Source organism: Coloeus monedula, assembly GCF_965178545.1.
Source record: "Coloeus monedula genome assembly, chromosome: 3".
Lineage (NCBI taxonomy): Eukaryota > Metazoa > Chordata > Aves > Passeriformes > Corvidae > Coloeus > Coloeus monedula.
In genome coordinates, this window is record NC_138783.1 from 46681237 (window position 1) to 46825415 (window position 144179).

The following is a 144179-nucleotide window of genomic DNA, read 5'->3' on the forward strand; positions in this document are numbered from 1 at the left end:
TGGTGACTGGGATGTGAAATGTTCTCAGCTGGCACAAAGGCTCCCAACACACAGAGAATGAGTTATTAAAAGAGGGATTTGTGGCCTTTACTGACCCACTTTACTTTGTAAAACTTCTTTTTTTTTCCAAATAAAACAAATAAAGATGGAGATGCAAGATAGGATGAGAAACAAACACGAAACAGGGAAGAAGAAAAAAAAATACAGGCTATAGCCAGAGAGGCAGAGGGGCCAGACCAGCTGACAGACACTTCTGACAGACGAAGGGAAAGGCATGGAAAATGGGATAGCTCACAAAGGAAGAAGCTGGATGTCAAATAACTATTTCCCTGTACTCAGCCAGCCTACATCAGTTTTTCATGTACATTTGAGACTGTCAGAAACAAAAAATAAAAAAAAATAAAAAAAAAAAAAGAAAGCTGATTTTCTTGGAAAACAGATTACAAACTGAACAGACTATTAAAACCACTTTGTCTTGGGGATTTGTCTTAAACACCAGATTAAATCAAAGATAGCTAATTTGATTAAGTAGAACAAGTTATCTAAATCCCTACTTAGGGAAAGCACCGCCAGCAATTCGGCACTGTTTTGCAAAAGACCTTCAGTGTTAAATAGTTTCAGGGAGAGCAATACCTACAGACACATGGCACTCCTCCATGCATGAGGGACACATTTGCTGGGCAGGCTTCAGGGCAAGACAACAAATTAAATTTACAGGAAATAAGAAGAAAGTTTGCCGTGATGGTGAGGAATCAGGTCTGGTCAGAACTTACCTTGCCACCGTCAGCTGAGGTTACAGACCCTAATGGCACTGCCTTTTTCTTGCAATGGCACCTCCAGTTCTTGGGGAATTCCTTCCTCAACCTCCCTGTGACAGCACAGGGAGAAAAGTCAATATATTTGTGCAAATGTTAAGAGACAGTGAACTGTCACTTCAACTCTAATTTGTAAAGAGTAGGATTTACTCTGGCTAGCATGAATCATTTTGATAACACATATAATTAGTTTTATTGAAGTTTGAGTATGTTATAAAAGCTGCTCTATCACTTGTGTTCCCCTGGGGCCCTCTTATATAATGATTTTGTTACAACTGTATTCTCCTTGGAAGTGAACTGCAGACAACTGAGTACATCTGTACGTCAGAAGCATTGAAACCCAAGGCATTCAAGGCAATTTTGATGCATTTTTCATTTCTAAAATCATGTGAAGAAATGCAGCCATTTGAGGGCTCCAGCCCTATCAGCTGCCCAAAGTTGAAGACACCCCTCTGCTCCCAGGCTGTCGCTCAGCCGCCTCCACACAGCCCCTGGCTGCCCACAGCAGATGCTGCAGCTCAGCTACCCAGGAGCTGGGATGCTGTCAAATGACCTTGGGGGAAAACACTCAACAGGTATAAATAACACAGGTCTTTAATAACTTCATTTGGGCTACAGAAATTTATGCTGGATGAGGATTTGCCTCTGTGCAGGGAGCTGCAAGATGAGTTAACTGGATTCCATCTCTGTGAGGAAGAAAAGTGGGTCTGGTAGGAGTGTGCACTATGTGAAACCAGCAAGCCCTTCTGATTTTACACACCTTTTTTATTTCATATGTATTTTAAATACTGAAAGTAGGCTATGATTGAGCCTTGTGGCTACTTCTGAAGAGCACCATTAATAAACAGACTATTTTTAATAACTGCCCTGCTAATCTGCTGTGAGTATGCCAGAGCAGCTTGATGAGGTTAAGAGCTGCTGCAAACAGCCAAACACTGGCTTCTGATCATGTTCAAGGGACAAGCACCTTCAAACACCCACCTGGTAAATTACTATAATTCACGAGGAGCAGCTGCCTGCAGAATATTGAGAGCTGCTGTCCTGTGACCTATAACCTAAAGGGGCTCATCCATCCCAACTTGGCCCAGCTCAGCAACACTTACCTTCTTAGTGGATCACATTCAGGGCACTTCCCAAGGCCCAGCTTTCCACAGCGCAGGGAAGGTGGATGAAAACTGCTCTTTGAGCATGATACAAACTCCAGGCTGAATGGGCACCAGCAGTAGCAGCTGTCAACAGGATGGGAAGAACCTGCCATGCTGCCACTTTGCTTTTCCTCTGACATGATCACAACCCCCAGGTCAGTCACAGCCCAAAGCATCCCTCCCCTCCTCCTACCCCCTGGGTCATGTCCCAGTGCAGCTGTAAGAGTAGGCAGAGAAGGGGGCCTTTGGAAATGTCTAAGGAGTGAAGTGAAAGGGCTGTAAGGAGTCAGAGGGACAACGGCCAAAAGGCACTTCATAAAACCCAAGAGGTCCTGAAGATTAATTAAGAGCATCTTCTGTGACTATTTTAATATTGCACTACGTGATGCTGTCAATGACACATGAACTCAACCATGTATGACAGGCAGCAAAAGTAAATGATGGTGGCATTTGACAACTGAAAAACTGTAAAGCTAAAAAAAAAAAAAGTAAGTTTAGTGCTTTGAGGTGTTCTGAACTGATACCAGGATTCCTGACACTTCTACTGCAGCCATCTGTGCTCTCTCTCTAGTTACTGGAGCAACCAAGGGCACATAAAAGAGCTGGTTCATCCCCATCCTTGGACCGGTAGGATATATTCCATTTTGAAGATGTCTGTTTCTTCTAATCAAGAGTGAAGGCGGCCAGAATGGCAAGTTTTAGCCACCTACAAGCTGCCTTAGAAGCTACAGGCTCTTTGGCAGCTGCTGGCAAGAGGCATCCCACTCCCTTCTCTCTGTGCTTTTAGATCTACACAGCAGCAGAGCACCAACCAGTCATCCTGTCAGATCTGTAACACCACTTTGCTTCTGGTGTAAATAGTTTGTCTCCAAGAGATCTTTTGGATGCTTCCTCCAAACAAGAAGTTGTACTGATTTCCTACACCCGTGCAGCTCCGCGTGCCAGCTGTTGAGGAGCAGCCACAGCGGACTTGAAAGTAAACAAATCTCAGCCTGGGGAAGATCAGAAGGGCCGACAGACAGCCCTACTGGTGCTGATTTATACTTCCTTATCTTTTATCTCCTTCCCTCTCCTCCCCGAGCACACTAGCTGTTCTCCCACGGTCCTTCTCTCAAGGAAATCTGTGTGCTTGCTTTCTGCTATCATGCATCTTCAATTCTCAAGTTCTTTAACTCCTGAATTTTTTTCTAATTTTAATGTAATACTCCCCTTTTGGTACATTGCAAACCTGCCAGGATTAAGTGCCGACTTGAATTTGTTCCCAACGGCACGCAAATAAATGCCTGGCTCTGGGAACACAAAATCTCCAAGACTTAACCCAGAAGCAATCTGAAGGAGCAGACACACACAGCCTCCCACTTCACAGCAAGCAGAGGACGTGCTTTGGCTGACACTGCTTTCCCAGCTCTCCATGGAAGAGAAGGGGAAGCCAGCAGGACAGTTATCCAGCAAGCACAGACTTGCCACCCTCGTGGAAAAACCTCCTTCCAAAGACACTCTCCCGACTCACAGCTTGTAGGACCAGAAAAGATGGCTCTGCCCTGGTGTAACTGAGGCTATAGGCCTTCTCTGAATTAATCTGAATTAGGGCATGTTTTTCAGAAAACAGTCCAGCTCTGATATACATTTCTGGTGCTGATCAGTCAACCCCAGAACCATTTCTCATATGTTGTCCCTGCTGTCAAAATAGAAACTAGAAATCAGGTGCAACTTTGCCTAATTTCAGCTACCAGCTCTTGCTAAACGTTCGTTTTCAGACCAATGCTCAATCTTTCAAATTTGTGCTTCTGTATCATCCTTGTTAATCTTCTGATAGACTAAGATACATATTTTCTGAGTGATCAATATTGCTGTTACAGTCATCTCTTCATTTCCATCTTAGTGTCGTCTATAAGACTAAGCTCTCTTTGACATATTCACTTTTTATTTTATTTTTATTTTTAAATAGCTGTGCAAGCAGCTATTTAACATCTGTAGAAAAGATTTTATCAGCATATGATATGAATTCTTCCATCTGGCATTCCACTGAGACAAAGCAGAAACATTTTTGAACACCTCTGCCTTTTCTGTTACTGACAGTGCTGTAACTTCCATTTTAGACTTACTGCTGTGTAAAGAAAGCCCTCTTTTACTCTGCCCAAGCTTTTAACTCAAGAGGTTATTTTGCTTCTGTATCAACCCATTACCATGCCCAGTTTCTAATCTATAGTCTATTATTCCTTGCCTGATTTCCCTTCTCTTCCCTGCCTTTTTGACTGCTGCCTTTTGCTCCTGTTATATTTGGTGTTTAGAGAACTCCATGCAACACCAGCTGCATTTATGTCACCTGACAGTAATTATTACACAGTATTTCAGTCTATCTGAAGTGAATCAGAAAAATAATCACATCAAACATTAAAAAAAAAAGAAGCAAAGTTCACACCTCAGACTTCCAAACATAATCCACCTGTGCTTTTCTGATGTGTTGTAATTATGTGTTATTATTTCAGGATTGCATAAGGGTATAATTTCTTCTGAAGATGTTCACTACTTATTTTCCATGGCAGCTAAAATCCAAAACATTGTAAAATTTCAGATCAAAAGCATGATGCTGAGTTACAGTACTATAAGCCAAACTTTTGGATAGCTGGTTCAGCAGCCCCAGTGGGAAAGCATGGAATGCTGGTAAAGGATTACAGTGGTTTTTACATTTACAAAGAGTTACACTGCTGGCCACAAGAGAGGTCTCACGTTACTGAGAGTACACATTATTTGCTGGAAAATAAAAGCCTCTTGAAAAGCAAAAAAAAAAAAAAAAGAAAGGAAAAAGCATCAGACATTTGAACAGCTGGAAGCATTTTTAGACACTATCAAAAAAGAGAAAAAAATTAGAATAATATTTCCCTTTCTGTAGTAAGCCTCATAGTGGTGGTATCATACGTTCTCTAGAGGCTTAATCATGTCTACTGTTCAATCCTCAAAGGTTATTTCATTTAAAAAAAAAATCAGTGGAGTCAATAGAGTTTCTTCATAAAAGAACCTGAAGCCATCATTTTGAGATGTATTTTTCTACCAGCTCCCATCTTTGTCAGACATCCCACACATTATAAATCTGAGCAATAAGTTGCAATCCACCATGCTCTGGCAAAAGGCAAGAATTTCTTCCTTTCTTTGCTGCTATCTGATTTCATATAAGGAAGATATTGTTTGATGCCACTCTGATAAAACCTTGGAAAGACTGTTGTTTGCAGAAGGATCAAATCAGATGATGAATTAAGGAAGTAACAGCAGCCATGAGCATTAAACAATGTGACTACTACATATAGTTTGAAGAGGTGTCTGTACACTAAATCCAACACCACATGAATTTCTTTCGAATTAAAATGTAGGGGCAATCTCTTAATTGTAAATGCTCTGCTTATTCCGCCAATTATGATGCTTTATTTTCTTTACCGCAGTGCTTCCAGAGCCATGTCAGCACGAGGATTTCCGTTTGCTAAGTTCTTTTTGTCACAATGAATCTTTCAACATGTGCCAGCTCCAGATAAACATAATTGTTAGTTTGTTCCACTACAAAACCCAGGCAACAAACAATGCAAGGCTCCCTTAGCAACACCCTTGAATTCCCTTTGAAATATACTTCCATTAAATACACTACTATGGGTTGTTAAATTTACATTCATCAGCTATTGTATACTTTATAGGCCTTCCCATCTTCACAGTGTGTTTGTACTCACACCTAAACTGACACTTAGTTCTTGTGGGTTTCTTAATGACCTTACTTACAGCAAAATCCCCACCTAGTTTGTTAAGTAGAACCATTCATTCTTTGCTCTTAGGGACCAACTGCAGATACACAATGGAGTCAGTCAGCGGAGAAAGCCGGAAGCCTGGTTGTGGCACATGTCTGAAAATGCACCCACTACGATTTAATCAAAGCATGTGAAAATGTCTCAACCCAGCTCTGAAAGAATGACAATGCTACTCACACAAGGCAACTTCCACCTTGCAAAAACAGGCAGTGAAAAAAATAGGGTAAAACATCAAACAATACCCTATTGTACTGATTCTGCTAAAAAGAGGGCAAATCATCCAATCACCTCTCACTCTTATTTATCCCTTCCGAAACACCCACTTTTTCTGGCTGGGTTTTTTTTACCTTTACTTGCTTCTCTCCCAGTTATTTGCCTTCATCTCTCAGCTTTGGTTCTCTTCCTTTCTTGCTTCTTTCACTGCATTTCCACTGAGCAGAACACTTACGATACCTTTATAACAACCTACAGAGGACCTCTAAACAACACAATTCCTACAGAAAAAAATCACCAGTTTTCTTCTTTTTTTTTTTTCCAAAACATTCTCAAATACCGTTTCATAATTTACTTAGAGGAAAAAAGAAAAACCCACTGATAACATTCCCTTTGTTCATTATCCACTATATAATCTGCAACCTTGAACTGTTCCAGCCTATCCTGGAAAAACATATTTGTTTTGAATTATTTTGTTTCCCCTCCAAAACCTGCCCTCCTATACTTTGAACAGTTCCCCAAACTTGTCCACTCATCATTAAAAGGAAGCTCCATGTGAATAAACATGCAGGGACCAGATCATCTGTAGGTACCTATTTTACTCCTATATCTCTTTTATGTGTTGCAACATATCTCTTTCCTCCTCACCCTAAAATTTTCCATTGCAGACCTGCAGGACTACAGATCTACTTCTCCCATCTTTCTGTTCCCTATTTCAAATACAGCTCCTAGTTTTTCACTTCTTCTTTCTTTCAATTTCCCCTTTGTTTCAAACACAGCTTGCTTTTCCCTACCACAGGACTCCTACAAGAAATATGGTCAAACAAGGTTAAAGAAAATCCATGAGCACATGAGAAAGACCTGCGTGAACAGTTCTGGGCCATAACATCAAGAGGAATGTGTGTACCAAAAGACTATTCATACCCCTCCAGTCACCCTGAAGATGAGTTCGATTTCCATTTACTTAGATGTTCCAACAAGATCAAATTTTCTAACAGTACCTGCTAGAGGATTTGTTCTCTCAAATTCCATGCTTAAGCTCCTGTGCAATGGAAAACAGTCACTATCTTCAAAAATGAAACCAGGTGATCCAACAAAAGTATTTATTACCATTCCACCAACATGAACAGTCAAACTCTTAGAAGTGTTCACCAAAGGCAAAACCAGTCACAGTATTTCATCCACAATTATGAAGACATATGCAATCTTCCATCAAAGAATTCAGTTCTGTTGTTATGAGTCCATGATAAATGTTTCGAAGTCATGGTCTAAGTCTGAAACAAGGGCATCCACAAAATCTTCAACTGAAGGGGATTTCTGAAGCATACCTACAAAAAAGCAAGACAACAGGCTCTTCATAAGGATACTGGGACCTTGACAGCTTTGTCAGTAATAACACTTACTGGTAACTAATCTACACAGAAACAGCTACCAGGTTTCTTTGTCAAGAAAAAAGTGCAATTATAGTGTAGAGGGATTATTTTTTATTTCAAGATACCTGTTCCACATTTTTGCAGAATTGTCAGGTTTCAAGATTGTTAACTGATTTTTATCATTACAACCTTGTTTAAGCAGGGAATTATATCTGTTTTAAAGCAATGTAACCACAGACGCAGTCATTTCCAAATGACTGAAATAAATTAGTGATTGAGAAGGTGTATAAATCCTTATCTGCTAAATCTCAGCTCTGACCAAGCCAGGAAAAAATATATTTTCTCAAAGCATTACGCACCTTACAACCATTTAATTTAGTATTTAAAGTACAGCTATATGTGAAATTTTTGACAAGGCACAAAACATAAACAAAAGCATTTTCAATATTCTGCAGTTTTAGTTTTGCTTTTTTTACAGTACCAGGATTTACCTTTTCTTAGGAATTTTAATTACTCCATCTGTTAGCTGTAGCACTTGGCTACATGATAACAGACAAGAAAATTAGCATAATGAAGAATCATGCTCAAATACTCTGTCAGGTAATTCTACAAAGAGAGAAGCTAAAAATGTCACCCCTTCCTCTCCAGTATCCCAAATTTTAGATGGCATGAGACTATATCCTTTAAATTATTTTCAGATGTTTCTTTGTACTTAACATTCCATAAAGTTGGTCTTTTCACTGTTATTAACATTTTCAAGATTATATATGGAAATTTACTGCATAACTTGTACCAGAAAAAAACCCGAAAAACCAACAGTACAACTGCCAAATAATGTAAAATTTAATCTTTGTACTTCTTTGAAGTGATCTCTTCTTTCTGACAACTGCCAATGTAAATATAACCTTGTTCTACCCCTTCTGATCAGTGTACCTACTGTACATAAATTCATATTCTTTCACATCCTCAACAATATTTGCTTTTGGTGGAAATTATAATTACATGCTGCTAAAAGACCATAATCTTTTACTACAACACAATGATTCAAAACCCATCAGGAAACAGATCAGCTCAAAGTAAATTGGTGTGAGCAACCAAAAATAATTTTCTTACTAAGACCTTACAGAATTCTATTTCAATCTGATTTAAACACATGTTACAACTGTCAACACGAACTGCCATGGCCCAGCAGATTAACAGCAAGCACTAAAAGGAAAACAAATCTCACACTATATATAGATTGACTGAAATGCTGTTAAATGAAGTTTGCATCAAGTTATTTTCAAAATGAAAGAGAACAGAATTAATATTTCCAAGTACTTGATAAGCTTGTAATCTACTCTAATGTTAGAAAAATCTCTGTGGAATTACTTGTAGTTCACAATGAAAAATGGCTTGCTATGTGCTGGGCTGAGAAACAGATGTGTACAGAGACCCAGCTACTAATCTGAGCTCCCCAGGGAGCCATGGCCTCTTGCAGACTCCCTCTCCCGGGTTCCTGGCTGGGGAACACGCATATTTGCTCCCTAACAGCCCTGGAAAAATTCCAGTTAAACTCATATTTTCCTGCAGTTTTCACAGAAGAGGAGACAGTGCCTCAAGAAGGTGACAGGAATGGCAGCCCACTGGAACAAGTACAGTCATTCCTTTTTCACCAGATACCAGTATGGAGAGATGACTAAAATGCTGCACAGATGGTACATAAAGACAGCCATGATAGACATAACCACCACTCCCTGAGCCCCATTATACAAAAATCCCTTTCCAATACTGACTTTATAAAAAACAGTCAGTCTGGATGATGTTTAGCCAATTCTGTGACACACTAATAATTATTCTGCCAATTATCAATAAATTACAAAAGAAGGGCCAATAGTATAAGGATTAGGCAGAAGAGAAGAAACTGAAGCTGGGATTATCTTCAAGGAGATTTAATTTCCCCTCTTACATAAAAATGGCAAATCATAACAAAAACATGCCAACCCTAGATATTACAGAATGGATAAGAGAAATATAATTAACTACAGTACACTTGGGCGTATTTTAGTGCAGCTGAATATAGCCTTACCAAATATCACTCAAAACTTGTTATAAATTGTATTTATTTATTAAAACCAGGTTTGCTTTAAATATGTAGGAGACTCCAAAATTATTCTGGCAATAACAATGTCATATGACCTCCTACCCAGTAGTTCCAGCTTTTGATAACAAAAACAGATTTCAGGTTTCTTGCATTAGTGGTCTGTCGCATTGCTATTTTCCCAACACTGACATCAAAAGCAGACACTAACAGACTTCACTTTTGCAAAGAAGGGATGGAGAGTAACCAAGGTCCTTGCTGAATAACTCCTACTGCAGTGAAATGATAATGCCATATTAAATAAATAACTACAGATTTTAGGGTAGACAGCTCCAAAAGAAACAGGCAATGATGGTATTTCTGTGTTTTAACCTCTTACTCTACACTGATGTACTAAAGAGCGGTCATGTCTTTCTTTAAACACCATTAAAGTATATCAAAGCAAGATCAGCTTTGATATATTGTAAGTACTCAGCACTTCAGTCTAAATGATTTAGTAAGATGTCCACAAGGTCTGATGGTTGCAGTTTTCAAATTTAGGAGTGTATTTTAATACGCTCAGCCCAACTCCTATTTCAGCTCAGTCTCTCCCAAGCCTAAGGCAACTGCATAGCTTATCTTTGCTGCTTTGAAGTTTCTTTCACATTACAGCACTGTGGTTAACCACACCCTTTTGAGAGATGGTTAGCTATAACCTACAATCACTGAAAATTGAGAGAAGAATAAAGCCTGTGGCAAAATTTGGCCTCTGCCCCCCCGGAACACTAATTATTTTGGGTCCATGTAGTTTGAGCTAACATATGTTGCTGTACACATCACCTTTTAGGTTTTATGCATATTTCTTACACTTTCAAAGAGACATACAATCATTATCTGAAGATTTTTGCAGCCTCTTCAAATTACTCCATGAAGTACAATCTGAGGCATGGAAAAGCACATTTTCAAACAGCATTGGAGCAAATGGGTGTTTATTTACACAGCCAGTTGGTTTGGTTACCATGTAGGCAGAGAGCTGAGTATGACTGTCTGCAATGTAATACAGCATCAACAAAGCAAGAACAGAACCTCACATGCATTTTGCACGATGACTTCTTCAGAAGCCCCAAGGGCAATGTGACTGCATTAAGGCTGCAGGAGAAGTGCACTCCAGGATATGTTCCATGCTTTCAGTTCCCAAAACATCTAAGCCAGTAGTTTTCACACTGCAATTCCCTTTCTGCCTATGCACCTGGGTTTCTTTCCAGCCAGGGAGTGCCAAAGGAGGGAGGAATGGCACACACCTGAATCTTGTTCAGACCTGCAACCAGCACACAACTGGACCTGGAAGGGACACCTGGGTTATGTAACTTCAAAGGAATTTGGAATCCCTAATACCATGTAGTCTTAGGAAGGAGAAAATCTGCAAGAGTCATGTGGTCAACACAAAATGATAGAGGAATCAAGTTCTTCTCAAAATGTTATTTGTCCTCTAAGGAAAAATTAAAAGAAAATAGGCCTCTTGGTCAAAGCATTGTTCACCCATTTTCAATTGCTCCTGCTATCCATATTTGTGACTATTTCTGTATTTCATTGACTATCAAGGGGGTAAGATAAAAAGGGTCACTTCAGAAAATGTTTAAAAAGTTTTCAAAAAACCTTTATGATTTTGGTTTTTTTAGAGGAAACAAATGCCAAGAGAGTCAAATGCAAACAACAACAACAACAAAAGTATATTGTGTTTCCTAATTAAAGACTAGTTCAAACAGGAACCTTGTCAGTAATTCTACAGGTCAGATCCTTTATCTTTCCTAATCAGAACATCTATGGAATCATGTTGGAGAAAGATGAAAAGCTAGGGTCATATCCAAACACAAAAGAAAGACAATAGATTGCTTCTGAGAAGAGAATCATAACAAAGAAACTGCATAAATGAAACATGCTCGTGAAGTAACCTGTTATCAGTCAGTCAATGAACATGGCTAACTTCACAATGAGGTACGGAAGCACTACGGAAGGCTGCAGATGTACATCCGAAAGCCAGACATGTGCAAGCCCACATAAAAAACCATCTGAAATAACAACCTAAAGAACTTTTTGAAATAGGGCACTAGTGAGCACAGAATCTGGACTGTTTCTCTGCAGAAGAGTAAAATCAACAAGCTTTAAAGTTTAGTGGGATCTGTCTTTAATCAGATATGTTTTGTTATTTGCTATGCGAGCACAGTTTTGCAACTGATGGAAACCAACAGGAGACAGAAATCCAGTATTCTCGAGTATCTATAATGAAAAAAAAAAAAGCAGCAAGAGGAATCAGAAACTGATTGAACCTAAACAAATTAAATTGTTCTAACTTTTCTCCATAAATTCTCACTTTTGGTAATAAATACAGACCAATCAAATACAAATATAACTTTTCTGATCAGGTGTGTTCTATGATTTAGCTTCCAATAATCCCAAATCAGCAATCAAGCTACTGTCTTGTCAAAACATCTGAGTCACCCTGATTCCATTCTTCAGGGAGTTGTTCAAGCACGTTTGTGAAGTTTTTTACTTTGTACAAATGAACATCATGACATGCACAGACCAAGAATCTGCTGATGAACACTGGTTATTGATCTTGAATATCCTTTAAGATTTCTGTATAAAGAGTGTAGAAGTGAAATTCAGAATACCAAAGTGGCAAGGGAGATAATCTGAAGCAAGGAAGATGTATCCTTAGTGGAAGAGGATCAGATCATGGAACACTTGAGAAAACTGGACATAAACAAGCCCACAGGCCCTGGAGGGATGTACCCCTGAGTTCTGGGAGAGCTGACAAGAGGGCATTGCAAGTCGACTTTCAGTAATCTATTAAGATAGGAGAGGTACCAAAAGACTGGAAAAAAGCAAAAGTCGTGTCTATCTTCAGGAAGAGCAAGCACCAGAACCCAGGGGACTGAGGCTGGTCAGTCTCACCTCAGTCCCTAAGAAGGTGGCGGACCAGCTTATCCTGGAAACTGTTTTCAGACTCCTGAACAGCAAAAAAAAATCAGGAATAGTCACCATGGATTCACCAAAGGCAAGTCATGCTTAAATAACTTGATAACTTTAAATAACTGGCCTGGCAGAAAAGGGGAGAAGCGCACATCACCTCCTTGGACTTCAGTGAGCCCTTTGACACTGTCTTCCATAAGATCCTATCACATGCAAGGGGGAAAGGCAGTTTTACTTCCACAGATTTTCTGTAAGACCATCCACAGATGAATTTTGAAACTTCATTCAAACAGTACTTGATTCAAGGAAGCACACTGCCAGCAACTTCAACATAGCTTCTAGGACATACCAGGAAAAATCAGTGCTCAGTAAAATTAAGAATATATCCCAGAAAGAGATCATAAACACATGTGGACTTTAAAACAATTTTTTCTTTCTCCACCATTATGACTTAAAATGTAAAAATTGGTTATGCTTGTGAAGACATACCCCTGTCTTTCAACTTTTTAATCCACAGTTTTGGGCCACAGTTTTTCAAGGTTGCAAACAAACTCTTCAAGAACAGTAAAGAGAAATAACTCTGGGAAGTCATATTGAATGAAAAGTAACCCTCTAGATCAGAAATGTAAACAGACAACCTAAAGAATATATAGTTGCTTAATATATGATGAGTCTAAGGAGAGCAGAGGTCATGGCCTCAAATATAAACAGATGGGTCAAAGAACTGAAATGTTCCAGTCATGAAACTGTGCCAATCTCATGATGAAATGCAGACACATTACCACTGTCTTCCTTATCTGTAGAAAAAAGTCCCACAAGTTTCAGTCTGCTAAAGTGAATAGAGGCCAGTGAATTCATACTCACCCTTAATATTAAGAATTTCAGAGAAAATTGAAAGGATGAAGGACTTAGCAAGTGCTCATCTTAGGAACAGCAAAAGTAACACTAAAAGGTTTGGTTTGAATTCTGTAGCATTACACAGGAAAGTCTTTATCCTGATCTCATGGATAGATTTGAGACGAGCAGTTTCTCAAACTTGTTTCATTTTCCTAGCGTTCTGTTTTTAATGTATGAACACACAGTATTTTTGCGATGAGTATGAATGATTTTTAGAAGTTCTTTTTACAGATTCAGAAGGCAAATATGGTAGTGAGATGAATAATGAACCATGTTTCTTTCTTACAGTTGTCAGAGCTGCATTTCATGAAAATGTACACTCAAAGTACTGATACAGCCAAAGACATTTTGATGACACTGCAATGATGTGGCCAAACCAAGTTCAACTTCTCCTATACAAAATAACCAGAGATACGAATTCCATGTATGGAAAAATTACCACTTTACTGTATCCAAAAATTATGTAATCTATCTTCCTTCAAGTTTATTCTGAATTCTTTAAACAGCCTTGTGACACAAACCTTTCCAACACTTCAGCCCAACTATCTGTGTATACTCCATGTACCACAAGGAGTTCTACTGACCATGACACAAAGGTGATGACCAGTCCACTTACCAAATTTTTCTTCCATAGATCCAGTGAAAATCATAATTAAACTAAAAAGACCAAATTGGGAAATGCAGTTAAGTTTCTTCCCTTTGCAAGGGAATAAAACAGTTACAGTTTATTTCCTACCTTGAACCATCAGCATGGGCTCCTTTCCACCGCCGTGTGCCAGCATCTCTCTACGATAGCGCTCCCCCATTGCCCTGGAGAAACACAGGTGTTAGAGCCATCTGCAAACACCACCTGTCCAGCCTTCACTCAGGTTCGCTTCTAGGATCTCTACAGAACTCACAGACAGAGACCAAATTTAATTTTCCACCCCAAAACAACTGATGTCATGTTGACTCCTCAAATTCAAATTTCATTAAAAATCACGCTATGAGTAAATGAACTAGACAAATTTTATACATATGAGTGTGTATTGGTGCTTACAGAAGTTAATTTGTGAACAACATTTCAGTCTTCATTGTGCCAAAGGGAGAAGTTGCTCTGTTACAATGTCCTGAACATTCAGCAAAGGCGTAAGAACGCTTACAGTTTGTGACCTCACAATTAACTTCTTAATTTCACAAAGCAAAATGAGTAGGATAGCTATACTTAGCTTTGAAGTTGGTGACATGAAACTTGTTTAATACCCACAGTTGCTTTAATTTCAATAGAAAATTACAAGCAATTAGGCATCTATGAATTTCAAGCTCTCTAATTACGTCTAAATAGGGATTTCAGTGCCTCCCAATTGACAGACCTGTATTTTAAAACATTGACACAATTTTTTTTGCACCAATGAACATGTACCAAAGTACACACACACACACACATATATATATACACACACATGCGTGCTTATTTCCTGCTTTGTAATCCTCATAAAATCAAGAAAAACACCAACAATTAATTTGGATCAAAAAAGTCCACCAAGCTCATTTGTTTCATGTTTTCCAGAAGCAGCTAGCATTTCATTCTATTTAACATTTCTCCATTTTTACCTATCAAATGGGTTCTGAGCAAAACACTGCTTCCACACCATAGAGGCAACAGCCCTGGACATGAGGTAGGAGTAATATTTGGCACCGTAACCCACGAGGTGACTGAATCGCAGCTGCCAAGCCTGTAAGAAAAAAACCCCAAACCCCAGGTTATCTTTTAAATTCTTTAAATTGTTCAACATTTTCTTATGTATGATGGAAGAAATCTGACACTATTAATGATAAACAAATAAGTAAAAAAAAAAGCCACCAGAAATAAATCCCAGAATGAACAATCTTTTATCAGAAGAAGCATTTTTCACCTAACTGCTGCATATCCAATACACTGATCATCGGGATTGAAATTATATATAAACAGGGTCAGAAGGGGAGAAAATCAAGCAGTAAAATAAATTATTCATATCTGATAATAGCTGTGTAGTTCTACTGGTCTTGAACAAAACCCCACAATTACCTTGTTCCAAGTAACACAACATTTTATAATTTTCCATGTGGGCAAGTCCAGTGTCACACTCACAAAAGTTCAATTTATAAACTTTTGTCACAAACAAAATGGTTATTGGGACTTAGGTTCAATACTATAAAAAATACAGTTTTCCATGTGCCAGAAACCTTAGAGGTACACAAACTCTATCCACATGCAATGCATAATTCACAGATTTGTCTGCACATTTTTAAGTGCATATATATTTAGTATATTATAGTCCACAATTATATTGCTATTCATTCATGTATTGTTACTTTATGACTAATTTATTGTCACTTTATGACTCATTCAAGTGATGACAGACTTATTTTTTAATGCTGTTTAATGCTGACTGTTTCCTTATGTTTCTTAGCAAAGAAAATCAGAACTTATAAGAATTTATCAGCCTTATCCTCACAGAAATCAAAGTATTTTTTTCCTTTTTATTTCCCTGACTGCAACAGAATAATTTAAATTGTGACAGACCTCCAAAGGTCATCTGGTCCAACCCTTGCTCAAAGCAAAGCCAGCTTTGGAGAGATTTCTCAGGGCTCTGTCTAAAGTCTCCAGGGATGAAGATTTCATCACCTCTCCAGTGTGATGTGTAAAAGCAAACAGGACCAAACTGAAACAATGTTGTTTCCCAACAGATTCTGGCATATTTTTTGAAATAAGAATGAGTGACTGCATAAAGGAAGGAGTATGAAACTTCCTCTGCCCTGGCTGGCTGTGAGGAAACCAAAGAGCCAAAAAGTGCCCTAACTTATATGTCCTCCGACCCAAAGTCAAAGCTCCTAACATTCTTGTGATATGACAGTTGTCATGGTTTTTGCAGGTACTACAATAAACAGTTTTGAAGAGGAACTAAAAGTTAAACAATAAAGTAATACAACAGATGTTTTAAATTTAAATCCATGGGCTGTGAGATGCTTGTTCTTATCCTACAGTCAGTGGCTCAAATTCTGATAAAGCCAAACAAAAAAGTGAAAGGACATTCGTAATTTTCCAAAACTATTTGTCTTTGACTGGGATTCTTTATCACACTGTAATTAACAAAGTCCTTATTTTTTACAGTTGAAATAAACTATGCTTCTTTATTCAAGAAAGTGCTGATTATCATCTTATTCTCCATTACCCAAAAAGATGTGTGTGTTTTCTAAAAAAGTGACCAACTGAGAAGGTGGGAAAAGAAAGCATTTGGCTTTTATTTAGTCTTTTTGTTTCCTTAAAAGAAAAGAGAACAAATGGTGCCTCATAATCTAAATGACTTGGAACAGCTGAAGAGAAGCAAGTTGCTAGTTCCTTTTCCTGAGCAACACCTACAAATGAAGTTCTCAAAGTTAGCTGTAGTTCAGCCATTCAAAAGTGACATTTTACAAGATGATTATTTCCACCCTAAGACAGGTGTCCAAAACAAATGGAATATGCCATGGGTGGCCAGTTGAGCCTGTACTGGTGACTTATACCACTAGTTAAAAGTAGGAGTAGCAGGGTTAAATGAGATAAAAAAAGGTCTTCAGTCTTCAATTTTCCTATGGGTATTGCTGCATGGTACAAATTCTTAAAAACTATTAACTTTTTTTCTTTTTTTTAGGGTAAAGCCCTGTACTGTATTTCACTGTAATGCAAGTGTGTTAAAACATTCAGCTTGGACAGAGTCTCCAGTTTGCTTTCAAAGGTGTTTTGGTTGCCATGTTTATGCTTTATAGCTATAGTTTTTCTAACTAGTCTCTTAATTATAACCATAATCATTAAGCTAAAAGCACATTTTGAAACAGAGCAAAGAGACTACGTTTTTAGAAGACTGAGCAGGAAAACACGCCAGTTTGTTTTATAGTAAATTTTTAAAGTTATGATTAGAAGTTTCAACTCTCTCTCTGGAATGTGGAAAACTTTACTGATGAATTGGTTTCACATACTCAGAAATGGTTTTTAGGCTACAAACAAAAATAATTTCTAGGAGTTTGGCATAGTGAAGGATATTTCTACCTCTCCCAACAGAAAGGAATTACTTTGATAATCACATAAGCTGTAACTATGACAGTATGTCTTCCCTGAAACCTCAGATTACACTGTTCACTGAAATGCTCTTGGCATTTCATGGTCTGCACCTAAAACAGCTCATCTGCACTTCCAGGTTGATCAACTGTTCCATTCATCAGGTTTGTAGAAACTCTGTATCACAATTAAGCAAGGAAAAAAGAACAACTTCTCACCAAGCTGTCCAAGACCAAAAGCTTGATTTTAAAGTCTGCACCTACAACAGCCCTCAGTACCGTCTGCTTAATTTTGTTTGACCTTGTCTTTGCTTTACTAACAAACTTCACATTGTTTCCTTTCAAAAGAGAAAAGGAAAGGATATAGAAAGACCAAGGAATGCCACTACTCATCTCTCTCACTGCATGTGGGGAGGCTTGCAAATATGATGAAGTTGAAATTTCAAAAATTCATTTAGAACAGGACAGTACCCAAAACAGAAATGGAGGATGAGTCAAACTGAAACTAAGATTGTACTCCCATTGCAAACAGCAGTAAAGGAAAACCAACAACAAACAGAGCTATTCCCTACTGAACTTTGAAGCCTATATTCGATTTAATTTTATATTTTTTAACCAGTACAGATTTTCTCCACTCTAGAGCATGAATAACTCTAGCATGTCATCATTTCCTGTCACTACTTTTGTCCCAGTCCTCATACAAAGTTCCTGATCAGGAACTCTCAATCTTTAATATTATCCAAAACCTATTACATTACTCAAGTACATTTTCTACTTCTATGTCATCCCAACAATTAAATTTCCAAGACTGGACTTAGCTACCTATTAAAATATATTTAAACATTAAAACACCCATCCTCTACCCTAATTCACAAGGAGCTACCTGCCCACATTAAAAAAAAACCCCAAAAAACCCAACTCTTCCTCTCCTACTTCATACAGAGGAGATTACAACCTAGGCAATAAAATGTGCAAAAAACCCAAGAATGGCTACTGCTCCATTAAAAAGTCCTATGATGAATAAAAAGACACCCCCATCACTGTACATGTATTTTAAACTAAATTATTGACCTTCTAGCATAAAACCTCCATTTCTCTGTGTTAATAAATTCAGCTATAGATGCAAGATGATTTGATTTCTTGTGTTATTTCCAATGAGGAGTCATTTCTCCATTAGGGGAAAAAAAAAAAAAAGACATATCAAATTCCCTTTTGGACAAGGTAAAGGCTAGACATATAGAACTAGGGCAATCTCCTTATTAAATGTTATATTTTTGGTAAGCAGCTAGAAAGTTAATGAAGACTCTGAGTAATCACTTACTTCAAAAGTTCCATGAACCCATTCCAGGAGTTTATAAAACAGTGCATTTTACAGCATAGCCCATGGGTTATGATAATATGCCATCCACAGGTCATGTTCATGCCTGCTTTTTATTCAGCACAGCAGACTGCAAAAAAGGTGTGTGACTGATCCACTGCTGTTATTAAACAGGCTTTTTTTCCACCAACATGGCTTTTTTTCCACCAACATTATCAATCTTTTCTTATAACTATGTCTGAAGCATTTCCAAAATTCCATGTGCAATGGCTTTCCACCCCATCATGTAAAACCAAAAATACCTTACTGATACTTTTGTATTCTTACACCTTATCAGGACTTTTTTTAAAGTCCTTCAAGAGTACATTCTTAGGGTAAGATTCAGTTCATTTTACTTTAGCTACCTACGTGTCTTGCCCAAACTAGTCACATAGGCCTCCTTTATAGCAGAAGACAGAAATATTTATCCTGTTACCTTTTGAGAGGATAGGATTACTGCTTTAGGAGAAATCGGAATAATTTACTACACCTTCTATCTTCTATTCAAAAGTTAAGTCACTTCATTCATTTTAACAACATGGTAGGATTAGTTAAACTGAACTATTTTGAAGGCTACATTAGTTCAGGATTCCATTATCTGAATTTTAAATTTAGAACTGTTAATATTGTCACAAAAATAATCTGATATAAAAATTTAGATGTGATGGTAAAAAGACAAAATTGAAAGAAAATCCATAGGTAGCTTAATATATACTAAGCTAGCTTTTGCTTGAGTGTGGGTAAACATTGTTCTGGGGACCTCCACTAATTACATCAGGAATCAGTGCTACAAGATCCTACTACATCTTTTGAAAACAAATCCTACAGAAATTCTTGACTATTGCTTGGACTTTTCAAAACGTTCTTCTAACAGTTTCTGCTGTGACTTTAGGTACTTCAAAGTATATTTATGTCCCTTTTGCTTTGCATCTTAAGACAAAAACACAAGTGAGAAACTGAAAAGACCCAATACTAAATTAAGGAAAGTATTTTTGTCATTTAAGACTTCTAATTAGAAAATGTGTGCTACAGTAATTACATCAATGAGCACGTTGTTGAATTGTTTCCATGAAGAACAATATTTGACGGAGATGATATCTGGTGCCCTCCCCCTTCTTAATTAAATTATTTTATGTATTTATATATTTATTTATATATTATTTTATTCTGGCAGGAAACCCAACAGAGGAGCAGCCAACTCATCTGCTTCAGGGGCTACTGGGTGGAGAACTCCTTGTGTCTGGCACTAACTTGATACTACTGCTCCTAATGCCCTTGAATTTAGCTATCAGCATGGATGGAAAACTCCTGAGAGTCAAGGGGAAGCTGCAGGCTCTGGTTTCTTGGAGGCAGGAGAGAATGGCAATTAGCATGGGAATCAGCACAGGCTATTTCCCTCTGCTGAGGCCAAGGTTTATCAGTGCCAGTGGAAATCCAGGACAACACTGCTCTGCCATGCAAAAAAGCACACATTAGCCAGTGCTTTGAAGATGTCCTCGACTCATTCTCACTTGATGAAATGGTTTAATGAGTATTGGAGTGCAGATTGCAGACTGTTTGTGCCAGTAGCTACCTCTGGGGAAAAGCTGGAGCACTCCCCAACTGTAGAAACAATTCTCTCCATACATATGCAGCGGCTTGCTTGGTCAACTCACATTCTATATTTTTGACCTGAACCCCTCTAAGTTTTATAGAATTACATCATCATCCTTCTGGAGTTTCACAATAATAATACAATGCAATAAAGAACCACTTTCTTTCCTGCAGTTTCTAATCTTGCTTAAAATAACAGAAAACTAATTTCAAGAAACCTCATCTCGTGCTGTGCCTCTAACTCACTTAGTATCAATACTCTTCAGTTTTCCAGGGCTGTGCATTTCTGTGTTAGGAATGGAGAGAACACAAAGTAAACCAAACCAGAGACACCGATGACATTTCAGAAAGCGAGTCAAGCAAGAGATTAAGATTTCAATTTATAACACTTCCATGTTTTTATTATAAAATGATAAATAAATCTAGCAAGGCAGGGAATGTAAATATTTTTGCAGTTGTTTACACTTAGGAAGAGGAAAGGAATTTAACATGCAATTAACCACTTAGGTGATTTCAGATATGTACCATATGGTCTTTGAATTGCTTAAAGAAAAATATTTCATTTTTATTTATAAACTATTCATGAATTGGAGCTGCTTATAGCAAAATAATTTAGAACTATTTACTCTATATTGTCTTCTCCCCAGAAAGGGACTGAGGGAAGGGGGATGTGGGAGATAATAAAGAATACTGACATCAAAAATCTGTATGTATGATTTCCATTGCTTCACAATCTTTAAAAGACACAGAGATATAAAAATGGATTCCTTATTGTGTCCTTTAAGTGATCTTATTTGGACAAAATAAGAGACAGTGTTACTCGTAAACATTGTAACTAGTCTTTAAAGTAAAATATACAAAATTTGCAAACATACAATTTTCAAACAAATCCTTCATGTCATACCATGTAATTCTACACAGGTAGACACACATGCAATACCCCCTCTTCAATTACAATTAATAATTTCTATTATTGCCTAAGATTTAAATTCATAAGTAGAATCAGATCACCACTGTTTCCTCTGGGTACAGACTTGCACAGAAGCTCAAATTTTTAAAATTACTTTTCCAATTAAACCTGATTTTAAGTATTGACCTATTATTTTAAAATAAACATCATGAATGCTGCTTAAGATAAGCCCTTACAAAAACTGAAAAATATCTTAAGGTGTGTGACAACTGCAAAATATATTTGCAAGTACAACTTAACCAACTAAATTATCTGAACCAACACTGGAAGATGAAATCACCACCTTTTTACAGTACCATTTATTTACTATCTTTTGCTAGAGCCGTTCTAGATTAAGGGATGGATTTGAGGGATTATGATTCTAATCCTTAATCTGGCACAAGTGCATTGTGAACTTAAAAATTACATTCACATCCCCTCAGCCACCTTCTGTGAAGCAAGGGTGCTAATATTTCCTCTGTCTTGTTCTTTTCTGTTTTGACTTTTCATAGAAAGGACAGTCTCCTGCTGCATTTGAAGAGAATTTCGTTTCAGACTCTCTAGGCTGTGTTTATGGCAATGATGTATTCAGTTGTATCTATCACTGTCAAATATAGCTCCAGTACTGCAATCCCAGGGGGGAAAATGATTTGTGAGCCATGAAAAACAGAACTATAGCAAACTAGATGAAGCTATCTGTTTTTTTCATATATATGTAAGATATATCTAAATATATTCAAAATGTTAACAGGAGACGTATGCAACTACTTCCTGTACTGTTCCTTAAAACGCTCTACCACATGGTAAATATCGTAAATACCATCACTAAAGTACGTTCGAGCTTCATGGGGCTAGCACTTGGAAAAAGAATTTCCTTAAAAGTGCTTCATATCTTAGGATAGCTGTAAACACTCTAGTGCTGTAGATAGTTGCCCAGTGAATGGTGTCATGTTACCACCGGAAAACAAATCTTAACAGTATTTGCTATCAGCATTTTCTTTATCATAAAATGAACTCAACTCCACAAAGACAGAAACCTAAACAAACCTTGAAAGGTGACTTTAAGAGCTTTTGAAAGTCCCAGCATCTACTTTAATACTGACCTCAGCAGGGCACCAATCTTTTTGAAACTGCTTTTAGCTATTAATTATTTATAGAACCATTACTTCCCCAGAGTTCACTGTGCCCTCCTTTATTAATCTTTTCCTCAGACTCAGACACTTCAATTTGATTTTACAGTATACTTTTAAGAAGGCTCATATGAAAACTAATCCAGGGACTTGCACTCTGCATAAACAACTTTAGTTTCCAACATGGCAAGGTAAAAAATTACCTTGAAGGGGTTACACAAACTTCAAGAGTTTGAGTAATAACATATGACTTCATCTCTCTTCAAAACACTCAAAAAAGTGGAATATGAGCAACATCAGGACCTCTCAAGTAAATGAAGAGGGAGAAAAAGTGGAAAACTATACTCTATGAAGGTTCTCGGCTTTACTATGAAACTTATGTCTCTCTGATCTACAACAGTGGTTTCTTTAAATCTGCCTATAAGAGAGATGCAAGACACACTGGGTGTCTGCTTCCCTCTTCAACAAACAAGGGAAAAAATTAACAATACTTTAAAAGATTAGATACTAACCATAATCACATTTGCTATCAATTATATCATCTTCCCCCTCTACTTGCTCATTAATGAGAAACAAATAATCACAGCCTCAATTCCAAATAATTTTTTCATAAAGGTTTTCAATACCACTCGTGTGCTCATATAATTTTCTCTTTGCTAGCCAAATGCTCAATTTCCTTAACTTTCCTCATAGCTCATGGTTCCAAGCCTAGTATCTTTCCAAAACTGCTTCTCTGTAATTCTTTCATTTTTGCTACATTTTTTTAAGAGGTAGATACCTACTGGACACAATACTACTAGTGCTAACTCCCCCAAACCAAATACTAAAATATATTTTAAAAAAAACACAGATAATTTCCTTTTCAGCATCCCACGTATAAAAGCATACTCTTTGGGCATTTATTGTTCTTTAAATCCTTATTACTTAAATTGCTTTCCCAGTGCAAACTATCTTTTGGTAAATGATTGAGAAGGGTCCTGCCATGACATCCACTGGCTCCTTCAGAACTCTGCGATGAATCCCATCAGGCCCTGAGACCTGTGAACATTCAGTGTACACCAATGGGAAATCACTGGTCCTGCACTCATAGTCCTCTGGGAACTGGACGCCCAAGGTCTATTACTAGCATTAAAGACTGAGAGAAAACAATGCATTGAATCACTCTGCTTTTTCTTCATCCTATTAGTCAGATGACCATCTTCAACAAGTATAAGCCCAAAATTTTCTTGAAACCTCATCTTTCTACTAACATTCTTTAAAAAGCCCTTTTTGTTATCTGAAGCAACACTGGCCAGTTTCAACTCTAATTGAGCTTTGGCAATTTGTGTCTTCTCCCTGCATAAAGGCTGAGAGAAATGGGGTTGGTCAACCTGGAGAAGAGAAGGTTCCAGGGAGACCTTAGAGTACCTACAAGGGCCTGCAAGAGAGCTGGAGAAGGACTTTTATTAAGAGCCCGTAGTGATAGGGCAAGGGGAAATGCCTTTACATTGAAAGAGGGCAGGTATAGATTAGATATTAGGATGAAATTTTTTACTCTGAAAGATGCTGGACTCTGGAACAGGCTGCCCAGAGAAGCTGTGGGTGCCCCATCCCTGGAGTGTTTGAGGTAAGGTTTGGAAGGGACCTTGAGCAACTTGGTCTAGTAAAAGCTGTCCTTGTCCACAGTAGGGGGGTTGGAACTGGATGATCTTTAAGGTCCCTTCCAACCTAAACCATTCTGTTATTTTGTGATAAACAAATCACAGCTCTGTACTCTTCCTGCAAAGCCAGACCTTGCTTCAAGAGACCATACTGTTTCTTTTTCCTCCTGAGCTCAAACAGGACTTTCCTGATCAGCCAAGCTGGCCTTCTGCACCATTTGCCTGACTTACACCACAGTGATCCAAATTCCTTGGATAATTTAAAATCTGTTTTTTAAAATTTCTGCAACATTTGCCAACTGAAGGAGTTTCTATAAATAATTTATCACCTAAATCATTAACAAAACCATAGAATGCAGTAATTTCTGGACAGATTCCTGGTGATGTCCACTTAAAATGTCCCTGTCTGAAACTAAGCATTCACCTGCTTTGTCAGTGTGTTTTCTGTGTGTTGACTCAGTCACAAATCTACAGTTTGGTTGTACAATTACGATTTGCAAGTGTCAGAAAGCTTGCTAAGCATAGAGTTATGCTATCAATTACTTACTTCCAGTTTCCAAGACCAATCAATATCTTAGGAAGAAAGCGGATTTTTTTCATCTTAGGCAGCTCTTCGCAAAACTGGGGTTATTTTGCTCACTTGACTGTTCTCAAGGTACCTATGAGCTGCTTAATAATTGCTTCTACTCCTCCTTGAGTGACAAAATCTGAACAATTAGTCTACAGTTCCCAAGTTCTTCTCCCTTCATAAGATCAGCTATCATAACACCACTTTTTCCTGAGTTTGTGAGTGATAATTCCTCCAAGTCACTGACTGTTTTGACAAGCTTAAATATTCTGACAATCAGACTAAATCTAATTTATTCTCTTGTATTCTCTAATCTCAGTACTGTTTCAATCCATCTCAAAAATTACAGGTATTACTTACCTAATCAAAATTCACTTATTTTTCAAAAAATGCTGAGGCAGAATAGAATATCACTGGTGCCTTTGACATTTATTGTTGTTCTTTCACCCACTCTCCTCTTGCTTCTTCAGTAATTACAGAATTTTATTACTTTCTCTTTGCTTTGCAACCTACTTTGCAACTCAGCATTTCTAGCCTTTTTTGTTCTGAATTCTTGCATTATTTTAGTAATTATCTCTAGTCATAAAATGATTTCTATTTTTTATCTTAATAAAGTTTTAAAGGACTTGGTCCTTTACTGTCAAATCTTTTTTGTATCAGGATGGTTTGTATCCTTGGTTCAGTCTCTTGGATAACTACATAATGTCTTTTGAATCATCATACTTAGCTATGTTCCAGTTCCAACAAATATCTGGCATCTTTCCTTTTTCTGTTGCATTGTTTTCAATCGTTATTGCTGGGTTTGGTTTCTAAGCTGCTTGAAACTTCCACAGTTTTACTTCTGGCTCTTTAGAACTTACCCTGTACTCTGTTTTTCACACTTTTATATGGCTTTTACTTTTCTAATAACCTCCCTTTCTCAGATATTCAGATGTACAGGCTCTTTCTCTCACTGAATTCTTTTTAGCATCTTACTGATTAGCACCATAAATTTTATTCCCTCATCTGCCGCCCAGAATTGGCTTTTTTAAAGCTCTTTGCCAATAGCACCCATTCTACCATTTAGCTGGCTTTTTTACATTTCCTTTAAGCTAGCTTTCAGTTTTGCTTAGGTTCTAAGGTTACATCACAGTTTAGCTCAATAAATCTCAAATAAATTTTTGAAGGTTTTAAATAAGTATGAAGTGAAATTACAGTTTAAAATTTAATAGGCAGCCACCACTTAGCCTTCCTTTACCAATAATTTTAAGATTTATGTTCACCACTTGAGTAAAGCTTTCAGAATTCAAAACCACTTTTACCATCAGAGGTTAAGGGTTATCACTTATTTACCTTAAGCCAGCTGCCTCATTGCTTGCTCAGTCTGACTATTTATTCTTTTTATATGCATTACTGATATTCACATGAAATTTTATACAGAAACAGTTATTTATAACTGCACATTAGAAGTCACTCCAAAAACCTAACAAGAAATCCTAAGACAGCAGATGCCACAAGGATCCAGATGGCAGATTCTATACCATGATATTTCACCCAAACTGCCAGCCAGCCCTCAGTAGGCTCAGGAATAAGCCTGTTAAAACTATACTCTCTTGCACATGGGTTTTCTTCAACAACAACAACAAAAAAAGAGGCTTTGGCTCATGGCGACCCTGTGTGATGCAGAAATTATTTTCTCTCTGTAGAGAAGCCAGTTCTGTCTATTGACACCAACTCCTCTTCAGCTGACCAAACGCCCAGATGCCTCTGCATGTTCCCTGTTAAAGAAAAACTTGGATTTTCAGCACCCATGGCAAGCCACATCTTCCTGCAGCACCTCACAGCCTCCCTGAGCAAGCACTCCAAATGTTAGGTTGCATCTCATCCATTGATTTTCTTTGTCAGGAACATGACAGACACAACCACAGCAAGTTAAGACAAGGACCTAGGTGGAGCCTTCCAAGGTCAGGATCCCTGTCTGGGCAGAGTCCCCCCAGCTGCAGGAAGAAGACAGACTAACAATCACATTGGTGATACACCATTTTCATACATGTCTTTGCTCTAGGGTATCTCTCACAATACCTGCCTTGTCTTCTGTTGGCAAACTTGGCTGGCTAATATTTTTGGTCTCACAGGTGTTTTGGTCTCTCCAAACACCAGCAGCCATAGACCACGCTGCCAAAGAAACTTGCATCCTGGACAAAACTATATAACCATAATTAAACCTGTAACCCGATGCCCATTTTATGGCATCAGTAAAGGTAGTCCTTCTGAAGTAATATGTATTTTTAATACGCTAAAACAAAAAGGCACATAGCAAGTTATTCAGTGTTCCAAAAAATATCAAAGACAGCCTACATACCAACATGTTGCCTCCTATCAAATGTAATTATAATGATGTGTGTGGGTTAATTCCATCATTGCACTTTGTACTCAAGTACCACACAAGAAATTCAGCTGTTTCTGGAAGAAAAGCCAACTGGAAGACCACGTAATTTTAAAAAATGCAAGAGAGACTACTTGGCAATGATCTAAAAAAGAACCCAGATTCACTATGCCTCACTCTTCAAAACCATTTTTCCTCACAGTCACAAGTCAAACCAGCATCTCCCACCAAAATTCCAGATTAGAAAAGGTTACTATAATGGACAGACAACTAATATATAAGTCTATAATAATTTTCTGAAAATAAGAATCAATAACTCAAACTATTTCACAAAGAAAATACGGGTATGATGATTTGGGCAGCTGGTGTTTATTGTACAACCACTTCATTATTGAGAGCTCTTTCCTGTAACTGCAGGAGGCTGCAAACTCCACTATCATTGCGGAGTCTGTTTACCCTGTGTGTCATTTTTTGTTACAATACTGACCCAAGCCCCCAGCAGGAGATACGAATTATTATGCTTGGCGAAAGACTAGCAGTGGCATATCATTAAGTTTTGATGACTCTCTCAAAGGAAAGTAGTTTTCAAGTCTGAGCTTGGGGGACATGAGGGGAGTAAGCAACAGATTATGGGGAGAAACTTTGATCATGTCTCAGATTGATCAAAGGGTCACCCGATACATGTTCAAAAGCCTCTCTGGGCATCCTGTGGACAAAGGTAAGGGAGACCAGGGGAGACACTCTAAAAGCAGACAGTATCATCAACTGCAAGGCAGGCCATAATAAATGAAAACTGACTTCACAAGAGATAAGACATAAGCTACGATTTGAAGAAAAGTTTGGAGCAAAAGCAGAGTACTGAATTACCCACAGCGCAGAGATTTTGACACCACATCCTCAGGAGGAAATGGCTGGAAAACGCATGGTCATTATTACTCTGTTTATCTTGCTTTCTTAGAAGAATCAAAAGGAAGACTGGTTGCTTTTTAAAGGTACACAAGAACTCAAGAATCCAACCTGTGCAAAATTGCTATTCACTTTTCAAACTCAGTAACACTAACTTCCTCTGGCAACAAAACTGCCAGACACTACAAAAACAGGCAGATACATTTCCTTGCTCCCTGCCTGGCAGTCATCAGCTTCTGGATTCAGTAACAGAGCAATGAAATCCCAGTGGAATTTCATCCTCCAGCAGCCAGCAGTAAACTCTGTATGCTTTTGAACAGATAAGCAATGGCCAGCCAGAAACTGAGATTTGCATTATTCAGACAAACAAAGTCTAGTGGGGTGCTGTTTCTCTGTGCTTCCATCTGACTGCCTTTCTGCCTTGCATGTGGCACCAGCACTGCACCCATCCGCATCAACACAGCCAACGCAAACACAACTGTGTGCAATGCCTGCTGCCCCAGTGCCTGCAAAACCTGCTTGAATGGCAAATACAGACCTCAACAGGACTTATTTTGCACTATCCCTCAACAGAACTTCTTTTGCACTATCCCTCCTACTGTTGGCACATAACACATGATGCTTACGTTTACCTTGCCCCATAGGTGCAGCAGCATTTACTTACTAGGTGTAGTTTATACGCCTCATTTTGAAAGCACTGTAACAAAAGACACATGCAAATTGTCCTATTATCTGAGCTGCGCCTGAGAATGACAGAAATTCATCTGCTGAAGACAAATGCTGGGGCTCTACTTCAGAATATAAGTATGCACAATAAGACTGAAGCCCAACCAAGTACATTCAGAGGATACTTAGTAAGTTTATTTGCCTGTCAAGAGCAGTAAAAGAGAATTAGGGTTCATCAGGAAGAGATAATAACGGATGTTTGCAGCCCTGACAGACAATGCTGCTACAGAAAAATCACATTAATGCAGTGAAGATCTTCACTAAGGAAGAATTACTCTTACCCAACACCATTAACTTAAGATACAGAAGCCTGACTTAGCAATACGTAACTGAATCTAATTGTTTAGAGAACAGGTAAAATTCAAATAATCAAAACATTCTGTTTTCTCTGCCACCTCTACATGTACCTAGCCAAATAACAGACAAAAATAATAGCTAGTCCCTACTACTGTATTTCAGTGTCTAGCTGTGAAATCAAATGAAAGGAAGAAATATATTCTCTTCAATTAAAATCCCCAACCTTTACTTTCAAGGCTTTTATTTTTATATCTGGACTATAAATTAAACAGCAAACATATCTTCAGTTTGGAAGAAAGAACAGCAAATGACAGCAAGACAAATTACAGACATTAATTACCCTATATAGTACTAATGTTATTCTAATGCAATTTTTCACTATGTTTTACTGAAATCTAAACTGTCTTACAGTTCTTGACACTAATTCTACATTCAACAAATGTGAACATAGACTTTCTGACAATTCAGAAGTTCACTGTACATTTTGCTGGGATAGAGTTCCAGGCCAAAACTTGCTGTCCCACTTCATAATGATCATAGCCTCACTACAAGATGTTACACTCTTTTGGAGGTGTGAGCAGTGGCAGTACGGTTTTGATGAGGAAATGGATCTCCCAACACCCTTCTCTGAGAAGGAAAACCACATTTTGTTAAGGGGAAAAGTACATTTTCCAAGAAGCAGAAAAAAGGATTTGGGTATTCTGACACAGTGTCAAACAGTGACTGGGGGGCCAGGCTCCAGGGGGCAATTCAGCTTCACACAGACCAGGAAATCCCATGACTATTGTCTAAGCAAACTATACCTTTGGCTGTCAGATGAAGTACAGAACAAATGCATGCTGTGATAAAGATCAAAATTACATAGCTCTGTAGAACTCAAGGGTTTTGCAGTCTCAGATAACATGTGAAAGGATAAATGACATGAAAAAGGTCACACGAATACAGTGAGAAAAACACTTCCAATTCCTGCTCCACACTTTCTCTCATGCTGACAGTATACAAACACCAATGAGCAGCACAGTGTTTTGCTGCCTTTCATAAGCAGCCTTTGAAAAGCTCAAATAAACCCTCTTTCCAATATATTGTTTCTGGTGCCTTCCTTAATAAGAAAATAAAGGCAAAGTAATGAAGTTCATCATTACAAGACTATACCTATACAGAAACAAGTACATTAATTAAATTTTGATTTTTGGCTGAATATTTCCAACACCATACTCTCTGAATAAAGTGAGTGAAAGAAAGAAAACTCTTTCAATATAACAAAACAGCAATAAGCATATGAGTGTGCAGGGTAAGGGTCTGGGAGAGGGAGGGGTATTAATATGCTATCAAAGAAAAGGTGCAATTTATACAGTTACTCTGTTGCTACTCACTGTATTGGGTACATATGGCAACCCATAAACTCTCTCCTGAGTTTCCTTTAAAATTTCTGTGGTTGACTTTTTTAGAGGGTGTTTACCGTGGTAGATTTGGTCCAAGACAGCATAAAATACCTGAAGAGAGAAAATACATTTGTCTTTGGCACATGTTATTGGCATATGAAAACCAAAAAAGACACAAAGAATGAGAGATGGACTAGGGAGAGGGAATACTTTAAATATATATGGTTTGAAAATCTTCTATTATTTGTATAACATATAAGGAGAGAAACAGGTTTTTGGAGTACACAAACCACCACCATCATGACCCTATAATAAATCTATGCTTAGGTCACTTAGCACACTGGCAGTACTAAATTGTCTGCATTTTTAAATAAATTAAGATCTGTCCCTAAGGCGCTCCAGCAATTCCCCTTTTCAAAAAAATTATTTTCAAAAGGATTTATTAAAAATCCTATTTTAAATCTATTTAAGTTATTTTAAAGTTATTTAAGTGGACACTGCAAAATAAGCTACTTCAAGACATGTACATACAGCCATGAGAACACCACACCCCTGCAGGGACAAGTTACGGCTTAGGCAGTGAACATAAGAATTACAGGATCATTGAGGCTGGAAAAGACCTCCAAGTTTATCAAGTCCAACCTTTGACCTAAAAGCACCATGTCCATTGCACAGAGCTGCTGACGCTACTGAGTTTCTGCTAGAGCCCTGCAACAGTGTAGTACTAAGGCAGATTTTTCCTTTATTTTAGCTCTCACCATCAGAGCAATAAATTGCTAAGTGTAAGCTTAGCTCAAAGCACACTGCATTGGGTGGGTACTTTGCCGGAAGTAAGAGCTACTCCATAAGCAATTTTCATGCACGTGAACTACAGAAGAATGCCAAGTGCATGTCCAAATTACTGAGGTGTTTGGAGCGCAGCACCATTAAAAAGATTTTCCAAGCAAAGACAGCAAAGCAGAGTTATCTGGCACAGCACCATGAAACAGGCATGGACAGAAGACAGTGCCAAGGCTCTGTGTGTGCCATCACTGAAAAGGACCGCAGCCTTTTTTTTAATATGAAAATTTCCTCATCTGTGGAAGTGCAGGAAAGACAGAAAAAGAGGACATCCACTGTTGTGCAACACAAGATATTTTCGAGAAGTTTGATGGATCCAGATGTTTAAGGGAAGAGTTCAGGTCAGGTCATTCTGTGGTAGGCACACTTCGTGGGAAAATTGACAATAAGGAGCCTCAAGAAGCTTCTGAGCAAGCAATGAAGCAAATAATTTGGCTAGAGATTCAGGCCCAGTCACACTCCCAGGGTGCAATACCATCCCCAGTGACATAAATACACTGTTCCAGGAACTATAACCACGAAATTTTATGGAGAAAAAGTTGTTTGGATGTTTTATGTCATCTAAATAACATAACCCCCTGAACCTCTGAAAAGATTCTTTATTATGAAATTTTAGTATAAATCATTCTGAAGTCCTTAGTAGTTTATCAGAATTCAGCATCTTTTTATTTGTTCTGGATACAACATGTATTTTCATCAAAATTGTGACTGTTTCTAAAGGAGCAGATTCTTTCTGTTTGAATAGGCTGTTTTCTAACACACAGAATTCTGATAAACCCTTTGACAGTGTTCTCTTGACAAATAACAAATGTGCACATTGATTTTTTTTTTTCCAAGAAAAACTGAGGGTTCTAAGTAAGGGGGTGAATAAGCCATGACTTGCAGGAGCTACTCCTAGATTTCCTGCTTGCTTCCTACATGGCTAATGAGGAGAAGAGAGGTCAGTAACACTCAACTTGCACAATCATCCATTAATGACATTGCAAGTTTTGTGTCCCAGGTAGCAACACTGAACAAGACATGCAAACACTCAACACTGATCATCTACAAACACAGAATAGGCAGCAAGCATCTGTTCAGACTAATAATATAAAGAGAAACCTACACAACCCTGCAAAAACTGCAATATTTTTTTACTCTTATTTATCTAAGAAGAGAAAGAGGTTTTACAATGGCTTTGCATTCCTAGTCACCAGAATCCCAATCATTTTTTTTTACACAGTTTAACAAAAGCTACAGCATTTATGGTAGCAAGGGTGACTGAGAGTATGACCCACAGTAAGTATCATGAATAGACCTGAAAATTACCTGATGTAACATTCCTAGAAAGCACACTTTCTCCTGTCACCCTAGACCTTTGTAACTCTGCAGGAGCCATTTCAGACCAACTTCCCCTCTCTAAAAAACCCAAATCAAACATGAGTAACTTCAGCATCCGACAATAGACTTTAGTGTCCAGCATCAGCACAGCCTTAATCCTCTTTTTTCTGTCTCCCATCTTTGCTAGGGCCAGTCTGCAGTTGCTCTTCAGTGTTCCTCATGAGATGGAGGAACTGCATCTGCACTGCAGTGGACCTTCTCTAAAGTGAAATTTGGAGTCGAGTAGTTTGTGGTCAAGGAGGCAGAGCAAAAGCTCAACTCACAGCAAGGAAGTAGGGAAACGTTCTGCCTGAAGAACAATGTGGTGATAGGGAAATGAGTCACTGAAGGCAGCTATAAGCTCTCCCTTGATCCTGCCACATGTGAAGTGTGGGAAGAAGGCTATGAGCCAGGCCACCTGGACAGCACTGCTAAAAAAACCATCCCTGAAAATAAACTTGGATGAACTTTATATCCATATGCATTTCCATCTACAAACCACAGTTCTGTGTGTTTACACAGGCCTTTGAAATGGGAAAGGGAAACACATCCCAGGACCACACGATTTTAGGTGATACTGCTGAGGGGCAAGCTAATACTTAATATCAAGCAGTAGATAGAAGATGATTTCTAATTTCAGGAAGATTTCTCACATTTCTCAAAAGACCTAAAAATATAAAAACGCCATCAAATAGTTATTTATTTTCATACTGCTTCTCTACTTTGCACTTACATTGGTATTTATTAATTTCACTTGATTCCAGTTCTTTCTAGCTCCTTGTCTGCTTAATAGTATTAATATGCAAACAATTAGGCATTTTCCAGTGAAGTTACTACTGACTGAAAGACTCTGGGATTCAATCTGCCTGGCAAAAGCCTTAGGAGAAGATGTATGGACTCTCCTATCTTTCCTTCTGAGTAACTGATTACATGACCTAAAAGAAAATTCAGAGGTATTATAGTTATGAAAAAGCAGCAATATTTCTTACTTTCACACGCCAATAGACTTATTTTCTGAACAGACCACAGAAGAACCTCCAGGCGTTTTACACACTGCTGGAATATTTGTCAGCATTTTTTCTTCTTTTAAAGGTCAAATACAGCTAACATAGCATCTAGCCATCATTATAGAATACAGTCTTTGCAAGGTCTGGAGGAACAGTAGTAGAACCTTTATTCACAGTTTTTTCAGGCATACAACTAGCAGCACATATATACTTTGGCATCTGAAGACTAAAATATATTTTGCTTTTTAATCTGCATGAGTAACAATATGTGGTTCTGCAAAGAAATATATTAGCTTTATATTTGTCATGTACTTAACTTCTCTGGGATATTTTTTTCTGAATTATTAAACAGAACAGCTCTGCCAATCTGTCTCTCTGAAATGAGTGCACATTTCTGCAGGTTTTATATCTGGAATCTCCCAAAACACAGTGCTGAAAGTAGGAAATGAATAATATTATTCAGAGTGGCATTGTGGTCATTTGGCACAGGTTGAAACTGGTTGAACTTTAGTTACAGAAGAGTAATTTGAGGGCAAGCAGCCTGCTTAATCACTGCATCATTACCAGCACCAGTCAATGATTAGGCACCCATGGGGAAAAAATGGAAAAATTCCAAAGATCTGTAAATTTGTTTCTTTCCACATCTCAGTAACTAACCTTTACTAAGGTACTAGCAGAGTTATCTCACCTAAACACCAGGTTAATTGCAAAAGGAAAAACTATATGTTTCGGCTTAAGGCAAAACAAAGAAGAAAACAAAATCACAAAAATCACACAGCAAAAACTTGTAGCACACTAAATGCAGCCAAATGCTCACTGTAAAAAAAACTTGGCTGGATGCTAATGCTACTGTACATATCCAAGAACTGCTGTTGCAGGATTGAAAAGGATCAAATACCATTTTAGATAGAAGACTAATTTCCTTTATTTTCTTTGAAGAACAGTATCACTGATTGTTTACAGAAATGACTGATCAGTCATACCTACCCACAGAAAATAAAGGTTTATGAATTTAGTTACTTCTCCTAATACTGTGAGAGAGAAGTCTTATATCCTTACAGCTCAGCCAGCCATTTTGATATGACAAGTGCCCACTTTCATCAGGAGCTACAGAAGACAAGGAGCTCAAATCACTTTCTAGTAAATAAACCTGCTGGCTTGATTTTACTATGGCGGCCTGTATCTCGCAGTCCTACTAAATTTTAATGATCCAAGTTACACAATACTTCCTCTACTGCAAGTTCTCCTTAAATTATTCCATTAATTCAAGAATTCAATCTTAAACCACATTTGGGAATTCTGATAATCCAACCATTTTCAAAGCCTCTGGTTTTCATGGTATTTTCCTACAGATATCAGCATTTAGGTTTAAGCAGACAACACAGAATATGTTCAGAAAAACAAACATGACAACTAGTATAAAAATGAATTAATTTTAATTAATTTGCATATACTTAGATAACACATCGACATTAAAATAAAAAATTTGGTAAAATCATATGAACAAGTTTTGCAAGTTCTGAATAAAGAGTAGAAACTAGAATGCAAAAAACATACCTGGAGTTGCATATCAGCTGCAGCACACACCTTTTTGGACTCACATAGTCTTGACACCATGTTTTTTGGTAGTGGCTTGAATAAAAAAAAAACAACAGATCACATTTAGACTTATTGTATATTTGTAAATAGTATTTAAACAGCTAATTACTAGAAGAGGCCAAAGATACAAAAAAAACCCTGGTGGTATTAAAATACATTTGAAGTGCTTTGCATTGAGGAAGGAAGTATTTGCTGAGCTATGCATTAAATGGCCAATTAAGATATTAGCACTAATCCACATAGCAAAAGAGAAATTTGTTTCTCTATAACTGATTCCATATTCCCTTATATGCCTGTTAAAAATGTTATTACTATTTTTAGACATAAAGAACAGATTGGGGCAATTAAAGCCCTCCCACATCATATAACTAATAATACTGAGCTTAGTAATACCAGGTTTTCATAACTTCAACTGAGACAGCATCAGACCTTCTACCCTAACCCACATAAAAATATTTAGTTGTACTGAACAGTAAATATCCACCCTTTGAAATTTTTTACAAAGTTGAATTTATTCCACATCTACGGCAATAAAATTATCCATGCCACCACATACTGAAAGTCAGGAACACTTTTCAAGTCAATAAGCAAACTTTCTGACTTTCCATCCAGATGTCTGCAAGTACATCCAAAGACTTTTTAATGCCAGATTTTTAAGAATATCTATGAATGCTTGACCTTACACTTCTTCCACCACTTTGTGAAGATCTTCAATAGATGTTTTTCTTTTTTTTTTGCTAGCCGCTTCCTTAACCAAACAAACTAAATATGGTTTAAAAACTGCATTATTACTAAAACATTAAGAGAGGTACTACAAGTTGTACAATGTAATAGAGATGGTAGATATTAAACTTGACTCTAAAATCCCTCCTATGCTTTTCTAGTGTGTTGAAGCATTCAAAAAATAATCCAAGAAGGTCTACAGATGCAGCAGAGCCATATGTTTAGATTCCCTGCAAATGATATGACTTCAAGACAAACAATGTTCACAGAATAAAAACCCAGCTCTAGAGAAGTTACACATAAGTGAAGAAAATGTTATCAATTAATTCTAGAACCTCAAAGCTCAAGCAGGTAAGAAAAATTCTCTGGTTGCACAGCTGCTTTATGCAGTACTTGCTAAGGCTTGCAACCTCTTCTCCAAGTCAAAAGTTAGCTAGGTCAAGCATGGCATAGAACCATAGCATTTAATAAGGCAGAAAGTAAAGCAGAAAAAAAGTTACAATTGGTTAAAGTATTTTGGTTGGACAATTACTCTCCTTGTTCTATGAATGTCTCTTGTCTCATCCTCCTACACAAGTAAGGCACACCCTTCAGTGCCCTCTCATCTTGGAACTAAAGTACATCCGGGTTTGCAGCAACATGGTTTCAACGAGGAAACCTATAGAATTTGGAATTTGTTAAGCACAAAACCTATCAGCAAATTTTGGCAGCTTTTGGGAGGCTTTCTTTTCCTAATGAAGTAGCACAACATGGAATTAAACAAAAATTATTTCTTCTAGGGGCATCTGTTTGTTGGATACAGCAAAGTGTGAGAAAACTGAACGGGAATTCTTAAAATGTAATTTGTCAGTGTTAAAAGACCTGAACAACTAAAAGCTTAGCAACAGCAAATATGTATATTTTACAAAGTTAATATTTAAAGTCAAGAGCCCTCCTACCAGTAAGGTCAAACCAACTCTTTCAACATAATGGTATTGCAACTTTATATTTCATCTATATTAAATGATGGCAAGAGGAATTTCTAGACACCAAGTAAAATAAAGGTAATTTTACCAAGAGACTCCAAGAAAACTCTGTTAACTTTTTTTGTAGCCATATGAATGCCAAACAATGTCAATCTACTGTGCATTGAAGAGGTAGCTCTATACTATTTGAGCAGATTAAAATCAACAAGAAAGTACAAGTCATTCTTATGGCTACACCTGTTGACAAAAAGGCAAAGGAGAAAAAAGCATTTATGCCTTTTTAAAAAATCTATCAATGCTACTACTGGCTCAAATATCGTGTTGTGATCATAATTCACATGCCAAGCAGAATTTGGCACCAGAAAAACACTGCCAAAATTAGATTAGATTGAAAGAATTCAAATTGATAAAGAAATCACTTATTTTTCCCAAAACACCTTTGGGATCTTAATACTTAAGATTTCAGGAAAGCAAAATTTGGCTCCAGAGGGTTTTTCAAAGATCATGACTCCACTCCAAGGTATGTTTCTGTGAATGTCATGCACACAGATATGCTGAGGTCTTGAACTGGAACATGTACTGTTTCAGGCAATAGAAACTATTCCTCCTTGGTCCATTACAATCCCACACAGCCCCTTAGTAAGCAGCTGAGAGAATTAAAAAAAAGGCATCAGCATTCTTCCTTTACTTCTCCTGAAAGATGAGCTCTCCGATAAAACCAGAATGAAACTGTCATCTTCCTTCTAAAAGAAACTTCACAGAGCTTTGGCTAAGACTGTGTCAAACTGCATAACCACTCAATTTTTTAAACTTAAACACTACATGTTTTACTTTGAGGTCCACTTTTCCATTCTTCTCCATTAAGTAACTTTAAGATCTTGGAATGAATTTTTCAGCATGTTTTTTGTGGTGGCTAAAGAACAGAATTCCCTGTGTCCCAAAGCATGCTTAACTCCTTACTGTTGTGTAGTAACTGCAACACATTACAACTGTTTACTATTCGTGGGCTTATTCTTGTAATCATGCTAATACAATAATGTCTTTGTAATTCCATCTCTGTAAAAAATGAACTCAGATCAAATTTGAACAGCTCAAACACTGGCCTTTGTTCAAGACAGCCTCCAAAGACACATAAGCTTAAAATTATTTAGCTCAGACCTACCACATATCTGTGCACTTTACAAATGAAATTAAACAATCACAGTGATACAGAATGGCACCCATGCATCAGATTGTCCGCTTAAGCACTGTAATGCCCTCATTTTGGTATGGCTTGACTTCATGAGCTTACATGACTAATTCAGCTTTATTAACTAATTACCACAGTCCTCTCTATTCATTTGTTTTATCTCAAGGATTTTTTGGTTTGAGTCATCTTTCAGATGAAAGGAAAACTAGGCTTGCTATTTTTTTGAAACAAATAGATTTGTACTGGCCAGCCTTTCCAACTAAGTTCAAAAGACTTGCTCTTTTGACAGAAGAGCTTGCAAGCTTTGTCACTCCTCAGTATTCAACAGCACAACCTTTCAAATGGACAGAAGGCAGAGACAAGCTTTCTATAAACTTCAAGATATTTTGGACCAGATCCTCATGATTTACATCTAAATGCATTCTCATCTTTGAAGGTCTGCCCATCAATTTTTTTTTTTCTGCAATGCTAGTGAAATACAGTTTTCAACAGCTCACATTTTTTAATAATCAAAACACCTCTTTCCCCTCCTGTTCCCACAAGCATAAGCACTGATCCTAAGTGCAGATCCTCTAGGATGAGTCCTTCTACAACTGACTTTTATAGCAATGGCAAACATAAGCTGAGACTATGCTGACAAGTTTTTCTGATGCAATTATGTTCAGTAGGAGTATTAAAAATCACACCACCTGAAGTCTACATGCAAAAACTAGAGTGTAAATGCAGAAATGCCAAAAGAAGGATGCTTTGTCAGATTATCTGCATTGCCTCTGACACAAACGGGGTCAGTAGAAAGCTGTCCTTCTGACAATATTCAGCAGAGCTATGTTGGTGTAGTTGTTGCAGAAAAGGTCCTTCTACCACAGAAAAGCTCAGTCTCTTAATTAATAAGAAACTTAATTGAAGTTCTTATATGGAACAACATCTGGATAAAATGGTTTCACAATTTTCACATTTTAACTTTTTTGTCCACCTTCCTTACTTCCCCTTGAAAAGCAGTAAAGTGGACTCATTTTTCTCTCAAATAAATAAAAAACTGGAGAAACAATAACGACAAAAAAGATTGAATTTCCTATTTGCAAAACAGAAAAATTAATCAGGGAACAAGCAGAGAAAATAAGCCCCAAAAAGATCTTTGTGCAATTGAAAATGTAAGAGAGATGAGATTTTCAACTCAAAGTACTTCATGGCATATACAAAACAGAAGAGATTACTTCAATCTATTTGTATTTAAACGACAGACACAGAAATCCAGTATCAGATTCTTAAAATCAGCTTAGATGAACCAGCATAAGCAAAAGCAGATTTATGTATGTTGGATAATGGCTTAAAAATCCATCCTAAATTTTTAAAAAAGCAATTAAAAGGAAGCCATCTAAAGCCTCAAGAGACACAGAACAGTTTCAGGCTCTTCTTCTCATCTTTCAGCATAATCCATTCTTGCCCTTTTCAAGACTGGATTTCTACATCAAACCTCTCTCAATTGGTCTCTGAAAGGGGAAGATTTCACCACCAATAAACAGAAGAAGTTTATGGAAATGCCAAATGGGACACAGCATCTGGTTCTTAGCTTTTGCACAGAAACTAGACATGGTTTAGATTTGTTAAGTCATTTTGAAAATACAAAGCCATAAATAATGTTCCACGAATCTCTTTCAGATGTTTTAGTGAAGCTCATTCTCTGAACTCATACGCAATCAGATTAACTTCATGCTGTTTAAACACTACATGAACTTTATAGAGAACATTAGAAAGCCATATTTCTGTATGTGGACTCAAATAGATAAATGATCAGCACTCCTGAACAGAGTTTGTTTAACTCCCAGGCTTCAAAGAGACTTTTCTTAGTGCAATCAATTCTGCAGAAACGACTGCTCTGTTGCAAAAAAAAAAAAAATTACAGAGCAAATTTCTCAGATAGTATCTATTAAAATAGAACTTAAGCAACATATTTTCCTAACTGTTCAATGGAAGCAAACATAATTCTATTTCCATAATACTGAAATACACTGAATGCTTAGTATTGGATAAAAAGCTCCAATTAAGTGTAACACTACACAACTGAGGAGGAATTTTTGAAATGTCTGTACAAACAGAAACCATTTTTTATTGCCATGTCTTAAAGCAACCACTCAAAGTCACCTTGTTCCAAAGAGCACTGTTTTCCAAATACCCCACAGAAAGCACATCCTCGCAACAAACGGATAAAAAATAACTTTATGCAAAAAAGGCACCAGAGTTTTATGCAGAAATTCATGACTGACAGAATCTAACTAATCCTAATATAATGCTAAATAGAGCAGTATGTTTTTCATCACAAAATACTTCAATCACTGCCCTACACTGTGCTAAATATGGAAATTTTGAAACACTGCAGATCATTTCCATTTACGCCCATGATTTGCTACCTGAGCTTTATTTTAAGACAGACTTCAAGAGAGTTAAATGACAAATCCTATTTTTGTCATAACTTACCTGTAATTATTTTAAAGCATTCCAAACAACTCCTTCCCTCAGAAGCTATTCACCTACTACACTTTGTAGGAAAAGAAGGCTTAAGTTTTAAATACGTAATTGGAACCTTGGCTATAAGAATCTAGTATTCTTCCACAGACTACATTTATCTTTTTTGCTATGACAATATTAACATTTTTTTCTGAATAACTGGAATTGTAATACTAAAGTATTTATCCATTGTTTATCTCTACTTTAAATATTATCAATAAATGACACATGTAAATATTATTACTTTCCTAAATACACTTATTCCTATTTTCAATATTTTACATACTATTTTTTCCTACCTGTCCTGTTTTATAATGCCTTGCAAACTGGTTAACCACTCGATAGTCATTTGCAAAATACTCCATCAGAATTGAGGGAACTTCAGCAAAATCAGTAGGACATCTGGTTCCTAGAGGTAGAATAATTGTACACATTAGCATTTGCTATTTCCATTAACACAAATAGTTAACTCTTCCCAAAAGGTTTTGCAACTTTCAGTTTGGACTTTTGGTGAACTTTAATGTTCTTTCATTTATTAAGTCAATATTTTATTTCCATTATTGTACATACTGCCAGAAAAGCTTCATTATGATGCTACACATTTTACTATAAATCACAAAGTAAAACAAAATATTTGAACAGCTGGGTGAGGCACCTTATAAAGCTCTGGATCACACCCTTTTTAAACTAAACCAGACTGTAGCCAAACTGGCCTTACATGAAACACCAAATCTTTTAAGTGTCCTAAACCTAAATTAAACTACAATGTAAATAAAACCCTGCCTTAATCCCATTCACAGTTACAATTTTTAGCTTCCATCTGTTTGCTGAGCTTACTTATGCTTCATATTAACCTCACTTTATAATACGAAGTCATTCATTCAAGGAACACTCCTGCAGATTGCAGACATGTTCTATGTAAGTGCAATGAGGTAATATCTTAGCTGTTAGCATTTTCAAAAAGCACTTTCCCAAAAACCTTATTTATTCTAATCTTTATCAGCATCTCACCCAACGGAAGTTATTAGAAAGTGCAACACATCGCCAAATCAAAGCTGAATTTCTAATTTCTATATTAAAGTTAGCAATGTAAAAGTTGTTGATTTCATAGTGGGTCATCACCTCTATCCCTGTCTGCCAGACACAATGTCAACATTCAGAATTAGTCTTAAATTCCAGTACGTTTTTATTATGTTTTGGACACTAGCTTTTAAAATCACTCCTTTGGCCTCTAAAAACCTTTCTCTAATTTTTAATCTTAATTTATAATTTGTTTATACTCAATGATTCAGACTGATACTGCTCTTCGGTATAAATAACCTTTTTCACACTGGTTCTTATCTACTAAATTGAGAAACGATATTCTCTCTGAGCCATTATTATCTGAAGGCAAGATAAAGTCTAAGAAACTATCCATTCTAGTTCTTCTCTGTACCTGCTGCAGTTGGAATTCAACTTCAGACTAGACACACAAAGCCATGCCCAAACATTGCATGAGGTTTCAGCAGTACCTTTACCATTCTAACACTTACTGCTGTTAGATATAGCTCTCATGTAATTTCACATTGGACCCTTTCACAGACACATTACTTATGTGCAGTTCTGCACTGACACATAAAACTGTGATTCTGTTTCTCCACCAATGCTGAAAAATCCATTTAATAGCAAAAATTACCCTTGTATTCTGAAAATGCATGATCTGCAGTGTGTAGTTCTGAATTACAGGAAAGTAAGGCAAGAGAGAGCAGGAAAGATGTCAAATACTCAGCTCACCTCAACTAGAATGTAAAATTTTTAGTTCTCACACTAGCCTGTAGTCATCTTGTTTCCATACTTTACCACCCTAGTGTTCCATGAGAGCAGACAGCCCCTAACAGACATCCCTGGGATGGACCCTTTGATTGTTACACATTCCAAATCCATAAAAAAAAGATTCTCTGCTGAAACAATGCCACTGACCTCCAGCCTCCAGTGCTGCTTTTGCAATGCTAGATCTAGAGTGAAATCCTCTGGGATGGGGGACTGCCTGGAGCTAAGGCAACACAGAAACCATACCCAGGCACTTCTGGAAAGTCTGAGCCTCAAAATTAGCCATTTCCTGCCCCTCCAAGAGTTTGACATGCAGACACACATGATTCAGAACAAGAGGAGAACTCCCACCAAAGCAGCTATTTTGGGCATATAAGTATTCCTGTAGCTCAAGATGAACATGGGTATATGAGTGGAAGGAGTGGGGGAGAGCCCTTAGCTGTCCCTAGGACTATACAGAGCTTATACTGAAGGAGTTATGCAGTGTTCATCTGTTTTAACAATGTCCTGTACTGACATACTTATAAACAGCTCAGTCAATTTTAATTTTAAATGGAAGACTTAAAAAAGAATATTTTGCCCCTGGTGCAAAGGTATCTATTGATAAAACATTAACTGTGCCATGACACCCCTTTGAATCACTAGTATAATGTAAAAATAGTAAAACATATTAAAAAAAAAAATTCTTTAGACAAGGCAGTTACAATCTCATCTGTTTAGTTGGGGTTTTTTTGTAATAAGTAAATGTCTGCTGCACTTGAGATTTCCAGCACACTGTTGTAGAAAAGAATATACCAAGCTGTCCACAGGTAAAAAAAGTAGCATGCCAAGAAGCCTTAGTCAGCACAGGTCTTTGACCTGTTTGCCACAACTGCAGAAGGTTATAGAAGCCAGAGACCTGCCAGCCAACACACTCACTACTCTTTGCAAGATCTAATCCACTAAATTTCCTTCATTCATTTTCCTAACTAATTTCCAACCTAGGATTCATTGTGGTTTTACACTAGGTACAACCTATTTCCCAGCCACCAACTACTCCAATGATTATAAACTCCACATGAGAGAAACTTGCAAGAGTGGATACCCCCAATAGAATAAAGATCAACAGTACATAAACAAGAGATAAAAATGCCTAATTATTATTAGAAAAAAGAATATTCAAGTGCTGTTTGGTTGAGTTTTACATAATATCTGGAGATGTGATACTGTGCTCTCAAATCATCAAGGATATAGAACTATTAACATGACTCAACCGTTTTTGATTCATACTCCTTTTTTTCTTTTGTTTTGTTCTGTTTATTTTTTAATCTACTCCTTTCTTCTGGAAACTAAACATTTGACTAAAACAAAAATATCACTATTATAACTTTCTTACCAGTGACATGCTGGTACCGAGTTCTTCCCAGCATAGAATGCATAGCATGTCCCATTTCATGGAAGAGATTCTCCATCATGCCAGGACTTAGTAGTGTTGGTGTACCTATTGCTGATTTGGGAAGGCTCAGCATAAGAACAACTACAGGTAGTTGGTACTCTCCATTTTCCTTTAGCCTGCCTCCTCGAACTGTAAAGTGACAATCCTTTTCAAGGTAAAAGCAAATATGGACAACCAATGTCATTATATCAATGATACTAAAACATGATTAAATTAAACTGTTAATCAAATCTGAACATACACTCAGTTACACAAGTAGAATTCAGTGATCATTAACAGTGTTGTTCAATAGCAGCATTGTTTCTTCACCGTTATTATATGCTTCAAATTCATAAGGAAATTACTTGATTCCATAAAGAAAAGACTGTGTTGCTCTTAGAAAATAGAATTATTTCTTTATGTTTTAGAATTATCAAAACTGCTAAAATTTTCTAAGAGATATCACTAGTGCCAAGAAATTTACTGATGTGTCACATCCATAACATACAGATTAAGTTCTCTCCTCAGCCTCCAGCAGTAACTTCTTTATAAAATATACCACGCAGCACTCCTAGTATATTGTGAAATACTAGCAAACAAAGTTCTATATTAAACTAATGTAAAGTTTGTCCATTCGTCACCTCACTAAAGGTGGTAATTTTCAGATGCTTCTACTGAGTGAAGTGTCTCCTGTACTGCATCCTATTGCAAATCTACTGCCACTAGGCAGTGAGTGAGCCACAGCAGTTAGAACAATCTAGAGTTTTAAGAATTAAGAATAAAAACTAGTTGAGTGCAAAAATTAGAGAGTGTAAATGTCAGATTGTTTCTACTTGTAAACAGTAGGCCAGAAAATAAGTGTTTCAATATCTACTATTTCTCTAAACACTTCTATGACATTCCATAGTGCCTGTTACCACAAAGAGTCTGACTTCAGTCTACTGGGTGATGTTTTTTAAAACGAAATGTTACTCTAAAAAAATATTTTACCTAAACCTGCACATGAAGGTACAGACTTACCCTGTTTCAGTTTATTTTAAAATGAGGCAAGTTTTACTAAATTTACATTGAATGCAAATGGCCCTAAAGCTACAGTTATTACATATATAAAACCCAAGCTGAAGTCAGATCATAAATGTTACCTGATGCGGTTTATCGGGTCGCTGGAAGAAGTCACAATAGATGTATCCTAGTAAACCTTCAGTTTCATGAACAACAGCCTGAAGAAAAAAGGAATATAATTTCCACAGTGAAAGCACTGATTACATGTAAATTGAAGACATAATATTCAAATCACAAGATCTATAATGAATAAATGACAAACGAACTGAGAATAACTAATGTAAAATCTGTTCATAATTTTAATTGAAAATATATATATATACAAAATTCACAGCTTCTCTCTCAAACTACAGACATTTCTGCATTTCACCCAAAACCAACTAGTCACAGATTAGTATTAAAAGTACTGTCTGTGTTAAAAAAACACTGTCTGTAGCCCCCAAATGGCAAACAGCAGCTCATTTACCAGGGAAATAAAAATAGGAAGAGTAAGGAGTAATTATAAACTGACCCACACTATATAAAGAACAGCATCTCTTGCTGGAGGCTGGCGATAGAAGAGTAGAGATCTGGCAGTGAATAAATGTAGGGAAGACAACAGAAAAACTTGGGAACCTGCCGAGTAAGTTATTGCCCAAGTTTTTATTTCAACCGTCCCCCAAAAAGAGGGCAGAAAAATAAAAGATGTAAAAATCAATCTCAAAGTAAAGATGATATACATAGTCAAAAAAACGAGGCAAAGACACATGACTGCTAGGACGCACACGCACAGCATTCTAGTAATCTACAAATTGAAACTAAATAAACTAACAGGGCTCATTCAGAAAGGTGCAACAATAATCTCCAAACAGAGAAACTGTTTCTGATTCAGGCACCCTTGACACAGATACAGTATTAAGGCCATAAAACACCAACCATCCAAAAGGCACTTAAAGAGATGATAAAGCTCTTGAGGTCTAACTTCAACTAAAATTAGACAACTAGTTTGTGCTCTGATAGGTACCCAAGTAACTTTAAAAAAAAGTTTGATTCATGGCTCACAGGAACACACTATCTTGTTTATCTGCCCTTTGGTTTCAGATGCTGGAAACAAGAATGCTTACCAACTTTCGAACATCTTCAGACCAAATCTCTCCTCTCTTCGTCTGTTCAGCATAGAGGGAGATTCCAAGGAGCTGACTGAACAAAGAGTTCAAACCTTCCATGCATGCCCCAAGAGAGAAAAATGGACAGTACAAGCCAGGATCAATGTTGTACCTAAGGGAATACAAGAATCCCAAACCAGTCAGTCAGCAGAGCTACATAAACTACAGTACTCACCTTCAAGCCACAGGATGCCACAAAATACACTAGTTCAGCCCAAAGGCCCTTAGTGAGCATGTTCAGCTTTATTTTTCAAACAGTGAAACCAAGTCACAGTCACAGTGCTTTGCACTACCTCAGTTTTTCTTATATTTAAATCTCGATACCAAATTCAACAGATGTTTACTATGATTTTCAGAAATGTGGTGAACATGTAGCCCAAACAGACCATGGCAACATGATGGGTGGCCAAGCAGTGGCTTTTGATCCACAAGAGGCCACTGGCACTCAAATGCCTTTCCCATGCCAAGGCTGCACCGTGTGACTGATCAGAAAAACAAGCTGGCTTTGGCTGTGGTGTAAGCCAAATCCTCAGCTAGGGCAGGAAACCAACTGGTAAGCACTGCTGACTCTGCAGTCTTGCCTTTCACTGCAGCAACTGAAACACCAAGTAGGTACAATCACCTCCCACACAAAAATCACACTTCAAGCTCTGGGGACTCTCTTGAACCATGTAGAAAACATCTACAGCTGTGAGCCACCTGAAAACGTTAGTATGTGACGTGGATTTCAAACATGGCCAAGCTTCCTGAACCTAACCTCAACCCACTATGTTCAAGATACTGTAGCACAGAAGACACCCATAGGGGAGGAAGACATCATACATCTGCATGCATGCATATAAACTGAGAACAAACAAAAAATTCAGAAAGTAGTTCAGAGATGTATGCAGCCTGTAAAAGGGCTCAAACTCCCTGAGACTCTGACCCTAAAAAGCAAACACATTACAAGTGTATCAAGCAAATAAATGCTTTGCAAAGTCACACCTTTCACAAGCTGATCAGCACCACGCGATTCTTTTGAGACAACAGCAAAATCACAACTGGAATCTACTTGCAGTTGTGTGTACATCCCAAATGGAGAAAAATGCTCTTCCCTCATTTCACATACAAAGCCCAAGTGTTATTTATACCATTTTCTGGGGTCTCAGAGTAAAGACTGCTTAACTCTAGAGAATCAGAGTCATTGAAATTTAAACATGCATCAGCTAGATTATAACAGCTGGACACCAAAGACAAGAACCACGCTATTTTAAGGCCTGTGATCAAAAGGTTTAGTTACAGACCAGCTGTGAAAGAACCAGATAGTCCCTACCCAAACACCTACCCTTCCTTCATTCCCACTCCCACACAGAGAAGACCTGAAAAAGAAGCCCACTGGGGATGCTTCATTTGCCAAAGTGCTGCTTACGACTGCAGCTCCAATTCACTGACAGGCATCACTGAGCTGTGAGGCACAGCAGGGTGGGGCTACTCCTCTAAGCCACAATATAGTAAGGTACAAGATTTTGCTTAATTTCACACCACAAATGCAACAAGCTAAAGCTGGTGTATTCCATTCTATTCTTAACTATAGTAGAACATAGAAATTAGAGCAGATTTTGGCTCTACCATCCTGACACAGTTCTTCAAGATCTTCACACCAAAATTCACGTGCTGCACACTGCCATACGCACATTTTCCTTCTTACTCAAAAAGTCATTACACCCAAGGAAATAAGCATGATATAAATCACTTTAGATCAAGTTAGATAAAAAGACTGAAAGCAAGTCTCTAAAAGAAAGCAGAAGAGACAAGTTAATTTTCATATAAGCCACAGAAATTTGGAGTACAAAGAACACTGATTGACACACAGAGCTCCCCTCTCCACCCTGAAGTACAGAATTACAGGATATGTGTTGAATACTTACTAAGTCAGTAATTCCTAAGACTTGTGATGCCTTCAACATGGCACTTTTTGAAAAGCTTTAGCAGGTAAACCTCAGATGTCTCCACACTTTTATAGAATTGCCTGGTGATTGCCTTCTGCCCAGATCATAACCATGGAAACTAAAACACACCACTAAGTGCTTCAGACCTCCTGATTCTGCTCTGAAGCTCTCCCTGCATACAGACTACAAGACCTGCAAAACAAGGTTAAAATGACCCTTCTTTTGGCAGCAAATCATAACAATCTCCATAATAGTTTAGAACTGCTTTTTGTCATATCACTTTAAAATCTTACACTATCATCCTACATGCCACTATGAATACTAAGCTGAGTTTTTCCATTTGTAATTCAAAGAATTGCACCTTTAACTCTATTTAACATCTTTAACTGACTATAAAAGTACTGTCTCAATACATACTACAGACAAGCTCAAGTGGTTTCATTGCACAAGGGCTCTTTGCAGGGCTTTTTTGCCGAGTGCATTTCAACCAGTCCTGCCAAAGCTATGCTTATGCATACCCTCCTCCCCCCACACATCCAGTATCATCTGGGGCTCCCATGCCATTTCCTCCCTGCCCACTGGGAGAAGAGAGACAAGTGTATACGAGGTATTTCAAGAAAGAACCCACATGATGCAATACTACAAACACACACTTCAGTAAAACAAAATTTAACACTACCAACAGCTCACATTCATAATAAAACATCAGATTTTCACAGCAGCAGGAGATTAAAACATGTAACTCCCAACAGTGAGTTCAGCTGCAGGATAAGAGAACATGAAAATGATAACAAATTAAAGAATAGCACCCTTAAAAACACTTCATTAAATTAAACCACTTTCACACAAGAAACAAGAAAAATCAAAAGATGTTTAGAGACTGCTCAAAACTTTCTAAAGAGTAGAACTTTTTTTGATGGACCAGCTAAGTGTGGAAACCATTTCCAAGTATATGAAAGACAAGAAAGTCACCAAGAGCAGTCACCATGGATTCACCAAAGGCAAGTCATGCTCAAATAACTCAATAACCTTATATGATGAAATAACTGGCCTGACAGAAAAGGAGAGAGCAGTGCTTGTCACCTCCTTGGACTTCAGTGAGCCCTTGACACTGTCTCCCCTAAGATCCTTGCAGAGAAGCTGTTGATGTATGAGCTGGATGAGCAGACAGAAAACTGCCTGAATGGCAGGGACCAGGGGGAGGTGATCAGTGTCACAACAACTGGTTGGAGGCCAGGGACCAGCAGTGTGCTCCAGGGGTCAATACTGGGTCCAGTCCTGTCCAGTCATTGGCAGATAACACCAAACTGAGTGCCATCCAAACTGGAGGAGTGGCTGATATGTCAGAGGGTCTTGCTTCCATCCACTGGGACCTCTACAGGCTGGATAAATGGGTTGACAGGAACCTCAAGAAGCTCAAAAAGTTCTCCCCTCCACCTAGGGAGAACAACCCCAAGCACCAGTATATGCTGGGGGACACCCAGCAAGAAAGCAGTTTTGCAGACAAGGACCTGGGGGTCCTGGTGGACACCAAGCTAAGCATGAGCCAGCGAGGGACCCTTGCCACAAAGAAGGTCAATGGTGAATGGCATCCTGGGTGCATTAGGATGAGCATGGCCAGCAGGCTAAGGGACGTGACCTTTCTGCTCTACTCAGCACTCTGTCCAGTGTTGAAGTGCTGTGTCCAGTGCTCGACTCCTCAGGATAAGAGAGACACGGCCATACTGTTCAGCCTGGAAAGGAGAAGCCTCAGAGAGATCTTAATAAGGAGTATAAACTCCTGAAGGGAGGGTGCCAGGAAGACAGAACCAGGCTCTTCTCAGTGCTGCCCAGTGACAGGACCAGAGGCAACAGGCACAGAATGGAACACGAGATGTTGCATCTTAACATCAGGAAACGTTTTTTTCCCAGTGAGGATTAGCAAGCAGTGGCACAGGTAGCCTAGAGGCTACAGAGTCTTGCAACTTGGAGATATTGAAAATCAGCTGCCTGGACTTGATCTGGGACACCCAGCTCTAGGGGACCCTGCTTTAGCAGGGGGTTGGACCAGATGACCTCCAGAGCAAATTTCCAGCCTCAACTATTTTGTGAAGATCTCATATGGAGCCTAGAACTAGGAACACACAGCTGCAGTATGAGAGAGATTCCACCTTTATCAGAGGAAGACAACATTTCATACTAGCTGCAAAGGATTACCACACTCGGTTGAAATACTGGATTAATGTGTTTGCTGGAGGGGTAGAAAAAAACTACCTCTGAAACTAATTTTTATTTAATTTCTGTCAAAAACACAGATACATACTAGCAGGAGAAAGCAATGATATTTCTTCATGGATAGAACAGCTGACATTAACAAATTACAAGGAAAAGATCAATGTCTACTTCTTCCTCATTCTCAACACTCCTTGAATGCGCACAATGTCCCCATGATCATGACCCTACCCCAGGATGAAAAGGATAGGAAGAAGGCTTTCTGATAAATACTGTGTAATATACTGTCACTATCCAAAGTGGGGGAGGGGATGGTGGCAGGAAATCCATCTGTGATGGTTTTGTCCTTTCAAAAAAGCATGATACTTATCCACCGCTCCAGAAAAACAGCATTAACAGACCATAATGCCTTAAGGCAGACTCACCAGAGGAACCAGCCCCCTGCTCTGGCTAATGCTTGAAGATGTCACAATCTTGACATTTTGAGTACAATGCGGTCTTGACTAAACAACCACTTTAACAGAAACTACACAAAGTTAATTTTAGTCCCTTCTGGTAGAACACTGTCAGGATCAAACCTCTCCCACATTTAATGAAAGGTGTGTTAATGCTCCTCTTGCCAATGGAAAATTGAAAAAGTTATGAAAAACAACATTTTTTTAAATACAGAATACCAAAACAAAAATGTATCTAGTTCTGATCTCAACTGTCCATTTCTGCCTTGTTTATTACATCAGTTTGCAAAAAAAGATCAAAGCTGAAGATATTGAAAAATCCTCAAATACCACGAGTGTCTTATGCCACAGACCCAATATTTAAATTACTTTTGGGCACACCTAGCAGCAGCCAGCGGAGATGATTATACCTTGAGTTATCTGGCATCCATTGTTTGTTTGCTAGCCAGTGCAATGTCCCAGGAGTTATGGAGAAAGGGGTTAAAACCCATAATATAGTACAATTATCACAATCAGATGATAATAACCAATAATACTTCAAAATGAGTACTGGGTACTGAAAAAAAAAGCTACTCCTCCAAGAAGTGTGTAATACATCTTCAAAAATCTTTGTGTAAATACCAGTCTGTACCCACTAAGCAGTAATCATGCCAGACACCAAAACACAGATTCATTTCCCAAGTTTTGAATTTGGTCCTACCTCATACATGAACTCCATTTTCACAAATTAAGTACAACCAACTATAGCTGAAGAACGCCTAACCCCAAACTTGCACTGATTCCAGGAAAACTTTCTCTTTGGGCTTACTTAGGAACAGCAATCAGCTAAAACCTCAGCTATCTGAAACTGATGTCCTATAACCAAAACCTCAGTTCCTGGAATAATTATTGATAGATGATCCTGCCTTTCAGTGGCAAGAGCAAGCATATGACTGACTCCTTCCTGAGCCCCCACCTTCAAGATTTAATGCTACTCACTGAAAAATAAAAGGTGTAACACTAGGTAAGATTAGAGGACAATGGGGAAAAGGAAGGAAATTAAAATATTTGAACCTTTCCCAAATATAAAAATATTCAATGAACAGAACAGGAAATGCTGCAATCTCTACTAGATCTCTAAAACTTAAATCTGGCATATGGGTGTGGGTAGGAAAGTATTTGGAAGAGTTTACAAAGTAGATGTTCCCTTGTTAAAGATTCTTGGTTGATTTCAGGCACTCAAATGGTAGCAGTCATTAGCAACTTCACTGTTTCCAGATGCCAAGAAAAAAGCAACTGTTAGCTAGAAATGATTACCCAGTCTCAGTTACTGACATGACATTAGTGGAACTGGAAGAACACATTTCCCAGGCACAGTATTTTGGCATTCAAATTCATACCAATCTCAAAACATGGTAGCTCAACTTTTCGGCAGCAATGGGGACTGTGACTGTGACAGCAATCCAAACTTCTCTTCCCTGAGTCCTTTGAATGAAAATTCTCATGCCATTAAAGGGTCTCAGCTGTATCTTCAAAACACACTCTGACCTGGGCCAGATTTTCTAAAACACCACATAAAACCTTAAGATGAAGAGTTCTCCCAATACATTCCTTTAGCATTTTAAATAGCCCAGTAACAAAGACAGAACTTGTCTGTGTAGGATGCAGAGCCTTTTTGAGGGCTGATCCAAGACTGCACAATTAATTTCTCCTGAAGCTAAAGGGAAAACTCAAAGTTCCCCATCTTCTATCCCAGGTGTATGGTGCTTCTTTGATCCCTTTTTTTCAAAGATGAAACCAAGTGTATTTGTAAATGCAGACTAAAGACTCCCAGCAAGACCCTACCAAAACCAAGGAATTCCTGCCCTGGCAGGGGGTTGGACTAGATGATCTCCAGAGTTTTCTTTCAATTCTAACAATACTGTGATTCTGGGATTCCACTGCACATTACTTCTCAATCAACAGAATGAAAGGACAACAACTTCAGTTAATGAATTAACTGCTACTGACTGACTCTACATAAAAAGGAGCAGAATGCAGAATTTCCAAAGTGCTATAGCCTGCCCTGAAAACGCTCACTAGTCAGAGCAAAGCAATCTTCCTAATCTACATGTTAAAAAACGTTGATGACCCTACTGTGCATATAATTATTTTTATACTATATGTTAAAGCAGCAATCATTTTAAGAATCACTTTATGCACAATTTTCAAGCTGTTATCAATTGTGAGCTTGAATAGTTGTACAGCTTTATGCCTTCTAGTTAAAATAAATAGTAAAAAATTGAAATAAAACTGCAAGAAGCAGCTGCTTTATTATGAGCACACTCTTTGGCAAGCTGCCCCCACATTTATTCAGACAAGTGACGATTTTATCTCCAACAGGAAGCGCACTCAAGTATTTTTGGGAAAAGAAATCAGAAAGGAAATTATCATGACCCATACTGAACTACAGTAACAGGCACTCTGCTACCAGTAAAATTTCTGCTAAGGGTTACTGCTACTAGGAAGTAAGGTTAATGTTCTGGAGCCAGATAGCATTTAGTGACAATAACTACTGCAAAGAAGAGCTGGAAGACAGGTTTTCTCATATGCCGTCATTTGCAGCCCCGGAAGAGCAGACAGACAGAATTCAGCGGGGATGATGATGCACATGGCGTAGTAACGTCACCAACAAAACATTATACTGCTGTCTCCAAAGCCAGTAAACACATGGAAACATGGAAGCACTTCCTAAGAAAAAGGATGTAGGGCAGCTAAGCAAGCCAGGGCAAGAATCAAACACCCTGTCTGGATACCCTTTTGCTTAAAATGTGAGTTCTGGGCCTTAGGATGCCTATGTCACCAGAGAAGGGCAGACACAAATACTGTAACACTTTCAAGCTTAATAAGGTACCAATTAGAGGTAACTTGCAGAAGTCTACAGCTCATCTATGAGCTCTTGCTTCTTTCTGGGACTTAGGCTTCCCTGACTGGACTGCATGCCGTATACCTGAATCCCAAAAGCATGAAGAGCACAGTGTTTTCTATGGGAATATGCCTTTCAAAATGCAGGTGAAAGAGATGGATCTCAGGTGGTGTTCTGATGAATCCCAACAGAACTTTGCAGGGAATGATATATTCCAGTCAAAAAGACTTCTTACCATGTAACATTTCTTCTAGTGTATCTCAGGTTAAAAAAAAACAGGTATGGATTGATTTTTGATATTTACAATTTGCAGTAAAAGATTTTCCCAACTACCCTTGAACTTGAGCACATAAATTTTCTTAAGCCATTACACAAAACTTAAAGGATCTGAATGTAATTCTGGAAGAACAGGAAAAGGAAATATCAAAAATTCTATCTGTTACAGACATACACACACCCACCAGAAAACACAATGATTAATCTAAAAGAAGACTTCCCGAAATCAAGGATTTTGTACATGCCTAGATATTAATAAGTTTTTTTAAAAGGTTGCTTTTAGTTTTGATGTAGGAAATACAACATTTATGTAAAAAAAAAGTGGACACCAATACACACTCACCCTGCACAAATCAGAAACAGAATCAACAGATACATACATGAACTCCTCTACAGTGGAAAAGAATACTTTCCTCTGTGCCAAACCTTCAATTAAGCTGCTTTGACTCAAGAAAGATAAAAATCAAGACTCAAAGTGGTCCCTTTTATAGTAATAATGAACCTTAAATTATTTGTTTCTCCTGTAGAATTGCATAACTCTCATGCTTACATGTCAAAAACTGTGAAAGATTGAGACACAAACTTGAACACAATAGGTTTGCTCTGTATTCATTTTGCATATTCCAGTAACTTAATTCACTCTGAACATCTGATTTCAAATGCCAAAGCATTTGTATTTATAACAAAGCCCAGGAAAGAATGAAAATTTTCTCACATACTCTATGTTAGAATGTGAGCTCAGAAAATTTATGAAGAGAAATTTCAGTACCCTTCTAATGAAAGTAGAAATATCAACGAAAATTTAGTTTCTTTAATGCAAATTCCTGCTTTTTATTAAAGGATAAACTATATTTAAGAAATCCAGACACCTTACTTTCACAGTTTGCAGCACAGCCATATTTTTAAGAGAAGCAAAGTAGCCAAACCAATTTGAAAAACGATTATAAAAAGAAGTTAACTAACACAATGAGGTTTGGTTATTCTTCAAGAACAGAAGGCTTCAAACAAAAAGGCTGTGCCCCTGTGAGGAACAGAGATGTAGTATGTGATTATAAATAATTATTTCTAAGCTTCTATGACTTCACTGAGTCTAAATAAAATGCACTTCTAAAATCACTTTCATTTAAGCTGTATCTTTGGAAGGAAGCTAAGACTGCTTTGTGCAGCATGACTTTCATCTATTCTATTAAGAATGCTTTTTATAAAATTGAACATTAGGGACATTTGAATCAGGATCACTGTTCTTTAGAACACAGGCGTTCAGACTCTTAACAATTGCAAATTAGCTGCCAGGCAAAAATTCTTATTGGTGGTTATTAAATGTAGTCCCTGACATATCCTGACTTCTTTGGGGATTTTTGTGAGAATAATTATTATCCTGTTGACATCCACAAAAATATAGAAGACAAAGTTAAATATCTCTAATAAAACAGATCCTGTCGAAACTTCCAAAGGAACTTGAAAAGATCTTGCTAGTGAAGATAAAAGTGAGATGAACCCCTCAGGTTAACTTGAAGAGATCAAGACAAGGAAAATCCCTTCCAATTTTCATTACATGCCAGACTATGAAACTTAATTCTTTACCTAAAGGGAGACTCTTAACCATGATTTATAGAAGACTCTGGATTTCTTAAAAATAATAACAATAATAATAACAGAAAGCCTTTGTACTCTCATCAACCATAAAGTAGCACCTGTATTTCAAATTCCTTTTTTCTTTCTGTTAATTGTACTTCCTAGAATATTTTGGAGGAGGTCAAGGGGTAATTTGAAATATTAGTATCAGCACTGCACACAACTTCTAGATTTGACTTAGTTTTCAAATCAACGGTTTCTTTGTTCTTCCACAATGTTTTGAATAAAGAAATAATTCTTGAAAGTTGAGTTCTGCTTCACAACAATCCTTTTCAATAACTCTCAGGTTTCCCTCCAAAAAGCTTAATCTACCAGTTTTAGTGACTGGTGAGTTAAAGTGTGCTTTCTATACCTGTATTAGTTGATTTAAGAGAAGGCATGCCTCCCCTTTCTTATGAAGAGCTTGTCACAGAAAGTTCTCCTTCTGTCTGAGCACTTTGGTTGAAAGATTTCCTAGTTATATTTTACATTAATTTTCCACTTCAGCTTTCAAACTGAGCGACAGTTTTCTCACATGTTCCACAAAGGGTCTGGGCTATTCTTCTACATGGCGTTCCCAAGAGAGAACAGTCTTTCATAAAACTAAAAATAATTTAACAAAAAGCAGCCATGAACAAGTTTCTTTACCAGTAACTTGCAAACCTCAATATTAGTTGCAGCTTTTAGGAACTTGAAAAACATCCAGTCACATTTTCATACCTTGGTATTGAACCTACCCCTCCAAAAAAAATCCAGAAGTGGTGCCCACCCTCCCCTGAAGCCAGCAACCTATGTACAGTCCCAACAAGAATGAAGGTGATTTATTCCTATTTTCTGCTAAGATGGCACCCCAAGATCCAAAACACCTGCAGCTGTCATTCTCTTTCCTACACATCAGGAAACTAACTTATTTTTGCATTGATCTGTCATCCTCAAGGCTGGTCTTATTTCCTTCTGCAGACCCAGAAAAAGGGACTAGCACAGAGTCAGTACTCTGCAAGCACATCCCAGCTTCAAGTTGAAAAAAAGGTGGGACATTTGGGCAAAAATCCTAACAGTGAATTACAACCAGTGAAGTCAAGCCAGCCTGACAAGAACCACAGGTTAAGGAAACAGGAGTCAATACCAAATACACAAAGCTCACCGCTGACGGTTGTCAAGAACAGTTCTGTACCTCTGTCAGAAGTGACTAAGCACAGCCAATCCTACCTTCAAGGCAAATGGCTAACCTCAAAAAGTCTCTCACAGCCTTTTGGGGGTGATTTTCTGTTGTGGTTTTTTCTGACCCGGAAGAAGTCAGCAGGACTACCACATCTTTGCAAGATCAGGGCCTTGAGAATTACAGCTGCACTTACTGAGATGTAATGTGATTTAATTAATACTTGGGTACTTGTCTGCACTAAAACTCAACATTATTATTTTTATAATATATATATTAGACATCTTCTTACTTGTTAGAAGCTGAAGCATGTTCTAGCATTCACTGGTTTATTACCCTTAGCCTGCCAAAATTCTTGAGGTTCTCCTAATTACTCTATCTTCTTTTAAGATACTGCTACCATGAATTTCAGACTTTTTTGTCTTCTGTTTCTCTTAAAAGTACATTTATACTGACATGTATTTTCCCTGCCTCTTAAAACTATAGCTACAAAAACATTACATTGTCTTAAGTGTAGGTTTAAAGCCAGAGAGGCTACTTAACTTAGTCCGGGGGGGAAAAAAAAAGTAAAATATCCTGTTCCCATCAATGGGAGGTTTACACTTTTGAAGTAGGATCAAGTTTCTAGGGAAAAGACTTGGTGAAAGCTGACAGGAACAAAATTGTTGCGGCCGGGTTTAGACAGAACCGCAACTCTGTGGCTTGAGTCTGGAGCGCCTCCTGCTGTTCCAGAGACAGAACAGCAGCAATGGTCGGTAACAGCTGTGGAAGCAGCGACAATGAAACCAACCCGATGCGACAGCAAATGGCATCAAAACTCTACGGTCCAAACGCATGTGGACATCCTGCATCCTTCACAAGTAAATATCTATACCTTAAAACTAGTTATTAGAAATCTGACGAAGGATTTGTTTTCTTAATCCTGTTACAGTAAAGACTAAATGGATATCTAGAAGACAAAAATATATAAATACATTTAAAATATAAAACATGCTACAAATATAGACACATTAAAAATATGTCATGAGTTTCAGTGTCATTTGACATGTAGCTGGTCAAAATCTGGAGGACTAAAGAGCAATGGTTGTATAGGCTAAACTAAGAAACAGTAAACATTTTCCAGCAGCCGTAGACACGGGCCCCAGCTAATATTTCTTGTCCCCCCCTAGTGCTACACGCGTGACATACCAGAAATGCTGAGTTACTTAATCAAGAACCAAATCTCTGTAGTCTCTTTCTTTATACCTAGGTTTGTAAAGATAATCTGCATCTTATATACCTGACAATACCTAGGAAACTACAGGTCTGTACTTCAGCTGGAGCCACAGTGACAAGAGCAGTCAAAAAGCAATACCCAAAAGCATACATTTGCTTCCCTTTTACTAAGCAGAAGAAAAGAGAAATTCCTAATACAAAAATCCACCACACAAACTACTACTGAGTCCCAAAACATGACAGACAAATACATAAGCCATGCTTCTTCCAAAAGAGATATGTCCTTGAAGACAAAAAAAAAAAAAAAAAAAAAAAAAAAAAAAGACTAAACAAAGAATGGGAGAAATGCATGATAGTTAAGTGCATCTTGTTTGAAAACATATTTTGTCATTCCATGATGAAAAAATGCAAAATATAACAGGATAGAAGCAAAAAAGAAAGTATTTATTGAGTTTATAAATAAAAAAAAAGAAACATGATGTGAATTTTTTTTTAAAAAGCATTAAATCATTTTCCCATGGCAAAAAAACCAGCCAAACGAAAAAGGAAAACAACATCACTTTTCTTTAGACACATAATTTAACACAAGAGAATTGGCTCAGTTAGGAAGAAAGTAACAACAAACAGCCAAAAGTCAAACTGCAGCCAGTATGAAGCTTTGTGTGACAGACACAGTTCTCATCTTCCAGTTACAAAAGTGCTGAACTGAACATACCATAGCATCCACAGGGCATTCAAGAAGGGATGCAGTCAAACAGAGGTAAGCACAAATACAAGATAAAGGACAGGAGATTCCCATTTGGGTAACAAGGCATTTAGGGCACAGACATGACAAAGTATAGTCCCATCCTCTGGTTGTTGCATGAATATTCTGATTCCTGCCTAGCTTCAGTCATAAAGCACGGTCCTTGACACTATGCAGTGGAGAAGTGAGTTTTACTCTTCAGAGCTGACTACCCAGTATCCAGCACCCTGTTAAACACCCACAATATGGGCAGAATGAATGTAAAGCCTTTTTCAGTCAATTAGATCAAAAACTTTTTCCAAAGACAGACATCTATCTAGAAAACAGGACCATGAAAGATCTACACTCTTGTTCAAAGCAAAGCAGCTCTGCACACAGTGGAAAGGAGAATTACTTTTTCTCCCGTCTTGTGGATGCTTGTATACCTGCCAGAAACAAACAATCCTGCCCAAGCTGGAGGACGAAAAACACTGGGCCCAAATCCTGCACTGTAATCAGGGAGGCCCCACACAGATTCAGGAGACTCTTCACACTGTTCCAACTTCCAGACTTGGTGCCTGAATACAAAAAAAATAGCAAAGATACACTGCCAATGTCTGACTCCATTTTACCTGCAGCTCTCCCTTCACAAAGCCGCCTCACAATTCTTAAGTAACTTAATTGGGTCTCTTACAAAGCCCCCCAAGGAAAGGAAGTATTTTTCTTTCTAATGCCAAAAAGAGCCGAATAATCTGCTTGTGATCATCAGCAACTCAATTATGAGATTGTTAGCTTCCTGAGGAGATCTAAGAAGGACAGTAAGACCAAGAAGGACAATCAGTATCTGAAGACACTCCTCCAGGAGAAGTAACACAGTGGCTTCTACAACTACTGCTCTAACCCTTATGGCACACACCAATTCTGTAAACAACCAGGCCAGCTGCTGGCACTCCTTCCATGCCATGTCTATACCACCACAGCTTTCTGATCCAAAGTAAACTAGTATTTTAATCAGATACATCGAGTCTATGTTTGTTTAAAAACCAAAACACTGTAAATTTGCAGTGAAGGAAGAGTTTTTCTAAACCCCCTTGTGAAAGCAGCACAACTTTCGATTATCTTTTCCAACAGAAACCGAAAAGGTCACTGCTGCTGATCTAATAAAGGCAACATGCAGGGCTTACATCTTTCAGAGCTGACATCTCATTATGTACAAAGGTCTTGTGCACTATTTAAGCCTGTGTAAAGAATTTATTTTCCAGTCTTTTCAAGTGAGATAAGAATGAATTCTATCCATAAACAGTAAAGATTTACTGAAGAAGTTGCTATTTCAAGTCTGCAGAAGAGGACAAAGTTGCACATTTGGTAAGAAGCACAATGAAGTTAAAATAAGAGGAGAAGCTGGATTGTATTCAGTGTTCAAAATTTATTTTTAAACAGTACTACAGCCCAGCTAAGGACTAAAAGCACAACAAGAATAAGGATTTTCTATCTGTTCTGAAACTGCTTCATCCTCTTTTATCTTCAAAGAGGGCCAATACTTCCCTGCAGAACAACAGAGGAACCAAAAACTTCTACAGGCATTCCAGCAGTAACTAAAAAATGTTACAAACAACTCTCCCACCAGATAATATTTATTATTTTCATACTGAGGTACACCTTCAAAGAAAGAAATCCTGTTTATATTGAGGATTTTCTTTTCCTTATTGCAAGGACACTCATTTACATTACAATCAGGAACATAAGGAGCCTACCTCTCAGCACGAAGGACTCCACTGTAGTAGGGGTGATCCCACGGCATCAGCATCTGAAAGAGAATTCCAGCTTATAATTACAATAATGGACAACAAGTGAACCCAAAGTAAAAATACTCAACTTGAAGTTTCCTTCAAGTATTTTTGCAGTTTCAGCAAGTCACAGAATTTTAAAACATAATGGGAAACAGGGTTCAAACCATCACCAAAACCAGCATCATATATCATAAACTGAAAACTTTTTTTTATATTTCTTGAATATTGGTCTTCTTATTCAACTATATACCAGGATTTCATACCAGATTTCAAGAAATACACTCAATTAAAAAAAAAAAAAGATAAATCTAGATATGTACAGCATTAAGATACATCCAATGTAGTATACACACTGGACTTGAATCTAACCTAAAGTAAAGCCTTTATTTTTCAAATAAGCCAGTTAATTCAAAGCAAAGTGATACTCCCTTTACTGCTTTATGTTTTCGTTATCTCAGAATCACTTTGTATAAACCAACAGCTCTCTCATACTCAATAGCTGGTTTTAATACAGCAGCTAAGTAGTCAGAAAGCATTTGAAGAGAGAATGTTTCTAATTCTACTACATCTTGTACACTAAAGTAGAGATAATTGCAAAACATGATTACCTTATACTGTACTTTTAAGAACAAAACAGACAACCACTTATGGAAATGTAACTTACTGAATTGTGGGGGTTGAGCTTCATTTTCATCTTTGTCATCATTTGAAAGTCTTTTTGAGTTCTGAAAAATATTTTTATGATGAAAATGTTAATGAAAGATTTTTGAGCAATGTAATACAGTATGATAGTACTCCATCCTAAGAAAATGTCCATCATCAGAGATTATATATGAATATATATATACATATATATAAATACTATATAAAATGGCAGGCCCACATATCACAGTAGAAAAACTTTTCCACTCTGCTTCTGCCATTCAGGTACTTTCAAATTCAGTCCCTCTTACTGTGCTTGTACACCTCCAAAGCATTTTCATTCTTACAATACACCCCATTTATACCCAGTGATGAAACTGTTTTGTGCTGTGTGGTGCTCACGGTGGCAAGAGGGACAAACAGGGAATTTTTTTTATAAAAGCAAAATATCTGGAGTTGTGCATATGGCCAGAAGACCAGGAGAGGTGTTCTACACTTCAACTTGGTTTTCTTGTTTGCTGTTAACTGCATTTCTTGCATTCAGTCCTGGGTGTTCTCTGATCACAGACACAGAATTTATTCTAAACAAATAGCCTTTTCTCAGAATTCTGGGAAAGTCATGGTTTTCGCTTCATCAGAGCATATAATAAGCAGCACTGACTAACTTATTAGTGCACAAGTCCCTCTCTTCTTGAAATAAATAGTATGGTTAAAAAAATAGCTTAGTGAAAAAGACATACCTTTTAGATAACTGCTCAGACAGCTTCTCCAGAAATTGTCTTACTGTTTCTAGAAGGAAGGAAAAAAAAAAGAAAATTATTTTTCCCTAAAGGATCTTAAGTTTACATGAGAATATTCCAAACAAAATAATTCCCTTAGATTTTTTAACAAACTACTCCACTGACATTATTTCAGGAGAATTTAGTACTAAATTTACTATGTTATGTGCTGAGATAATGACACCTTCATAATCTAAGGAGTGAGCATCAATTCTGAACCAAAACACCAGATCCTCCTCAGTGAGTACTATTATTTACAGACAGCATGAGTATGGCATACAGCAAAATGTAACTGCAACAAAATACTTCACTGCAAGAAGTATGTGTAAACTTAGCTAAAGAAACTAACAACCTTTGACCTGGTATGTTACACATTTGATTTCTCAACATGTCCTTCCATACATGCCTTATACCTGGATTTTTGGCCATTGTTCCCTGAAGAGCCCTGTGGGCAAATGTGTCATACCCAACCAACTGTGCCAGGCTGTTTCGGCTCGCAAGCAATTCCTCCAATCGAGCCAACTGCTGAGCATTTGAGTGAAGAAAAATCTTGTAAGCAGCTTCTCGCACCTAATACCAGGAAAAAAAAAGTCACATTACTACAGAGTAATTTTTACAGAACCAAGAGATGCAAATGAAGATCTGGCATAACAGCTGTATTTCACTGACATGGTTGGGAAAAGGCCTAAAGCCTTTTAACAATAGTAATTATAACTGCCTGACAATTACAGATCTCTTACCCATTAGAAGTGGAATGAGGAATGCAATAAGACAACCTAAAGGATCAAGACTGCCAAAAAGGGTCCTGTTCTCTACTCCTGGCAACAGTCTCTCATCAATTCCCTCCCTCTGCCAACATCTGTGTTTTTCAGACCACTCTGTGGGCTGTCTTAACTCATTAAAACCTCTGAAACTAAACCCAAATTGCTCTCTGCATATCAGTAAAGCTTGCTTATAGAAGGATCTGACAAGAAAAAGAGATGGGGTCAGGGGAGAGAAAAGAAAGGAAGAGAAAAGCCTTATTTCTTTTGTAGAAGAAATCTATTAGTCTGCCCATCTGCTCACAAACTTTCTCCTTTTCTCATATTTTTAGTTTGTTTGGGTTTTCTTCATAACTCGGAAAAAAAAAATTACCTGGAGACTCGGAAAATTTGATAAAATGCTTTTACGTTTCACAAACCAATTGCAAATAATTTTATTTTGTACATAAGGAATAAGCTCAGGAAATCCAGCAACAACTTACGCTTGTCTTCATCTGAAATAAGCTTCTCTCTTGGACAATACATTGAACAAGAATGCAGGTACTGAGTTAAAAAAAAAAATGAATATAAAAATTTACAAGTCATTTTGTACCTGTTCTGTTCCACCAGGCTCTAATCTTGAAGAAAGCAAATGAAGCAAGAGAGATGATTGCCCTTCTTTGAACATAGCAGTCTGTTTTTGCAACAAAGGCCAGCAGCTGACTAAGCTCTACTAGAAAATGAACAGCCATCTGGTCCACAGATGTGACTGTTTTCCTCTACTTGGTACCGTCCACACAACACCTGAACTACGTTGTCCAAATTTGGGTTCAACTCAACAATAGAGACACTGACAAATGAGAGTGGGTCCAGCACAGGGCTACCAAGTTGTTTGTGAGCTGGAGCACATGACACAGAATGGAGGCTGAGAGAGCTGCATTTCTCCAGCCTAAAGAAGAATAAGCTCAAGGGACATCTGAATCTTTTACTTAGCAGTCAGGCATAGGGAATATACAGACAGAATGTTCTTGGAGGTGCAGAGCAAGAGCAGGAGATGTAATGGACACAAGCTAGAAGACAAAAAATTCCAATCTGATATCAGGAAGAAATAATAGTAGTGAGGGTAGTCAAACAGACTGTCTGTCCAGAGAAGTTATGGAATCTCCATCCTTGGAAAGTGATTAAAACTCAATTGGACACATCACTGACAAACCTGATTACTTGATCCTGCTCTGAACAGGATCAGACTCAAACTGACAAGTTCCAAAAATCCTTTCCAACCTAAATCATATGATTTTCAAAGAGTAATTCCGAAGTGCTGACTCAGACAACTGCATTCTTTAATTGATATATTACTCATAGCTTCAGTAGCAATTCTGCAGATTACACTATTTCAGGACAAGAGTTCAAAGATGACACAATGAGCATTATTCATTTATTTACATCCTATCAGTGCCATAATTTAATTAATTTTTAATTTCTTACAGAAATTAGACACAGCAGCTTGGATTCTACCACGGTAACTTTTTCTCTATTTTTTTGTGACAAACAAGATTTCAAAGCCACCTTGATTATTTAAGTATGATTACTTAACTACATAACATAAGTGAAGACAGAACCCTGGAGTGCTTTAATATGCTCCTGATCCTAGACTTGTATCTAAAAGTCTAGAGAGCCACTGCCACATTTCAATGAGTCTAAATTAATTTTAAATTTATAACTCTAAATGAATTCTTTTTTAGAAAAACAACATTAACAATAACTAAATTAAGACTTTTTTCCCAGGATAATTCAGGCTGAGGTCTCATCCAACCTCCTGCACAAAGAGGAGACAACTCTGAGCTAAGACCAAGTCACACAAAGCTTTTTCCAGTCTGGTCCTGAAACCCTGCATGTAAGGGAGAGACAGCATGACCTCACTGTTTGACTGCTTGGTATCATCAGCAGGAAAAATTTCTCTAACTGCTATTTCTCATCTCAACTTGTGCTTTCTGACACTTGTTCTGTCATGCACCTCACTGAAGAACCTGGCTCCATTCTGTCCATGACATCCCTGTAGGTACTGGCAGAGTGCTGCCAGGGTTCCCCCAAACTACCTCTGCTATAGGGTGAATAGGCCCAAATCTCTCTGCCCTTTTTCATAGAGCAAGCACTCCAGTTACTGCCCATCTTGGTGGCCTCTGTTTAAGACACTCCTAAAGAGTGGGGCTATAATCTCTTCCCTCAGTCTCTGCGCCTGTTCACACCGTCCAAGATGCTGTTGGCCCCTCTGCTGCCAGGGTTACTGCTCATGTTCATGCTTGCTGCTCACCAACACTGTGGGCCTTTGCCACAGATCAGACTCAGTCAAGCAGTCCTAGCCAGTCCTACAACCAGGAATTCTCCCTTTCCAAGTGTAGGATTTTGCACTTGTCCTTTCTGAATTACGTAAGGTTGCCACTGAACCACTACCTCAGCTTTTAGGCCACTCTGAATGTCAGCCTTGACCTTCAAGTGTATTGATTGCTCCTCCCTATTTGCCAACACCTGCGAATTTGGTAGGCAAGCCCTCTGTCACTTCCTCTATGTCACTGATAACAGTTTAAAACAGGAGACCCAGGACAGACCCCTGCAACAGTTCTTTCTGTACCAGTCTTCCTGTAGGGTACATTTCAACCACTACTCTCTGAGTCTGATCATGAAATTCGTTTTTTTACCTATCTGGTTGTCCACCAATCCAGACTGTAATCTCCTACCTTGGACTAAAGTCTCTGATGAACACTGAGGCAAAAGCAAGTGGTGAGCATCTCAGCCTTATCTGTGTCTGCTGCCACTACCTCACTCACCTTACTCAGCACTGAGTCCATGTTTTCCATGGCTTTTAGTACCAATGCAGCAGTAATCGCTCCTGTTGTTGCTTTTAATGTCCCTTTCAACCCACAACTGCAGTTGAGCTTTGATCTTCCCAACATCATCCCTACACATACAGGCAATATTTCTACACTCTTCCCCTGGATTTGTACCACTCCATGTATGCTATTTTTTGGAAATGAAGCTTTGTTAAGTTTCCTGTTTGTTGAGCCTGGTTCCTGATACATCTGCTTGGCTTTCTAAGGATCAGAATGCACTAATACTGAGTATCTTAATACTCACATGCTTGGAGGACGCTGTCTTAAGAGAACCACCTGCTTTCTTAAGCTCCTTTACCCTTCAGAATTGCGTTTCATGGGATCCCACCTCCCAGTTTACTGAATAAACTGAAGTGTTGACCATAACAGGTCAAGACTTTGCAATAATTTATATGCCTTTAAAAAGAGAGTATTTTAAAATCAAGAATCTGTATTGTGCCCCTCTTCTTCCTCCAGACATTCAGGTTCTGCTCCACAGCCATTATTTCATAGCTACTACAGTCAAGTATGCAACTGATTATTACATTCTACAAAAGTTTTTTCCTTGTTAGAAATAACAGCATAATCATAAACCACATGCATTTGCCTCACTAACAAGTAAAATAACTGATATGCATTTCTGGTATAGAGGATGCCAAAGTAAAGTTGGGGAATACAAACCAGATCATCAGGACAATCAGCATGTAGACCAGCAACTTGTAAGTAATTGCCTTCAGCTGTAAAATTATACCGAATATGCTCTGGCAAAACGTGTTTGTCAATCTTGTTGGGAATGTGAGCTCCTATCAGAAATTCGTTACATAAATCCAATATTCTGATGTTGAGGTCAACTGCCTTTTTACGCTGTAAGAAAAATGAAGCACAAAAGAATATCTTCAGACACATTACAAGCAGAACTCCAAGTTTTTAAACCTTAGAGGACTCTTTTCAAAAATGAAGCAGAAAATACAACACTTAAGATTAGACCCACAGCATCAACAAAGTCATAATGCAGGGCTGAAGTCAACAAGATTAGATGCTCATACAGATCTGTAATTTCATAAAGCATTGAAATTTCAAATAAAATGCCTATGTTCCTGCAGTAAGAAAATGTACAGTGGAGTTCAAGTAGAATTTATGTAAGCTTTTCTAGCTTGTAACTGATTGCTGTGTAAAATACTGAATAAAAAAAGAAGCATCTTTGAGAGAAATATCCTAAAAGAGACATAGAATTTTCTCTTTTTCTTGTTTGTATTGCACTGTTTTCTGGAGACTGTAAGTATTCACGGTATTTCAACCCTTCTCTTAGGAGTTTGTGATTTAGAGTTTTATCACCTTCATTACAGTATTTCATGCATTTAACTGTGCAAGATTTGCTTCGGTGAACATGCTCACATTAGTAAAGTATGGTCTCTGTTGTCTGTGGGGTCACAGCTCAAAAAAACAAAGGCTGAGGGTACAGATACAACATAACTTGTAAAGTCCAAAGAATGACATAACCTGATCTCTGTCCTCCCATTCCATCCTTACTCTTGAAAATGTATCTTTGAGTTTTATTTTAAAAAGCACAAATTCTTTGTAGCAGAAGTAAATTTCAACTTACAACAGGGAAGAATTTCTGAAGTCTTAAATGAGAACTGAAAAGAAACAGTAAGCAGCAAGGAAGAAAAGTGGAACAGGCAGGGGAGGAAGAGGAAAACATGCAAAAATAAGTGAAATTGTAACTGAAAGGAGATGAAGCACCATAGAACCAATAATCAAATCAGACATAAACCCCAGAGCTGAAGTTTCAGGGTTGTTCTTTGGAAAAAGTAATCATAAAAATATATTCTAGGACCATTTTCTAGGTCACAAAACACCATCACAACCATGATCTTCAGAATAACTCAACCACATAACTCTGGTAGAAGAGCCTTTGTACACATTTTTTCAGAGGGGATGACTCAAACAAGGAATTAACTTTATACAGTGACATGAACTATGAACAGACAGAGCATCCATATCACAAATGATGGTGTAAGATGCTGGTTTTGGAAAATCCATCACTAACTACTGCAAAAGTACATAGAAGTTCCAAGACAGGTAATCAGACCATGACTAGATATTCAATTTTGAACAAGATTTACAACTTCTGGTTATGTGAGCACCACAGGAGTGCCTGATCCCTTCGAAAACACTCCACTTGATTAACCTGTCATCAAGGTGCATAAAACACTGCTTTTCCCTCTCTGTAAATATGTTGTTCTGACAGCTGAGTAGCTATTTTAAATATCTGATGAAGACACCAAACAAAAGAAAATAGGATTCCAGGACTTGCTTATAACTCCTCAGAACAGAAAGGAACGATGAGGACCAAACTGGGAAGAACAACCAACTATCTAAAAACTACCTTTAGAAGTGATTTAAAATAGACAAAATTAATCACTTCTAAGACAACAAAATTCCACAAAGGAGAAACTGACCCAGAATCACGTGATTTCATGTCCCACATGTTTCATTATCTGGTTTTTGGTAGACAGACAAACTTCTGTTCATATACTGTAGCCAGAAATTACCTTTTCTTCATCCAAATGAATGCCACTGATCTCAAAATCAAACATAAAAAGTTCTGCCACTCGCCTAAAAATACAGTAAATCCCTGTTAAAACAGCCTCATTTGATAGTAAGCATAATTTCTTAACAGATTTTGCCTTCAGTAGTTATTTACGTTTCACGTCTTTCACAGAGAATAACGCCACAGTTATATGAATGTTTTTATTATGGACTAAGATTTCCTATGTTTTAGGTCCTTAACAATTTACTCAGTGAGAAACAATTTTTCCTTTGTCCTTAATTTAGTCATCTGCTTTGAAAATAGCCTTCAAAATAATTCCAGTACCTTAATCTAGATATTCAACCAATTTGTGCAAATTACCATTTTAATTTCCTTTCATACTTCATTTATTCTAACATCAGAAAAATACCTTTTCAAATCTAACATCCTTGATCATAGCGAAAGAAGGAAGAATGAAGTAACTAATACATTAAGTTTGTCTAACCATGTCAGTGAATAAATAATTCAAAATTATAAATGCATAAACAGCTAATAAAATCTATTACAGCAATCATAAAGTAAGCTTTCAATATATATATTGCTAATCTGATTTAGAAAAATATAAATAAGCTTCTATAAAGTGAAATCAAGTTATATAGTTTGCTCCCTAATTTTAATCCTAAAAACATCACAGTAGAGTATATAATTTTAATCAAAAGAATGCTATTGAAGAAAATCTTAAGTTTACATTTTTTCTGTTCTTGCAGATCTCAGTTATTCAGCATAAATATATCTTGTGCTCTACAAGTCACAAAGACATTCTCCAAGATTACACAACTACAAACTTCCTAAGTCCTGTGCAGGTAATTTAGTAGTGACCAATAAATTAATAATGGAGACGTGGTTTGTTTTCCAAAAGTTGCACTTATTAATTTAAAAAACCACAAAATATAAGTACAATAAGGAACAATACATACTACCTAAGAACCTCAATCTGTAAGATTCTATTTATAATCTATAAAGATCTAGAAGCATCAATAAGTACCTGGTTTCTGGATCTAAGGAACTCATTATGGTTTCATCAACTAGCAGGCGTCTCAAACTCTGACACAGTTCAACATCTGTATTTAATCTGAAAAGATACAGAGTAAAAAAATCATGCACTAGCAATAGAGTAATACTTCAGTATCTTGGCATTACTCATTCAAAGGCAGTATTTAGTGAAACAACATTAAAAGCCAAAGACTGTATTTTCAAAATGTTTTCTGGTTCACAATCACATGTAAAAAGTAGAGAATTTCTATACAAAGCATGTGTGGACAAACCAGCATGGAAACAGGTCTTGTGCATCTGATAGAAAAATACTTTTGGATTGGATTTTGTGGCAATATGAACAAGTCTAATACTGACTGCTTATTTTTTTATGAACAATGATAATCATGGTGAGACCATACAGGTGAGAGAATGGTTTTCTCATCCTTACTTTGAAAGTGATGCCTTGGTGGGGCTACATAAAATCAGAGGCTAGACAAAATTAAGAGAATAAGAGGGGGTATTTATTGAAGGGCCTTCAATAAGGTACACTATGGGCAGACAGAGCCCTAGGGCTACACCCAAAATGGATGACAGGTCACGGGTTTTTCACACTTTAATAAGTTGGGTCCATTTGCATATCAGGGTTAATTCTCCAATTACAATTTCAGGTAATGATATCATTACCCCACGTTTGTTCCCCCTTTTTCAAGGCTTTGTTTACATATTTTGGGGCCTGGGACAACAAGGTGTCCTTGAGTCTCAGGCCTAGAGAGGATTTGTTATGCCTCACCAGAATGTGAGAACAGTAGCTAACAGGCTACATGGAGTTGTAGAGTTACACCCTAAAGCAGCACAAGATCTGAAAAATATAAAAACCAAAATCCTAAGGCATCAAAAAGACTCCATTAAAAGAAAACCTGTGCTCAAGTTTGCCATCAGATAAATGTGCTGCTGCCTGCCACTGGAATAGACTGAGAACTTACTATCCCCAGAACACTTCCACACACAAGCACTGTCCCCATGCAGATAATACTGTGTCCATTGGATTTGCTGACATGTTATGCTGCATTCCCAGGTGAGATACAGTGGGCAACAAAACACATGTACATAATAGTTTATGAGCCTCTCAGGATGATATGTGAACAACTTCTTTATACAAATTTTATATGTGAAGTGGTATCCAGATGTTAAAGTCATATTGTTACACATGGTGGGCATAATCCAAGTCAATCCACTTTCAAGCACTTTGTATGTAAACTTTACAATCACCAGTGAATTATCACAAGTCCTAGAAAAACGTCACTTTGAGCTTTTGATGGGCTTCAGTGACATGGAATCATAAACTGAAACTAAAATAGAAAAACCTTTCATGAGATACTGTAACAAAATTAAACCCTTAAATATCTATATCAGAAGACTGACACTTTGTTCCCATGTGCAAGTATTTTTTGTTGATTGCTGTTTTCATAGATAATCATACAGTATTTTTTAAAGATGCACATCGAAACAGCAAAAAGAAAAGAAGAAAAAAAAAAAAAAGAAGAAAACATACTTCTCTACCACGGTACCAATGTTCCTGCAAGCTTCTTCAGCAGCCTCTCTGAATGCAAAGTCAGGGTGGGCAACTTTTACAAAATCAGCCTGACACAGTAGAAGAAGAAAACAGTGAGGCAAAAAGACAAAAAAAAATCCTGGTATATAAACAAATTGCACTCAAGCAGTTCCATTTACATTAACATTTATTTCTACAGTTCTATGCAATCATTTTGCAGAATTTGCCCTTTTTTTTGTCTAAAACATAAAGCTGATTGGAAAACTTTGCTGACAATTATTAAACCACACAGTGCCTGTGTCTTTCCAATAACTACCATTAACTCACACATTTCTTAAAACATTTTAAGCATAGTGTGTATCTTAGAGTCCTTACAACACAGAGCTACTCCAATGTATTTAAATGTTATTTAAAAATATTTTTAAACTAAAATTTCTGCTTAAGAAGAAAGCACAGCATCAAATGTGCATAAAGGGATGCTAAGAGGGAGCTGGGGAGCTAGGGGCTTCCATGACTGCAGACATGAAAGCAGGGAAGTTCTGGCATTGAAATTATAAAGACTTAAAAGATCAGGAATATATCAAAGTTTACGAATACACTGAAGACATTCAGCATGATTTTACAGAAAGTACATGCAATAAGCTGACAGTATAAAATATGATTGCAGTTTGATTCAAAAAGCAGCCTTAGAAATGTTACACACTTAAGATTTTTACTTCTTAGAATTCCTTTTTAAAATCCTGTATAATACTGACAGAAAAGGTGCTGAATGACAGATATCAAAATTCCTAACAACAGATAACAATCACCAAATTACTTCCAGACAGTTCTGCAAGCTGTGCATCTTTGAACATAAAAAACCTGAAAATAATACAAAGGAGGCAATTTTAACTCAGCAAACTGATACAAAACTATGGCGATTGAATTCTGACATTAGTGTTTTACTTAGGTATTGACTGATTAAGCAGAATTAGGCATTGTCTATAAAAAACCTAAGAACAAGTGACTAGACAGAGGTTGTAAGTACTTTGAGAAGGAAAAAGTGCCTGGCGCAAAAGATGTCTTAAATTTAGAAAAGAATAAGAAACAAGATTGGAGAATTGAAAACACACAGAGACATTCAAATGTGAAAACCCAAGTCAAAAAAACTCAGTGACCTATTTACTAAAAACTGATTTCAGTATGAAGGCTGGTTCTGCTTTCTTGAACCAAAGAATGATGTTTTCATAAAAGATAGACTTTGGGCAAACAGTTTCCAGAGAGCAATATGAAATGCTCTATTAAACTTAACATTTTGTGATACAGAATATCAGGCCAAGTACTCTAAATCTGTGGACCACAAAAACTATAATCTAGGAAACAGTTGCCTTTTTATTGTGTTAATAAAGTGATACTGTTGAGTTTCATCTGCTGCTTTTAATATGAAAGTTCTTCATGGACCTTCACCTATAAATAACATAACTTAAAACATGTGCATTGCCACTCCAACTTTAACTCTGAAATCAAAACACTCTTTGCCACAATATAAGTGACGCTGGAGAGCTTATGTATTAATATTACAGCAGAAACACAAGTATGATTTCACTGTTGTTTTTCTTGTTGTGGCTTCTATACTATTTTTACATCTGTCTTAAAAATAGACTGGACAGTTTGACAAGACTTGTAGTTACCTACCATTTGGTAACAGCCTTTGTAATTAACTTTCAGCCAGTTTAATTTTCTGACTTAACACAAAACTTGATGGAGCTGATCTGCTATTTACTGCTGTGCAGAAAATCATAAAATGGAACAACATGGTGTAAACTCAGTCAGTTTAAAACAACCTATGTAAATATTGAAAAAAGTAACGTACCAAGTCTGCTACTCTGCATAGGCTATCTGAAAGCTGATCAAAGATCATTACAGTCTCTGGCCCAGGTGGGGTTGAACATGCCTTCTGGACGAGCTGCTCCGATTCTTGCAACGCTTTGTCCTGTGCTTCTTGAAATCCTTCTGGACAGCTCAGCTCTGGAACACCAAACAGACCCTGCAGTGCAGAACACAACGAAAACACACCACTATTACCCTCCTCAATTTCTGCAGCTTTGTTTCAAGACTGAATTATCACTACCGAATTTTATCAAAATGACCCTAGCTAGCATATTTTAACACTTCACTGGCCAGCAGCACTAGATATCAAAGGACTGCAGGCAATAGGACAGTTGTCTCAGGCTCACTAAAAGAGCCCCAAATACTGGAAGCAGACCTCAAGGGAATAATCAACAACAACTGAAAATGTTTATGGAATGAACAGTTTTATTCCTGAAGTTCCTACCAAGCCTGGCCCTGTCCCACAGGGCAGGGTAAACACACTTATTTGTGAATGTAGATTGTGAATGGTAGATGTAGATAGCACTTACGTTCTGCATTTGTGGAAGAGACTTAGAGGGGTTCTACCACTAATCAAACAAAATTACTAGCACTAGCAGATATAGAAGTTCCACAATGCAGATGTACAACAGGAAAAAGATCTTAAAGAATCACAGAATCCCCCAAGTTGGAAGTGATGCCTAAAGACTTTTGGTTTTTATGCATTCTTCATGTATTTGTAACTTTGCAGACTGTTAATATACAGTTATAACTTCTAGTACTTTTCCAGCTTTCTTTCTCACAGTTAACAAACTCTTATTGATGTATTCTCAAAATTCTGTTTAATCTTGCCTGTTAGTTTAGCAAGGACACTTTATTTTGCACCATGTACCGCAGACACAATAAAATGCAGAGTTAGAACATCAGAAGGGGAGCTCCAATAGGGCTGAACCCAGGGGGGAAATTACCTAAGCCAACAGCTCTTCTAATTGGACAATATTTGATAGATATACTAATCAATTAACCTTATAAAAATTGCAGAACTACTGTATCACATCTGCATATTGCCATGTTGTGCACCTTGAAGGCTTTCAATTAAAAGATCTGCTTTTATCTTATCATTTTAACACTGTTTGGAAAAGTTTTGTGTTTTATTCCAGGTGACAGAAGGGACCCACAAGGACCACTGAAGTCCAACTCCTGGCCCTGCACAGCATCCTCCCCAAGAATCACACCATGTACCTGAGAGCATTGCCCAAATACTTCTTGAGCTCTGTCAGGCTGGTGCTGTGACCACTTCCCCGGGGAGCCTGTTCCAGTGCCCAACCACCCTCTGGGTGAAAAAGCTTATCCTAATAATTCCTTAACTTCATTTAAGTTAAAACAGCATCACTTCAAGCGATACACTCCCTTTGCAACTGCCCAACTACAACATGAGCATCTCCTTACCTTGTAACTACAGCATCGAACTGTGAAAGGTACATGATTTCACACAACATCTATCCCTTCCCAAATTCAACCTCAGTATCTAAAAATCACTATGTGGATTTTCAAGTCTGCAGTCCAGTCACTTTATAACGCACTTTCTGCAAACTCTTTGTATTATAGCAGTGAGCTGCAGGTTTGCATATAGCTGGCAAGTACTTATCCAAATAAAATGAAAAGCTACAAATCATCAGCTTGTCTGTACAAGTACATATTCAGAAGCAAAAGCAACCCTTCAAGTATGTATCTGGGACATTCTGAGTTGCTTTTTCCTATTTTCTTTCTGTCACTGTTGCTAAAAGCACCTTCTTTTTTTGTTAATGAAAGAAAACCTTTCCTCACACTTCCCGTGTTTTAATTTATTATTTGGGAACAGGAACTGGACTGAAGTGAACACTGAAAAAGGTATTTTTGTAACTATACATGCATGCACACAAACATAAATATACTTGTATCACAGCACCCTTGAATAATGTTTGCTTTGTAAGAGACTCAAGACTGCCCCTTCACTTCCCTCAGCCAGAGGATGCAGTATCTTGCAATATCCCTGAGAGCTCCAGGTCTTCCTGCTGCCCTACATCACCACCCACCCTCCCAAGCAAGCTCTTCCTGCACATGTAGTGCTTTGTGACCATGAGGTATCTCCTCTTACAGATAAACTAGCCATGGAACTCCTCTTACATATGATATCAAGTTTAACATAAAATTTTAAAAATTACAAAAAAAAAAAATAAGCCTGGTGCAGTTCTCTCTTCTTTAATGGCATTGGCTGCATGGCTGAAACATTTTTCTCTTTGCTTGGCCTCAGCATTTACATCCTACCTGGCACAGCCTCTCTGTGTGCCTGAAATACATACCTCTATTCCAAAAGAACTGTGGGCCAAGTGAATCATTTGGAACACATTTCCTAGACCAGCCAAATGGACAATATTTAACTGGATTATTTCCTGAAGCAAGACTTTCACCAGTGTGCTTGCAGAAGCATGAGAACAGGAAGAAAGGTTTCCCAAGCAAGTGCAAGATTAAAAACAGAAGTCAGATTTGTTCTCTCTCAATCCCAAAGTTCGACAGCTCCACCAGGCTGGGCACCATGACAGGAATAGTTGAGTCAGCAGGCAAACACCTGGATTTTACAGCTGCACCTATTCTGTATGCACTGTGCCACTTTACCCTCTCCGGGACCCTTTTGATTCCCTGGACACACATTCACAAACGTCCCTGACTCACCCTAAAAAGATACCCGTCAGAAAACCCATGTGTCACCAAATCAGCAAACAAATCCCTTTTTTGACACAGGCAAAACGTCAAGAATAATGCCCAAGCAAGAGGATGTGAGCAGCGTGGCTGCTCCCGAAGCACTGCCGGAGTGCAGTGGCACGGCACTGACACAGGAACGCCGGCAGCCGGGGCAGGGCCGGTATGGGAAGGGGTAATCCCACTTTAGGAGCATATGAGCACCACTGAGGCTCAAAGCATTCCCACGCACAAGGCCATCACTGTCAAACGCTTCTGTGTCCAGAAGTCACAACGTTTGGGTTTGCTAGAACCAATATAAACTCTTATTTTAAAAAAAAATTACACACAAGAGAAAAATTACGCCTCCCCCCCAAAAAAAAAATTCCCTTAAAAAGGTTCAGACAAGCAGAGCAAAACACGAGGCTGCCAGCAGCCAGGGCCGCCTCCCGACGCAGGAGGCCCGGCCCTCCCCTCCCGCCGCTCACCGTGTCCCTGCCCGCCGCGCCACCGCGCAGCGGCTGCTGCTGCTTCGCATCGAAGGCGGTGCCCACGGGGCACCAGCTGGTGCTGACGGCCCGGCCGCCCGGCCCCGCCGCCCGGCCCCGCAGCGCCCGGCCCAGCGCCGCGGGCAGCGCCCGCCGGCAGCCGGCCAGCATGGGGGAGCACGGCACGGCACGGCACGGCACGGCACGGCACGGCACGGCACGGCACGGCACGGCACGGCACGGCACGGCACGGCACGGCACGGCGGACCCGCCCCCGCCGCGGCTTCCGGACGCCCTGCTCGGCCGCGACCTCCGCGCGTCCGCGCCGAGGGGAGGAGCGGCACCAGGAGGCGGAGCGAGGCGGAGCTCCCGGCTGCCACCTCCCCTCAGCCCGCCGGGCGCCTCTGCCCCGGGCTCTCAGCGCTCCCCCGGCGTGTCCCGCTTCCCGGCTCACCAGCGCCCGAGCCGGCCGCACCAGATTCTCTGCCGGCTGATACCTGTCCTACACATTCTCCAGTTCAACCTAAGGCCATTTAAAAACGGTTTTTTGTTTAGATGTTTCTGTGATACAAACTTGCAGCCTGTGGCTTACGGGAAAAAACTTCGTGGTGGTGAAAAATTCACATAGCCCTTTCCTCCGCCTCAGCGACCTTGTATCTCCCTCGCTGTCATTTGAGAGGTGCAGCTGTTCCTCCTGAAAAAACCCACCGCGCCCTTTTCGTTCGGGCTCTGTGTGATCCACACTCGGGGTTCAACTACTGTGGGAACATGCCCACATCCCCCTGTCCCCCGGGCTCCCTGCTGATGGGAGCCCGGCCTTACGCTCCCAACACTGCATTTGCACTGAATTTCATGATACTGACCCATCTCCATCGGCATCTCTACTTTATTCTTTTCTTCTAAGAGAAGTGAATGAGACTTCCCAACTTTCTTTTTTTCTTTTTTTTTGAGTTTTACGAGAAAAGGTGGGAAAAAAGGAAACAAAAATTCTGGGGGAAAAAAATCACAGAATTAATGTTTTATGATACAGGAAATATCCCTTGATCAGATCTCTGGCATGGCTGCTTCAGTGTTGATTAAATATTATCTTTCATCTGGGAAAATTTGTTTTGCACCAGCTAATTCTAAAGTATAGCAGCTTTATGCTGTATTTTTTGCACTGGCTTATAATATCTGCCCACATCAGAGAATCCACATTGCACTTCCTCCTATCACTCCATTTTGCTCAATTTCTGACCTGAAATCTGTGACTACACAGAGAGCAAAAAAACATATTTAAAAGCTGTAAAATCCACCCAGATACGATGAAACTTGATTGTGCCATACAGCAAGCAGTCCCAACTACACTAATTTCAAGTTTTAAAATAATTTTAAAGTGGTTGGATACAAACTAACCAAGTTTCAAGTCCATCTACACATGCCACCTTAGAAGACATCAACTAGCTTGGAAGTAACTGTTGCTTCTTGTTTATGCAAGATGTCAGGGACCCACATGAAATAATTCTGGAACTTTTGTCTTTTATTTCACCCTAATTTGTTTTAAAACATTTGTTCTTCAGAACTGGGGTACCTACCTACAGTAAGTCACCAAAGCACTAATGTGTTAAGCCCAGCACTGTAGATTCTGAAGAGTTGTCCTCTCTTGTGCAGAAGCTGTTCCTGAAACCAACTGTCTGTTTTCTGTTGAATGCAGTAGGAATTGTCCAGCAGGTAACAACTTTCTTAGGGAGGGCTGAAGGGCACAGACAGGCAGCATTCAGGGGTAACACCAAGTTATGGCAGCGGCTCCAGTGGGTCAGCAGTGCTGAACAAGAGGAACCCAGAGAAGGTGGTATCATCATCACCATCTGCAAACAGCCCATTGAAAGCCTCTCCTTGGTGGGCCTGCAGCCACACCTCATCTCCTCCCTGCAGCTCAAGGATGGCAGCTCCTGAGGCCTGGTCCTCTCCGCTCTGGTACCTGTCCATCGTGTGCAGCATCTTGATGCCATTCTTAACAAGAGCTACTCGCACGTTCCTTGAGTAGACAGTGATGTGGTAGGTGAAATAGTAAACGCCGGCGTGTTTGCAGGTGAATTTGCCAGTAGCTGAGTTGAAGTCATTCAGGCTGTTATACAGCACCTTGTCAAATTTGATTGGGCGATTCGGAGGGGGAAACTTGGTGGTGACTGTAAGGCCAACACTGAAAGCACTCCTTGGCAGGACTCCTGGGGCACCTACATTCCCCTTGTCTCCTCTGTCTCCTTTCAAGCCTCTTTCCCCCGGAACTCCTGGATTACCCTGCGGCCCTATACCTCCAGTACTACCTTTAGGACCTGGATTACCAATCGGGCCAGTCGGCCCTGGGAAACCAACTCTTCCAGGATAGCCAATTTCACCCTTTGTCCCTTTTGGACCTATGGGTCCAATGTCTCCTTTTAACCCCTTTTGTCCTTGCAGTCCCAGCTCTCCCTTCTGACCTTTGTAACCCACTGATCCTATAAATCCTTTTGGTCCCAGTTTCCCAGGTGGTCCTCTTTCTCCTTTATCTCCTTTGTTCCCCTTCTCTTCAACAGTCCCATTGATTCCTAAAAGGAAAACAAAAACAAAACCAAATAATAATAAAAACAAAACAACCCCACAACTTTCTTGTGATCTTCCATTGGAAGGCACAAATTGAGTTTCAGCATGAGGAATATTTGTGCAGGTGTGTGTCTCCACTGTACATACTGTGCTCACTGTACAAACAATTTATCATACATTTAAGTGCAGGATAAGCATAATATCTGAAGAGCCTGTTATTTTGTTAGAAAACAGGTGCTCTGGCTGACAGCAACAAGAATAAGTTCAAAGAAAGGAAGGTTGTCTATGGGCTGATAATAACACTGACAGCTCACATCATTTCATGAAAAAGCAGAATCCGTCCAGACACTTCTTTACAGTCTTTGGCGTACAAAATGGGTGAGATGGTTCACAATTTAATCAGAAAAAGAGGTTTTTTTGACAACACCCTGAACTTGCTTGCCATGTGTTTCTATAATTTTTATGTGATGGAGCTTTTCTTGGGTTACCCAGGCTGCTACTGCAGCACAACTAAAGGCTTTTTGTCCTAGTTACTTGGCACCCCAGGCTTCATTTATCCTTCATCTATTCTTGGTCTGAAGATCAAAGTCCTCAAAACTCCTCTGGTTGCTGCACAAAGTTTTGAAGGTGAAGATCTCATGATGTGAGAGGCACTTTAGCAGTTGATAGACAAAAGACACCATAAAGAACATATGCTCAATCCATCAGGAAAAGAACCTGATCAATTCTGCACAAGGGCCTTTGGCTTCCCATGTTAGTAATAATGCTGTTTGTACAGTTTGCTGTTCTCAGTTTACAAATGAGAGAATTTAACAGCAGCAATGAAATAAAAATAGATGAGATTGTAGGATGAGTTCACAAACACAAGGGCAGCAGTTAATAGACAAATATTAAACTGAAACACTTCTTCTCTGACCTTGTTCACCTTTCTCTCCATTGACACCATCTTTTCCTGGACTGCCAGGAACTCCTGGTTCACCTAGTACAGAAATAAAAAGATTCTCATTAAACAAATTACCAGAAAATTTGGGAAGAGTCCTTCTTTAATCCTTCCTCTTCAATCCTGGGCAAACAGTAATGTAAAACATACTCTTATTCCTGACTTTTAGTGGCTGCCACTGCTGATACTTTTATCTTATGGAGAGATTGACAAAGAGGACAGAAACTGTGCTTGAGGATGGTGCTTTTTGGGTGCAGAAGAAATCCTTGACATAAAGAGGTGAGCTGTTGAGATACGTAGAGTCGCTATATCCTGGTGAGGACCACCAATATGAAAACTTCTTCTCTTGTTGCCTCCATCAGTGGAAATGGAGTGAGGAAGCCACACTCAGCTGGAAGCATTGCAGGGGCAGGAAGCCTAGCAGCGAAACAAGGACATGGTTTAGTGGTGGTTCTGGCAGTGCTGGGTTAATGGTTGGACTCGATCATCTTAGAGATCTTTTCCAGCTGTAATGATTCTGTGATGCTCTGAATCCTAAATTCCTGCCTCAAGAAGAGATGTGTAGGAATTTGACCGGTGGTAATGGATCATTACAGTGAAGTAATATTGCCTGTAGAGTTGAGGAAGGCATTCACACTCTTGATCCCTGTACCTAGCATGACATGGACTTTCACTGCTCTAAAGAGAGCAATTATGTTAGTTACTTTTGTAGTACAGATGTAGTACAGATGACCAAGAGGTCCATGATCAAATAACTGGATTTGCATTCAGAGTGCAGCAATAGAAGAAAAACAGAGTTGGTTGTAACCATATTCCAAGAGTAACTCTCCAGCCATATGGACCAGAGAACAGTTCTTTAGCAGTTTTCTGCACAATGGGCACATCGCAGGAGCTGCTGAAATTTCACTGACTTGGTAAGGAACAAAATTAATATTCATGTATTAAACCACTAAGACGTATGTACATAGATATAAAGAATGGTACAGTCACCCCACTTTGTTCAAACAAAGAATAGTCAGTACAGTCATCATAACAGACTAATTTAGGAAAAACGGTTGGGGAGTTTATCAGAATCCAGTGGTATCCTGTGATAACTCACTGGAGTGAAGGAAGGCCCTTTATAAGTTAAATGAAAATAAGTAAGCTTAAGATTTTCCATTTTTCGGACCTTTCTGGAACCCTGCATACAGAAAAAAAAGGCATTTAAGTGTATGTGTTTATTAAGGTGCTAATGGAAATCTTTGTTTCTTTCTATATTTTAAAAGGTGAAGTATGATATGTCCACATGCCTGCAGATTTATCACCTTGTGCAACCCTGTCCTTGATATTCCAGCATGGATGCAAGGGCCATCATTAACCTAAGGCTTAAGGTATTATGGGGGTGATTAGCTTTAAGATGCTGAGATTATCTCTGGCTTTGATATCTCACACAAATCTCTATTATAGCCTGCTGGAGCAGACATGAATCCTACATTGTTTTTCAATCGTCTCCATTTCTGAGCTTACTCTAGTGACTCTTGAGTTACAGCAAGTAGGCACACTCAGAATCAGGGCCCATAAATGTGTAATTTAGATAAGAGAAATCTTCTTCACACTGCATACTTCCTACTACACCAAACAAGGTATCAGTTGGTGCTTTTTTGGTTTACTGGGCATGAAGCTCTTTGCAGAAATATAGTTTCTATCTTAGAGAAGTAGGATTAGGTTTGCAGCCTTTAAAATTTTCAAATAGACTTGAAAATATTCCCACAATAGACGGTAAAGCCTTTTTTTCTTTTGTTTTTATCCCGTGAACCTGGCATCTCCATAATATTAGCTGTCTTGCTTTCATTATTTAGCCTTTCTTTATATTTCCTTCTTCAAACAGGTAATGACCAACGTGTGAAATGTTTTCTGAAGGCTAGGCAGAATAATCCCATTCATACAGAGTAACTACAGACAAATTTGGCAGTGAATGGATTTGCATTTGATACATTAAATCATTCATTCTGAACATAGTACCTGTATCTCCTTTGTCTCCTTTTGACCCGTCACGTCCATCACGACCAGGTATGCCATTGTGCCCAGGATTGCCAGGGATGCCAGGATACCCTTGGGTGCAGACATCCTGTTTTTGTGTTTCTGCTGTGCTGACTACAATAGCCAGCAGTACAATCCAGCTTTTCATTCTTAGGTAAGTTATATGACTTTGGCTGAAATGTTTAAGAAAGAAAAAGTACATCTGCCTTGGTCTACCTTAGAAGGGAGTGCAGTGGTGGAGGGAGGAAAATAAGGAAATGGGTTTTCACCACGTCTATTCTTCTGTTTTGTTTTTATTTATGAATCTCTATATAGCATTAATTACAGTCCTAGAGACTACTGAGTGCTATTTTAAATAATTGTTTAATGGAGATATCAGTCATAGAATGGTTATACATTTAAAACATTATCTTTACACAATTCTCCATCCGCATTTCTCCCCGCACCTACTTGTGACTGCAAGGTTGTACCTCTCCCAGGAGATGGTGCCATGGGAGGTGAGCTAAGGCAATTCAACCCCCTCATTCACCACAAAACAATAACTTTTTTTTTTTTTTAAATTATTATTCACTGGAGTTAGTCCCTTACTGGGTTAATAAGTTGAATAACCTCAGAGGAGGGGTCAGACCAGGAGCAGAGTGAAATGAGGGCAAAGGTGAGAGGAATCAAGTAAGAGGGTTTTTTGGCAAAAACAAGTCTTTAGCTGGGTTCTCCCAATTCACGTAACTTTGCTACTAAAAGTCCAGCTCATATTTATCTTTTCACTAGAGAGTCCCTCCTATAAACTGTCTTTTAATAGAGACCCACTGAAATACATTCAGACTTAATCCTGAATACAGCTGCTTTAGCAACTGTTGGGAAGAGATTAGACTGAGGAATAAAAAACAAATAGCAACAAAATTAACACCTGTTTTATTTGGAATTAATATCCATAAATGTGTAATGCACAGAAGCTTTGGCTGTAGAGGTTAAGTACTTAAACAGGTAAAAGTGATTGTTAGAATGAGTAAATTTTACACAATTGGTTTTAGAATTTGGTATTTTATTAATAAGGAGTAAGATCAGTTAACTAGCATTGATTAAAAAATGGTATCTTCTCTTTAATCTCTTCACCACCATTTCTCACTCTCATGAAACAATGCACACAAGTGCCATGTACAGAGACACCAGTATGTCCTCAATAAGAAAAACTATACCCTTAACCTAATTTATAGAGTAAGACTTTAATTTTGGGACGGGACATGTTCCTGAATCTTTTTATTCTGTGTTCCGAAAAGTCCCCCATTTTTTTACCTTTATTAAAATTATTTATGGTGTCTTTGCCAATGGCTTTACTCAGAGATGTTTGATCACCCATCAGAAAAATCCCACTTAGTCTGCTACTGCTGGTTGGCACTAAAAAAAGGTGAAAATAGATAAAACATTTGCTACTTCTGAGGTATATAAACATTTGCTGCCTTAGTCAAAGGACTCCAGAAGAGTGCAAAAGGAAGAAGTGCTCTGTATGACGTTGCTAGGATATGGTGCATCCCACAGAGAAGTCTGACAGTCCTTGTCCACTTAGAGAAAACCCCATTCCCAGTTGTCTAAAGAAGTGTTCCTTGCCTAAAGAATAGACAGTGTGGTCCCCATACATGCACTCCACTCCACAAGCTGACAATACCATCATCACATATATAGGACCTTTGTTCTTACCTCGTTCACTTGGTACTTCCAGTGTTCTTGGGCATCTTTAAACTGAGTGTAAAAGCTTCATGTGAAGGAATGCACACTTGGATATGTGCCTTGAGGACAAGCACTTGTTTGGTCACTAAATTCTCAAAGGTCAGTGATTAAATTTTGAGAGCTGTTCAATAATTAAAACAGAGGTTTAAAGTGGAATCTTTCTATTTATTCCAATATTAAGCTGAAGTGCTCTGTACTTTGGCTTTTACCACTGTTACATGAAAGAAAATAGTTAAAATGGATTAATAAGGCTTTGATTTCCCTATTCCTTTACACAAATACATCACACAAATGTGGTGTCACTGACAGCTTGGTTGACTGGTGGGAAGGAAGGCATGTCTCACACTATTATTGTGCTGCTAAAATATGTAGTGACGTTCATTTCTGAATCAGGTAATTTACAATGGTTTAGGTACAAAGACTATAGCAATTAAAACTAAAAATGCTGAGAATGTGGCATTACAATTATTAGGTGATTATGAAAAGAGGTAACAAGGTTGAATTAAAGTAAATAAATAGAATTACAAAGTTTTTAATGTGTAATTAGCTGGCTCCCTATCTACCTATTCAAGCAACAGTCAAAGCTATTGGGCTACTAAATTATATGCTATTGGTAACTAATTTGAAAAAAGCCATAACTCAGCTCTTAACTGTGTTTCTTGAAACTACTGAAGCTGCTGCTGTCTCAGGACTAGTGGAAGTCAACTGAGCTTATCATCAACTCCCTAAATGCTGATCATCAACAGTGAAAGATAAAACCAAAAGTAAACAGGAGTTAAGGAGTGTTAGAGGAAGCGGCCTTAATTTACCCTTGTTGGTTCAAGAGACTGCAGTGTCTGAGAGTGTCACCACACTGCAAAGATGTGACACGTGTGCTCTGCACAAATCAAAGAACTTTCCCTCAGCACCGCTGAGAAACGAAGTTTTCTGTAAGATCTTCACCACCACCCTGTGGCGACACCAAAATATTGCAAGAGTTGAGGTGCCCTGGCTTGAACCTGGGACATTGTGTCCACCGCACTCTGAAGAAATGGAAGGACCATGTGGAGCAATTCGCTGTTCTACTTCAATGAACTTCTGTAGGCAAATTAACCTCGCTGCAGTGCTAACTGAGAAGAAGAAACGAGAGCCATAACGAACAATCCTTTTCTCTTTACCTATTAAGCACCATCTGAAATTTTCTAAGGGTGCTTAGCCTCAGTCTCCTCTCTCACTTAGAAGTTTGAGTCATTACAAAACAGCCCACCCTGCCAGTTAGGAATAACCTAATTCATTAGTTACCTCTACCTTGATGGACTTTGCAGTTAATCTCGTTTGATGCATTTTTAGCAGACAACTGCTGTAGAAATACCCTTAAAGACAAATGTTTCTTTCAGCTGCTTTTTAGTGCCTTGTCTCATCACAGAATGATGACTTGAAAATAACTACACAGGAGCAAGAGTGCATCATTTGCTTAAAAAACATTGCACCTGAAAGGCAGGAGATGCAGGAGTTTTTAGACTGATTGCTGTGCTAATCACCTCTGTTAGATGAATATAACAACAACGATCATGAGATGGATGGTTAATGAGATATGTGTCATCCTATTAGCAGAGCAGCTTCTAGACATTTTTCAGTGAGTCAGTATCTCTATAACGTCTAGGGTGTACTTACAGGAAGGGGCCATGGTGTGTGTACCTGAGGCTCCTCCTTTCCCCTTAAGCAGTTTCAGCTTTCCTGAAAAAAAATCGCTGGGAGAAACAGTTGGTAAATCCTACATCACCTTGTGTTTGGAGAGAAATTCAGCCCTTGAAGAGCAGTGATACTTCTTCCTCTGCTGACCTCTGCCCTCTCAGATCTCCCTTCTGAACTTCACTGATAGGACTCCAGTGATGTGGATGCATACTTTCCAACCTCTGCTTGTCTGCAGAGTGGTTTGGCTGCCATTGCAGGTGTCCCACTCTGAATGCTTAAAACATTAAAACAACTCAGATAAAATGTTGTCCAGGTGTCATTCAATCACACACACACACACATACCCCAAGATGCACAACAGAAAGGTAGGATGTAATGTAAACAGAGGGAGGGTGTTATGGGTGTGGGTCACTTGTCTGGTGCAACCTGCTGTAGGTGCCAGCAGGGACATTTGGGGATGTCACATGGAGTCTATAAAGGAGGTGTCGATGAAAAAACATTTATACAAACACACAACATATCTGTTTTTTGAAACCAGAGCCTAAATACCTAATAGTGGCAGTAGGTGAGTTCTCAGCCCCAGGCACTGGACAAGGACAAGTTCTGATTGCAGTGAACTAAATGGTGACTTAAGATGAACAAAAAATGTGTTATGCTGACAGTTTACACATTCTTGTCATATTCTTACAATTACATACCCAACAGCTAGTTAGAGTAACTGGACTTCGTAAAGCATTTAGAAACACGTTTATTTGTGTAAGGAGTATTTGTGTGCTTCCCTTACAAGCTATGAGGCGTGCTGGTTTTCATTACTGAGTTCTTCATTTCCCCTTTGATTCTGGAACACGAAAAGGCCCGAGTCCTTGTCTCTGTTACCAAGCACAGATCATTATGCAGCCTTCAGAAAAAACCTAAACAAACAACGAAAAAAATCTAAGACAAGCAGTGTTATTTCTGTACAAACAAAAAGCTCCATCTGACAGATCAGCTCTCAAGGAACTTAAAAGCTGATAGTACAGAATTACAATCTACAGGATTTAGCCTGACTGGCCAAGCACGAAATAAAATGCACAAATGAGCTCACCCTGGCTGGATGAACCACAGGGTCCTTAGAAAGCCTATTGATTGCAACATCCTACTCCAGTGTTTGCTCAGGGTATGTTTTTCTGTCATCCAATCTTATCTCACCAAGTGCTCAAACTGTGCCTTTCACTTTAAGGTTGGAGCACTCAGCACACATCCCACTGCAGCAGGAGCTACCTTGGGAGGCCCGGGGAACTCTCATCTTTGAGGTGAACCAAGAAATATAAGAGCCTGGATGTTGGAAAGAGGGGTAAAGAATTAGAAAACCAACTATTGTGCCAGCATTTGAACTTGCCAAAACATTTCTGATGAAAAGATTTCAGCAAAGCATGTTATTTTGTTAAAGGTGATGTGTTTTAGCAAAACCCAATTTTTGACACAGCCTGGAGCAGGAACAACCCAGGTACACTTTTCAGATGTGGCCCTCTGCCCTGTCAGAATAATGATACAAAAAACTTCCCCGAATCAGAGAAGTTGAATCCCCAGCTGTGTTGCCCATTGCTCTATCAAGCAGGCAGGTAAGCCTGTTCACACACATTTGCAGAACGTGCCTTTTGGGTGAAACCCTTTAAATAGCTTTGCTTTCATTCCAAAGAAAATAAAATTTAATCCTCCTTACCGGCACTGCAGTACTTAAGTCACCATCCTCTTTATTAACACAGAAGCTGCATTTGCATGTATTCCAAGGGGTACCGTGTGAACCCTCTGCCAGAAGGTAAAGCACAGGAATCACAGGCTGAGACAGCAACAAGGACAGGCCTAGACAATGAAGACTTCAATACCAGAACCAGGCTTAGTCACTGTTAAAATCAACTTCTGCTGAGAAGTACTGAAGCTGTTACTGGGAAACCAAGAGACGAGAGTGTGACTTTTTTTCTTTAAAATACTAAAAGAAATATGACAGTTGATACCTTTTTGCATCACAAAGGAAATTTTGTAGACATTAGAAAACCCTCAACAATTTTAAAACTGCACAATAAAGTTTTATAAGACAAAGATAAGGAACTTCAGCTTTGTATATTATTTAATTCAAACATGTACAATAAGAGAAAAATAATAGGAATGTAAGTTTGTATGTATTTCCAGAAAATAGATTCATTTGACAAACAACGTTTGAAGAGTAAAATAAACCTTGCAATGCAGTTACTCCAGAACAAATGCACATCAAGCTACTGCAGTCCTATACATTGTACTTCAGCCGTCCACAGCCAATTCCTCTGCTCTGCAGCCAGGACACGTCGTTTACAACATGTGTAACAGCACACACACACGGGGTGAGACACGCAAAGCTACGTACGGAAAGTACAGCGTTACAAAACACCGAAATAAAAAATATATATGAGTTATCCCTAGTATTTACGACAAAGAGTTTTAAATTAGAGATCGTTCAGAAGGCATCGCCTACATACAAATGCCACATATATAGAAAAAAAAGCAGAAAGGCAGTCAGAGAAAGGTACTGTGTTAGTTATGGCTAAAGACCTTTGGCTCCAAAATTGTGATATAATTATTTTCAAAAGACAACTAAAATGTGGAACATTTGAGAAGTCCGTCTTTGAACTCAGTGCTTACACTGACCACTAAAATTCAATGTGAAATTTAGCATGGCAAGAGCCACTTGTAAAACAATCTTATTATTTTATACATCAAATGCTCTGAGCTGGATGCAATTATGGTTTGGCATTTTCCTAATTCAGTGGGACCACATTTGAGGACAATTATATTTTACTGCATCTCATGCAAAAAGTCTGAGGTTATCTGCTCAGCAGGCCATCAGGAAGGCCCTGGCTGGGCTTTATCTAAATGAGGCACAAATGTTCCTAGTAGTTGCCCTAGAATTTTTTATAGTAACTTAAAGCATGCAAGTGGAAAAGAACAGATGTTGCCATCACAACTTTGTGATGATATATATATAATTTTTGTCACCAGGAGAATCAGGGCAAGAGTTGCTAGAATTCAAACTTTTATATTTTAGTTGCAACTCCTTCCCACAGACTCTGAAGTGAGGCTGACTCCCAAGTAAATATTTGTCTTAATTGTTAAATAATATAATTGTGTGTTTTTATTTCATTATAATTTTTTTAAAAGACTATGGCATAATATAAATTTGGCCTGTCTTACTATATTTGATCTTAAATCTGTTGCAAGGTCATATTGCAAAGAAAGACAGAGAGAGCATTACAAAACAACCATGTCTATATGAAGGGTACTATATGTAAAACTGTCCTGAGTAATCTGCACCATGAAGTATTTTCTTTTTATCTGTCTGAAATTCACTTCTTGAGAAAAAACCTGCTGCATCCAAAACCATATGCAAACATTTCTGTTCATTTTTAGGGCTAAGGCACCAGCACTAATATATGGGAAGAGCCTTCATGGGCACTGACATGTCAGAAGAAAAATCCCCAAACCATTTTTTTTCCAGCACCCCACAGAACCAAGCGCTGAAAGGAAGTAGATTTCAGCAGACACATATGTAAGTGTGGATCTCATAATGTCTTCAGGTCCAGCTGGCAAAGTTTCTGGGTGAGCACTGCAATCCAACTTCAGACTTTTTTTTTTGCACTTAGAACAAGTTTTTCAAAATGTGATTATGAAAAACATCATCTCCACTCGCACCGTACACGCATCTCGTTGGTTTGCAGGCCTGAACGTGGCAAGTACCCGCAAAAATGGGTATGTAAGAAATGCAAAAGGCTTACTTATTTGAGGGGAAGGGTGTGCATCCATGCCTGCATTTGGAAGTCTCCTCCTTGTGTTTAAATTGAGCATTTAGAATTATCTTTTTGATAAAATCTGAACAGTGATGGCTGGCTTAAGCATCTGGAGAAATATAGAAGCAGCTTTTTTCACTGACTTCCCCATGCATTTTCTTTCAGCTGGATCATCACAAATGTCAGCGCGCATTTCCAGTTCTCAACTAGTTTAGGTCATCTCCCATTGCTATGGGAAAGCACAAGCAATGAAGTTCACGATGCAGAGCACAATTTGGCCGAGCATACCAGATTTTGCCTTATTGCCAAACTATATACACAAGGCATTTGAAATGTACAGTTGTCAAAAGATGTAATTTAAAATCAAAACCACAAACATGGGCTTTGCAGAAGTGGCCATAAAGTTAGGAAATCACAAAATCTAGTTACTAGTAGGCTTCACAACACTGATGATAAATAAAAATATGGAGGTAACAATAGTAGTAGGAACAAATACATCTTTAAAATAAGGCTTTTTTACATTGTTGTTATGATGCCTGGCCTCTAGCCCCTTGTTTGTTTTTCAGATATTACAGATCCGTGACAAAGCTGATTGTGCCCATTGTCAAAGAATACCCTTGGATCTATCCTAATCATCAGGTAATGCCCCTAATCAGCAGCATAAGATAAAGTACTGTAAAGACATTCATAGCAAATCAGTTCTGAAACATATCGAGTCTTTATTTCCTTCCATATTCCCACCAGTCTTGTCATCCTTGATGAGAGCAAGCAAGCAGAAATCATCAGTGCTACAAATATCAGGATCCTCTTTCTTCCTGGTGGCTTTTTAAAAGTTATTCTCCCAGATCAACTTCATGCCACACACAAATTGAAGCAATGCAAATCACGGATTGCATATGCTGGCCAGAGCTGACCTTAATCAAGTCAAGTTCTTCCCCTTCCAATGAGGACTGATGACACCGAGACAAAAATCCATCTCTGACCCACACAATTTCTTTGTCCCTTCCAGTAAGGATTTCTCTTTCTTTTTGATGAAGTTATTGGTCAAAACCCATTGTCAACTGACTGTGTACAAGAAGCATGGATCCAGACCGCTTCAATATATTTACATTACTATTTATTCATTTTCTAAGTCCAACTATATGAATAAAAAGCATGAGACCTACGCAACATAGCCAGCAGTCACCATGTTCTGTCTCAACTCTGACTTTGTACATTCACATTATCTCCGTGAGAAAATAAAAAAGTATTTTTTACACAGAGAAATAAGCATATTGGAAATACAAAGAAGAGTCTCCCAGGTGAAGAAGTGCGTGAAAAGTAATATAAAAGCTCTACATTTAAGAGCATACATGCATGCAGTATCTTGCTCTGACTGAAATTAATCAATCCGAGATGCCCTGGGCTCCTTTTGTTTCCACTTTTGTGCAATAAATGCACGTATCTTTACAGTCCATTTCACACTCTGTTCATGTTTCTATAGGACAGAATAAAATTTCCCTGTTCCAATCTGGAATATGGTAAGGCCTTGCGGGACGTTCTCCTGCCATTTGGCAATGTAATAGAAAAAAGACAGGAAGGATTAGGGTCCACTAAATTCTGCAATAGCTGGTTAATCACATGGGATATCTCCATCTGATTTTAATGGGTGGTCTGTGCTCAGCACTGCAGAAGGAAGAAGAAAACTCTCCTAAGACTCCTTCCTGATATATCCCTAAGGAAAAATTCCTCCCTATCTAAAATTTGGCCATGAACATAAGGTTAAGAAAAATGAAATGTTACAATGACCTGCATGATTCCATCACTAGTTCAACATAACTAAGAAACAGAGATCAAATACTGGTGTTTCTGAGTAAGAGCAAATTGTCTTTGTCAGAAGAGAGACTGCTCTTCATCAGCAATGCTGACACTTGGCAACACGGACTTCAGAGCAGCCTTGACAAACTTCATTCTTATCCAAGACAAAGGCTGCATTCCTGGTGCAAGGTAACACAAGGTTCTGCCTCTGAAACAGGAGATTCACTGAGCTCAAGTAAGCTTGACTGTGTCTCCAAGGTCCTCCTCCAGAGTAAGTCTCCCTCTCTGCTGATGTCCTTCCAGGTCCTTGGCCCCTCACTTTTTAAAGGGAGTGAGTTTGTTGAAGGTATGCCAGAAGAGGGATGGCTTCCGCTTGGGTTCTGCCAGGGCAAAGACCTGCTGCTGCGGGACGCTGGTAGGCACAGTGATGTGTCGCTGGTGAAGGGGATGTAGGGTTTGGTGTGGAGGAGGCACAGGACACCCATTATAGCTCACACCTGCAGAAGGAACAGTTGGAGAAAGCACCTGAGTCAGCCAGGGAAATTTAAGCATGGAGCCAGGGGACATGATGAATTTTGCCGTGATCTTGAATGGCAGAACTATTAAAGGTCACCTTTTCTGATGTTTGATTTTTTAATTGCTGCATTGAGTTGGCTTAAGAAGACAACAGCACCAGTAAAAATAACATTACAGAATTACCAAAAACAAGCAGCAGTTTCACACAGCTGGACTATATTGTTTGCACAAGTAAATTCCGGTATTTCTAACGAATGACTTCAAACAGCAGATACTAATACTTCAGTCCACTCTCAGAGTAAGATTGGGTAAAATACTGCTACCAACAAAAATGTTGTTTCTTTATTTTGGAATATATTTTTATGGGTTAATGTTCTTAAGACTTTGAGTTTTGTGCATTCTGAACAAAATCACCTAATCACAAACTTTAGCCACTTCCCTGAAAATCCAGACAGATTCTATGGGTTATCTAGTGATTGATAAAGAGAAGATGCTTTAAGAATATTAATCCCAGGGAACAGAAGACAACCAAACATCAACTCCTTCACTCCTAAACTCAGACTTAAATCTTGTTCCACTTTTCTCTCAGCACACTAAAGATTTGCCCAAGTTTGACTTTAAGATGGAAAAGGACAAAATCTGTTGTGATTGTTTCTGTTGTGATTATTTTCTGAGAGAGGAAATGAATAAAAAAGCCACTTCCTGATAAACAAGCTTCTACTCCATCCTTCCTTCTACAGGGATGCCAGAAGAAGCCATTATGACTGTTATTGGAAAAAATGTAACAGTGTGGCTTGCAAAAAGAACTTTAGGACATGGTAAAGAAGGCACAGAATTGGTAAAGAAGAACAAGCTCTTTCCGTAAAAGCAAAGGAAGGAATCAGTAACACTCATTTCTAATTTAACCTCTGCATGCAGTTCCTCACAACCCTAAAATAAACAGCTCGCCTTACCTCTTGAGAATCTTCTCTAATATAAAGAATACTGACTCGTCCGTTTGGAAGAAGCTCAGGGAGCTGATTTAGCAGACAGTTTATAGAGACATTGGAATTTAATATTAAAATACAGGTTAATGGCAATAATTTGGCTCCATGTAAACCACAAAAAATGTTTTTAGAAGACTGAAGAACTCAGTCACAGCCAGACTCTGCTATTTCCTGGCAAAAAGATCACTGGAACACAGTAAGAAGGTAATGCAATTCTGAACACCCACCTTTCATTTTTCCTTGCCTTGACTTACGGGCATTCTGCATGGCTTGTTTCTTCTGGTTTTCTGAGATTTCCATACCTACATCAAAGTGTAAATTAGGGCACTAGTACATAATTACTGTATCTAATACTTGGTTACATTAAATTAAAACAAATAAGTAAACTATATTTTAAACAATTTTTAGTAAATCTAGTAGTAATACACCTGAAGTTTTTAGAAGTATATTTTATGTTGTCATATGAACTTAAAGGGAGTTTTACACTGGGATAATGATAGGTAAGTCCAGATAAGAAAAGATTTTTTAAAAAAAAAGTGTACAATAACATTTCTGAAATCTACAAGTCACTAAGTAATGGATCACAAATGCAAAATCCTTTTGTTTTTCACTCACTCTGAGCTAACCTGGGTAACAAACTGGAGTCACTGCTATTGCAGTAGTACAAATCTGGGTATCTTTCCCTCCACTCAGAGGAGAGTATCACAAAATTTGCCAGACACTGAAGCAGGCTGTGATGTGGTTTTGGCTGCATCATTCTGGGGCTGGATCCCTCACTCGGGTTTCTCATGCACCTGTTCACATATTTGTGTAACTTACATGAAGCACGTGGGCAACCCTATGCTATTTACTACCATGTGGTAGGCGTATAACTGAGCTGTGGTGAGTGCAGAGATGACAGACATCTACTAGAAGGTGGCACCAGAGACCGGTGTTTTCTGGAGCCCAGGTACAGGCACTCCAGTGTCCTCTCCCAGAGCACAATACAGTTGAGATATATGGAAATGTCGCATTAGCACAAGGTGACAGCAGGGTGCACATGCTGTTTCATTTCATGCTGTGCATACGGCTGCATTCATTTCACTCATAAGCACAGAAGGAGCACAGAAGTTGTGGTTCAAAGCCAGAATGAAGTGTCTGCTTTGGTTCCATTTTGCATCTTCCCTCACTTCTCTATACTTTTAAAAATCCCTTTACTTTTTTATCCTGAACTTATGAAGAAGTTATTACAAATCAGTGTATTAACTTAAAACATCTATAATTTTGGGGTAGCAGAAGTTTTTTTCTTCTGCAGGATTTTTTTTTTCCTTTATAGAAACAAGGAAACAGATTTTTAAAAATGAAAGCAATTTCATCAAGAGAGATCAGACCACTTTCTTAGGGTTACTATTAGTGGTTTGGAGAAGGATTTTCTGGCTGTGGCCTTTTCTCTCTTATATTCATAAAAGCTAAAAAAAGCTAGATATGGTTTGGGAGACAATGACTCACACCAAAGTATCTTTGAAAATAGAAGTAAAATGCCATTTGAAGTTCTGAATTGAAAGAGTATTATTTGTTCTCTGAGTGGTCAGATTATAGGCTTTATGTATAGTCCAGCAAGATAGCTTACAAAATCAACAAGATAAATTTAACATGAGGTTGAGAATACTGGCACTTTTCCATTGGTTTTGGCTAAAGAAAATGTTCAATTATGCCAAAAAAAGAAGAAATTTTAGAAAAGAAACAGTCTTCTGGTTAATGGAGAAGCATCCAAGCCACTGTGACTCACAAGACCAGATGGACATTAGCTATTACAACTCAATCTTTCTTCTGGTTCATCATACCTGTCCCAAAACAGGTACATCAGAATAGTGAGTTGCAACATTTGAAAAGCAAGTTTACAGAAGGTTGGATGCTACATGGGCAGAAAATAGAAAATACTGCATGTGTCTATGTGCCATTATCAAACACACAGTTTCTCTTTTTACTGGTTTTTTTTTTTTTTTGCACTATATTGCACTGTGCCTGCACCAAGCACAACAGAGCCTCCTGTGCAATCCTTGCACTCAGCACCATGGGACTTCATGACCCTAAATAAGGGTTACTGCTGTTATGACAAACCTCACTGCCAGTGCCACCACTGTTGAATGGTTACTCTTTGGACTATCATATGATTTTCATGAGGTCCCAGCAGAACGGTTTAGGGCTGTAGCTGCTAGACCTTTGCAGTTTCCTTATGCTTTGGGATTTCTGTAGCAGTGTCACTTAGGAGGAATGGTAACACCAAGAGAGACCTATTGCTGCCCAGGGCAGAGCCTCAGGAGCTTCCTGACAGACAGCATTTAACTTGCTTGACATACTCTCCCAGTGCTCCATAAAGTAACCACCCAGGAGGAGGTGCAGAGCTCAAGAATGCTTCTCCTTAGAAAGGATGGAAAGAGAAGTATTCACTTGTTCCCTTTTTATTTTCTTTATCTCAGTCCTGCTCACAAAAGTGCAGGAGCTGTGTTTTACTCAGTAACTTCCTTCCATGTCACTGTATTATGGTTCTCATTGTATACTGGAGCAGAGTCGTTCGGTAACTTTGTTGTAAGGGGCATTGTGTGGACAATTACAATCAGATCCTCAGCACTGCTCTATTACCCTCTGATCACCTTCACCCTTTTGCAATATCCACTATTTCAGAGTTCTGTTTAGGTGAATTAGGGAAGGCAGCTACCTCCCATGCCCATGAGCACAAGGTGACAGAGCAACGTCCACACTGAGCAAGGCGTGAAAGCCATCAGCATTGTGCCCATCAACACCATCTGCAATGTCACACCGCAATGTTCAGCACTGGAGAAGAGTCAGGTTTGGAAAGTCTGAGGGAAATTTAGCTGTGGCTCCTTCATTGTCTACTCTAGACTCAAGATGACTGGGATTAATTGCAACACTTGATGCAATGCAAACTGATTTTATATCGAGAATGAATTGGCAAACTATAAGTATTTTCTTCTGCTTATGGACTATCTAAAATACATATGGAAGAAGCCTTATTTTTGTCACACTTACAACAGTATCAAATGAGAGAAAGCCACTAAGATCAGAAGGTTTACCTTTGTAATGTAAGGGTTATTCCTGTCTTCCTATTATTCTGACCAGGTGCTTTACATGAACGTGGAATATAAGATTTGGCATCTTGTTTAAGTTTTAATAATTTCTGACTTGTACTATCCACTTCACTGCACTTCCAGTGTTAACCTGATGTCAATCCAAAGCCTTAGCCTCACGAGTGTTATTGATATTGTTATTACGACTTTTCAGAAATACTAGAAAGAGTTTTCCTTTTTAAAATTAGTGTTGCTGCTTTCTTTGTGTATGTTTTGCCAGTGAAATTTTGTTGGAGCTTTTGTCACTGATCTTAAAGGAAGCATGAAACGATGCAAAACCAAAATAGCAATCCTAGCTATACATTGACACAGAAGACATACTGTCCTTAGAGTGTCCCACAGGCTGCAGGTCTAAAACTATCTTTTTTCCTGCTCACTCAAGGCTTCATTTCTCTGTGCACTGCCCAGTGGTGCTATTGCTGGGTCTGTAATTAATGACAACATACAACTACTGCACAGGCCTCCTGACACAGGAGGTGCTATTATACGACACAGACAGTATAAATCTACAATTATTGCTGCTTGACTTTGTAAAAAAGTGTCCTTTACAAACAGATATTTTTGACCAACTGTTCATACAGAACTGCTAGGAGTTTAGATGGATTTTTATTATTGATTGGTCTTTGTGAATTGCCTCTTGTCATATCTCATCTCTCATTCTGCTTCATAATGCACCAGAATCATATGGGTGATGCTACCTGCCCTGGACCTTTGGCCCACAGTGAAAGGGCAAACACACCTGAATAGGCTTCACTCACACAGCTAAACATGATGTCAAGTAAGAAAGGGACACCAGCTAAACAAGACAGAGTGCACATCTGTACAAAACTTAAATAGCTGCACAAGTTTGTTTTAACCACTCTTCGGAGAGCAAATTGCTCCACTCACCCATTTCCTTGTCTTCTCGAACTCTTCTCCTTTCACTTTCACACGCCTCCATCCATCTCTTTTTATCCTCCTGTTTTTTTGCACAGAACAAATGAATCTCTTCTGTTGTTCTGTTTATTATCTTAAAAGCATTCTTGACATTAATGTTGAAGTCTTTATCCCTGCCATCTTCGGTGTCCACAATTTCCATCTCATCCATGTCAATACGATCCTTGTAATACAAGATGTCCCTTCTCAGCAAGTCCTTCTTACAGAAGACAAGCTGATGGTCAAAAAGGAAGAAAGTCCTCTGCTGGCTTTTGCCTTGTTTTGATATTTTGGTCAGTTCTCCTGAGTGGATCAGTTCTGAGCTTCTGGCTAACACGTCTGGTCCCTAGGAAGAAAGATACAGAGATATAGAGATATAGAGATATGTAGTAAGTAAATAACATTTTAAGATCTTACTGTGTGTCTAACCAGTCTCACTATATAACCAAGTCTTAGGTTTACTCACTTTTCTTGTATTTTTATTACTAGATTTGAAAATGTCATACAATGTAAATAACGTCATAGAGGTAAATTCCATCAATGTGTTCTGCTCTACTTTATTTCTGGATAAACAGAGGGAAACATTTAAGTCAGTGAAACAGGTTCCCGTTCTGACAGAACTACCAAATTCCAAATGAGATTCAAGAGGTCTAGCATTTTTAAAAGATCCATTTTTTCATCTCATCTCAAAGGCAAGCATCCATGTTAATACATGCTTCTCTTCCTGAACTATAAACAAGGTTAATCAGTAACAGAAACATTGCAAATGAAGCAACTGGACTTTTAACTGAGCAATGACCACTTGAAAAGCAGACACCATAAACAACCACCTACGCAGAAAGACATATCCTGCAGGGGACATGAAGTATTGTACACAGTACCTTTGCCCAGGAAAGGCACAGGCTGACACTCACCTCCCAGTCTACGATAGAGACTTGCCAACGTGCAATCTTGTCTATGCTTTCTAATCTCCGTTTTCGCTCGTTGATCAGGCATGCCACGTTCTTCATGGCCTCATATGCAGCTTTTATGTTGCTATAATCACTGTGAAATGTAAGCACGTTTCAAAGACCACTTATACAATGGACATGATGCAATCACAAACCATGGACATGATGCAACCACAGTGCTTGCAGTACTAGCCCATATTATCCACTTATCCTTCTACTCAGGTACTTAAAAAAAAAAGACCTGATTCCCGCTATCCCAAACCCCACACAGGAGCCTGTACAATTCAGTGCTGCTGTACTGCCAGGCTTGTCCAGGAGCAAATTATTAGACTGGTGGAAGGAGGCAGAGGAGATAGATTAGTGAATTGCAACACTGTCTCTACTGAAAACAATGGTAGAACTCCCACTGACCTCAGTGACAGCTGTATTTCACCAAAGGACTGTGTTTTTAAGCAAGATTTTAGTGGGATTTTTTTGGGAAGGGCATTTATTTAATCATGTTTAACAACTGTATTTTCTCCTTCTTGTTTCCAATGCCTGGGTCAATGAACACAAATGGGGCATGCTAGGTGGACAGGAAAAAAAACCGAAAGCAGCCCCCAACAGGGTGAGAGAGGAACACAAGAACAGGGGCACCAGAGAGAGGAATTAAAGGAGACAATATGAAGAAAGCATCCTGTTTCCATGGGACAAGTGTGTGAGAGGCATGATGGCCACCTTCCTCTTCCTGCTTTGGGACTAATGCAATCAACTCAGGCCAATTACCCTGTCCTTCTTCCAAAACTCTGCTCCCCTCCTTCTTTCCTGAGCTCTCAACATGCCCATGAATCTCCCCAAGTTGCAGGCAGGCTTTTTTTTCTCCTCTGAATAGCATACATCACTCCTTCACCTTCCTCAAATGGAGTCTCTCAGAAGAGAGAAGAGAAGAGACATATTTCTTGCCCTAGTAGTCCCAGCAGAGCAACTGCTTTTCCTCTTTTATCAGAATGCCTCTCTCAGAAAAGGGAGCCAGAGGCAGAAAACAGCATGAACCAGAAATAAATCCTGCCAAGGAGTTGGCCTTGCTGTCCTTTTTATCTGCTTCTGTCTCAGTTCCAATTTTCATTGGCTGCTGCTGATGGATGCGCTTCCCTTCTGAATGTGTGCATTCTCTCCTCTCTTTATTTATATCTGTGGAAACTCTACTCTGCCACACTGAATATAAAAAGTGAGATTAACAGTAACAGGATCCTACTACAATCAGGGAGACATCCCACAGGGTGACCACATGATATCCATACTGCTACACTTGCCCTTCCTTATCTCAGTTCCTTTTTTCTCTGTTGGTATTTATTCCACACTTGCTACATAACCTGTGGCTTCACAGCAGGCTGTGTATATTGGATCTTCATTTTTTTCGTTAAAACAGAATGCTACCAAAAACCCCCAGCTGGCTGGAGCTTTCCCAAGTCTCCGTGTGGGTGTAGGTCTGCTTGTTTGCGAGCATCTCTGCACAGTGGGCACCTCTCTGTGCTTGAAGGCATCTCTGGATGCTGTGCCACACAAGAGCAAAACAGGTACTACGAGTGGAAGGTGGCAAGACATCACTGTCACTTTATCTGCAGGTTTAATAGCTCACAGAATAACCTCTCTAAAACTAGTAGCAGTGAAAAGAAACTCTTGTTAGCAATTGTTATTGCAGCACTTTGCAGGTAGTCACAGAACTCTATGGAGGCATTTCACATCTAAATGTCAGTACTTCACACACCTTGTATTTTGCTCCTGGCAAAAATCCAGTGGTCTCCAAGGAGAGTTGTCTCATGGTTAAAGTACTGACTTTGGCCAAGGAAGCACTGCCTCAGGCTTCATTTGGACTTGGAGCACAGGGCTCACAATGGAATATTTTTCTTGCAATTATACAAGGTAAAAAGAGAAACACTTATAGATAAAATCTTAATTTAGGCAAAGATTTAATCAGTGCAGGGGTATACCAGGAAGACTAATAATCTGCAACTTTGATTTTTATTTATGCCAAAGGAAAATCTAATATCTGGACTTTACTGCAAACTAAGGCAATGTTTACTAAGTTTCTAAAAAAAATTACCTCCGAACTTGCTCAGGCTGTGGTTTTTTCTAAGACACTCTTTACTTTTTCTTACATCCACAACTTTTATGAGTCCTCCCCTCTTCTTTGGATTTCCTTCTCCTTGATTTCTTTGACACATTGGCCTTTTTTTCACTCTGAATTACACCTACCTCCCTGCATCCTATTTCAGCACTATCATATTTTCCTTCTCCCTCTTTGATTTATTCCTCACTGTGTCTGCATCCTCTCAGTCCCTCGTGCTGCATTTTCAGATACTGTTTTTGTTACTGTCTGTGATGGTTCCAAGATGCCCATTCTATCGTGGTCCAGGGCAGTTTTGCTCCTGATCTCAAAAACTTCAATGCTGTGTCACCCAGAAAACTTGAGTAATTGGGTGCTACTACTGTTACAGAATTTGTTATTTGAGGTCTCTTACCTGTGCTCCTGAGTGGTGTATTTGAGCAATTCTGCAAGCTGTAGAGGATATTTGCAGATTTTCTGAACAGGCGTGAGCAGAAAACCATCGATGGCAATGTCAATCATCTGCTGAAGCAAGCGACAGGCCTCAAAGAAGTGGCGGTATTTGCCCTGCTTCATTAGTTTGGAGAGTTCAATGCAGGCACTGGGATGATTGTTACAATACTCTGAATAAATAGCAAAGCCTTCTTGCTATAAAAAAAAGGAAGTTACAGCTTTACTACAGTATTTGTCTATAAAGGAGAAAAGCTATTTTTGTAACATCTACGATACAGAATTAGATTAAGTAATCCCTTTTCTATATTGCTTCTAGGCTGATCAGCCTTGAAAGTATGCAGAGATCTACTCTGTAGCTGTCAAAACTATGTACTTTCTTTGTCAGAACACAGAAATAAAGGTCTCTGTTGAGTCAGGATAATCAAACCCACTTTAAGAAGTATTTTTCTTTGGGAAGACTGCTATAGGTTTAGCAAGTGTCTATCAAGAACTCACAGCCTATTTCCCCACTACCTAATTCCCTTTACATCTTTATGAAGTTTTTGCATGCTGAATATGAGATCACTGCAAATAATCCAGCTCATCTGTGATCATTACAGTTTTGACAAGGAAACTTAGAACTGTTCACAAAATTACATGATTGCTAAAGATGAGGACAAATCTAAAACAAATATTTATTTATTTAATGGCAAGTTACTTCACATTCTAAAATGCTGCCAGTTTAGTATTTAAGAAGCACTTGTTACTAAAATCCCCTCCTAATATAGTAACTTGGCTTTTTATTATGATATTTTGTTAATTTCATAAATAAAAGCAACTTTTTCAACCTACGTGTTGAAGAAAACATGACCCTATTTCACTTAGATGAGGCTCCTCTTTGTTGTACTGTTTCTCAAGATCCTTCAGAAACTTCCTTTGGAACTTGTAAATATCTTCAATATTTCCAAAAATGGTGCTTAACTGAGATGCAGTGAACATTCCTGTATGTTTGCGACACTGCCGAATGTAACCCTGAAATGAAATAAAAAACACTCCTTAGTCTGAGGATGTGAGACAGGTCCTACCCTGAACAAAATCATTTGAGCTGGCAGGACCCCTGTGCTCTACAGGCAGGGGAGTGGCTTCCCAGCCACACACCAAAGCACAAGTTCAGATTTGCATCTGAGATGTCCACACATGGATTCCTGGGGTCCAGCTCCTGTCTCCGGGTACCCCAAATGAACCAGGGAACCTCCCGAGTGTAAAGCCCACTCACATCTCCCTGTTACGAATACAATGCAGGGATTGAACCTCCAGGAATAGCTGCTGTGCTCACAGTCTCACAGCAGTTATGGCACGAGGGTTCAGGGAGTGCAAAGGTTAACTGATGTGACAGGGGCTATCTGCCAGGCTCCTCGATTTGGCTGCTGTCAGGCAGGTCTCCCCTGAACAGCTCTTGGAGCAGACAGCTGAAATAGCCTTGCAGTTGCTCTGGTGAGGTTCACCAGGAAGCAACACTGACTATTGCTGGCCCCGTTATGAATATTCCTGTCTCCTCCACAGCCATCTGCTCTGAGAGCTGGGCAGTGGCTACACTGCAAGCCAGCTACCGCACTTCCTACTGTACCAACAAGGAAAGCTAATTCCTGTGCGGCTCCTGTAATGTGGACTGCAGACACTTCTTGAATGTAAAACATGTTTTATGGTTTATACTCCAGCTTCATGATCCTGGCTACAATCAGCCTTAGTGATTCATTCTAGGGCTGAGCTTGCAAATTTGGATTACTATCTGTGTAGCTCTTCTGGCTTAGTCTTAACTCGAGTGTATTTTCAGCCTTAAACCCTACTTGGCACCACCCTACAGATTCACTCTGAGGACAGCAGACCATCTCTACCCTGTATGTTGCACATGGCACATTGCTTCTCTTCTTGGAAAACGTGTGCTTGCTCTCTTATACTAAACTCAGAGGCTTGCCAGATTTTAAAAAAGAGGTATAGAATATATGTATTAGAAAAAATTGATTAATTAATATCTGTCTAAGTCTTAACAGGTCAGTAAAATAGGAGAGTCATGTTCTAGAACTCAGCTAACCATGGGAGCAACATAGCTGAGTGTACAAATTCTTCCCTGACCTTTCATGCACACAATCAATCTTTCTAGCTTAAGTAAATAATGAATAGAAATGACAAAATTTACATTTAATGTTTTAAAATAAGCCAACTAGTAACCGATTTTTTGACCTAAAAATGAAAGGAAAAATAAAATTCAAAACCCACTGTTGCCTTGTCTACTTTGCTGTGCATGAAATAATCTAATGGTAAGTGGTGGACAGAATGACAAATACAAGGACAGACTTAGCAAACCAAGGGTACAAAGAATATTTTTGTAAGTTGCTTAGCACCATTCCAGATGCAAACCACAAAGACAGATCAAATACAGGTCAAATGCATCACAACCTATGTCAAAAGAGGCAAACTTCAGTGAAAAGTATTAAGAAGCTTCCTGCCCAAGTGTGAGCCTCTAACAAATATTGAGAAAAATAGCAGAAAATCACCCCCATTTTACGGTTCAAACAAGCAAGGTAGATCTAAAACACCTTTAGATTTCTTCATAGCTTCTAAGCATCCAGTAAAAATCTCCTCACTCAAAAAAACAGGAAAAAAAAACCACTCAGCAAATACACTTTCCAAGTTACTTCCAAGAGGTTTTATCACTGAACTGTAAATTATTTTATTATAGTTACTCAAAGTTTTCTATATAAAGTGGTAAAAAGCTCTAAATAAACTGGACTTCCTTCTCTCATTTATAGTGGAAATAGCAGTCAGAGAGGCACTTCTTCGCTGTCAAAAATGGAAGTTTTTTTAAAAGAAAGGAAGCAATGGCTCATGGCAGTCATCAGAGAGGAAAGCCGTAAGAGGAAACAAGAAGGATTTGACTGACAGCCTCAGAAGTGCAATTGGGAGTATTTTGATGTGAGAAACCACTGTGGGTCTCAACTTATATGGAATGGTTTGTTCCCGTTAGGTCAGCAGAACGTCCTCAGGTTAAAGCATGTACCTCACAGATGTCCTTGAGATGCTTGATATAGACTCGTTCTGTTTTCATAATTTCCTGTATAACGTTGGTTCTCATCTGATCCCTGTTTTCAGCTATTTTCTGGCGATGCTTGCTAATATCTGAATCTTGTTCTTCGTCCTGGATATTACTACAATTTTCTGGCACTTCTTCCTGATTAACTCGCAGCTGCAGCCAGAACAAACAAAGCTATTAGAGTGAAGCAGAAAGTTTTACAATATGTGGTAAAACTCTTACAAACTTCTTATACTTAAGAGAAGAGTGGACACAGAAATGTTCCCATTCTCACCTTATAGAGGGGGTTTCACAACAGGATTTATCTCATTGTACTCACTGCACGTTCAGTTAAAGTTGAGATTTCTGTCTGGTTAAATACATGGCTTTCTACTCACAGTATTTGAGAGAGACCGTGCTGTGCTGTCCACATGCTTTTCAGAGTTAAGCTTATTTCTGACCCTTACTAATAGTTGATGTGTTTGGCCAAGTTAGCATAGGGGTAAAACTTACAAAAGTAGACACTCAACCACTTTTCAACAGTTTCCCTCTACCTCATCTGTATGATGTGGATAGCAGCACCTCATTTTTTAACTTCTGATTGCCCATGTTGTCTAGAGATCTAGGAAAGTGAAAGAGAGGAACCACTGCTGCACATTGTGTACACAGTACTTCATGCAGTGTGGCCCAAGCTTCACTACAGGTTCTCAAAAGATAGTTCAAATTATTTTCTAAAACATACTTCAATTTTATACCATCTGAGAGTTATACTGTCATTAATCTGGGTGAGCTCTGATTGCGAGTTCAGACTGTGAACCAGATTCCTACACTATGTCATTGACAATAAATTAAGCCCTATTTTACCAAGAAATCCCTGCAGCATAGCTCTCCCCAACCCCTTAGGAGAACTGTTGTGTCCTCTCTGTATACACTCATGACTTCTGGTTGAGCTTGCTGCTCTTGTAATCTCTTCTTGAGAAATTCCTTCGGTTACGAAGGGACCAAACAAAGGAAGAAGACAGAGTAGAAGTTGTCAGAGGAGCTAAGGGATCTTAGGGTGTGATTCCCTACTGCTTTTTTCCTTGTAAACTCATTAGGGGTTACACGGCTGATGTTCAGCTATAAACATGCTGAGGATCAGGTATGAAATGTAATGCCATGACAACAGTTGCACTCTGCTAGGAATCTTGCAATGGTGCAAAAGCAGGAAGCAAAAGAGTTACTCACCCTGACAAAGCTAGCTGGAAACCAGGCTTCCTTGTCCTCATTTCTTCCCCACCACCAGTCTTTGTTGGAAGCTTCTAGAACTCTAATGACATCTCCAGCTTTGAAGCCCAGCTCCTGATCATCCATAGTGACATGGTCCCAGAGAGCCTCTGCATAGACGACGGTGCCGTCACTTATCAGCTAAGACAGGAAGAAAATGAGATTGTGAAGGACAGAAGATAAACCAGGAAGTGTTTATAAACAACAGAGATCAAAATAGCTCACTAGAGTGCCTACTACTCCTGATGTTACAGGATAAAACTAAAATTTAAGGATTTTCAGAAATGTATGCATATACTCATTAGTGAAAACAATTAGAATCCTGCTCCAGAGCAGTTACAGAGGGTAACAGTTACAGTCTGTGATGGTTTAAAACCCAGGGGGAAAATTAAACCCACTCAAGCAGCCCCCTTTCCCCCACTCCCTTCCTATACTGGAGGAAACACTAGATGTTATAAGATGGAATCACAGTCTACTGAAAAACTGCAATAACCATGACAATGTTAATAAAAGAGCGTACAAAAGGAAGTTTACCCACAAGAAGGTATTTACCATTGAACAAACAAAACTACTTCCCAAAGAAACTAGCTACTGCCATTGAATTTTTTATGACCATGAGATCTCCGACCTGTAGAAAACATCCCTCCACATCCCCCATCCCTGTCCCTGCCCTCCCTATCCCATCATTCCAGCAACGCAAAGCCCCGGACATTACCTCATTAATTGCTAGCTGTTCTCCTCCGGGCTGCAGGTACCTGGGAGCAGCTTGGCAGAGCTCCTCGTAGCTGTAATCTTCCTCACTGCCATTGTCATCCACTAAGGCTGAAGATTCAGTCGCACCATCTGCAGCAACTAAAACAAAAGTGCAACAGCTGTTTGCTTCATCATTTTTATGATTCAAAGAAAAACAACAATGCAAGAGGAATTGCTGAGAAATTGCCTTTGTTATCACGAATAAAACAATAGCAGCAGAAGAGGAGGGCAGCATAGCTCTCAGGAAAACCACCTTTGTGTCATTAAGTATGTTTTACTCTTCTTCAGAATTTTCTCATTTAGCACCTGATAAAACTGAGAGACTTTTGTATGCAAAAAACCAGAACTACAACAATGCCTTACTTATTTTTTACCAGAGGAAACCTCAAATGACCTGTATCAGAAGGGAGGGCCCTGAGGCCATTTCCCAGGTGGCAGATGAGAAAGCTTCAGCAGCCCCCAGCAGTCAGTGAGGACACTGCCACCCCCAGGCTGGGTGCCCCCACACGGTCACATCCCCTGCGGGAACATAAAGACCCAGTGGTTCCGTGCCCAACCACCCACAAGAGGGGTGGGCAGCCCGTGTGCAGCCCCAGCTCTGCGCTGGCTGCTGCTACCTCTCCCATGCACTGGAGAGGCTCTGGCAGCAGCAAGGCTCAAGGGGACAGGGAGTCCAGACTGGACACAGTGGAATGGCCTTACAAAAAACCTGTTCTAATTGTCCCAAATGACAAAAATGTCTTGGTTTAACAACTGTACATTTTCTGGCCAAAGAGGCAGCTTTGTATAGAAAGAGAGGCCAAGACTAAAATGGGCTTCATCTTATTACACAGCCACATAAGCCAGGAGAAACAGTTACTGTATAAAACTGTAAAACCCATTTGGGGTATAGCACTGGGTGACAGATCCCTTTGGCGATCACCTCCGCACTGGCAGAGGAAGAGAACTGGGGGCTGACCTCAGGAACAAGTCTGACTGCCTGACTGACACCCACACTGCTCAGTGCTGGACCCTGTCCAAGTGGGTTTGCCTGTAATGTTCGAACCACCCGGGATCAAGAAGCATTCATGACCAGTCACCCCGTGTCTGAGTGCACTCTCTGGTCCTTGTTAATTTATTCCTAAAGATTTATTCCTATGGCAAGTCCAAGCTGTGAACTAGAGTCTGAAGATCATACAATGCTCAAAAAGGCATTAAAAATAAAATTCAGAATAGGCTGCTAGCACTGAACTCTACTTAAAGTTAGTGTGATCCAGCTAAGCTGCCACATACTCAACAAAGCAGCTCTTATTCCTGAGTGCCTGGGAAGGGACCTTTAAGCAGAATTATTGAACCTGCCAACTCCAACAAGCAGCAAGGCTGAGCAGCAGGACCCTGATGCTGTCTCTTCTCTACTCTGCTTCAAACCTGGGTACTGCCTGTCTGCTGAGCTCTGGGCTCTGGATGGGTAAGAGTCACAAAGGGAGAACTCCTGGCTTTACTCCATGCACCCACTGCCACCAGGCACTCTGCTGCCATCTGCTATTTACCTTATAGGGAGAAATACTGCAATCTCCTCCTCAGGGCACGCATACCATCACTAGCATCTTCACTCATCTGAGCATTAATTTGCCAGAGAGATCAAAGCAGATCACCACACAGACTCACTAAAAAACTTGCAAGATTTTTCTTTCCATTAAAAATGGAAAAGTATGGCATAATCTTGATACAACAGAACATGGCTATTTGACCATTCTGTTCTACTCCCTAGCATTTTAAATACACATTCACACTAATGGTATAATCTGCCTAAGAATGGAGGATGCAGAACCCCTATTTAAAAAATCAAGATTTTTTTTTCCCTACAAACTCATTAAACTGAGCACTGACAAACTTTTAAAATACATCTTGCGAAACTTACTGAAAATGCTTTATTAAAAAAAAATCTGCAAATAAATATTTCATTAAATCAATTTTTATCTTATAAAGCAACACCCAAAAAATTAATCCCAGTGATCCTTTATACATTTCCACTGTACTATCTGGACTGCCTGTGGGGTTGTTCCAGTAATAACGGCACATCAAAATTACCTAATTCATATGGATCCAGGCAAAAAATAACTACCATTTTGGGACAGAAAGCTGTTTGTTACTCTGTACCAAATCAACAAGCTTACATTGACTTTGTAAGGTAGAACCAGGTGAAATCAGTCACTTGCATTCTGCATCTTTTCCTCTACTGTATACAGACAGAAATACCAGAGGGAGGGGTGTGCTTTCCCGGTTGCACCAACGGGATGCAAAAAACTTAAAAGACAGCCTGGGACTGATGCAGACCTCCCAGCAGCTTTTCACCAGTACTGCAAGTTCCCATGGATGACACAGAGTAAGTGTCATCAGAGTCAGGCTTCCACCATTTATCAGTTCAATCAGAAAACACCATGAAAAAAGCAAGAGCGAGCATGTTCTACTCACACGTACCCATCTGAAGGCTCTCCAGACTCCAAAAACGTGCCATTGCCCCCCTGGCTACCATGCTGCCGTCAGACCTCTAACAGGTGATGATGCTCAGTCCTACAGGGCTGGTGGAGGATCACAAAAGGCTCTGAGCTACCCACAGCTCGGAGGAACAGCCTGTTCACTGCCTTCAGCTCCCGGCGGTGCCTCCGAGGCCGAGCCCAGCTGGGAACTGCCAGCAGCACACTCAGCCGCTCAGCCTGGCTGCCGCGAGCTCCTGGCTCTCTGACATCATGGGGTGCCCTTAGGGAGGAAGTTCCAGAAAAGAAACAAAAACCTAGCTGCCTGGCCCTGGCCGTGCTGAGCCTGTAGCCGCCCAGACCGTTCCCACAGAGCCTGAACATCATGAACAGAGCAAGCCAGGGAGTGCATTTGTTTTTCATTAAAGCAGCTAAATGCGATTTCAATCTATATTCAAATGACTGCAATCCAGAGGGAGAGACTATTCGGATGGGAGCTGGGAGTTCCTTTTATTACAACACTGTTCAGAGTATCGGTCCATCTTTGTCATACTCTACCAGCTAAAATTCCAGTAGAATTAAACAACTAAGGTATTTTTTGCACAATTTCTCTTGCTTCACAGGCAAATGCTGTATCATTATTTAGGGCACAAGCAGCACAAGTGTTAAGGCTACAGCAGACTGCTCCCAGGAAAAGAGGGGAGGAGGGAGATATTTCCTCACTGAAACTACAAACTTAATCCAGCTGCTCCATGAAATAGGGAATGAAGCAGCAAAGCACTCAAACCACCCAACTTTCTCTGGGTCCGACCCAACCAGAGCACAACCTCATTCATGGCCCAGCATTCACCACCCCTGCATCGGTCCTCCTCCCACAGTGAAGCTGGATCAGTCCATGCACTGGAAGCAAAGGCAGGAGCTGCTCCCATCAGGAGAGTGCACAGCCTGCTGCAACCTATGTCTGTACACAGCACTATGCTAACTGTTTGGAAAGCCCCATAAACTTTATGGCTTCTTCTTTACCTGCAAACTGTTGCTCATCTGAGCCTGTCCTGTGACTGGGGACTGCCTTCTCCAGGGATGTGTTCAGAAAACCCTGGAGGCATTTCTGCACACAGCAACTTCTCAACACCCACTGAAATCACATGGTTTTCTCCAGCGCTGCCTCAGACAGAGAAGGAAAGGCCAAACATCGCCCTGCAATATTAATGCCCCCTTCCTGCAAAAATCCTGTTTGTGCTGCACTGCATGGGAGACTGAGAGATATTAGCTTCTGAATCTCTTAAACTTCCCTATTATTTCTTGCTGCAAGGACTCCAGTTGGATAGCAGAATAAAAACAAGCTACTACAAAAGATCTTCACAGACAGCATTTTTGTTGGCATAAGCCATTAAAAAAAAACAAGCCGGCAAACAGAAGTGACACTGATGACGCTGAAGTGCTGATGATCCTGGCACCTGCAAGCAAAAACTTCACACTTTTAATCAGCCAGAGCACAAGCTCTTTGCCATGTTAAAACCCTGCCCACCAGGGAAAAACAGTTCAACTGCCAAAGGAAAACCAGATCAAACCCCATACAGCTCTTTCACAAGACACTTTAAAAACAACCTCTGAAAAACAACCCAAAAATCTTTTGGTCTGATTTTTGCAGAAAGGAACAGACTGCGTGCTTTTGCCCAATGACTAACCTAATGCCACTGTGGGATGCTGCTGGGATGGAGGGGGCTCTGCTGTCCCTCCCTTGCATGGGCACATCTGGCAACTGTGCAGCCACAAACTGAACCACCACAAAAGTACTCATTTGGGGTGAAGTGGTGGTGGGTTCATTGCCTTGTAGATCAGCCAGGGACAGGAGGAGGTGCAGGCTGTCCTTTGTAGTGGCAGTTCACAGTGACCTTGTCCAAATGCATGCTGAGCTGGCTTAGCCACTGCACAGGGCACTCTGAAAAGGCTGTGGGTAGCACTTACTAAAATACTAAAATCTACTTTATCTGCCGCAAGAAAATTTAGTTCTAGATACACTCCGGTGTCACAGAACCCTCCATCCTGGGGCAGACCACAGGTCACCCCCATCCACTTCTCTGACAGCAGCCAGTAGAGGATGCCCAGGGAGGAACACAAAAATAGATGAGGCATGTGATGGCATTTTTCTGATGTACTTTTCTGAATTCCAGTTATCTGCAGATCAGTCAGATCCCTCCTGGGGCAGAAATTATATCTTTGTGTTTAATGAACTGGATTTTTCAAACCACTTTCGGAATTTTTTTAAACTGCTGGGATGTGAAATATAATGTGTAGCAATTAGTTTTATAGTTTAATTTTATAGAGTGTGAAAACTATCTTTTATTTTGAGCTTGCTCTCTGGTGATTTCATTTGGTGGCCTTTAGTTCTTAAATTATTGGAAACAATAACTATTATCTGTTCATTTTTCCTATGCCAAACAGATTTTTATTCTATTGTCCTTTTTTCCATGTTGCAGAGCCCAAGCCACATTAATCACTCCTCCCAGAGAAACATACTGACTCTATTTTCTTGTCCTTCTGCTTTTCTCTGTATCATTCCTTGTAAAAAATGCCTTTTGGGATGAAAGGAACAGGGAGATAGCCCCCACACACACCAGTGGCACAACTGGGCCCTCTGTTTTGTTCTCTATTCATTTCAACTCCTGCCCTTTTATTTACTGTTTTGACTGTTACTAAGTACTGCATTGACTCTTTAAATCTCTGTTAAGATTGCAAGATCTCTTCCTGAATGACAATATCCAGTTCAAAGTCCATTCTTCTGCAAGCACATTAGGCTCTTTTCCTCCTCCACATGCGTTACCTTGCCTTTACCAACGCCTGGTGCCAGTGCAGTGCCTCATGTCTCACTTCTAGTACAGTGAATAATTAAGCACACCAGCAAGAATTACCATTTCATTTTATACCTCCCTTCCCACATCATTCATGCAGACACTGAACACTTGATTCCACTCATGAGCTCTCTCCTTAAGAAAACCAACCACTTTCCTGAGTCATTCCCGAGCTGTGCTCCACACAGGCCAACTTCCAGTCCCACACAAAAATATGCAAAAAAGATGGGTTAGTTTTTAAGAAAATTGCTCTGCAGTGACAAACTGGCAATCTGTTTAATATAATTTAAAACTTGTAACCCTTTAAGTGCAAGAGTAGCAATGTAAGTCTCAAGGGAATTTTTCCTTGTGTTGTCTGATTCTTACTGTTTCCTACAGATTCCCTGTCTTCTAACATATGTTTTTCTAAAAATTTACACCTCCACTTTTATCTGTCATTGCTATAAGAAGGCATGCAACATATTAGGCTTTAGCAAGTAACTAAAATAAGATACCACTGCTTTTCAGTGCTTGAGTTTAGAATTACTTTCTATAATAAAGGGCTTTTGTGCTATCAAATTTCACTGTGCATGAGCAAACAAAAAACTCTCACATGTTCAAAGACAAGGAAATTCCTTGTGATTTAAGAGAAAAAAGGAAAGAGATCAGAATGTGTGACACTAGTCACTTTAAAATTTCTTCTAGAGCTACTTAACAGATCTTTGCAACTGCGTTCAAGCTGTGAAGTCCATGATATTCCCCACTTGCCTTCACAGGTTTGATTTCAGAAGCTTTTCCTGCTCCACTTCTATGCCTATTGTAAGGTCTCATAAAAGTCACATCTAACATAATCAAGGTTGCTTTGGCTACATTGTCCTGAAAAGAGGCAGAAATCTTGGTTTGTGTATTGGTCATCCTGATGTTTATGTTTATGAGACCAGTTATTCAAAAGCTAAATACCTGGAAAGATACTGCTCTCAGGCAGTTGCCCTGGTAACTAATACTATTTTGTGTGGTTTCCAAACATGAATTGGAAAGGATAACTAAAAATAGAAAAAGTAATTCCTACTCCATGATAATAAAAGAGCCTCTTTTTTTCCCAAACTATGTTATGGCAGACCTGTTATTCTGTGAGTGATTCTTCTGGAAGCATGGACTGAGACACCACATAATCTCAGCCAGAGTCACAGCATTCAACGTCTAATTTATCTAATCTGGATCATTATGTGTACTACAGCAGAACACACTCCAGACATGGGTTTTAAAGTAGATCCCAATACTTTACTACAATATAAATTAAAAGGAAAATACAAAGGGAGTGTATATAATTGCCCTGGTTACAGAGAAGAGGGGGTGGAGCTTTTAGCGCTGTGTATTCCATACCACCCACATCACTGCTGGGGCGTGGTTTTGGCAGGAAAAGCCGGGCACTGGAAACCAAAGTTTGCCATCTTGCTGGATCTCTCCAGGGAGAAGGTATTGGGATCAGCCAAGTGGACCCAGCCCCTCTCCGCCACTGTCGGTCCCTTTCCCCTTCCTTCAAGTTGCGGCTTTAAGACACAGTGCTGAAGGACAGCGACGAGTCCGAGACGCCGCTCCCAGGGAACAAAACGCAAGAGAAAGAGGCAGCAGCATGGAGCTGAGCCCAGCCCAGCCACACAGAGCACAAGCCCCAGAAGGGCCCAAGAGGAGCAGCACCAGTGCTGGAGGCAGCTGTGCGGAATCGAACCAGCAAAGCAGAGTGGTCTGAGGCAGCAGTGTGGCACAACATAATGATCAAGCTTCCAAGGGGTTTGTTTGTCCTAGTCCTTCATTGTTTTCAGACTGGGGTGGAGGAGAACACTAAGCAGGGGAAGCTCTCCTTGATGTATTGCCTTTGTGTCCCAAATACCTCGTGGCCCAGATGCAGGAACAGTGATGATATTGCCTTTGTCTGGAGACCACACCAGACAGTGTCTTCAGGAAGTGTTGGGGTTTTTTTCACAGTGATAAATGCCCTTTTTTGTGCGTAGGGCACCTTCTTTTTGCATACTTTTTGCTGTTAATACTGCTGTTGTCGTTGTGATTTTAGTAAATTGTTATCTCGTAATTTCTCTTTATTATCCCTCCATTACTGGAAGGGGCAGGCAGAAAGGGAGTGGCTTATTTGGAGTTTAGTTCCCTAAACCAGCTGTCTAAACCAGCAAAATAATGTATCTCAGAATCACAGAATATTCTGGGTTGGAAGGGACCCACAAGGATCATCAAGTGCAACCCGTACGTGAATGGCCCATATGGGGATCAAACCCACAGCCTTGGCATTATTAACACCATTATCCAACCAACTGAGCTCATCTCAGTGGATTAGTCCTTCTCATTGCCATGGTTAGAAATTCTCAAGTCTGCTTCTTGGAGAGCACCTCCTGAAAAAAACTGTCATGTTCTATTCAAGACAGCAGAATTCAGTTTTAACATGTTCTTACATAAATTAATTTGTAATTAAAGCATTTTTGGCAGAATTTGGACAACACTGCAGATAAAACTTAGCTAAGAACCATAGAAGCCAAGTACTGATTTGTAAACACACATGTAATTTTAATAAACATTGAAAATGCTATTTGTTAAGTTTCCTACTTCAATCACAGGAAGCCTTGATCCAGAAGGTTCAGGGTGAAGGTTCCCAACAGTGCTTTGTTCACTCTTAACAGTGAAAGATAGAAAGTGAAAATTTTGCTTTTATTTCCAACTCTTGCCAGTGTCTGAAGGAACAAAAATGGTGTTAACCCAAGTTCTTCTGGTCCCATCTGTGAAGAAATGTTCAACTACTACTAGACCAGTTAATAGACTACTCCTATTAACTCCAGATAGCATTGCATGCTAAAGTAAACAATTACAGCAAAATTACACAGGACACATCAGCAAGCCTGTTAAAGGGCAATGCTTCCAAAAAGGCACTTTTTTCCAAGAACCTGTCCCTCATGTACCAGAGCCTTGCTTGGGCTACACTCACCAACAAGCTGCTTAATTATTTAAGGCTTGCCTATCTAAGTAAAGCCGAATGCGCAGCAAACAGAAAATTAAAAATACATGTGTGGTGTGGCTAGGGTTCAGGTATGAACTCAAGCATATTTGAACTTTCTTCCTTCATAATCTATTGTCTTCAGGCAAGTATGTGAATAGAGAGTGGAAGATACAGAACTGTAGGTGGTACAGAACAATAAACCATAGCAATGTCAAACAGCAGACTTGAAAAAAGTTTTACGTGAGGACAGCAGCTACCAATAAGAAACTCACAAAACAAAGCAACTTAGCTGGGTATTACATTGTCACTGAGTTGGTCTGCACCCTTTTGTGTTCCATACTATATTCTAATTCTTCCTCAGCCTGGGGTGTGACTTTCTGGTCTAAAAATACTTGCTCATCTTACCGTTAGATGTTCTCATCTGCCGCCTCCGTCCCACTCGGTCCAGGCCGATGGGGGTACTTTGTGAGAAGGTGAGTGGCCGGAACCTGGCTGAAACAGCCTTGTACGGGGGCACCTGGTGTGCTGGAACGGGTGGCCGTGTCACAGGCTACCGAGAAAACAGGAAAATCCAGTATTAGTAAAGCTGTCAGCAAATCCAACTGAGCAAAGCTCAGGTATGAAGTAAGGTTTCTCCAGATAGTCCAGGTAATTACATGGGCAGTAAAATCCCCTATGTTGAAGTGACATTGCTTAAACACTGCATACCATGTCCGCCAGCATCACAGAACAAGTTTTATTACATTACAGGTCTTTGTTACATTAAAAACTCCTTAGCCTTCTGTTGTGGTCAGACATGCCCTATAATTTTCATCTTGTAATACTCTTTTTTGAAGACAATCAGAAGGCGGGAGCACCTCTCCTATGAAAACTGGGCTGAGAGATCTGGGGTTGTTCAGCCTGGAGAAGAGAAGGCTCCAGGGAGACCTCACTGTGGCCTTTCAATACCCAAGGGGCCTACAAGAGAGCTGGAGAGGGACTTTTTACAACGGCATGTAGCGATAGGCAAGGGGAATAGCTTTGTCTGTAGGAGAGTCAATTTAGATTAATGAAAAGGCTTTCTAGGATGAGGATGGTAAAACACTGGAACAGCTTTCCAGCAGAGGTGGTGGATTTTTGCTATCAGTTAAATGTATTGCTTGTCAGTAAAATAGACAAGACAGTATTAACTGTCTAAATGATGCTCAGTTTTGAGTTCCCAGGAGTCTCATAAAAAAGGAGTAATACTAAGTTTACTGCAACTTTATCTCAAAGCCATTTTCTCTGAATAAATCATTCATTTTTTAAACTATGACTGGAGAACCTACCCCGTTTTATTTGCAAATTGAGTCTGATTTTATGTTGTCCCTGAACAATTCCACATTAGCCAGGCTGAATGATCTTGCATAAGCATTCAATGTTAAACAGCCGGGCCTCAGCACATGAGCTTCAGAGAAACTCGTCTTTAGATCTTCTCTTATTGCTCAGTTGTTACTGTTCTTCTATCAAGTAATCTGAAACATCAGGGATGTTTTTTTAATGAACTATCTCTTGACTGTTACGAAACCTATGACAGTATTGTTTGAAAATGTTTTCTCACACCTAAGCTGTCAGATCAAAACAAAATATGGCAAAGAAGGAATTAGCTTCATACTTTTCAAATATTCCCATGGATTTTAGAAGCTTTAAAGAAAAAAACCCACCAGTGTGAAGAGCAGTCTTTGACAGCCCCACATAAAATACTTCTAGCACATATATTCCTGCTTCATGAGTCCTTTTTTACATTCCAGCTAAAAGTTTACTTTTTATTATGACTGCCAAAAACCTCAATGTGTATGGAATATGACTTATCTACAACCTCATCTTTAAACCTCATTTCCTAAGTGCCTTATCAGTATACCAGGATCCTTCACCACAAAAAGTCTGATTTGTTGTATCAAATAGCTAATAGAAGTGATGGCAATTACTGTACGCAAATAACTGGCTGAGTAAGCAAAAAAGGCTATTTATTTCTGGGCAACTAAAATTTTCTTACAAGGCTTCGATCCAAATCCTTTCCCTGGACAGACGGATGTGCCTTTATTCAGTCCTGAGAAAACCATAATTTGGCTTAATAATGCGCCCTTGTTGGGAATGCTCCATAGTTTTGGCCTTGACCACAGTGATCCAGCAACGTGCTCCTTTAACCTCAGCCAAGCCCTCATGGCAGCACTGGAGCATGGAAAGAGTCAACTCAAATAGCTGCCTCGACACATGTTCCTTTGCTATTAAACTGATGTGAACAAGGTTTGAAAAGAGATCAATCTGGTTTCAGCACTAAATTAAGGGCCTGGAGAGTGTTTAATCACTTCCACAGTACAGCAAGTTGCCAGTACTTACTATTCCTTGAGATCCATCTATTATTCTTGAGTAAGATGGCCTAGAATTTATAATTATTATTTTCCTCCTTTTTTTTCTCCAAATTAAGAGATAACATCCATTTTAAAATACCTTAATTACATAGGATTTGAAACTAAAGCCTTTACCTGGGTAAAAGGTTCATTTAGTTCAGCTAGGGTTTTGCATCAAGATGCATTTTTTCATCAGGGATTTATGAAAAAAAAGTGCAAAATACAGTAACAATGTCCATGTTATAAAATGTTTTTCACAGGAAACTTAAAATCCTGCCGTTGTTTCAACACTTTGGTACCCTTAAACTTCCCAGCAGGAGATGAAGTGGCATGAGAAAGACTAAGAGGACTTAAATTCAATTAATAACTACCAGAATCAAATTTTTTGAGGATGCAAATACTACTTCTTTTTTTCTGTTGTTTTATCAGCTTGAGAACTGCTTTAGGCAGAGGTCCTCCAGGTTTCATGTAAAGTGGAAAATGCCTGACCAGTGCAGTCTTACAAGAAAGCCGGTGAGCCTGAAGCTCTGCAACCAAGTGCAAGATGGGGCCAGGACCACCAACACAACAGTAAATTCCTCTACACATTGTGCTTGTTCAGCACTACCTCCAGGAAGAAAGGAGCAATTTTTACCTTTCAGAAGTTTTTAATCTCTCACTCTTTTACTTAAGCCAACAGAGATGGCAAATATAGGTACTACACAAGTACACACAGCTTGCTTATAGGTGTCCAACCTTTGTTTCATCTGATCAATTTCGTAGTACATGAACAGACATTGTATTTATATTGTCAGTTTTCTTACATTCTTAATTTCATTAATTTCTCAATTTATAATTTTCTCAAGCAATGTCTTCATTAGTTGTAAGTATCTTTGCTATGCCAAAACCAAGATTTTTAACACCACTGTTAATGCCACAGTTTTTGAACAGGACTGCTTTTGGATAATTTGAAATGATCAATAAATAATGTGTTATTATTGCATTTGATTGTACTCCTCTGTTCCTCAGGCCCAACACCCTGTAAGGAGACTAAACACACAACTCTCTTACACACAAATGAGCCCTTATAGACCACCATGAGACATAATGATCATGCCAAGAAAGAAATCAGGTTAATTTACAATACAGAAAAGATTATCCCAAAGTCAGTATCAGGTTTGTTCCATGCTGTATTTCTTTTAGCAAGAAGACAAAGTAATTAGTGACCAGGAAAGCAGTATTCTAAGTACACGATGCCAACTTGACAAAAGGGAAGGAAGAGAAGGAAGCATCCATTCTATTTTCTAGGCTGAAGACAGAGACAGGGAAGTGAAAGGGTCTTTTGCAGTTTGCAGAGCACATCTGTTTATCTTACTTGTGTCAGCAGACTTTCTCTCTCTTCTACTTGATCGTCTCCATAGAAATTGACCCCACCTATTACGGAGATGGGTCTTCTTTTTCCCCCTCTGTGGTAGCCTACAGTATTGCTTTGCATCACAGACCCAACGGAAGCCAGTCCTGGCTGATCTTCTCCATCCATGCAGTCTGTCCTCTGAGACTCCACTGCAACTGCATCTTCTGGTATAGAGAAACTTCGGATCGACATTTGGCCATAGTCTGAGAGAGGTCTGGGCCGGGATCTTTTTCCAGAGCCCCATTTCCTGGGTGTGACCTTTTGAGAGTCTGCCTTTTCTTCATCCTGGGATGTGGACCTCTTCCAGTGGTCATCAGAAACAACCTTGTTAAATGTGAACAAGTCAAATAAGCCACAGAATTTTCTGACAGTTAATCATTTGTGAGTTTGTCATATGGCAGGTCAACTTTACATTTCTAAAACAGAGTTACCATAAATACAATAAATGCAATTGACAATTCATGAAGAGATAACTTTGCAAAGCGCAGACATCATGATGCTTATGATGAGTAAGGTAAACAACCAACCATCAGCACCTCTCCAGCAGACAAGACTAATACCACTAAAAGCTCACCTATTACCTCAGCAGTACAGACAGGTCCTATCACAAACACTGAATTAATGGAACAGTATCTTGGAAAGATAGCTCTGTGCTGACAGGACTTGTTCCTATGCACAAGTAGGATGTTACAGGTAACACCAGTAAAAATAACTCAACTGTGGTTTTGGACTTTTTACCAAGGCTTGTAGCAACAGAACAAGGGGCAACAATTTTAAACTGAAGTAAGGTGGGTTTAGATTAGGTATTATGAAGAAATTCTTGACCATGAGGGTGTTGAGGCACCAGAACAGGTTGCCTAGAGAAGCTGTGGATGCTCCAACCCTGGTATTGTTCAAGGCCAGGTTGGATGGGGCTCTGGGCAACCTGGTCTACCCAAAGGTGTCCATGTCTATGTCTGGTGGGTTGGAACTGGATGATCTTTAGGGTCCCTTCCAAGCCATCCATATGATAGATATCTCTCTGTTTCACCTCTGTTCAGTGACGAACAGCAAGGCTGCAGTTCGACCACTTGCAGATCCATGTAACTGTAAGCTGATACCAGACTGGGCAGTCATACTGCCTCCTACCACTCACTCCCACAATCCCACTTGGTCAGATCTACAGATTCTGCTCCCAGGATTGAATTAGGTGAGCAAGCTCATCCAGTTTCAGAGGGAGAAACTCACTTCCCATATGCTCAGGGAGGTTAAATTCATACAGATTATGATTGAAGATATATTATAGCACAAACACAGGAAAAAGTGATGGGTTTAGATAGGAAGCTTGGAAAATTAGCATGTTGTTCCTATTTAACAGCACATCTGGCTCACAGAGGTAATGCCTGCAAGTATCATAACTGCACTGATACTACAAGTCTGGAAATAAAATAACCTCAGCTGAAATACTTGGTAGAGGGAACATTTTTAAGCATTTCAATGCATTTGAAGTAACGCTGTTGTAATTTTTTCTAGCAAAACCCTTGCAATTTTTCAGGAAAAAAATCTGCACACAAAAATTTATGTTCACTTTTCCCTCAAATTTCTGATTTCTCAGTGTTTCTTGGCTTTTCCCAACTCCTTTATAAAAACAGAAAAGAAGCGGAGAGAGCTAGTAAGTATTCCAAAAAAAAAAAAAGCATCACTTTGTCTCTCTTTAACTGTATTTTGTTCATCTGTTCCAGACCAGATGAAGGCATTCCAGATATTGCATAATCAAAGCAAACATGCAGCCCAGAAACAGCCTTTTACAATGATGTCTGTGGCAGAAGACTTATCTTCCATCACCTTCTTCTCCACCTGCCATTTTCAGCCAGGCCACTACGAATCCAGTGTGTTTTTTTAGATCACATGATACAGTGGGCAGATGTTGCTTTTTGTTTGAAAGACAGCTTAAGATTAATTTCATGCTATGAAAGCACTTCAGCCAGTAAGCAGAGTTACTCAATAGTCAATATTTTAACACGATTACTGCAGTTATGAAAAAATTATCAACATCACACATTGCTCTACATTCAATTATTTCACTTACAGCATGAAATTCATTCTAAATAGAGTACTTTAAAAAATTTTGGTTTCTATGGCATGACACCTGTCACTCAAGCAAGAACTTCAGGTTCCCTACAGATTTTTGCTCACGACCAGTTTTAACAGTGCATTTAATTAAGTAGAGAGTCACTCCCCGGCTGGTGCATTGACACAGCTTCAGCAAAGCTGTCTCTTAAGCACAGCCCCTCCAAATCTGAGCAGCAAAGTCACAGGTTAAATAAGGTTCTTACCTCAGAATCAGACACAGGTAAAGGATCTCCACATATGCAGTGACTGAGAAAGGAGTTCATGAGAGTCATTTTATATTTTTGTTTCGCAAAGTCTTGTCCATAGGAGCTACAAATGTGAGCACACTCTCTGCATAACCAGTCAGGCAAAGTTCATACCATGATCCTGTACTTTTAGACTGAGGGAAGGACACGTCACACGTCATCTCATAATCTGCTGCTTACACCCTTATCTTGAGCAATAACATTTGCAGAGGACTGCTTTCGTTCTGCAGGACTCCACCTACAGTAGTGATCCAAATGACAGCCAGATTAATCTCTACTGTGCAACAAACAATGCTGAAGGATGTGTGTTTTTAGTCTTAGATCTACAAACTGCACTGAAAACACTAAAAACCCCCACAATCCTGTCATTGCAAAAACCAGAGGAAACCAGACCGATAATCTCACATTCCTCTTAGTGACCTGCTCAAGAAGGACCTGATCAAGTCACCACTTACTAGCAGGAATAAAAATATCCAGTACACAACTCACAGGCTCCAGTACTGCATCCACTTAAGCATAAGTGTGATCCTTGACATCAATGAAAAAATACTGAGGAAATAATTGTATTCCACCTGTGACTGGCTTTATACTGCTGCACCACTGCTGACCTCAAATTACCTTCTCCTAATGAATCCTTTATAAGTGAAAGCACGTTGATGTTGTACAGTTATTACTGGGAACATCTACAGATGTGTAGAGATACATATGCCACTTCATATAGGATGAAAATCAAAATCTCATGCACTGGCTCATGCCTTATAAGTGCTGGTCAAACATTTCAAGGAATTTTAAGATTTCTAAGAAGTTACGGTCTAAGATTAATTCACATTGGATTTTCTGAAATTCACACCTCTTAGTCTAGCAACAGCACATGATCATCAATGTTAGCAATCAAGATTATTAATCTTGTCTTTTAGGCTGTATCCTCAGTTAGGTTTCTTCTGAGACTACAAAGCAAACAGCTCTGCTTGTTTGTGCTGATGCAAATGAATTCATTTTATCTGGATAACTAAATTCCTACAACAGCAAATTAGTTAAATCATTGTATTTCAACTGCTTTCCTTATTCCTGACAGCAGTGTACCTACAAATACAACCATTTAAAATGAACATTTACTTCAGTCCAGGCTACACTTTTATTTGCTATTCTTCCCTTCCAATATGTCACTCTTAGCTGCCGATTCCCACATTTAAATGTCAGTTGTGCAATGGAGCTGTCTGTACATTAACTAGATAATAAAGCTGTCATTACAGCCAGTAGAAATCTAGGATGAAATTTTGTTGCCTGAACATAAGCACCCAGGGCCATTTCAAATGTCCAAAGGAATCTAAGATACCTCCACATGCCATGGATCATGCAAGTGTGACACAGGACCTATGGAGGCCTGGGCCATGCAGAAGCAGCCCCTGGGGACAAAGGGAAGCCTGTCAGGACATCACCAGCAGTGCTGGGTCTTTTATGTTCCAGGAATCAAGTTGAGCCCCCAAACAAGAGCATCAGCCAAGCCTACTGAGTGACCAGCCAGGCAGCACTACAGGCAGGAACCAGGTGTCAAGCTGGATTGCAGGTAGGTTTAGGTGGAGCTACAACCATGTTCCCCAGTGCTGTGGGCAACCCTGCTTGGTCCCCACCTCCTGCTCCAGCAATGTGCAGCTTCACCACGAGGTGTTTTCCAGCTGTGTGCAGCTGTCTTTGATACCCATCCCTCACCCCACTTGACAGCTATTTTTAGTTGGGCTCAACTCCAGGTGCCACATTCAGGTGTGCTGTTAATGCTGTGTTCCCCAGGACCCCCTGACCGCACCCAACAGGCTACAGTGGGAGCTCTCCCAGGCTGCTCCCAGGTAAACAACTACACCACAGAGTCTCTGCCCAGCCAGACCAAACCCCTCCCGTGCCTGGGCCCAGACTGATTTCCTAATCCACATACAGCAACTTCAAGGACTTGATCATGATCTCACCCAGCTCAACTTGGCACTGGTACAACCCTGTTCCATTTAGTGGCACATGACTGCTATTGGTGTTCTCTGTACTCATTAATAACCAAGGTAAGCAACATCAGCATCAGGTGTTTAATCACTAAACTCTTAGCTTAATCTTTAGAGCCAGGTTCTCCAACTATTACTCAGACCACGTGTACCTTTGATAAATTCAGAACTCAGAACTGATTTCAGTGGAAATGCTGCCCAAGGAGCACAAGATCTGATTTGAACACTACTGATAAAGTGTTGCTTATGTGGATGCAACTTTTATCAGTGATATGGCAAAGAAATTGCTGGTACCTGAAATTGCATGGCAAGACTTTCACTGGTGCAGTTACACCAACCATGAATAACCTTCATCCTCTACACCTGACCCCATTCTCTGCTGCAGAGAAAGCCCAAACTAGAAGTCTGACCCAACAGTGCCTGCTGCTGGTCAGCTTCCTGCTGTTGGCACACTTGTGAGGGCTGACATCATGACAGCAAAGCAAAAACAAGCCCTGAGCGTTTTTTGGGTTTTTTTGTCAACATGTTCAGCCAATAAACTCTGTAATTAAAATCACCACTTTATAGAGGTCGTGGTGACCATGTACATTGCTGAGGCTCCCTGACCACTAATCTGCATTTCAACCCCTACTGTTACCTATTTGGATTTTTTAAATTTTATCTTTACATCCTGAATACAATTAACGTTTCATAACATATACATACAGACAAGTACGAAGGTATAAGGGGACACATCTCTCCTGAAAGTTTTTTCCCTACCTGGTAATCTGTTGGGAAGTCACAAGTAGGTGCCTCTTGGACAAAGACCCCCAGCCTTCCTCTCCTCCAGGGAAAAGAGCATCCTGCTTCTGCCTCTTTTTTTGTTGTTGTTGTTTTTGCTTTTGTTTTGTTTTTCTTAGCTATACAATAAGTTGCAATACTTCTTGTTCTGTAATCTCTGTATGTTTGAGCTGCCTGGCTGAAATGTAATTTTGCTAACTACTGCTGTCTTTTTCTAACCCAGAGAAAACGGATAATCAAAATCTAATAACGTCTTTACAAAAACACATACTAACTTGCAAATGAAATTTATTAAAAAATGTGATAAATTAAACAGATTATGATTCTGACTCAGAATAAGTTACGAGGAAAACCCGAGAAGTTTCAGAACACAATTACTACATATTCTCAGTGAAAAGTTGTGATAGGTAATCAGTCATGTTCTTCTGTAAATGACAAGGCTTGCAAATATCACAATACTTGTGTTAGGTCATGTAGACATCTCTGTATTTTGATCAAGAATACATATTTCTGCATATATTTAGGGGTCTATATAAAAAAGTACAAATTTCTTACACTAGCAATGACAGCTATATGACATAATTGGTGACTATTAAATAGCTATTATTTCTCTATAAGACAGTAAGTGCCAAATCTGAGTAACTCAGCAGTAATATTAGAATTGGCTTTTCAGTTCATACAAGCCACTAAACATAAAAAAGGCCAAGGGATCATGACCTAGTAGCAATAAATTATTTTGCCACCTTGACCTTAAAGTCTGGACAACATATCTCTACCCAGGTACATGATAAAAGGTAACCTCTGCACTTTTTCTCATTGCTAAATAGCAGTGGGAGACCATTAGTTGAAGTTCATTTACCATCACTACTTAATGAGGTCAAAAGCTTGTTTTATGTTTCGTGGACATGATCAATACTTTCTCTTTTTTGCAAACTGTTGCAACAGACACAGAGATTATGAAACTCTGGATAAATAAGCATCCCAGAGAAAATTTATTTATTGCTTTCTTTCTAGATTTTATAAAAGATTCTGAAGCGCTAAGAGAGCCCAGTGATCCCCTTTTGATCCAACAGGCTGACAATTTCCAACAGTGATACCATCACAGCAACAGCTACCATGGAAATGACTGCTTTTACTGTAGAAGAAAGCACACTTTCAGCAAGTGCATCTTCGATCACAAACAAACCAGAATTATTAAACCAGTCCAATTCAAGAAAATTTCCATCTATTCCTTTCTAATTAAATGCACACTGTACTATATTTTTTTCCTTTACACCCCTGCTCCTCCTCTGCCACTAACATAGTTTCTTTTTAATTAGCCTTTGAGAAGACCCCACATAAATGCATTGGTTATCTATCCCTAGAATACAAAGGGCTTTTCAACCAGTGGTCTGCAAGACAGCAAAATACAATCCATGAAACAACTGCAAAAAAACCCTCCTTAAAAACTAATGCAATTACACCTATATAAACAAGCAAAGCAGAAGCAATCAAAGAAATACAACCATAGTCAACATTTAACTAAGTTTGAGCTGCTTGGAGGATAACCTGCCTTTCCTTTTCCCCCTCCCCCATAAGAAACAGTTGTGTGGAGCCACAGTTTAAAAATTTGCAAAGCACTGCTTCTGAGAAGGACTCCCTAAAGGAATACCACTGCACTACACCAGAATGACCTCACAGAATGGATGCAGGAAATACTATGCATTGTAGCACAGAAAAATTATATTACTGTGCCCTGTGACACAGCAAAATCAACCACCATTACCAACACAAACTGCTGTGGTAAAACATTCATTTTAGAAGTTTTAAAAATTGGGGAAAAACGTGTATAATTCTCCTCTTCGGATTTGTGGACATCAAAGCTATTGTGGTGTTCTAACTAACAAATATGCCAATAAAACCACATTAAAAGATCAGGCTATATATAGATACAAAGAAAATGTAGCCATCTATTTTCTAAGGCCTTTTAATGCAGGTTTGCTTCATTTAACCTGATCCTTGAAAGCCTGCTTATCGCAATCAACGATAAAGCATAAAGCTTTCCCTCTCAGCAATATGCCTCACCAAGATTAGCAAGTTCACCTTGGTAATATCCATGTTTCACAGATAAGGAACAGATACAAAGCAGTTAAGTCATGTAGAAGCATAGGGCTGGACTGGAAATGACAAGCGGATCTCATGATTCTCAAATCCGTTCCTCAGCCTCAAGGATTTCCTTTGTCCTCTCCGCTAATTCATTTCCAAAACCAAATCAGCTAACATATTTCTGAATGGCAGAGGGGAGGGGTTTCAGGGAAATGTATTTCCTTTGCAAAAATAATCTTATCACTCATAGAAAAACACGGATGTCCTAAAACCCTGAAAACTGTTTCCGGTAGTTTTCTGGTGACTTGCTACTTGGGGATGGCTGGGTGATGCTCTTATACGGTCCCTTCTTCACTTCAGTATCTGAACTAGAACAGCAAGAATGTACTGTATAGTACAGGGGTATTCATATTCTCTGCTTCTTTTAGATGTACAGGTATTAATAAACCCTAAATAAATCCCTAAGTATTTTCTGAATTGACTCAGAACACCCCAGCTCAAGTAACAGGTCTAAAAAAAACCCTTTTTTTTACATTTCCCTTTATTTGGCAAAACAAGAAACTTTTTCCTTCTTTCAGGCTATCTTTGTAATGCTCACTGGCAAACCTCAAAAGCCAGATGATAACCACAGGTTGGAAGTGGAACTTTATGCTAACAAAGCAAAACATAAAAAGCCATAAGCCTCTGCCTCTCTTCAGAGTCTCTCCAAAATGAGGTCCTCTGGTTCCTCACTCTCTCCACCCTTCCAGAGCAAAGCCTCATCATCCCTGCTCAAGCCCAAGCCCTGCCCTCGGCAAGCCCCAGCATCAGTCACAAACCCCAGTGAGGGGTGGAGCTGCCTTGGGCAACTCTACCTCTGCCAACTGTTACTTCCTAGAGCATTGGGTGGGGGCAAGGCTGCTGTGCTCGGTTCCCCCCAGCACTCGGCCAGTCTCCCAGGCTGCCACAGCATCCTGGTACCACAAGCAACACAGCAGCCTCCAGATGCCAGAATAGGAAAATGCTGGTGGCTCAGAGGAAACTCTGCAGCTGCCTCTGCTCACTTATGGATATCTCAACCACCTAGCATTGAGATGGATTTTCAGTGATGACAGCTCAACACTGCACATGATATAAGAAACCAAATCACATGGCCAGAGGTGCTGTTCCACTTTTGGGGTATTATTTATTACTCCTGATACCAGGGGAAGCAGCGCCTCGGTATTACTGAGGTGCCACTGGATGGCTACACTAGAGTCAAATATGAGACACTCTGGAAAGGCAGAGGTGCACATATCCAATAAAGCAAGAGAGCAGCTTGCTCCAGGCTAACTGCAGTGAAGTCCATCTGAGCTCTCCCTGTCACCATCCAAAACATTTCTGCAGGGATGACAGTAACTCCTGTATTATCCTACAGTTTTCAGGAATGGACAATTTTATTAAGAACTGCAGTTACTTGGACTACAATTCAACAGAATTCAGATTACTGTCATGACTGCCTTGTTTTTCTTCTTCCTAGTAGTGGGTACAGCAACAAACGATTATGGGCTGCACTGAATGGACGACAGCTCTGCTGCTGAGAGTTGAAGGAGTTTTTGCTGCAATAGGAAGATATTCCTGTCCTTTGAGGGCTACCTGCTGCATTACTGCAGCAATGGATTCTGCAATTTGGGTTTGTAGCAGTGCACAGTGGTTTCTAGTCCAGCTCTGGGCAAGCGCTTCTGGGAGTCACTCACTGAGTGACTGTGGGGACATTGTGCAAATGTAGCCTGACTTGTGCAGAGCAGCTCAGAGTTTAGTGCAAATCCTGTGTTGCTTGGTCTCACTGAAACTTCAGTTTTCTGTAAGATGCTGCTGAGAGCCTGAGGGGGTTCTGCTGCTCTGTCCCCAGGCCCTGTAGCCAGCAAGACCAGAGTGCCATTGGAGTGGTGAGCCCTCACTCCAAATTACAAGCCCCTTAGGAGTAAACCCAGTTTAAGAAATCCCCCCCACTGCTTTATCTAATTATCCTTCACAGTTTATCACATTTACAGTTATACATATTAGCCACACTCTAAATCGCATGCAGATGAAGCAGAGGTGAATAAATCCAAAAGGAAGAATTCAGAGAGCTGAAAGCAGCTAGCTCCCAGCAGCTGTGCTCATGACCAGCCCCATAGCACTCAGGAACTTGAGGCAGGTATTACAGATGGTCATCCTCAGCTCCCGGCTGCTCCTTGTGGGTATTGAACATGACCACATCCAGCTACCACCCTTTGGTCCTTCACTGAGAGGACACTTTTTGAAGCCAGAAATAGTGAGGATAAGCAGGATAAACATATATGCATCCTCTGTATTCCCATCTATACAGCTCTTCTTCCTCTCCATAAGTTGTCCTCCAAGTTAAGCCCTCTGTGCCCAATATTCAGAGCCCAGAGTCCTGTACAGGTCAAACCAGCTCAACTCTGCCAGCTGAGTACTGGGGACTTTATGATGTGGCTAATAAGGACCAGCGACTTTTGTATGGCATGAACAGAAATGAGTCGACAGACAGGTCTTAGAACATTTAAAATATCGTCTGCAAATAAACTGTGACTTGACCTTAATTACAGCAGTTACCTCTTCACTGTAATTTATCATTCACTTATGGTCATGTAGATAAGGTACTCAAGTAATAAAAAGTCTGGTGTACTGTGAAGCCAGATGCCAGCAAGGCAACCTAAATACCAGATGTTCTAAGAGTTTGTTAAAGACTAGGTGATTTATCAAGTAACTTGATTTTTACTTTCTTGTAACAAATTCAGAACAGTGTTTTGTTCAGGCAGCCTTAGTGGCTGACACATGCCAGTCTGAAGCAGGCTAAGTTTTCATTATACCAGAGACATGGGGCTCTTTCTTCATGAAAGCAAAGACTATGTGAAACACTCCAAACAAGTACAAACTTGTACTTAGTCATCTCTTCATGCTATTTAAAAGCAACATATTGAATATAAATAACAGTGGCATGAAGCAGACAGTGGCAAAGCACGGGATGTCACAGGTGAGCTTTGGTGACTCACACCTCTGTAGCTTCAAAAGTGCTGAGGCTGCACTTAATTAGCTCTTCCCTGGGAAGCAACCTCTGTCAGGACCAAAAACCAAGAAATCTCCCCTGCTCCAGTCCAAATCTTGCATTTTGGTGAAACCAACAAAGTAACAGAAGTGGCATGATCTCAAACTTCCCAAAACACCGATTCTGATGAATGAATAGATGTCCTTGCATAAACACTGCAAAATCAGCTTTACTGCAAAATCAGTGGTGGGGAAACAAGGTAGAAATATTTATCTCCCATATTTGGGAAAATATAGAGATGGTCCAAATTCCACAGATTTCATTTGCTGACTAATCTACTAGATGAGTGAATAAGGGAATAAACGACATCTGCTTCCAGCTATGGCAGCCAGTCCTCAAAAGAGAACCTATTTTGAGCCTGACTGCTAGTACCCTCTAAGCTTTGAACCAAAATATGTCTCCAAGCCTTAGAGGCTGTACTGGAATACGTACTGGCTTATACATGAAATCTGTACAGAAAGGCAGATCCATAAAACATGGGAACAGTGCAGAGCTGTCCATCAACACAGTGTATTTAAGGTTCAGACAAAATCTTAAAAATGTGTGATGTCCATGGCTCCACACTGCATCTCACATGATTGTTGAGAGCGAGCCAAACACTCAACCATCATAGGAACAACTTGCTGGGCAGGTACAGTTCTGTAATGCGGAGGTGGTAAGGTAAAAATGAATTGCAGTCAAAAGTTCAAATCCCAGTGACCTCATTGTGTGAGTATGTGGCATTCATAAAAGTGCCTACAGGCTGAATAAACTCCAATTAAAAAAATAACCTGGCATAAATATCTTTGGTGCCAAGCTAGCTCCGTGCTGAGGGAAGCATGCTGTAAAGGAGGAAACAAAATGCTCCAAAGAAATGGTAGGAAGAAACCATACCACTCTACCTGTTTTGCAGTCACTCTGAGTGCCACAGCTTTAGGGCTGTGTATGAGATGAGAAGCAGGCATGGAAAAAACAGACTTTATATCCTTTGCATAGTAAGATAAAAGCAAACCCTGTCCTGCACAGCTCCTGCTTCCAACCCACAGCTACCGCCTCCAAAAACTTTGGTTTTTTCGATCAGAAGAGAGGTCTGTCTGGATGCAGCTATGCCATGTGAGTAGCTACAGCTGTTTTTACCAAGCCCAGGGGCTGCATGCAGTGCTCACAGCAGAGTGAGGGCTTACAGCCAAGGGGCCTGTTCCCTGGCCACCACTTCTTCCATCTTTTGCAGGGATCCATCCCATACTGTCTGCCTGCCCACTACACAAACCCAGAGCTGCCACTAGTGCACACTCTGTATTTTAGACAACTGAAGCAAGCACTAAAAGACACTCACAATTACCCTAAAATATGTTGTAATATAAGGAGAAAGCTTAAATTGCATGTTAGATAATAACAGAACGTGGTGTTAAAACTAAAAACTGCAGTAACTTTTATCCACCCAATGTACACACGTTCATGTAAAAACTGTACTGGTTTGTCGGAAGCCAAGGGGAAGGACCAGACAAATTTCTTCTGGGTCATGATGGCAGATCACCACTAGATGGTAGATGAGTAGCATTAATGCTACCTCCCATTTTATTCCTGAGAAATACAACTGGCATCCATCCACACTAGAGCTCTTGCCTCTTCTGGCAGTGTGAAAGCATCTCCTTGCATGCAAGTGAGAATTCTGGAAATATGGATGGCTGGAGCAGTTCTAGGGCTCCAGAAGAGGAATAACCTCTGAGCCCAGACATTTATACACAGTGAGTTTACTTTTTCAATCTTACCATTGCTGCAAACACAACAGTAAACAAACTTGCTTTTTTTCCAGCAGAAGGACAACACTGATAAGCTCTGTAACCATTTACAGTTAGTTTGCAAAAACTGTGCCAAGCTTTCAAAAGGACAGCTTCACAGGCATTTTAAAACTTTAAAGCATGAAAGGCTGAAGCTTGTGAGCTGCAGCATTGCCTTTGCCTTTCTCATACCTACGGGCTAAGATACTTTAGTCAAACTGAGGTGGCTTAAAAGATATGTTGGCTTTATTTTGTAAGAGTTACATATTTATGTAAGTCCAGATGGATTTTTGCCCCAGCGTTATCTTTTCCAACGAGCAGCAAACCTTTCACAGCTACCTTAGCCCAAGCATCTCAAAACCCCATCACTGCACATTGCTGGGGTTCAGCTAAGCCTCACTGCTTCAGACAGGGGCAGGGTACGTCTGACAGCTCTTCACCAACACTGCCAATCATTGCAACTTCGCTGGTGCCAACTCACACCATATTTTAGGTGGGGGCACAATGTTATCATGTGAATTTACCTCAGAGGTGCTGCAAATATATCTGTCTACCCATTCACTGCGAGTATGAAATCATGTATTTGGTGAAGTGAAAACAACAGTGTCTTCACCGAAACAACACCAGCAACACACTCAGCCCAGCGTCTGAAGTACTGCTGCCTGCAGTTGGCAAGCAAAAGAATAAGCAAGCAGTGTACCCTCAGTATGGGCACCACTGCATGGGGAAAACATTGGATACAACTGAATGCTTAAACCTCTGTACTGTGTCTTTCACGCCACACTGCTCTACAAATATTACCATGTTCTGCAAGGTTTCCACAGGCAAAGTGTTTTACAGTAAGTCAACACTACTTCAGAATACACGGACTCTTTAAAAAAGACCTTTCAGTTGTGAAGGAAACACAGCCAGACCCTGCTCAGGCTGGTAAAATCTGACAAGGCCACATGATAAGCTGGTGTATCTGCAGGGTGCAATGAGCTGCCCTTGAAAACGTACATGAATAGCTTCGCTGCCAAAACTTTCTTTGATATTAATGTGCAAAGAAAAAATAATTTGACATTAGCATCCGAAGAGAATACATTAAAGGAAATAATTGCTGTCAGCATATTTTAGCAATAACAAGCTGCAGCAGCCATTACTTTGCATTGTTTGCATTGTTTTGCATTAATAAAGACAAAACCTGACAGGATACATACATAGCTTCTGAAGGATTTTGCTTTCTTTCTTACCTCTTCCTTTTTCTCTTCAGTACCAGAGGCTAAATTGAGGCTCAGCTGAGAGTGGCTGCTTATGCCACTGTCTTCATTTCCATCATCATAGTACACAGTTTGCACTGAGTCCTGGAAGCAAACAGGATTCCTGCCCAGCTTCAGCCCTGGTATCTCAACTCTCTCCTCACTCTCTGATGAGCTCAGCGACAACGTGCTGTGACGGTTTGGACAGTGGAAATTCATACTGCACTTGACCTTCCCTGCAGTTGGACTTTGAGGCTTTGGAGTAGTTGGCCTGACCGGAAGGTGAAGGTTTTCGGCTTCATCTGTACACTGCTGGGTAGCTTTTGGTTCATCTGAGTCTGAATAAAAGACTTCATTGGGAAATGGACTAATGTCGTTCAGCGTGGGAGAAAAGCTATCAGAGTCTGGGATACCTGATGATGTCCTGAGGCTTTTATCTTCAGTGACAGATATATTCATTTCAGCCTCTTTATCCTGAGCAGTCACAGGGCTTTGCAGGCAAGGTGTTCCTGGCAAGGAAGAGTCTGGACTGGATACTGAGGAGGTGCATCTCTTCCTGTCATGATCCGTGCAGCTGGAAACCCTGCGGGAGTAGTCATCGTGCAGCCTGCTGTTTGACCTTGTTCTCTGGGACAGCTCGCCGGGAGAAGGAGCCGTGCTCTTGGGGCCATCCTTTTTCCATGCAACATCTGTAACATTACTTACAAGTTTCAAAACTCGGTCAAAATCCTTTGCTCTGATAGGGCTCTTCCACTGCTTGGATCTCCTCTCAGGGTTTCCACCACTTTTGTCTGAGTCAGTGGAAGCAACGCTCACAGTCCTTGCTGGTACCTGTTTTTCATTTGCAACCTTCAGATCAGCAAGGTTTGAGGTGGACTTCCGTTTGAATGAGCTTTTCTTCAGAAAGTTCAAATTATCTGAACTTTTGCTTCTCCGATAAATGATCCTGTTGTTTTCAGAGTCTTTCACCAAAATTTCACAGATCTTTGGCTCTGCAATGACAGGTGATGTTGGCCTAACACAGTTGTGGCGACTCTGAACTTTATCTGTGTCTAGCAAGTTTATGCGGCCAGCACCGTAAGCCCGCCTGATGCTGCGTGAGCGATGGGTGTTCCTCAGGAAAGACTCATCGCTCTCCTCCGCATCAGAGCAGTCAGAAGCTAAACCATCCACTGCATTCTGGAAATCATGTAGAGGCCCCGAATAGGAATACCTGTTAGTCTGAACTTGCACCACTGCCCCATTTGAACCATGTTTGCCTATGCTGTTCTCATTTAAGATGTCTGAGGATTCCCTTGTTTGAATTCCTTGTTGAACTGAAGATTTCAACTTCTTGAAAGATCCCATCTTTCTGATAGAAGAGAAGGCATTCCATGTGGATGAGTTGCCCATCAAAACCAGAGAACGAGGCCTGTCAGAGCTGGAATTAGCCCGTTTCCGAGGGGTGGTGAAAAAGCGCATGATTTTGGAAGGGCTGAGTTTATCCTCTTGAAATTCTTCCTCATGACTGTTGCTGGTGCTGTGTCCCCCATTATGACTGGCACAGGTAGTCTGGTTTTGGGGCTCTTTATTATCCATAACTATGCACGTAACAGTGGTGCCATTTCCACAGCCATTCGGAAATGTTGTCATGCTCTCGATGCTGTAGGCATGGAGGCTGAGGCTGGGGTAGCTCAAAGCAACACTGCTGTCTCCACCAGCTGACCTGGCTGCCTCCCCTTCATCTGCTGCACCTTGGTTTGCCTTGCCTTCACATCGACTGGGTGAGCTGAGCTCCTCAGGTGGTGCTGCCTGCATCAGGAAAACAAAAGCCACCGTTAAGAAACTCTCTGACAAAGTCACAAACTAAAAGAAGTTTGAGCTACGTTACAGGAAATAAAGACACACACAAAATGAAGCTGTTCTTCTATGGCAAACAAAGGCATGTTGCAGGGGTGCAGAGAAGGCATTTGTAACTCCCTCAAAGTATAATTGCATTCATTAGCAATTTAAGAGACCAGAATAATTTCAGTATGCACTTGTTTCTGTAATGCTAATCACCTAATAAATTCAGTATGACTAGCACACCTACCTTACCATGGTAAATACAATCCTCATACACACTTAAGAGAACGAAATTCCCAATAACAGCTATCCAGTCTTCCTCCTCAGGTGCTCAGCACTGAGCCCCAAGACATGTTGGAGGTTTACACCTAAAACACATTCATCAAGTGACACCTAATTCTCAAACAGGAGGCAAAGAAGAGGAAAACAGGCATAATTTTTCCTACACTTGCTTCTTTTGGAAGGCTGTGTGACATTTGACTGACTTGTCTGTGCCCTGGCACATGAAATCCGAAAAAATTACATCAAGTGTACAGCAAAGTCTTCTTCCCTATGAAAGAAAACAAGAATTAAAAGCAGTATACCTAGAAGCCAGCATATGCTGTGGTGACAGCAAGATGAAAACGTAAAACTGAAAGTGAGTGGAGTGTTTGGGACGTGGTGTAAGGAATCTCCTCCTCAGCTGAGCCTGGGAGATCCAGCAGGTCAAACCACACTCCAGTGTCTGGGAAAGCTGTGCGGGGTCTGTCCCCTGCCCCGGCCAGGGGTCTTTGCCAGGCAGGCAGGCGTTTGCCCCACCACGGTAAGCAATGCCCCGAAAACCACTGGGATGCCCAGTCTGAAGCTGGCTCCACCTTAAAAACAAACCTCATGGCACGGTTCTTCCAGCAAGGGGTAGTGGGCTCTTCGAAAACTTGCCACTGTTGGCAGAGTCATGGGGGCGGCGGGGGGATTTTCCCCTCGCCCCGAAGCAAGGAGAGAAAGCATACAGTTGTGCTTTGGGGAAAGCGACAGCCCCGGACCCTTCTTTGTCTCCTTCCCATGGCAAGGGCCGCGGGGGCTCGGAGGGCAGCGGGGAAGGGGGGTGTGGGCGAGGCGGAGGCGCGGCGGCAGGAGGTGCAGGAGCCCGCCGGCGTTTGCATCGCGGGGACACCGCCGGGGCGCCCGGCGGGACCCGCACAGCCAGTCCCCACCTCCAGGTGAAACGCGGCAGCTGCGGAGCCCGTGCCCGCTGGCTTTAAGGCTGCTCCCTCCTGAGCGCACTTTGAAAGTTTTGCGAGCCTCTATCCCTCCGCGGATAAAAGGATTTGCTTGCGCTTCAGAGAGACGCCTGAAACATCCCCCGCCGCAGTTTTTAATCCCCGCTATTGACGGGGTCGCGGCGGAGCCTGCTGGGCAGCAGGGCAGGGCAGAGCCGGGCAGAGCCGGGCAGAGCCGGGCCGAGCCCCGCCGCCGCACCCGGACCGGACAAAAGCCCGCCGGGCACCCAACCCTCGGCCAGCCCTTGCGCCCTGGTACCGCTCGCAACTTTCCACGCGGAAAGAAAACACCGAACAATAAACGAGCACAAGACGCTGCTCTCGGCAGGGAAGTTCCCACAGAAAACGGCTCTGGGAGAAACTGCACCTGAGCGGGCAGAAGGGGCGCGGGGGAGAGGCGGGAGAACAAACACAGCGAGATGAGATTAAAAGCGCAGCTTGCAGCGTGGAGCCTGCAGCAGCTTCCGCGGGAGGCGGCCCCGGAGCAGCGCCCTTACCTGGGGAGAGCCGCGGCTCGCCGCCGCCGCGCGTCCCGGCCGCTGCCCGCTCCCGCATCGCTATGGCAGCGGCGCCCGGCGCGGCGGGGCGGGACGGGGCGGGGCGCGAACCCCCGGCTGCTCCGGCCGCACCCGCGCCCGCCACGGTCCGCTCCGCCCGTCCCCGGTCACTCCCGCCGGGGCTCCGGCGCTGCTCCTCGCTGGAGGGAGCCTGCCTTCCTCCCCTCCGCCGTAGGAACAAACGGCCACGCAGGGATGGTCACGTTTAGGACCTTAAAAATTTCCTGGATGGTGCCCCGCCCCGCCTCGCCGTCTCTAGGTCCGTGTGCCCTGCTGGCGAGTGCAGTTTGCACGGCCCGTTGACCAAACTCACGGTTGGTTCCCAGGCTGCCTTTCTGCCCAAAACCTGAGCAACTTTTTGGCTTGCTGCTATTCTTCAGACTTAACAGCAGGAACAACATTTTATGCACAGTCTGAACAGAGTTCATATACTACAAGGAAAATTTTGTGAGACAGTGTTTTAAACCCCTGTGTCATGACTCCTGACAAAGACCTGTACTAACTGGTAGTCCTTGCTCAAAAAGTTTGTTGTCCAAAACTATTTCTACACTTGGACTGGAACTGTTTTGTTGTAGCTCAAGTAAGATACGAAATTAATTTGGGATGAGACAGACTCCATGGCAGAGCAGATGCCTTAAAGAACTAGTGAAGGCCATCAGCCCCACTGCCTCTCATCCAAGACTGGTGTGACTGCACATGCTGTGTAATTACTTCTCTGGAGAGCAGTACAGACAGTCTCAAAGGCAAGGTGTAGTTACGGGATGAGGCAAACAAATGGGCTTAAGGGATGCAGGTCAAATGAGGTAGCAAATAACTCTGGGAGTGACCACACAACTCTCCAGCAGTCAGCAGCAGCAGGCACAGCCTACCACCAGCCCTGCTCTTGCTGGCCACAGCTTTCTGGTACTTCCCATGGAAGGAGTGAATTTGGAATAATTACTCAAATGGAGGGGCAAAGTGGTTGCTTTATAGTGCTGGGCATGGGAGGCAAAGGAGAAATAAATGCAGATTAAGACTGGAAATGCTGACATTGTATGGAGAGGGTCCATAAGAACCGTGGCTGGTGATCTCTGTTAGCTTGGGGAAGTTCTCGTGTCAGTGCAGACAATAAGTGTCTGCTTCAGACCCTGGGAAAGGGAAGTCTCTGAAGGACAACTCAGTGAAGTTGATTAAACGTGCAGGAGAATGACCTTAGTGGCAACACTGGGAGAAAAATTTCATTTATATGAGACAAGAAGTGTGTCAGAAGTTAACTTAAAAGCCACTTTCAACAGGTCTTATAAACTTGTCCTACAGCCTCCCTGGTATCTATGAGGGTTTGTGCTGGCCACTTGAAAACTTCTAATGGCATTATTCAACCCTGGATTTCAATGGATTTGTGTTCCTGTGTTCCTTTCCATAGATATCCCAGGTATATGCATCACACTCCTTTTGAGTATACTTTTAAATCCACAAGCTCTGCCCACTTAAGAGAAGGGAACCTCCAGTTCTCCAGGTGTCCTCTATCGACCAGCTGGACAAAAAGACAAAGCAGAGATAACTATTGAGCTGAATTGAACCACTAATTTGGGTCTTTCCTTTATCCAGCCAACAGTGTTTCTGAAACTTAAAAAATCCTGATAACTGAGATCTGAAACCGTCTTTTAAATGTATTTGAAGCTCATCAGCAGATTAAACAGGCTTGAAGAGCTAGAAATTATCCAAGAAGGTATTGACAGATTAACAAAGTGCTCACAAAAATTTAATTTCCTCAGAAAGCCACACTAAAACTCACTTTATATAATAAGGTAAGAATTTATATTGCAAGTTGTATTTTTTAAATGTCACTACATTTAATGAAGAAAGTACCTAGAAAATTGCAATTACAGATATAACAGTATCTAGTCAATTAGACATTTGTCAAGTTTCTAAAAGTAAATAGTTTTAATCTTCCAGACTTGGTCATCATAGCTTTTCCGCTGGTAGTGTGGTAAAACCCTCTTCTAAATCCTGCAGCTTCATTGATTCAGTCAGCCCTTCCACATGTGCGTACTACTCAGAGAAGCTTGGATGCAGTACGCCCAAGAGCGTGTCTGAGAACAGGATTAACTTCCTGTACTGGAGACCAATAATTAACAAAATCTTTTCTTAATCTGAATTCTCTTTTTTTGGAGGCTGATAAATGTATATGGTATTCAGGTGCCATCACACCAAGGTGTAGTAAAATGATGCAAAGCAGAATTTATCAACAGAACCGCCATGAGAAAAAAGGCAAATCCCTCTTCTGACTATAAACTTGAACACTATATCGTTTCTTACAAGCCACAGTGTTCTCTCAAAGTTACAAACCAAAGTTTCGGGAGATTAGTCCTTCCTATATTAAGGTTTTTCTACAATCCTAAAAAAGCAAAAATGAGAGTACTATTACCATTTGCCACTGAGAATGCTTGCTAATACAAACAAGTTCATAGCACTTGCGTGGGTATTTCTGGAAGACTGAGCTATATACTCTGTTATTTACAGGCTAATGTTTTGCCTCCAGAAGAATAACAAAAGCTGCAGGGAACAGAGGGGCAGTGCCAGCAGTACATGTCATGGTTGACCAAGTACAGCAATTTATGAAGGAAGGAACGTCCAGAATAAATTCCAGATTGGTATATGCGTGAGATTTCTAATAGTGATTTGACATCACACTTAGTGCAACAAAAATGAAATGCTTGTTTTAGAAGCTCTAAGTCTGTACTTTAAAAGAGGTTTAATGCACATGTGACCAGGAGTGAGAAGGATTATTCATAGTGTAATACAGGTGGGAAAGGATTACAAAAAATGTGACATGGGAGAATTAATATAGAGTTTTAAAGATGAAGGAACAACCTTCCCCCAGCTTTCAGTTGGGAGTGATACATCTTAGATTTTTCAGAATAGCAAAGGGCACATTTATATAATGAAGTCACACACATAAATCTGAAGCATCTAAATAAGAATGATTCTATCTACTTAGTTTAGAAATCCTCTCTTCCACTCCCGCAACAGTTATTTCTTTCATGTTTCTTTCATAAATACTTTCTAAAAGTCTACTACTTCAAAGTAGTGATTTTTTTTAAAGAAGTACTCTTGAAAGAGAGTACAAACAAAAAAAAAAGCTAGAAGGAATAATTTCAGGAAAACATAAAAGCATTTGTCCTACTTCCACAGGTACTGGGCAAGGAAGTGACTCTCTAAGACATACTCTAAATTAATGAATGACCCAATTTAATTTTTCAGACACAGGATTACTGAAAAAAGAGATCCCCTTGCTTTAAATGCCAGTGTCTTTTCCAGGCTGCAGTACATAGCTAAGGCTCCAGTTGTGCAATTTGCACCTTCCTTTTAGATCCCAGGCAAAGTCTCTTCTGCAAGCAATTAGCCTCCAAGGAATCTTTACATACTGACAGGTCCTGCAGGGGGAATTAAGCTGAGTCATATATCTACTGAAGTTAAAGGCAACTCCCCCTCCAGCTTCACTGGGAATAGGATCAAGATGTCAATTTTTCCAGTTTAGAAATGAGTGAAGAGTAGTATGTTTGTGTATGCAAGCTCAAACTAACATAAGCTGCTAATAATTTTCACCTGGTTTTTTTTATATAAACTATCTGAAATTAGTGTAGGATGTTTCCATTTTTGTATATGTGCAACCAAATTAATAAAAATAAATTGAAACGGATTTTCCAAAACCAAGACCTTGTCGTCTTGGCACTGAAAAAGTCTAAGATGACACAATGAATCACATTGCTAAGAAAAATGCTGAAAGGACAGCCTGAGTTAAATTGCTGTGTTAACTTCCTAATTTGTCCGGTGAAAGTCCCCACTGCCCACAGGCAGGAGGCTGGTGCGCAGATTCCTAAAGGCCCTTCCGCTTGCATTTACTTTGCTGCTGATAAAAGCAATTACTGACCCAAGTGAGAAAGGTTTATCACAATTTGGTATAAATCACAATACACAACAAACTGTTTTCCCCTCTAATCTTCTTTGAAATGTGCTTTGCAGAGGCTGAGCTTGCTCAGCTCTCTTAAACACAGGGACCTAATTTAGGGAGAACACAATAGCCCAATGAAGTGACGCCATCAATGAAAAATGACCCTTGTGTACCAGGTTACCATTATCCCATCTCTGAGTTGCTCTTACTCACCCACCTACACCACTACAGCTGCATGCAACTTAATGATGGCTTCGGCCTTTCAGGCTGCTTGAATGCTATTTATAACCCCACGGGGTCTGACTGTGATGCTATTCTTCCTCCCCATCCTCAAGAGGCATTATTCAGACAGCATGACATGGAGAGATGGCTGGTACTGCAGAAGAGCAGCTTCCAATAAACAGATCATTGTGTTTTAACATAAAGAAGACTTCCAGTTACCAATTAGGAAGGCTGAATTCCACCTTTATTTTGTGTCTCACAAAGTATAAGTAGGAAGAGAAAGGACTGTGGAGATGAAAAGTTGACAGAAATAGGAAGGAAAAGCATTTAGTCAAGAATCGCTTTTTTTTTTTTTTTCTATACCATGTATTTTTCATTTTTTTCTTTTCTTGAAAAATGTGATATTAGATTTTCTGTTAGGTGGCTGTATATTAAAGTGATATGGACTAGTTGGGAAGAAAGGGTGAGATTTCAGAATTGGAGTTGTCCCACTCTGCAGCCTTTTGCCTTCTCTTCCTGCTCTGTTCTAGGTGCTGTCCGTTTCTCTGTCACACCCCTCACTGCAGAGTCTGATGGCCCTACAGCCATTCTGTATTTATTTTTCTTGCTTGAAATAATAGCATGTAAAAGTGACTATTAGGAGCTCTTTATCAACCTTCTTCCCCACACACTTAATTACCCTGCCATTCCCTCTTCTCTATTCAAAACTGTTCTTCCAAAATTACCTGAAGATACGAAGGCACCTTGTTATGCAACAAGGATGCCAAAAAAAAAAAAAAAAAAAACAAACCACATGGAAAAATAAATACATAGAGAAAGGGTCTTGAGGAGTTTGAGGGCTGAGGACCACCTGCAGTGGGTCATTGAATGACTCTGACCAGGGGCTGAAGTGACAGCGAGAAACATTTTTGTGTGTGAGCCGTGGCAAGGGACCGAGTGTGGGTTTATTTGATTTTGGAGCAATGGTGCTTCTCCCTGGGCTCAGGGAGGAATCACAAAGCAGCACTCAGTGCTCACTTAAATCACTGAAGGGAGGAGGGGATACAGCAACTCTGCAGAGGCATAGTGTCCATCAGATACTAGAAGAGTGAAGCAGGTAGTGGACTTCATTAGGAATGATGCCACATCAGTAGAAATTATGTAAAGTTACATAAGATCATCCTGCTTCTGGTGCTTATTATAACAAAATATCAGGTCAGCAGAATAATTGGCCAGTGTGACACAACAGAAATACCCACCTGGTTACAGTGTGGCTGCAGACCTTGGGAACTCTGTGCTGGCCAGAGCAAAAAACCTGGAACAATTACAGCTTTTGATACATTCATGAGGGCAGAACAGTGAATATTTCAGTGAGATTAAAAAAAAGAGAAACAGGTTGCACTTGGTGGGAAGGATTGGGGGATCCTGTTGTTAGGAGGCTCCTAGGTGGTACTGATTCATGGCCTTCGAGAACCACACAGTTGCTCAGGGTTTACTTCTCAATTAGTACCACTACTTTCTTTAGTCTCTCTCTACAATGACAAACTTGCTATCTTTGTTACAGTCTGAAGTAAATTAACATTCATGGGAATATTTCTTGTGCCAGATGATTGAATTACCATCTCCACCATGTTCCTCTTTCCATTTCAGAAAAAAAAAATCATCTTGCTAATTCTACCTTTAGTTTGTCAATTTCTACTTTTTGTTTAAATTTACTCTATCAAGAATGCCTTGGAATGGAAAAGCTAGAAAAGAATAATTTGAGCAAAGCAGGTGACAAGTGCTAGAAGAACATTTATGTGCTAGGTCTTTTCAATAACATTTGTTCTCTGAATTTAGCCTGCCTGAAAACTTCAACGCAATTATAAACCTTCATCTAATAGTCATTATTCTGTTCTTCTGCTGTTGTAGTAACTACTTATTTTCTTAATTATTAATACTAAACTCAATAATATATTTTTAAAGCATGGATGATCACATTTAAGCAAACTGTCTATTTATTTTGTCCAGAAAAGAAATTACCTAATTTTAAAGATACGGAAAACACGCAGTGCCACTCACTTGAAAATCTATTTGTCTGGACAGGGAATCAGACACAAATTTATGAATTTTGGACTAGGTTATTTGTCCTGTTTAAAAAAAAAAGTATATATTAAATTAGAACTTTTATCTGCGGTATAGTAAAGGAAATCTCTTGCAGTCTTATGTTATTTGTAAATATTACAATTGTTTCTAGGAATCAATACAAATAATACATACTGCATTATTGCATCTGTAAGATATGGCAGCTGCACAGGCTAGTCACATTTTGATGGGAAATCAGATTATTTTTAAGGTCAGAGCACTGTAATCATGCAACTGTCTTCCTATTAGAACAGCATGGAAAAAACCCTAGCTTTAGTAGCCTGGGATGGAGTTAGTTATGTGTATCTATGGTAACAAAATGCATAATTGCCTGAAGTGGGGGAACCGGAACCAGTGCTCCAAGAGACTTTTATGGCCATTGGCTCAGACACCCATACTCCTATAACTAGTGGTAAAACAACTCTGTATTGTTCTACCACCAAAAGTAATGGTAAATTATCTGACCAAAAAGGAAATACCCATTTCAGGCAGGAGGGATGTCTTTATGACATCTTCCCTGTGGCTGGGGAAGACAGATTCTGGATTTTGTTTCTCTCTGACTTTGGCAGTTCAGCATACTTTTCTCAGCTTAAGTGCCATGTGTGTAAAATATGTGATGATAGGAGTAGTGCCTTATAACCTGTGGGTCTGCAAGGACCAATCCGTCAATGCTCCCCTGGCACTTTGATGCTTACAGTGATGACAGCTATAAAAAGTGTACGCATAGGGAAAATAATCCATTATCCACCCATGCAGAGGACAAACCCTAAATTCCATTTTTTGAAAGGAGTTCAGATTCAAGTGCCTGTTTCAAGACTCAATTGACTATTCTGATGATGGTCCATTAATCTTCTAAACTGGAGTTTGCAGATTTGGCTAATAATTTATGTTTGGTAAGAGCACGGGGTAGCTCTGAACCTGAAAGATTACACACAGCCTTACTAAAAAAGTTAATTTACGTTGGTGAGCTGTCTTTGCCTGAACATTACAAACAGCAAAATGGACACTTTTGTTCCTGTCAGTGATGCTGTCCTTTTTAAAAAGACCTTAAACTTCAGGTTCAGAGAATCAGTTGGAGATGACCTTAAAAACCATTCCCTCAACATTCTCGGGTACATAATTAAACTACTAAGCCGGAGATATGAGCCATGTTTCCAGTTCCAGTACAAAAGGGAGGCAGTTTGCACAAATTCTGCCCTAGGGTCTGTCTTTTCCCTAAGCAATACTGAATACCTGAGCCAGATCTCTTACCACCTCTTGCTTTTCATTACATAATTCAGCAAACTTTGTTTCTATGCCAAGACAGGAATGGCTACCTTTCTGTCTTGTTACCACACACTGACCCTGAGATGCTGTTGTTCCCCATAGATCAGTTGATCCTGTTCCCATCATCTCCTTTGCTCTACTTGGTCTCTAAGGATGAAGGTAGAATTGGTGGCTCCTGGCAATGGAAGAGCACTCTACCACCTAAGGGGAGATATGCTGGACATGCCTTCTGCTTTTTCCCGCCAGGCTGCGAGCTGAAGCAGCTCCCCTGGCTGCACCCGAGCTGTTGCTGGGCAGGAGGTGGAAGTAAGCATCTAAGGGCAGGGGGGGAAGTGCAGGAAGGAGAGTGGAAATGCTTTCCACAAGCAACAGGACTCCTGAAATGGGTCCAGACTTGGAATTTTTCTCAGGAGCTGCTCAAGAGTGCTGTGAATTGGAAAGGGCTGGAATCAGCAATTCCCCGTGTGCTGTGTTTCTGCCACAGGGTGCCAGAATGTGTGGGTGGGAGGTGGGTGTGTGAGTGGTGGTGCTGGGTGGGTGCCTGTAGCAGAGTCACACAAGAGACACAAATAATCACCAAATTCTGTGGCAACACCACAAACAGGAAATATTTTTCAGTGTGTTCTCTGGAAAACCAGGGAAATACTTTCTCCAGAAAACAGTTAATTTAATTTTTATGATGCATTGTTGTGTCAGAGTCAAAGATTACAATCAATCATTAAGATAAACAGAGATTTTAATCTGCCTTGCATTCAATCTCTGATTCAGTTTCAATTCCAGCCTCACCACAAAATAGTACAAATATAATCACAATGCACAGCAATCAGGATTGCTGTGTACCTCAAAACAACCATTTGTAAAATAACTCAGTAAAGATGCTGCCTAGCTCTTTTTCGATGCAGCAAAAATCTTGCCAGGCCAATCTATACTCGAGTAGTTTATTCAGTCTCATTGGTATAGAGGCTAACATTTAGTATTGTGCTGGAATCAGTTGGTTTAAAGCCTGTTTTCACCAGTCTCTGCATCAGCAGGGAACAGGGCCTCCCTGTCTGTGCCTGCAGCCAAACCATATGCGACATATGTTCAGCTGAGGCACTGCTGACACCCCCTGTCAGCATCTGGTAATTTTCCTAGCAGGGACAAGACTTACATGAAAGTTTTAACTCTGAAAGTCCTGAAGAGCCACAGACAGTACATTCCGGAATAATTTTTTTTTTAACAGAAGAGCCAGAGGTGCACCTTTGTAACCAGCCAATTTCAGCAGGCTGCAGTACCATCTTTGTACTTCACTGTATCAGGCCAAGAGAAGATGCTTCATTTATGAGAAATCCTGCTATTGTTCTGCTCATAAACAGCTCCTGTTCAGTGTTCAGCCCTCAGAGTCACAGATATTGCTGCCTGAGAAGCACTGAAATAACAGCCATCCTGTTCCATGCACAATATTATATATCTTGATTTTCCAACGCTTAATCAAAATACGTCATACAAATAAACACTTGAAAATTATTCAAAGTTGACTATTACATCTTTCACTGTTCTGAAGGCTAAGAAACCCTTCCTAAGGTTTACAGTAAGACACCATGACTTCTACTAAATCATTCAGCATCCCAGTGAAGCATATTCTCTTTTCTCACTAGTCTTCCTTTCTCATTGCCTAGAGCACCAAAGCTACACCACTGTTACTAGTAGAAACCAACATGCAATTTTTAGCCAAATCTCATTTTACTGGAACCTCTAAGCTTTTGAGAGCTTATTAGTTCAGAATTAACCTGGTATTAAATGAGAGAGAGTGAAATCCAGGCTTTATGGCAAGTATTAAACAGCTTTGCTAACACATAGTAATGAAAAGCAATTAGCATACGACCAAGTCCAGGCTCATTTCACTTAAACCAGGAGCTGTTTTCCCAGGGAGGATATTGAGTACTTGTGACTACTTTCTGCTGCAGTATTCTTACATGGAATCATGTGGTGCTTTCATCCTATGCTGAGAGTTTTGGAAAATACTTCACTGGCATCAGCAACCCACTTTTGATCCCATAAACTTCTACCTATTTCCTGGCTTTCCCTTAATGGGTAAACAACTCTTAACTTTTAAGTTGTTAGCTTAGCTAATTATGCTCAAAGGTACAGAGAAACCTCTCTAATTTACCAGACTCCTAAAAGCTCGGTTTTGTTTGGGTTTTTTTCTTACTCCCCAGAAAAGCCCAGCAGCCAACTTGATGGCCATTACTCCAAGAAAACTGGCAGTCAGCAAGTTGCTTAATCCTCAGTTTACTTGCATACTGATTTCATACCACAAGTTCAGTTAGAGTGCATTGCTAGAGCTGTGATCTTGCAGACGTTTTAAGTAGGTGATTCTCTGCTGTTGCATGCTTAAAATCACACTGATCTCAAGAGATAATCTACAATAAATGTGTGAGCACCTGATAGTTAAACTGGGGGAGTAAGGGCAAAGGCCAACAGGGTGATTGTTTATTTTCAAAAGATACGTTTATTAACACACAGGTGTATTTGAATTAAAGCGAGATTGCTCCAACAGTTCCTAGAGCAAAACTGTGCCTTGGGCTTTGGCCAGCCTTAAGTATGTCTGAAAGCAAAATTCAGGTTTAGTTTGTAGTTCTGAATTACCACCGTTTGCAGGTGATACCAGAAACAAAATCAAAGAGTGTCTCCTTCCCTGCCTAGCAGGAAAGGCAGGAGCTGCCATTTTGGAAGTAATTTTCCTTGTTTGTAGATGGAATTAAATCACATTACTTAAAGTTTTCAGGTCCTGTCTTTTTCCTTGCAAACAATGGAAGATTATGGTTTTCATCTGCATACAAAACAGTGAGAACAGCTTTTTAGAAACAGTATGTTACAACACTTTATCAATGCCAATTACATTACAACACCTACCAATAGTACCATCTTCTCCTGAAAAAAAGTTTCGTTAATAAAAAAAGTAACACTGTAGCTTGCACAGGCTACAGCATGGTATGGTCACATTAAGATACATTTGGTCACTCTATTCTCCTGGCTTCCCAAAATGCAAGCAACAGATCAGCTTAGTACCCTCTGGCAAAGTCTGCCTTTCAAAATTTCTGAGTGACAGTGGAGGACAGCGCTCCAGCCCAGGGACGTCAGTGATGACACACTGGTGCACACAGCCACCAGTGGCTCAGCTCTATGGCTGGGTGGGCTTCTGCCCAAGGTGGGTACAGGAGGCTGGGGTAATGCCAGGGAATTTGCCCCCCAGTGCCACTGCCAGTGGGATCCCCTCGAAGTCACGGAGCACAAGCAGACAGTTGCAGTGTGTGAGCTCAGCAGTGAATAATGCCCAAGTGGCTTTGCTAGATGAACTGCACAGATGATCTGCAACTCTGCAAACCATACACACAGAGGAACAAACCACACTGCAGCCAACACATAAAACTTTTGATATTTTGATCTTAGTCTCAGTCATGGTTTTGCACTTAACTGGAAAAACTAATAAAACCATAATTATAAAATTTAATTAATTACCACCATATATACCTAAATGATTATGTCTTCCAGCAGCCACTAACTATAAGGTCTGCTCTTCTGGATAATATTTAATCTAAATGTATGAAAATCCATTGCACAAACTATTATCCTATTACAGTACAAACCTTGTTCCAGAAAACTTGTTCGGTTTTTGAAAGAGCCTGTTGTTGCCTGGATTCTGAGCTCAGTTCTGCTGAACCCTGTGTAAGCCCTTAAACACCTCTGGGAGGAAAAGGGACTCAGCATGATCCAGCTG

The 144179-nt window shown here is 39.8% G+C and overlaps 3 protein-coding genes across 5 annotated transcripts; all 3 read right to left on the reverse strand.

Annotated features, from left to right (window-relative positions):
* Positions 1-7050: 7050 nt before the first annotated feature.
* Positions 7051-75577, reverse strand: MIPEP (mitochondrial intermediate peptidase). The gene is made up of 19 exons (XM_082277605.1): positions 75311-75577; positions 72109-72282; positions 70257-70345; positions 68715-68801; positions 67692-67755; positions 65818-66000; positions 61943-62099; positions 61491-61539; positions 60773-60833; positions 60073-60125; positions 45811-45964; positions 44788-44865; positions 43607-43811; positions 40722-40831; positions 34999-35073; positions 30227-30346; positions 14860-14981; positions 14003-14076; positions 7051-7292 (listed from the first exon to the last, which is right to left on the reverse strand). The coding sequence occupies exons 1-19, from the start codon at positions 75479-75481 to the stop codon at positions 7198-7200; spliced, it is 2121 nt and encodes a 706-aa protein (XP_082133731.1). The 5' UTR covers positions 75482-75577; the 3' UTR covers positions 7051-7197.
* Positions 75578-77083: 1506 nt separating this feature from the next.
* Positions 77084-80979, reverse strand: LOC309571372 (uncharacterized protein; the record flags this gene model as incomplete). Its single annotated transcript, XM_082278790.1, has 3 exons — positions 77084-77877; positions 78789-78851; positions 80814-80979. The coding sequence occupies 3 exons, from the start codon at positions 80977-80979 to the stop codon at positions 77084-77086; spliced, it is 1023 nt and encodes a 340-aa protein (XP_082134916.1).
* Positions 80980-90139: 9160 nt separating this feature from the next.
* On the reverse strand, positions 90140-112710 carry SPATA13 (spermatogenesis associated 13; the record flags this gene model as incomplete). 3 transcript variants are annotated; one of them, XM_082277409.1, is made up of 10 exons in its annotated part: positions 90140-90321; positions 91554-91628; positions 95343-95715; positions 96284-96413; positions 98821-99053; positions 99690-99869; positions 101896-102081; positions 103135-103314; positions 103889-104025; positions 112620-112710. In XM_082277409.1, 10 exons carry the CDS (start codon positions 112633-112635, stop codon positions 90140-90142), a joined length of 1692 nt encoding a protein of 563 aa, XP_082133535.1. The 3 variants fall into 3 exon arrangements, with proteins under 3 accessions (XP_082133535.1, XP_082133534.1, XP_082133536.1); XM_082277408.1 differs by lacking the exon at positions 112620-112710 and adding an exon at positions 106387-106441; XM_082277410.1 differs by lacking the exons at positions 101896-102081; positions 112620-112710 and adding an exon at positions 106387-106441.
* Positions 112711-144179: the final 31469 nt, after the last annotated feature.

Bases quoted from the DNA above. Each gene is read 5' to 3' on its own strand.
- MIPEP (XM_082277605.1), bottom strand. From the start codon at position 75,481: ATGCTGGCCGGCTGCCGGCGGGCGCTGCCCGCGGCGCTGGGCCGGGCG. The intron at 35,074-40,721 runs GTAGGAAAAAAT...TTTTTATTCAAG, and splicing joins GGCATTATAAAACAGGACAG to CCACTACCAAAAAACATGGT. The intron at 14,982-30,226 runs GTGAGTAGCAAC...TTTTTCTTACAG, and splicing joins TGCCATATGTACCCAATACA to GCTTGGCAGCTGCGATTCAG.